At 38.0% G+C, this 123,264-nt stretch overlaps 3 protein-coding genes across 5 annotated transcripts; 2 read left to right on the top strand and 1 right to left on the bottom strand.

The window, feature by feature from the left end:
- Positions 1 to 29,745: 29,745 nt before the first annotated feature.
- gfpt2 (glutamine-fructose-6-phosphate transaminase 2) lies at positions 29,746 to 56,664 on the top strand. The gene is made up of 19 exons (XM_088932127.1): positions 29,746 to 29,863; positions 34,007 to 34,114; positions 35,236 to 35,334; positions 36,084 to 36,209; positions 36,530 to 36,588; positions 37,240 to 37,374; positions 40,864 to 40,925; positions 44,511 to 44,590; positions 48,303 to 48,426; positions 48,729 to 48,892; positions 50,563 to 50,658; positions 51,024 to 51,121; positions 51,663 to 51,783; positions 52,312 to 52,469; positions 52,703 to 52,817; positions 53,289 to 53,416; positions 53,720 to 53,887; positions 54,125 to 54,286; positions 55,138 to 56,664. Exons 1-19 carry the CDS (start codon positions 29,857 to 29,859, stop codon positions 55,180 to 55,182), a joined length of 2,055 nt encoding a protein of 684 aa, XP_088788253.1. The 5' UTR covers positions 29,746 to 29,856; the 3' UTR covers positions 55,183 to 56,664.
- Positions 56,665 to 66,419: 9,755 nt separating this feature from the next.
- On the top strand, positions 66,420 to 110,502 carry mapk9 (mitogen-activated protein kinase 9). 3 transcript variants are annotated; one of them, XM_088932027.1, is made up of 12 exons: positions 66,420 to 66,667; positions 84,601 to 84,757; positions 85,462 to 85,591; positions 86,504 to 86,562; positions 87,206 to 87,344; positions 87,493 to 87,658; positions 89,766 to 89,837; positions 93,721 to 93,903; positions 94,253 to 94,377; positions 102,802 to 102,865; positions 103,035 to 103,106; positions 103,683 to 110,502. In XM_088932027.1, exons 2-12 carry the CDS (start codon positions 84,642 to 84,644, stop codon positions 103,823 to 103,825), a joined length of 1,269 nt encoding a protein of 422 aa, XP_088788153.1. In that variant the 5' UTR covers positions 66,420 to 66,667; positions 84,601 to 84,641; the 3' UTR covers positions 103,826 to 110,502. The 3 variants fall into 3 exon arrangements, with proteins under 3 accessions (XP_088788153.1, XP_088788155.1, XP_088788154.1); XM_088932029.1 differs by lacking the exon at positions 89,766 to 89,837 and adding an exon at positions 87,796 to 87,867 and having other exon boundaries at positions 103,683 to 109,083; XM_088932028.1 differs by having other exon boundaries at positions 102,814 to 102,865; positions 103,683 to 105,943.
- Positions 110,503 to 112,981: 2,479 nt separating this feature from the next.
- Positions 112,982 to 121,111, bottom strand: LOC148820945 (rho GTPase-activating protein 24). Its single transcript, XM_088932026.1, has 7 exons — positions 121,018 to 121,111; positions 119,434 to 119,641; positions 118,627 to 118,759; positions 117,977 to 118,050; positions 117,445 to 117,566; positions 115,964 to 116,996; positions 112,982 to 113,442 (listed from the first exon to the last, which is right to left on the bottom strand). The coding sequence occupies exons 1-7, from the start codon at positions 121,109 to 121,111 to the stop codon at positions 113,205 to 113,207; spliced, it is 1,902 nt and encodes a 633-aa protein (XP_088788152.1). The 3' UTR covers positions 112,982 to 113,204.
- Between the last annotated feature and the right edge of the window lie 2,153 nt (positions 121,112 to 123,264).

Below are 123,264 nucleotides of genomic sequence, written 5' to 3'. Positions count from 1 at the left end.
GTTACGCTCTTAAAATAAGGGTAAATCAAGTAAGGGGAAGAAACATTAAATTTTAACAGGAAAAAATTACCGCCGTGCTCATTTCCTACACAAAAAAACCCGGGTGACATTTTGACACAATGATTTTTTAGGATGTTACAGTGATGAGGGCATCCCCCCTTCTCCGAACAAGAAAAGTTCAAAGAAAGTTTCAGGTCATTTCATATTGAAGACGGCAATTAACAAATTATATAGCATAAATCTATAAAAAATGTTTTTTCCTTTAACTAGTAGATTAAAATGTTCACTGCGATGTACGTCCTTCTTGCCAGCAATATCTGATACTACCTAGTTTTGTTATCGATACATTTTAATTCCTCAGTGACGACGGCACGAGTTGAAAAGCTAAGTATGTTAAAGGACGAATATTGTTTTTCTAGAAAGTATTATGAATTAAACTGGGAGAACACATAAACGACACATCTGTCAAGATATTTCACAGTTCAAGCCTGGAATATATACATTAGTTACATTCTCTTACATTACTCCTACTGACTGGTGGAACTATTCTATTTTGATTAATGATTTGCATTCGTATTTGTATCGTTATGTATTTGTAATTTGTAATGTAATGTTTGTCTACTAATTACCATTCTCTAAGCACAACCTTTTTCTGAATGATGAAATAATTTTTAAGTCTTTTTATTTAAAAGAGATCATCATCTGAAGATACATAGGAATACACCTCTGAAAACCAGGCTGTATTAGGTGCAATAAATTGCTTTCCAAGAAATAGCAGTTTGCTTTTTCCATATCATCATTACAGGATATATACTACATAAAAACATAATACATTTCGAATAATGGGAGGTCATTCAACCTTTCTAACCCATTTGATAGTAGTTAATCCAACTGATGGATTTCATTTAACCATTTTTTAAAGAATCCAGGATATCGACTTCAACAACATGTCTTTGTAGCTTCTTCCAGGCTCCCACAACCCTGTGAGAATGAAAGTTCCTTCTCAGTTTTTAATGTAGTTTTCATTTGTGTATCCTGGCTGGTGTTACAATGTTCACTCTGAAGAAATCCACTGGGTTAACTTTGTCAATGCCCTTGAAGACTTTGAATACTTGTATCAGGCCTCCTTGTAATCTTCTCTATTCAAAACTAAAGAGGAGGGCATTCCCTTAAGCCCCAGAATGTATCTTGTCCTTCACTTCTGGACCAATTTTAAAGCAGCTTTTTTTTTCACATGGCAACCATAATTTTACACAGTATATCAAATGAGGCCTTACTAGTGCATTATAAAATTTGTACATAACATCCCTTTATTTAAATTCAACATGTATAACTAAATATAATAGATAAGTAAATATTAACCGTCTTTTTAATTGCTTCCTCACATTGTCACACAAGATAGAAATGATGTCTCAACATAAAGACCTCAGTCATTTTCATAAGTAGCCTTTTCTAGCTCTGTGTCTCACATTTTAGGTTTCTAGTTACTATTGTTACTACCTGCATACCATACCCTCACTTATCTACATTAAACATCTGTCATCTGTCAGGTGTTTGCCAATTCTTGTATTTTATTTAAATCTATTTAAAATTCCTTTGCTTCTTCTACAGTTTTTGCTAATCCTCCTAATTTGGTATCATCTGCAGACTTGAAAGATGAGAGCAGACTACAAGTTTACTAAGTATACTTGAATCTAGATCATCAATATAAATATGGAAGAGTGAGTTTTGTTTTTAAGCTTTTTGCAATAGTTCTCCTTATCTTGCACACAGAAACTGAATAATAAGGATATGACAAAAGATAATGAATAAGTGTGATGTTTTGTACACCTCACAATTCCAAGTTGACAAGCATTAAAATGTTTGAACATCAATTCAGTTTCTGCTACAGATGAATGATTTAAAAAACTATCTTCTATAAAGCCTTGACCTCCATTTTCTCTATTGAGTGTGGGCTCTTATTTCCCTGTGTTGAATTTAAATCCAGAGTGGCTTCTCCTCCAGTAATATAACAATGTGCACACCGAAGCATACATTGGCTTGAGGGTTATAGTGATTTCAATCTCTGCTTGGTCCCAAGTGGCATAGCTTGCTATAGAGGCATATCATGTGATATGTCAGGTGACCCCAGTGCCTTGTGTATCAATGGTATCAAGTTTCTAATCTTAGCAGCCTATCCGTGAGTTGTGCAACCTTTAGATTTCTATGGTTTAAGGGACGAAAGATTGAATGGGACTTAATAAAACAGAACTCTGGCACTGTGTGCTTAACAACACCATAGCACTACTTGCTTACTTAGTGATGAATACAGAAAACGCTGTTGTTAATTAAATCCTTTGTTGGCCTTAAACAAGAGTCCTGTAAAAGCTTGTATGAGGTCTTGTTTCTTTTCTTTTTATATCAGCTTTCCAGAATGCGGTAGTAAAGTTACCTGGCAATAATAAGTTTGGAAGTGTTTTATTTATGATGGATGATATTGAGACATCTTTCCTCCTTCTGAAGAAGAATACAGCATGATAATGGTAGCTGAAGGGATTGCAAGCTGCCCTTTTTTCCCTTGGCTTTCAAAAATAAAAAACTGTGCTCTCAAAGCAAGCTAACTACTAATGGATGTTCAGCAAACAAAAATGGATTAAAAATTTCAATTTAATGAACTGACATGTTTCCAGAAGACTAAATACTACAACTTATAGTAATAATAATAATAGCAGTAGTACATAACATATTTCTGGTTCAATGGGCAGTACGATGACTGCTACATTGATATTGTGGACCTGGGGTGTTTCTGTGTGGAGTTTGTATTTTTTCCCATGTTCACTCAGGTTTCCTTCCACAGTCCAAAGACATGGTGGTGGGCTATTTGGCTTCTTGGAAAATTGGCCTAAGGGTGTGAGTGTCTGTGTGTCTGCCCGGCAATGGACTGGTTTCATGTCAAGCTTGTATCCTGCCTTGCACAACTCAAGGATAGGCTGCTTGCAGGGGAGAGGTGGTAAGAAAATGGACTTGTGGTCCGGGTTAGTTTTATTGACCAGAAGTATCACAGATCTGAATATTAGTCAGGACATATATTATTATAGTCTTTCTTGATACCTCTAGTTGATAGAAACCCATTATAGTCCTTTTTCATTTTACATTAAAAAGTACAATTGTTCTCCTTATTTTTAGAGGCCCAAAGCATATAAGTTCGTTTGTGCAAAACATGACAGCACTGAAAAGTCTGATTGATCTCACTAGTCTGATTCATGATTTTACTTTATTTATTCATTTATTTTTATACCCATAATCAAGGGCATGGCTACTTAAGTATGCAGGGCACACAGGACTGAAAGAGCTGCATTCCTACTTTAATATTTCCACTAAATGAAAAGGAATAACATTGTTTTCTGCAAGTACACTCAAGATTAAAATTTCAGAAGGCGCGAAGAGTTTGTCCCTCCAGCCCTGTGAATGTGTCTGCCTTACTTTGCCATGCAAAATGGGCTCTGACAACTCACTGTCCCAAAGGCTATTTGAAAACATTTCTTATTGCTTAAGTACTGTATGTCATGCATACCCTCTGTTAAGGCTTAACACATTAAAATTATTTTTATTGCCTTAAAATGACATCAAAAGCCTGCCAAAGAAACCCCAGCCTGGCCTTCTTCACATAAGCAGCATTCTCCTGTCTTTTGTGTGAAAATGAAACACAGAATCAAGTTTAAAATGACATCTGTTGACAAGCAGTTAATGGAACAGGTGGGTTTCTAGCGAATGACAATTTCATCCCTCATTGAAGTCCAAATAAGTTCTCCTGACTTGCCATGGCTTTAACCCAAAAGGAGTTTAGGAGAATGTTTGCATGTTTTGTTTATCTGATTCTAAATGTAGAGTTTAACTCTAAATGTGAAGCATGAATTTTATTTTGAAATGTCTTTGAACAACTGGATCTCCTTAGTAAAAAGGTGTTTATGGATAACTCATTGAGGCTTCAGACATTTCCAATGTGAGCCAATGAAATAAACAAGAACATCAAATTCTAGGACAAAATGCTAGGACAAGAGTGTATTCTTGCAGATTGTGTGTAAATAGGTTCTGCACAGAAGACGTTTATTTGTATAGCATAGTTGGTGTGAGGGATAGATAAATCATGCTGCAGATATTGATTACTGGGATGTTTTACGTGTTTGCGTAGGTTTCCTCCAACAGTTCCAAAACATTGGCAATTTATTTGGCTTCTGGGAAAATGTGAACTATGAGTGTGTAAGTGTGTCTGTGTTTGTACATCTGCCCTGCAATAGACTGGTGTCCCATATAGGTTGTACCCTGCCTTGAACATCCATTGCTTGCTGGGATAGACTGTGGCTCCCGCGTGACCCTGTATTGGTTAGAAAATGGAGGATGAATAGGTGATCTGAAATTCCACTTTTGTTAACAGAAGTCCAGATAAGCATAATAAGGCTGAAAGACCTCCTCTCCTTTGTAAGTGCTCTGCACTAGCCTTTTAATGAAGCAAGGGAAAATATATGCAGTAGTAGAAGCATTAGAGTCAGTCCTGCTGTAAGTGGGTAGACTGAACAGACTGTCTGCAATTCTAAGTAGACTAGAAGAAGAAGGGTTTTAGAAAATATATTGAAATAAACAACTATATTTTTATATAGGAAGTCAAGTGAAACAAGGCACAGAACTATCTCTATATATTAAGTTAAAGTCGTTTCATGTAAATACAGTATATGTATATTTATAGAATTACATTGACTATAAATACTAATAAGTAGTGTTCTTAAACTCTTCTCAGAGCTTTTACGGAATTCTCTCTGAAAACCATTATCAAGCTTAAAATAAAGCCCCTGACTGAGACACTGGTTTCTACTTCATAGATTCCTGAAGCTCTGTGCTTTTTTTCTAGTGGGAAAACAGACTGCCTGTATGTCTCCACAGTACTTAACTAAAACTGTTGTGATGTTGTTTTTTTTGTTTATGAGGTTGTTGTTAGGGGTCTGAACCCCTGACCAAAATGGCAAAGTCTATCTGTGTATATCTGTATGAATTGTAGCTAAAAATAGGTAATGCTCTTTAACTAGCTCTGTGACTACAACTCTTTTCTGATCCACAACATGTCCAGTAGGTGGCACTGAGCTGTAGATAAAATCCTGAGAAGGTATTTTAAGTTGCACTGCCGTGTCTTCTGGCCTCCTTTTAAGACAGTATCTGCAGCAACAGAATGTTATCCACTTCTCCACCGGAACCCCCACAGAATTTAGGTTCTATGTTTTCCAGCCCTTTCAGTGTTTGTTAAACTGTTAAAATTCTTTTTTTTCCCTGAGGCATTGTATATAGTAAACTGGATGTCACCAATTCCTGCTTCCCCTCCCATTGAAACTGACTGAATATTATGTAACATGTCATGATAATGAGTAATAATAACATATTTCTTTTATATAGCACTTTTGAAGGCTGTTATCTCTTAACCAAGACCTTGGGTTATGCTTGTGCAACATATTTTGCATGTTTGCCCCACAATGGACTGGTGTCCTGTTGAAGGTGTAGTTCTGCATTGTGCCCCATGTCCTTAGCAGCAATAAGTGGCTTTATAAGCAGCCATATCACCCTGCAACTCACAACTGGCAACCCACTGAAGCTACGCAGGTGTGAGCCTGGTCAGTACCTGGAGACCTCCTGGGAAAAGCTAAGGTTGCTGCTGGAAGAGGTATCAGAGGGGCCAGCAGGGGGGTGCCCACTCTGTGGTCTATTTGGGTCCTAATGCCCCAGTATAGTGATGGGGACACTATACTGTAAACAGGCGCTGTCCTTCGGATGAGATGTATAACTGAGGTCCTGACTCTCTGTGGTCATTAAAAATCCCAGGGCATTTCTCGAAAAGAGTAGGGGTGTAACCCCGGCGTTCTGGCCAAATATCCCATTGGCCTTTATCAATCCTAATAATCCCCATCTATAAATTGGCTACATCACCCTGTTCTCCTCCCCACTGATAGCTGGTGTGTGGTGAGCATTCTGGCACACTATGGCTGCCGTCACAAGACTGTGTTTGGAGTTTCTGACACTGCTCTCAAATGGTTCAAGTCTTACCTCACTGATCACTGTCACTTTGTCTCTCTTAATGGGTATAGGTCTGAAATTGGTCTTGTTAAGTCTGGTGTTCCTCAGGGCTCAGTACTGGGCCTCTTGCTCTTCAGCATTTACATGTTTCCACTTGGTCAGCTTTTAAGATCACATGGCCTTAGCTCTCATTTCTATGCTGATGATACTCAATATACATCCATACCAAACCTGACACTGATGTGGCTGTCTCTATTCTATCTAATTGTATCTCTGACATAAAAACTTGGTTGACTCAAAATTTCCTTCATCTTAACTGTGAAGTCATGCTTATTGGCACCCCCCATCAACTTCGTAAAGCCAATCCTGTAACCCTATCTGTAGATATTTCTGTACTTGAGTTTTAGTCTAAATTGAAAAACGTTGGGGTGATATTCAATTCTGGCTTAACATTCGACCCACATGTGCAGCATATTGTCAAAACATCTTTTTTTCACCTCAGAAATATCGCTAGACTACGCCCTATGGTATCACTAACTGTGGCTGAAAAGCTGATCAACACATTTGTGTTCTCTCGAATTGACTACTGTAATGCTCTACTTGCTGGGGTATCTAAATCTACTTTGAACAAACTGCAATATGTCCAAAATTCAGCAGCCAGAATCCTGATCAGGTCTAGTGCAAGTGTTCACATTACTCCTATCCTGGAGTCCTTGCACTGGCTTCCTGTCAAATTCCGTGTGGACTTTAAAATCCTCATGCTCACCAATAAGGCTCTCCATGGCTTGGCACCTCAGTACCTGTCTGAACTATTATTGCCCTACTCCCCACCTCGCAACCTTCGCTCTTCTAATTCTGGTCTCCTATCTGTCCCTCATGCTCGTCTATGGGTAACAGCGCCTTCTCCTGTTATGCCCCCAAGCTCTGGAGCTCTCTCCCACAGGATACCAGAGAGTCACCTTCTCTAAGCTCCTTCAAATCCTGACTCAAAACCTTCTTCTTTAGAAGAGCCTTTACTTAACTGATTCCATTCTTCACCCCTCTGCTTTTCCTAGTACCACCATCCACGGTCTCCTCTCTATATTGTAATTGTGTTTTATCGTGTGTATTATTTTTTATTGTTGTTCTCATTCTGTAAAGCGCTTTGAGAAGCCACCTTTAAAGGCGCTATATAAAATAAAGTTTATTATTATTATTATTATTATTATTATTATTATTATTATTATTCAGGTGGATGCTGCACATTGGTGGTGGTGGAGGGGAGTCCCCATTATCTGTAAAGTGCTTTGAGTGGATTGTCCAGAAAAGCACTATATAAGTGTAAGCAATTATTATTATTATTATAATAAAGATAAATGGTTGCTTGAACTTGCAGTTACACATTTACACCAATACTATTTATGACCACTAGAGAACAGTATTGCAATATTAAAGAGCTGGACTGAAGTTTTATCTGATTGAACGACAAGAAATAGTGTTTTGGAAGAATATTCCAAGATTTAGCACCTTACAGAAGGCTAATTGTATTTTTTGATGGTATTCCTGTGTTCATTGCAATCTACAGGGTGATCTATTTTTGATTTACCTGTGGTCTTCTTGATTTAATTGGCTTTAACTACAACTGTCAAGTCATTAATGAATTTGAGTTTGTGGTTCTTTAGGACCCTGACGGAGAATCAGTGGTTTACACCGACTGTTTGGTGTAATTTAAGTATAACCATCTCCCTGAAATACATGTATATAAAAATACATTAAACAAAAGTTTAAGGCATGAGTGTAAAACGCTTATGGAAATTATGAAGCATGCTAGAAGGAGATGTTTCTGAATGTCCTTTTGTAAAAGGAAAAAAATAGTTTTGTGAATATTAATAGTTAGTTTGCCTTCTTATTTGCAACATGAAATTCGAATGACAGTAGCAATTAGTTCAAGTTATCTCAGAACTTAAGTGAACCCCTGTGGATATTAAATATGCAAAGAAACACCAACATGCTTGTCGAACTATCCCTATTCCTGGAAGCTATTCTGGAGTTCATGGAAAGTGCCAGCTTTGAGTGGCACATGTCTTTGGCCGCATGTCTTTGTGAATGTCCCTTTAAAAAGTCTGTGATTAAGAAACATACAGTAATGTATGGAAAACTTTGTGATCCAATAAATGTTTCCTTCACATGACAAACAAATAAGGGTCTCCATTTTCCTTTTGCATTAATACATGTATTTTTCAGCACTGGAGGCAGTGTGGCATAGTGGCTAAATCTACACTAATAACTAGTGAGTTCGAGTAACTGCCGTAGACGATTGTTGAACCTTGAGTGAGGTGCTTTCCTCCAGTTCCTCCAGTCTATTAATGGAAATCAGTTTGCAATCCCTATTATTGAATGGTACCACATCTCAGGGGGGAGTCTTGTGCTCTCTGATCTCTTCACATTTAGAAACCAGGATGAGCTCTGTCCTGGTGAGCCTTTGTGTGACTGAATGGAATTACCTACCTAGTACCTACCGAGTACAGTGAGAGAGATAACAGTCATGGTTGCAAAATAAAAATATTGTTAAATATTTCCCGTTCTCACTAAACAATATGTTGTTAAAAGTTATTTTAATGTACTTATTTCATCAGTGGTTTTGGCAAATCTATTCAATCTACACAAAAGAGTTGTTCAGAACCAAAAACACAGGACACATGATCCATCATAAAGTTTACTATAATTGCTGCTAGCATTATTTGCTCTCCGGCTTGTTATGGGATGTGCTATGTACAAGGTAAATTAGAGCTACAATGGAGGCTGTCTCTTACTTGTGGTTTCTAACAACTGTGGCAGGTTGTAATCCAATATCATGTGATTATCATTATCAGTCTTAGCCTCATAGTAAATGACCAGTATCACAGAGGAGCTTGCAAAAGATCCAGCAGCAGGCAATCCATCTTTGTCAGGCACCGTACTTGTATGATATGGTAAATTCCAGAAGGAAAGAGAAGATCTAATACCAGTTGTGTGCAACTTTAGTCACAGAGGGTTACAATCCAGTAGGTTTTCTATCTTTTTTATATGCCAAAAGCATAAAATCTGGGAAAGGGACTAGTTAATTAGTTTAGCAAACATTGGTTTGTAATACAGGCTTACAATACAGGCTTGTAATACAACAACTGTTTAGACTAAAGTAACCAGACTAATTCCTGGTCTGAAAGGAATATGATATTTAGAATACAGAAGTTTATTATTTTAGCAGAGAAGATTACTTGAAGATGTGATTCAGGTAATCATTCATAATAATTGCATTAATATAGTGTTTTCCTTCCCAGGATCTTATCCCTAAAGCACTACACATATAAAGTAGGAGTGATCCACTTCATCCACCTCTGAAGCAGCAGCCATCTGGTTCCATGTGAAAGCCATTGTGTGCCAGCTGCCCTACAGCAAAGCAGACAGGGCAAAGAAAGGAGAAATTACTTCAGACATCAAATTCAGGGAGAACTTGAGGTATGTTAGACTGTGCAGACCCTCTGTGGTATTAAAAGGTATTAAGTAAATGAAACCAGGAGACAACACTATGTAATATATATACTTCAAAGAATTGCACTGCTTTATGGGATTATAACTTTATAGCATTCGTAGGCAGTCAGAGAATTAAAAACAGTGTGTAAGTGTATTGCACTTATAAAAAAACAATGTTTTTTATGGGATTCTCCTTTAATGATTCAGAATCTCATGTTTCTTAAGTTCCTCTCTTTTTATGCCGGCCAACTGCATTAGTTTGGCTTCGCAGTTGTATTCCTATGTGCCCTTGTATGTGAACCTAGAAAGTGTTGCTTCAGAGCCAGCGTCAAACTGGGGGGAGAGCACAGGGTAGGAGGCTAAAGAGTACCGTATGTTGTAAAATGTTTTTTTTCTGTTTGCGTAAGATTGACCTCTCTGTGATGGGGGGCCCCTTAACTCTGCGTCAAGTCATTCTTTGATCCATCATAAAGCAAAAATAAATTACAGTGAACAATAGAAAGACTCATGGCTGGGCCTGACTAACACTCTTAGCACTGATTAGGTACCGTCTGGAGAATTATAAACTGCGCCCAGCAAGCCAAAAGTCTTTCATAACATAGTTTTGTGTCACTTTTCACTATAAGAAGCATGAATAAGATATAGGAATGTTCTTTCGTTTCATTATTTCGTTTCTCTTATTATAAGTTTGCTGTTACTAGATACAGAAGGCATGACATTTTCTCTAAGTACAAACTCAGACTCTTTTTTGGAGTTAGGAAATGTTTTGACACAAGTTACTTCAGTTTTAGAGGAACACCCTGTTTCTGCTGCTAATCAAGATATTTTATCTTGGTCTCGCCTCTTTTTAGCAGAAATCCTATTTAAAACATTTTTTTAAAAAATTTTAGTCCTGTTTCATAATTAAGTGATTTTGCAAGATGGATATCTGTTCTGGATTAAGAAGCTATTAAGGAATACATTTGTAATCTCCACAGTTTTTTCTTGTTTCAACTTTTACTCATCATTACATGTTCTCTTCTATTTTGTGGATCTCTGTTTTTCCTACCTCGATTCTTATTCACCATTCAAATGAGTCATTCCAGGAACAGAAAGAATAAGATAAAGGCTTCTCAAGGCTTTCTGAAAGAAATAAGATGGGGCATTATGTTTGTGTTAGAATGTTTGTCCACTAATTTGATTTTCCCAAATATTCAGGACAGTATAACACTGAAACTGAAATTAAATTAGCAACAAGAGAATTGAATCTCTCATACAGTATTTAAATACTAATATGCAGTTAAACCCAACAAGGAATATACTGTAGTAAATGACAACAAAATGCATATATTTTAAACTAAAGATTTAGTTACTTATTCATGCTCTTCTTTATATCTCCAAATAAAATAACTTTAGATATCCATTATAAAATTAAAATAATTTTTATTCCTCGGAACAACATTTCTCTTTAAACCTGATAATGTAAATAATTGGTTTGGATGTCTCTGTGGCTGACTACCCAAATGAAACCAGTATAATTTTGCTCTCAAATGCAGAATGAAAACAGTAAATCTTTACAAACCAATAATTAGATTTTGCTGAACTACACTAAGGAACAGTACAAAACACATAAGAAAGCTGAATTTGGTCAGGAGAATGACATCCAATTGCAATGGCACTGTAGAAATTTTCTCATTTTGTGTTTTAAAGGATTCACTGGAACCAAAGTAACCCAATTCATGACACTGAGTTGCCTTTACAATAATTCTTAACATGCAGATAAATAAGCTATTTCCATTGGTACAGTATACAGTATGACAAAATATCTCAGTCTCTGTTGGAAACCAGCCAAGACCCAATTCTGCCCATATATAAACTCTAAAATAATCAAGTTGCTGTTGCTATGATGTCCCCCATATGCCTCTTAGTTCTTTGAAACCTTCTTTTGGTTAATGCCTGTGCTTTCACAGTGAATATAGGGAGTCATTTCCTTCATGCGGCAGTTTAGACTCAGCAGGAGATCTGGTGGTTCAGATGGATCAGTGCCTGCAGAGGCCCACCCTGTAAGGGTTCATCTAGCTCAAAGAGAAAGCTGGAAGTTTGTCACAGTCCTATGAGCTCATCCATCAGCAACTGATGTTTGAGAATTGTGATAAAAAGCAAGTATATTAGATGCAGGACTGGGTGACAGTTTATTCACTTATCACATTAATTGTGGTTGTAATCTGTACAGAAGATGAGGCTGTAAAATAAAAGGAAAATTATTGAAGAAAAAAACTGTTTTGTATGTAATTATTCCTCTCTAACCGCAAAATGTTCAGCACAACCAATATAAACTTCAACAGACCCTGATCTAGGCCACTTCTCATGACATTTATAAAGGTCCTTTTATGAATGTGTGTGGCTCAGAGGGGAATGTGCATTATTAGGATTTATCTGTTACCAGTGTTTGTCAAGAAAATATTTGTGATATTCCAAAGGTTGGCTCATAGTTTTGTACATTTCAGACCTAAAATGTAATCAGATTTTCATAAAAGATGTTGAAAACCATATTAACAATTGAACAAAAAAATACAAGATATATTTGTTTTATTTAGTTAACAAAATGATCCAACAGTAAATATCCGTGTTTAAATGAGTATGTGAACCCTTACATTCAGTAATAGTGGCACCTACAATGACTTCAACTACTGTAGATGCTTCCTGGAGCTGTGAATCAGTCTCTTGCATCAGTTTTTAGGAATTGTGGTCAATCCTTTCTTACAAAACTGCATCAAGTCATTGACATTTGATTTTGTTCCTTGCATGAATAGCTTGCTTTGGGTCCTGCCCGAATATTTATAATAGCTGGGTTTAGTTCCAGAATTTGACTTGGCCAATTCCAAATATGAAATTCTTCTTCTTCAGCCATTCTGTTGTGGATCTGCTTCTATGATTAGGATCATTTTCTTGCTGAATGACCCACTTTCAGCTCAGCTTTAATGAAAGGCTTGACATACTGCTCCAGACTTTGCTGATACAACACAAAATTCACAGTTCCTGTCAATGATGTCAAGCCATCCAAGAAGCAAAGCAGCCTCAAACCATGGTACTCCCACCACCATGCTTGAAAGCTGGGATAAGGCTTTGCTGTTGGAAGGCAGCGTTTGGTTTTCACCACACAAAATATTCTTCAATGTGATGAAACAAATCAACTTTTGACTTACTGTATCTGTCCAGAGAATATTCTTGCTGTAGTCTTATGCGAACTTGAGATGGGCAGCAATGTTTCTTCCTGGCTGTCCTCCAATGATAACTTTTTCCATTCAGTCTTTTCTTCAAGGCTGAGGCATGAACAGTAAGATTAGCCACAGTGAAAATAGCCCATAGATCCTTAGAGTTACTCCAGGGTTCTTTTCTGACTTCCTGGATGATTTTAATTACTTGCTCTTGGGGAGATTTTGGCTGTATGACAAGTCACAGTGGTCTTAAATATTTTTCGTAGACTGTCAGACAGTGGATGGAACCTCCAAATCCTTATAAATAGTTTTTTAACCTTGTCCAGACTGATGAGCTTCAACTGAAATCTCTTGATTTCGTCATGACCTAACCTATATGGTGAAGAGAAAACTCTCAAAGTTACTGGGCATAGGACAGGGCTGCCCAAAACCAATCTTTGTTTACTTGTTACCCACTTATTTAACCACCTGATTATAATTATCACCTTAATTGTGCTAAGTAAACATAAGTAAACACTTATTATTTTGCACACACTGATTACTAATTTTTCATTTTTCAATCTCAAACACCACTGCATCTCAAAAAGTTTGAATTGGTTATTTAAATAAAAGATTGGCTTCAATTAAACAAGGGTATCATGGTTAGAAATTTTAATTCCCATCATTATATTGAGGGTTCTTTTTCTTTTTCTCTGCACTGCAGTTTTGCTGTCCATAGAGAAAGGGCACTTATTGAGCTGGCTCACGCCCCTCTTTTTAGGACAGCGAAGGTAAGGGTTTATAGGGTGTATAACACCCAGGCCTAGGCCATGTTGAAAATTATCTGTTTTATTTTGTAGAGATAATTTTGCTTTACATTTTCACAGCTAGCTGTACCCACACACTTCATAGGCATTGGAACAAAATAAATATATATATATAATGTAATATATATGTATAACAATTTGTGGATGGCAACGATGCACATTGTTTAGGATTGTTGTGTCCCTGGGTTTAATTCCAGACCTGGGGTGTTATCTGTGTGCAGTTTGTATGTTCTATCCATCTTTGTGTGGGTTTCTTCAAGGTGCTCTGGTTTCCTCCCACAGCCTATAGAGATAATATTAGGTTAATTAGCATGTTCCTGGTATGATTGTGTGTGAATGTCTGTGTTTGCTCCCTACAATGGACTGGTGTCCCATCCAGGGTTCATCCTGTCCTGAGCCCATTGCTTGCTGAGATAGGTTCCTGCTCCCCCAAGGCACTGTATTGGATAAAGTGGTGCTCTTGGGCCTCTTCTTCTACCTTTACAGCAGCATAGCACACTTCCACTGTGAACAGTCCCCTCCTGTTCTTCAGAAACGTCTGTCCACATCACTAAAGTGCTGCCGGACCCTCTGTGGGGAGGCTTTGTATCACCACAAGTGGCCTGAGTAATCTAGGCTTATTTAGAGAGAGTGTCATTATGGAGACTCATCTCGCTGAAGTCTGAATTACCAGGTCCTTGGAGGCCTGTTAAGATCACCAGTAATAGCTCCCTGCTGGAGTTTACACCTGGTTTCCAGCTGGAGTGTAGACAAGTATTGAGTTGCTCAGTGCAAGTTGTTTCTTTGGAAGAAAAGCATTTTCTGAGTGTCTCAAAAATCTATGAAACCATGGAGTATGAAAAAGAACTTACACTGTATAATAAACAATGCTCACCAGATTTCTGCACTCAGATTACAGAATAGAGCATTTAAATCTCTCATGGCTGTCTTAAAATTGAATGTATGTATATTCTGAATAAGCAAGAGCTAAAGTATTACATAATATGTCAAATGAAAAAATCCCTCTCTGGATGAGTATGGTATTTTATGATACACTGTGCAATAAACATTTATGTCCTCAGTAAAATTCAAGAGTTCAAAGGTCTTATCTATCTAGTTTTATAAAAAAATAGTCATAAATGAGGCTATCACTCATCTCTTGTCTTGTACTATGTGTATTGTAACATACAGTTTTGAAGCCTAGTTTAATATTTAATGATGTAGTAGTTAGCATTACTGCCTCACAGCGCTGAGGCCCTGAGTTCAATTCCAGACCAGTGGTGCTGTCTGTGTGGAGTTTGTATGTCCTCCCTGTATTCGTGTTTCCTCTGGGAGCTCTGGTTTCTGCCCAGAGTCCAAAGACATTGAATTGGCTGCTGGGAAAATTGGCCCTAATGTAAGTGTGGATGTGTCTGTGTTTGTGTCCAAGTGTGTCCTGAAAGAGACTGGTATACCCCAACCTTTCAGCTGTGGTTTACCAGGATAGACTCCAGTTCCCCAGCGTCCCTGAATTGGACAAAGTAGTGAGAAAATGGATGGATAGATGGATGGATTACTTGCTATCTTCTGGATATTTTTAACATACTAGAAATTACCAAATTAAATACAGGAAATCCACTTTCTAGAACAAGTATACAAATACCTGTAGCCCCATTGTCTTTCTTCTTTGGCAGCATTGTTTCTATTAAAACACCAGCTACCTTGAATGCCCGCACTCTTTCAATGGTATACATATTTTGTGGAAGGACTGCTAGCTGCGGCTCTTGCTGGAATTAGTTTTGCTTATTTCTGAGCATGCTGGTAGTCAGCTTATGACAACATTTTTGGCAGTGGTTTTAGTGAACACCCTTTGTGCATCATGCCCACATGTATAATTCACTGACTAATACAATGATGCCTATTGTCTACACTAATGACTTTGATAAAAATAGAATTGTCCTTGCCACCTTTGGAAAATAATTACCTTAAGAAATGAAGCTGTTAATACTGTAGGTCTAACCAAGAGAGGTAGTTAGGATGATACAATACATTACAACAAATATGATTTTTATAATGTGTCCTTTTGTTATGATGTTTAGTTTACTGTTGATGTTTGTAAGGATTCATAAGTAGATTAACATTGCCAGTTAAGGAAGTGTTAATTTTTGGGACCTGTAGGTTTTTTATTCACTGTAGGGTTCAGAGTTTTTCTATGTCTGTAAAAGGAAGTGGCAAAGAATATTACTTTGGACTTTGATCTGTAATTCAGATTAAGATAGAAAGCCTTCCTAAAAGTGGAATGGATTGCTTTCCAGTATCTTAGAGATAGTGACTCTTCAACTGTCTTGACATTAGGTCAACCACTTGCAATAAGCAGCTTGTTAATTGGCCCTAGAGACAGCTGTGGTAGGAAACTAGTTAGTTTCAGCACCAAATGTTTCCAAAGCAAAGTTTCAGAATGTTTCTAGTTTGTTCATAGAGGAATGTACTGCAAATGCGTAACTCACATTACTTCCACATTACTTTCAAAACATTTTCTGATTGTTTGAAATAATAAAACATACTGTATGTGACAATTGCTTGCAAATATCTACATGCTTTCATTAAGTGTGAAGTGACTCTTAAGGTAGTTCTGCTGCACTAATTATCTTTTGGTGTAGCAAAATAACCAGTAAGCTCAGAGGGTATAGAGAAGAACACAGTATGTGTAGAGTTTAAGTGTTTCAAGTAAGCAAACTTACTTGGGTTTTATGTAAACATTTTGTTGAAAATATCTCTTGCTTGTTTCAGTCACTTAGGCATCAGCAGTGCCACACAGGCCAATGATGAGATTTAACAGGTCAGAGGAGAAAATGATAAGTGGATTAAATCAAAGTACAGCAGGCACCATTTAAACCATGTTCCTTTAAGATACTGTAGCTGAAGCAGTACAGAGATCAGTTTCATCAGGAAAAAGTAAAAGGAACTAATTTCATTGCTCCTTTTAATGCCACATAATGTATGATTCTGTATGCACCTTTCTCATGTAGAGTACGTGGAATTGATAAGGGAATGGCATGCATTCCAGAATGCCCAGTCCTTTCTCTTAAGAAGTCGGGATTAAATGCTCTAAGACACACCTTTAAGGAAATGAAAAAAAGGGAATTATTGTAAAATAATAGAACTATTGGTTCAGGCCTACAATTCTTTATTGACAGAAAAGAAGAACATACCATTAAAAGGCTAGAAATGACATATTCAGCTTGTCTACCTCATTTGGTTACTAGAAGTTAGTTGGTCAGAAGTCCTCTTCTTCTTAAAAAAACAAGGTATCGACTTTTAACAAATTGGCTGGGTAGCTTGTTCCCGACTCTCATTGCCCTCTGTGTAACATAGTATCTCCTCATCTCAGTGCTAAAAGCACTTATTCCTTGAGACCCCTTGTTTTTCTTTGGTTATGTTCTGTACTGATTTGGAAGAAATCGATGAGATTGGCCTATTCAGTGTCCTTTAGGATTCTAAATACCTAAATTATGTTATTTAGTACCATTTTAAATGATAGAAGAACAGGATGTGTCAATCTGCTAAAATATACAGTACCTCTTTGTAGCTTTCATAGGAAATACATGAGATTGTTATCTAAACCCATACTCCTAGTGAGAAAAATGCTCTCTCGATGCCCTGGCATAAGTTATGTCACGTGCCTCTATTACACATACCTGGAATTACACATAAACAAAGTATGAATCCTCCCTGTTTGTCATTTTGATTTCAGTTTTAATTAATTCTCAAGAAAGCGAATCACCTAACCACAGTTTTTGTTCCAGATGCACACCTATTTCTGAGGAATTCTTGAGAACCAAGTTTTTTAGGGTTAGGCTGCATAACGAAAGTTGGCACTAATTGGTGTTTTTATAAGTCAGCATTCAGAAAATTTAAGTGTGGTTTTACAAACACACCCATCGGTGGAAAGGTATGAAGAACCATATTTTGGCTGGAATAAATATTTATTTTATGGGAGAATTATTCCATGAAGATGCACTATACATATAGCACATACATTTCTAAATAAGCATGAGACAATTTCAATGTGAGCATTATGACAGCATTTCCACATTAACGTAACTTAAAATTGCATAAAAGCATGAGCATAAAATTGAAACTTAAAACACTCAAAGTAGCAGCAAAGAATATCTTCCTGGTGCGATAATTCGTTAACCATGCCTGTAATCATTCTGTTGCCATGAGTAAATTAATTTCTTGATGACGGGAAACCCTCTCAAGAAACAACTTCCTTGTGCAGTTCTATGGAGATCTAAGGAGGTTCAAGATCCTCAAAAATATTTACAAAGATGGATTTTTTTTCAGAATTAGCACAATTTTGTTTTTTCCCTTTTATTTTTTATTAATTTTCAACAAAGTTCACGTGCAATCATTAAAGAGCAATAAAAATTAAGAAAACAAAAAACACCATTAAAGAAAATAGTAACTACATAGATTATAACATTGTCTTTTAAACAGCATGAAGGTTGCCACCTCACATTTATGCGTTTAATGCTGCAGTTATCCAGGAACCAAACTTAATTCAACAAAAGCATGAACCAGAGGAATAAAGTGTGTTTAAAAATAGTTGTGGGAGCATGGAACAAGCTACACAGCCATGTTGTTTAATTGGATATCCTGGCTTCTTTCAAGAAAAGATGAGATCCACAGATAAATTGTCAACCAGCAACCAGAGGGGCTAGATGAGTCATCTTCCCCTTCTCATTTGGAACTTTTCTTATGTTCTTAATAATTTTATTCCTATATTTTCACTTGCAAATCTCAAACCATTGCAAATCCCATGAAATCATTATAAATTTGAAAAAAAAATAGGACTCATTTTCATAATTATAAATTATTCTGGATTGAGCTTTGGAAATGCAAACTATCTCACAATTTTCAATTAAGTAATACAGGAAACCACGGCTGAAATAATGAAGTTTACTTATTGAGAGTGAGACCTCATTTACATGAGCCTCCTGAGACTCTTTAAAATAAAAACTAGTCACAAAACCTTTTATTCATATGTCTCGGCATCTTTGGGTGCATTAAATGTGGCCCTCCTCTCAATGAGCAAACGTGAGTGATATAGTTAATAAAATAGAATTAAAAGTAAAATTAATTAAATAAATATAAAATGGTATCTGTGTATCATAACACTTTTGGTCTCCAGAGTCTCAGGGGAGTAATGGCAAAGTTTTTTCTGCATGAAAGTATTTTTTCACACTGATCACTCTCATGATATTTATTACATTAATTGCACTAATGTTGTATTCATTTAATTCATTTTTGAGCCATACTTCTATTCATAGCTATTACCTTTTGTAATCCATTTATGTGGAATGCATTTTATTGACTTATTCTGAGCAATAAATCAAATTACCTAACAGCAGTGTGCTCCACCCACCAGGGATTAAACCCACAACCCTTTGGTTATGAGTCTTTTGGTTATCACTCGACATTGCTCTTCTAGATTTCTTCAGTTTACAGGAAAGCAGTGCACAGGTCAGGTGGTGTCATTAGCTCATCTGTCACTTACTGTACATAGAAACCAAAGTTAAACAACCTACTTGTAAGTAGTGTGCTGTACTCAAGCACTATGTGAGAAAGCAACAAGAGGACTTTCAGGAAGATATTAAGAAGGGATATTAAGACTTTTGTGTCAGCAGAAAAATACACCCATGCAATTAATATGAGCTGTACATGATCTTCTCACTATCCTAATTTCTTTAGTAAGTAAAATAGTTGTCACTATCACACCAACAAATAGATACATGAGCAACACACCCGCTCATAAACAGCCACACAACAAGACCATAAGATAATAGAACGAACATTGTCTTACTAAGGACTACTCATACTGGGAAGAGGCAATAAATATCCCCTGAGTGGAATTGCTGTTCAAACAATCAGACATGACATAATGTTGTTCCTTGGGTGATGTTAACATTCCTGTTTCACAGCTGTATCCACAATAGAAAATCAGCTCCAAACATTATTCAGCTTGTTTCTATGTTGGTGTTTTTTGTTGTTGTTGGTTTGTTCCATTTTCCATGCCGGGTGGGATATAGTCATACATAGCCTTATTATGCCAAGAGGCTGCATCTTGAGCTGCACTTTGTATGTATAAAATGATTTGTGTAAATTAGAACACACAAAAGCCAATTTTTTTTTCTGCTGATGATTAGTTAAAATTTAAATGTAAATCACTAACTTTAACTTAAACCGCTGAAGCAATTTCCGGGAATTAAAAAAGGAGCTAAAAGCTGCTTGACGATTTTGTACAGTACTGGTAACATAAATTTGTACTTTTATGAGTTATACCAGATGACAGCAACATAAACTATAATCTATGCTACAATGTGTGGCAAATAATAAAATCAGTTAGTGAAGGTAGCAAAAATAACAGCTACATGTTAAAGATATTATAATACAGAAGACTGCAGAAGATGTTAAAAAAAGCTTTCCTCTACTGTTCTATATAAGTATTGTAACGCAACGGGGGCTCAGGCGGGCGCCCTTGCCGCATTAGGTCGGCCCCACACCGTCGGGGGCTCGAACCCGGGACTCCCGCGTCACTCAGCAGTGACCCAGCCCGGTGAGCTAAAGAGAGATCTCTCGACAGCCCAGTAGCTGTTGTCCTGCTATCACAGGGAAGGGCGGTGACGTCACCTGCTCTGGTACGCCGGGTCTTACACAGTGCCTGTCGGCCGTAAGCGTTACAGTATGTACAGTATGTCATTGTGCTGATTGTGATAAAGTGCTTCAGAAACAAGTGCTACTGATGGGGCATGATCCAAATGAAAGGCAGGTAGTAAAAATAGCAAATAAATCACTGTAACTTCTGTTACTATGAGGTTGATAAATCGGTAAAACATTTTCAATTCAAATCAGTTCAATTCAATTCAAGCTTTGTTCCACTAGGGGAAATTTGTTTTACGGCACAGTCAAACACAACACAATGTCAAATAAACATCATCAAAAGGGAAGAGAATACAGTAGTGTTACAGGAGAAAAGAAACAAAGAGACAAGGTAGTTAATTTGCATTGTTTAAGAGTGTAATTGCAGTGGGAATGAAAGATTTCCTGAGTCTGCTGGTTTTACACCTACTGTAGGGACACAGAGGTGTTTCCCAGATGGGAGAAGTGTGAATTTGCAATGGAGGGGGTGAGACACACACTCCATGATGCTTTTGGCTTTCTTAGTCACCCTCTGCTTGTAAAGGATGCTTAAATTGATTTGATTATTCCCAATTATTTTGCTGCTTATATTCACTGATTTACCCAGCCTATTACAATTACTGGTACTGGCCAAAGCCAACAAGTGTAGCAGTATGTTAAGACACTTTCAATGAATGATTTGTAGAAAAGTGTAAGAATAGTTTTATCTACCTTAAAGTAGCTAAAGTAGTAGTAAAGTAGAAAGAAGAGTCTCTGTTGGCCTTTTTTTAAAGATAGTGTCACAATATGTTTCCCATTTTAGGTTTTTGTCAATTTTATGGTGTTAATAATCTTGCTGAACAAGATATGCTGTCTTTGCCTGTCAAGAAAATTTGTATTAACAAAGTAATCATTAATATACACAGGGAACAGGAAAAATTATATCCCCAAGATAGAACTTTGCATAAAAAATGAAATATTCTTATGTTTTAAAATAATATAAGATAAGATAAGATAAAACAACAGAGACAGTACCATAGATTCTCATTCATTTCTTTCCACCACTGTAATGGCTCCAATGGACTTAAGCACCATTTGTAAAGATACAATATTTCAAATAAGATATTTCTTTTTAATCCTTTTTCATCACATGTTTTCTAGCTAATACTGAAATTTCACAAAGTGATCACAAAGAAAGGACAGATTCAAATTAAGATATTGATGTGCAATAATGTACCTCAAAACCAAGGTCATAATGGATTGTAAGGTAAAATATAGTGTTTAATTTCTCAGAAGACAAAGCTGAACAGGATTGTGTTGTAGAGTAAAACCAGTATTTCTTCCACTGGATTTCACACGTAGTTCCTTTTTACATCTGTGTTTAATTTACGTGGGCTGGCCTGGAAGTGACCCTCTGTGCCGAATGGAATTGTCAAAGAAGGGAGTGTGCCTTAACAAGAAAGTCTTATGACACTGGAGTGCCTGCTTACTATAGCAGAACATACCAAGACCCCTGTCCCTATCAGATATACTGTAAATATAGTCATTTGGAGGTCTTCATGTTAATGATGTTCTATTCATTTTTACAAGGATCCAGCTGGAACATATTCCCAGAGATCATTCAAGAAGCAACTGGAGAACAAGATCTTTGGATCAATATGTTACTAAGCAACCAAATGAAACTGTGGATGTAAATCTTATATTCTGAGAACAAACATGGGCAAAAGTAGATTGTAATTATTTTTCTTAGAAGATTTCTTTTTTTTCTTTCATCATCTTGACATATTTTGCCTGGGTTAGCTTCATGTATAAAGGTAAACACATAGAAAGGAAACAGCTGCTAACAAATATTTTGAGAAAAAAATGAATGAGACATCCTACAGTAATATGCTCTTTTAAACACCCGATGTGTTTAAATTTTGCATAACTTTTTAAGTGCACTTAATGCAAATGACAATGACATGAATGAGCTAATTGACTAATAAAACTGGCCTCAAAATGAACAGCTCAGTTTTAGCTTGGGTACTAATCTTTTTGTTAGAAACACTTACCTGAAAAACTTTGGTCATTCAAATATGAATCAATGTTTTATTATCAGTTCAGGTCTCAGTTATTACTCTGAATGTTTTCAAGCCCCTAAATAAAGACTCTCAAACAAAAAACAGATGTGGAGACTGATTCATCAGATAAGAGTAAAACTCATTTTTTGGAAAGCCTGTAAAACTCTAAAGAGATGCATGAAACATAAATGTTGGGAGCCTATTCATTCTCATGGGAATATGTTGGACAAGAAAGAATGCTACTTTGATTCTTTTTCCTGGTTAGTGGCTGGCATATTGCTGAACTGTGATGTGTTATACTTATTCTGAGGGTTATTGTTCAACATACGAGAAGACCAGCCAAGAAAAGTAGTTGTTCCAAAAATTAAGTTTTAAGCTTGTACAAAAGAATTGTATATTTTAGATTGTCAATAGAGGCCCTTTATATGCTAAACATGACTTTTCACGTCCACATGAAAATGTGTCTTCTAAGCCTTCAATAATTATGCAATTAATTAACTGATATTCACCCAGTCTGTCTATTTTTGTGTGTCTAAAGGGAAGACTGTCAACAGACAATGTGTCGCAACCCAGAGCAGGCTGGAGGAAACAGTCCCTATAATCAGCACCCTCCCAAACCTTATGATTAATGGACCTCCACCATGTACCCTCCATCAAGTACATTTTCTTGATGGCTACAAGTCAGTTTCTCTAAAGGGACAATCTGTTGTCTCCTTGAAGCTTTGGGAAGGTAGTGTTGGTCACAGCAACAGTTTCCTCCAGGATAGAGATTGCAGATTTTTTGTTGCTCAGTTTCTCCTTTCAATTGGAGATTCTCCATCTGTTTAGCCCCTCCCTCCTTCTGGCTAGTCTTCAGCAGTGGAGAGAATCCTCTCCTGCAACAGTCCCTTCTCAGCGATTGTCTACTGAGCTGGGACTGCAGATTCGTCATGTGCACCCCCTGGTCCTTTACATTCACCAGGTGCTATGGAAGAGTTGCCAACTTGTGCCTGGCCTTTCCCCCCTCTGTCTGGATTCTGCAGACACTGCTCTGAGAATGTTCAGGCTCATTGCCCACCTCTTTGAATTGACTTCGAAGTGCTACGTCTGACTGGACTGCAGCTAACTGATTGACATCTCACGTGTGTGCTTGTGAACCTCTGAGCCTCTGGTCATTTAAACAGCATCTTTTTTCAGCTGGCATTTTGGAACCAGTTCTGAAACTGGTCATAAAGAAAATGATTATGTTAATTTGCATTACAGAGTATTTACAAATACAAGAAACATAAGAGAAAACCACCGATAATATTTTACTGCAGTACATATAATAATTAATAATTGCTTACACTTATATAGCACTTTTCTGGACACTCCCCTCAAAGCGCTTTACAGGTTATGGGGACTCCCCTCCACCACCACCAATGTGCAGCATCCACCTGGATGGTGTGACGGCAGCCATAGTGTGCCATAACACTCACCACACATCAGCTATCAGTGGGGAGGAGAGCAGAGTAATGAATTCAATTCATAGATGGGGATTATTAGGAGGCCATGATTGGTAAGGGCCAATGGGAAATTTGGTCAGGATGCCGGGGTTACACCCCTACTCTTTTCGAGAAACACCCTGGGATTTTTAATGACCACAGAGAGTCAGGACCACGGTTTTACGTCTCGTCCGAAGGACGGCGCCTGTTTACAGTATAGTGTCCTCGTCACTATACTGGTGCATTAAGACTGACATGAACCACAGGGTGAGCGCCCCCCTGCTGGCCCCACTAACACCTCTTCCAGCAGCAACCTTCGTTTTTCCCAGGAGGTCTCCCATCCAGGTACTGACCAGTCTCACACCTGCTTAGCTTCAGTGGGTTGCCAATACTCTGGAATAGTATTTGTGACTCTTTAGGGTTTACAATAAGAATAAATCCACTCACGTTTCTTATAAAAGGGAAAGAATAGTGGCTTTTGCTGCTGTCAAAAATTGTAACAGTGGTTCCACTGAGCTTTGTCAATGACCTTGAGTCAGTTTTTGTTGGAAATTACTCAAACTCTGTCAGGTGTTTTCCTTTAACACATAAATTAGCTGTTGTTAATTTCTTAATTTTGGACTATTAGAGGAAATGCACACAAACACGGAGAGGACATTCATACTCCACGCAGACAGCAACCCAGTTCCAGAAATGAATCCGTGGTCCCAGTGCAGCAGTACTGACTACTGCACCACTGCTCCACCCTTATTTTCCATTTTAATTTGTGTATTTTTTTAATACACCAAATGCAGTTACACCCAGAGTCTTGTCGTCTATATTGCCTAAGTCTAAATTAAAACATGAATTGCCTGAGTGGGTGTACATGTTACCACTCTATCAAATACACCAAAGAAGAGGAGGAAGAGAAATTTATTTTCACCCAAATCCCAGATCCATGAGGGTTCCACACTAAAAACTAAATTATTTTTTTCAGTGCAGCTACTATACAATACTGGAGGGAAAAGAATCTGTATTGCCCACACTGCTGGCAGTCTTCTTATTCCATCTCCAAAAGGCCTGGACCACCTGACAAGGTAGTATTCGGTGGCTTCAGTACAGTAGGTAAATCATTGGAACTATACCAGAGTGCATCAATGAAAACACAGTGCAGAGTTTGTGTAGTTACTCCTTGTCAATCTCCTGTTTGTTGTGTGACCCCAATGCAGGATCATCTACTATCCAATGCTTAGTATGCTCTGACCGGAGAAGAAATCTACTGAAAGTTTTGGCTCATTCCAGTTTTATACACATGTGTATATAGGATTTTCTTTTAATGCACCTTTTAAGCAATGTTGATGTAAAAATTATATGCAGGTGAAGAAATTAAGATCTGGTTAATCCTCTCAGAAAAATGTTACTTTACTTATATTTGACAACGTGAACATACTCAAGTAGCAAGGAGACATTTAGGATTGGATACTAATCATTTATTTATCACATTGACTTTACCAGCATTATTATAAGAATATGTCTTTAGGAAACATTCAAAGCCTGACTCTTCAATAGCAAATTTACATAATATGAAATGGAATTTAATTTTATTGGAATGTGTTTTCTGTACAGTTTTGCTGGTCACTGTTATTTCCTGATTCCTGGTTATTTACTTTTGTAGCATTAAGTATTTGTATTAATATACAATTAAGTATTGATGAGGGAAAACTGGTTAGCTTTTTTTTACAGTACAAATCATGACATTGAAAGCAGCTATATTTGAACTCACATTCACATTTGAAAAAAAGAAAAATGCAGATTAATTCAGACCAGCATTTTTAAACTAATGCCAGGGTGTTTTGTAATATCTATAATATGGCTATATACAGAAGTGATTGTCAGATTCATTTACATCAACAAAGGGATGTCTCTTAAAATCTTGAATGTCTTCTGAATTTCATGAAGGTAGAATAATTTATATTATCAAACAAACTTGCTTCATTATATCTGTAATATAGTAAGGTTTTGCAATGATATTAATTTCTATATAATTATTCAGTATTATTGGCTATGTGTTCCAGAAGTATGGCCCACTGAGCAACAATGCCCTAAACACATGTTTTTTACATACTGTAAAATTGACTGATTTGTTCTTAGCCTAGATTTAGATCCAAGTTAATAAGGGTTTACTATGGCAATTTACCAAGGAACAGCTATGTCAGGGAGTGCTGAATAGTTTCAGTAATATAATATGTTTTTAGGACAATCTATGTGTGTCATTTGTCATGGTCACTACTGGAAGATTATTAAACATTACTGAGCTATTGTTTGAACTTTGGGTAGTGATGGACATTAACGATGCACACTTAAGTGTTTCAAATTAGTTGTATAGTGCATCTGCCAATCACCCAATAAAATGATTTATCTGACTATCTGACATCATAACTCAATGCTGGATTGTGAATTTATACATCTCAGAATGTATGCACCATTTCCAAAAAGGAACATTTCTGAGATTAATGTCTTTTGGTATTGAATATAGTTGTTCATCCTTATACAGGTGAACAACACAGATAGAGCTCAAATGCTATAGTATTGACATATTCACACTTATCTTAACTAACAATGCCATTCTTCCTTGCTCTTTGTTAGGCTTGAGTTGTCCAGAATTTATTTTGGACACAAAAAATCAGTAATGTTTTCTAGTTAAAGATTTCAGCAGAACACACAAATTCTTTGTGACAACAATTTCTGCACTGGCTCTTGAAGAGGTTAGATTTCATTGACTTGATGGGCTGTTGTGTCTGTTACTGAAAGAAGATGGACTTGAGCACTAAAGGAATTTAATGAGAGAAAGGATTAAGTCACTGCCAGCTCCCCACCTGCAATTCAGCATGATTGAAGAAAAACTATTCCCAATTGTATCACGTATTGCTAATGCAAACTTGTGACTTGGCTAGACTTTCACAGGCCATAGAGAATTCACAAGCTCATATGATGATGTGCTTCAATGTGACAAGAGAGCTTTTCAGATTATCTGTTATCCAGAGTTTAGGAATGACTGTGAACCTGTGTTGAAAATGTATCAGAATTTTATGCTGTGTCTGAAACCATATGAGTACAAACTAGCTACTAAATCAGAGTGTCTATAAGGGCATGGATTCAACTTGTGTAGTTCAATCACATGTTCAGACGAGATGCAGAAAATGAAGGAATGTATTATATTAGCTGCACCAGAAAGGGCAGCACGATAACATGGCAGTGAGGGCCTCTGCCTCTCAGCTCTAGGGTACTGGGCTGGCCCTCCTTCTGTATGGAGTTTGTTCTAACCATGTTCGCATGGGATTTCATGCTAAATAAAAAAAGGAACTATAGACTATGAGGCAGTACTATAAAAATAATTATAATTCCTTACTGTTAATCATTATTACTTCCTTAATCATTGGCCTTGCATTGTTTACGCTTGACATTTCTATTTCCTTTTGACAACCTTTTTCTGCATCACTGTATTTCATAGGCATTTGTCATTGAACATGGTATTTATTTCCTTGGATGACATGAAAATACACAAGGTTCATCCTGTTCTTGTTTTGGCATAATGTCTGGCCTTGTGACACCTACTGTTTACTGAGTGAAAATGTTTAACAACACATACACTGTTAGAATAAACATTCCTATTCCAAAATTAATAAATTCTGCTTTAAAATGTAGATGTTACAGTTAAGCACATAAAGAAGTTTTAGGTAGAGTTACATGATTGAATGTTGGTGAATGCTGGACAGGAACTATAGTTTCAAACCTGAGTCTTTGTAACTCCCGGTCTGTCCATATTTGCACTCCCAGTGGACTGGTTTTAAACTGCCCAGATGTTGAAAGACCCTTCATCCCCTCCCCCTTTCCTGGTTATTACCTCAAGGCTGGACTCTTTCAGAATTGTCCAGTTCAGATGCTGTGACTGGTTGTGCTTGTTTTTAGAGGCCCAATGTAAATAGAAGTAAAATTTCAAGCAGCTGAGATGAAGACGCCCAAGTCAGCACATATGCATTTGGAAAGTTCACAGAGGCAAAGCAAAGCTAAAGTCTTAGGAAAATGTGCTACAGAACTACAGAAAAAAAGGCAGTTCAAATTCTGTTTTTATGACAGCTGTCTTGAAAGGCTTTCAGAACAGGTCATTGTTATTAGAATCATAAATGTATTAATCACATGAGTATAATAAAAAAATAAATTATAAATACATACTTTATGTGTGCTTAACCATGAACTAGAAAGGAAAGACTAGCAAGCTACTAAATGGCATTTTTTAGCAGTAGGATTCTGAATACTACTGTAAGTATCACAAGTAATTCTGCATGTGTTTAACGTCGGGGTAAGCATTTACAGCTGACAGTCTGCAGAGTGCGTACAGGAATGGGTAATTATAAATGTAACTCTCTGGAGAGCAAGTCCTTGAGGCAGTAATAATTTCTGTTTTGCATCTCTGATTTTATTTCAGGAATCTTTCCAAAGTTTTCGCTGCAGCAGTTTCATTAAACTTTCTGAAGAAACACTATGCATTTAGTATTAAACAATCACAATTACGTTACGTAAACATAAAACATACTAAATACTTATTTACATATTGTTTGCGCGGCGCAGGTTAAAATCCCTAACGCGCCCTATGGTAATTGTGTAATATCAGGAAACATACCGAAACTACTTTAACATTATAAATATTGATGAATTTGCACAAGGAAGAGAATAAAGTCCTTTTCTTTGAAGGACTAAAGGAATCGTTACTGTAATTCTATTAAAGTAAAACAGTTCAAGTGTTAACAAATTAATGTTTTTCAAAGGTGATCATTTGATTCCTTCTTTGGTTATAGCATTATGTTGTGGACTTATTTTTCCATAAAAATAAGTTTTATTTCACACCTACAGTAACATCACCACTCACACCCTGCGGATCTGCTACGGAATATTCCGTACATACAGTAAAACTGTTCACCTTCAAGTGTACCTGTTCATATGTACATCATTGCATTATTTTCACTAACAATATTTAATATTTAAAGCGATGGACCCTTGTTAAGAGATCCTTATCTTGAAAAATTTCCCCAGGAAAAAAACATTTTTCTATACTGTTACACAAAAACCAAAACACCATTCATATTTCTGTGAAGTACGAGTATCTATCGCCATGGCAGTCGGTTCGTTTTTCTTTAAAATAATATACGATTGAGTCTTGTGACGCAAGAAACCCTGTATGATTCATGTTTAGCTATACTCAGTAGGTATTACTGAAATAACGTTAATACGTTTTTTAACACCCAGCCTTGGGGTAGGCATTGTGTAATTATCACATTGAGAACATTGTGTCGAACAGCCCTGTTTGGATATTAGCATATACATGACAGATACCCGTTGTTGAGGTGGGATAAATATTATTTTTCCATTTTATTAAAGCAATCTTAGAAAACTACCTTGTTCAAGAGAACTAGCTCACATGGGACTTAACCTATAACTACAGTATTAAGTTTTAAAACTAGCGCGATAATTACGTACCCCCCACTGCTAACAAATAAGCCTCCCAGCCAGCAGTTGGTTGAACACCTGGGTGAAAAATCAGGCAACCTGGCGAGTGACAAAAAAACACCTGCGGCAATATCTATGAAATCCCACTCCCTTGATTTTCAGGTTAAGTTACATTTTTTCTTCTCACAGAAACAAATGCTCAAAAACAAATACAAAAATAGGTCTGATATACTGTATATATTTATACTTGAACACGTCCCTAAAATTAAAAAATGTGAAATGTTCACAGTCGACGATTGCCAAATCTACAAAATTATGTAAATGGCATTAAAACAAAAAAGTGTGTTTTTAAAGAAAAAAAAGGAACGCCAAGCGAACGGGACTGCAGATGTTCCCAGCACCGCGAGTGCCAGACGGGGTCAGTCCTGTCCATGGGCTCGCGGTTGCAGTCCTGGCTCGGCCGCGCTGATGATGTGAGGGGGTTGGCCCGGCGGTTACCTTAGAAACACGTGAGGACCCGCCTTCTGGAAGGCGCTTGAAAATAAAAGTCGAGGCAGCGACGACTTTCGTGTCTCTTTCGGATTCGGGCAGTGAGCGGTGACTGGATTGTAGAAGGAAGTCTTTTTTTTTCTTTTCCCAGGACCAGATTAATTTACCTTCCAAGAAGAAAATCGGAACAATGTGCGGTAAGTGGGCCGAAAAGGAGGTTGGCACAGCACTCCTTACAATTCCACGTTTCGGTGACTGACGCTGTTCACTATGTCGTACCTTTCTCTTACCCAGATTATCATTGTTCAGATTTTTAAATTGTCAAAAGATTGGCGGAATCACGACCTTTATGTCACAATGTGATTTGATGTTCTGTTTCTTAAATACTGTTTCTTAGAGGTGAATCAAAGTCGCGTTTCATGTAGGGTACAAGTTATTAAATACATTTGGACTATTCTGATTAATCCAAAAACGTTTAACTGTGGCAGAAACTGCCCTCTTTCTACATTGCAAGTGAAATTGGTAACATACAGTTATAGGACTGAAGAATGGTCATATGTTAAAATATCAATTTTTGAGCTCCGGGAAAGTATTGAAACTCCTCTGTGTCGAAGGTTTCCTTTCGCTATAGCACATACTGATATTGTGGCATGTCCTTTTGATCCCGGTGTAGGTGTAATTAGCTGATACCAGGACTTGTATCTTGTGGCAGTTGTGGCGAATTGAAGGCTAAAGATCTGCGTAGGTTACGTGTGAAAAGTTTTTCAGGCAACTCGAAAGCGACTCGTGTTGACACTACGATTGGTTGGGTATAGAAATAAAAGACGACTTTCACGTCTATTTTTTGTTAAAGATAAAGTGTAAATCTCTAGAACGCACTCGATATTGACGATTGCAGCCGAGGCAATAACTGCGGGCTGAGCTGGACAAGACTTGGTTGTCAATCTGCCAGCAAACTGATAATTTCAATATTCAATGTCCCTGGTTTATGCTGTTAGCATAGTAAATTTACAGTACACTGACAGGAGGGTAATAGGATGTATGTCCGGCTCCACGTCCGCATTTCAATACAGGTCCGCGTTCACGTCTTGTTCGGGTGCGGCGTTTCGTGCTTTTCACCTACATTTTTTGGCATGCAAGTGACATTTTTCAAAACAAGCCGCTGTTGATGTAATTTTTAATGTAGAAAACGACGTTCTCTTCTAACACGTATTTAAAGGGGCGGGCTAGATTCATTTCTCATGCAGCAAGCGAAGTTAATGGGAAATTGACAAAAGTGTTCCTTTTATGTTAAATCATTACTTTTTCTCAGTAGACTCAGACAGTGATAAGCTTGTCGCCCTGATGCTCCGAGTTAAGGTACTTGAAACACTGCTTGGACTATGCCAGCTGTAGCTTTCAACAGTAGCCCAGAGGTACACAGTCCAGCCTGTTTTTTCTCCTGTGCATAACATACACACGGTTGTTCAGCACTTGCCCGGCTACACTAGCTACAGAGTGCATGGGGCTGGCATATAACATTCATAATCTGTGGTCCGGTTTTAAGATCACTACGAGACCTTGGTCGTAATTATGTTCACGGTCCACTCTCAAGTAGTAATGTACATAAAACCAACATTCCGATGTCAATTGTGCATGAAGAGCGACATAAGAGTGGTGACTACAGAGCCTTTTTTGTGGGATAAATTTTGAGATTACGAGGACCGGAAAAAAATACTGTTCATACTTATTTACGATCATTGTCGCGTTTCCCTGTTTTTGCTGTATGTGCATATTAGGTCTTTAAACTTAATTTTGTGGACGATACCACTAAAGTTGTATTAAGAATTATTAAAAATTCAGAAATTACAAAACTACATGCCCAGTAGGTGCATGTCCTGTCTGTGTTGCTAAATCTTTTTTTGCTGGTGTCTTGAATGGTGTTCGGGGACTTGTTGGAACGGAACAGCCTAACGCGAGTAGCACAGTTCTGTAATGTGTACGAGGACCAGGATGGGGCTGGCCTAAGTCACTAGTTGTCAAAGAGAGGGTACAAAATAATGCAGGAGGCTTGCTAACTTTCCATTTTTTGTTTCCTCATCTTTTACAGCGACAGGAAACAAATAGTACAAGAGGAGCCAATATATAAAGCTTTAATGTTAATTATTTGGCCTCACTTTCTCGCAGTTTAAAAGGGCGTGATGGTAAAATCTGCTTTTCCATAAAAGTCAAAATGGTTGAGTATGTATGAATACACCGAGTACTTGAAGATCTATAAAGTTTGAAAATCTAGGACTGGAGTACCCAGAGAGGCCACAAAGCTTTAACTATTCAATGTGCTAGCCACGTGTGGACGACTGGAGCTCTGTAATGGTGTGCATCATTCTCTGCTATGTATACAGTACTATGGAGTGACTATATAAATATGCTGAGGAATTATGTCATGTAATCACTTGGTGATGTAGTAGTACATAAATGATTTGTGCCATTTTCTTGTGCTTATCAGGCCTAATCATCACATCACTAGGAAAAAACATGAAATAGGAAAGTGTTTCATGAAATGGAATAAAATAGCTTTGTTGAGCTCTGGGAAACAAATTATTTTTTTGTTAGTCTGTTCATATAAAAGTTATTGTTTGGCACACTTCTCTAGTGAATCTGTCCTATTGGTCTTAGCTGTGGTTGTAGTATAAGACATTTGTTTATTTAAGGAAGGTTTAAAGTAGGGCTGGGCGATATGGCCAAAAACATTATCAGGATAAAAATTTTCATATCAGTCGATATCGATAATTATCACGATAAATGTCAAATCATTATTTCTTTCAGGTTTAAAGGCAGATTTTTTCTCCTGAGTGAAAGTTGAAGAAACCAGACAGTTAATTGGTAAATTAAACAACTCTTTGAAGAACACAAAAACACTTGCCAAACAGCAGAAACATTAGACAAATCTGAGGTAGAGAGTATTCAAGTCTTTTTTTTATGTCAAAATATGCATAACTAAAATTTACAAAATAAATATCTTAATAGAAAAATTAAATACTGCAGTGTGATAAAACACACATAGAAGATGGCTCAGACAGACTGCAAAGTTTAAAGTGCTCTGTTTTATGTCTGATCGTAAAAAGCCAAAATATCTCCAAATTATCGAAGTTGAATGACCTTTTCTGTCGACGATGTCATCGTCCTTCGAGCTGGTCGTTGGCAGCACTACATTTGCTTCAGTGTCGCTCATTTCTCCACTCTAACTACAGTCCTGTCAGCCACCACCGTGTGGGTAAACAACACCACGTTAGCTGCCCGGTCTGCAACACGCACTCGCACTCGCGCAGTATTTTGTGCGCATGCGCAAAGCATAAACATTTATATCGAACATTTATCGAACTTTTGTTAAAATTATATTGAGGAAAATTATATAGCGATAATTATCGTTATCGAATTATCGCCCAGCACTAGTTTAAAGTGAGATGAGGTCTTTTGATCAATCTAGACCAGTATTAATTTTAGGAATATGCTTTCAACCTTGGATTTTAAATTCCTTAAAAACTAAAAGCTATTTTTGTAGCACTTAACACTTTTTTTGCAGCAAATTGCTATTTTCATCTTTCAGTGCTGAATTTGAAACAGGCCTGGTTAAAGGTCCTTGTTGCGAAATAGAATTCCCTGATGTTTTTTATTCACCAAGGCCAGTTTTGTGTGCTATATCTACAGTACAATCATCTTTGAGATCACAAAATCTCAGAAATATTTTTGAGAAATTGGACAGTAAATCACTTCTGCTGTAATGTAAGTGTAGTGCATGTTTTTGAGGACATACAAAGAGGGCTTCAGTGCAGTTACTGTTTTACAATGTAAATGCAGTGCTTAATGGGATATTATAAAAAAACCATGATGTCAGATCACTTAGTTCCAAGTGCAGCAAGAATTAAAAACATCTGTGTAAATGGAGTGTCAAGGCAGCCTTTTCTTTTGCTGTGCTGCACGAATCGCACATTTTGTAATATTTGAAATTCTTTTTTCTACCAGCTTAGTGCCAGTAGTTTAAAAGAACACCTAGGCTTTAATTAGAGGATTTAACTCCCTTAAATCAATCTTTTCTGCAAATCATTGCTCAATTTTATTTATAAAATGGAAAAAGGGTACAGAACAAAAATTGCGAACATCTACTGTTTCATGTTTTTCAAAATGTGTATTATGAGATTTTGAATGTTGCCAATAAAAAAGAAAACTAAAATATTAAAGAGGATAATTCAGGTGATAAGTGTACTATAAAAAATGTAGGCTGTATAGAAATTCTGATGTTGTTGTTTCTGTGCAATAATGGATATGCAGGAAAAGTGATCTTTCCACAATGTTCTCTGCAGGGATATTTGCCTACCTGAATCATAGGGTGACACGGACAAGGAAGGAGATCTTTGAGACACTAGTGAAAGGATTGCAGAGGCTGGAATACAGGGGGTATGATTCTGCAGGTACAACTCTTCTATGTCCTCTTTCCCTTCCATGACTTTGTTTCAAGTGTTTCATGCTTTGGCATGAAATCCTTGTTTCTGAAGGCTCGTAGATGGGTGTATAAATCCTTTCACCTGAAAAGCATTTACACAGTACCTGTACACAGTGCCAGGGGTGCGGAGACCTGTGATACTAGCTGTAGATTGCTTAGCCTGAGTACTTTCCATCCCCCCAGTGTGAGAAGCTACAATTTTAATTCATCATTCATAACCACTTCATCCAGTTCAGGGTCATGGGGAATCTTGACAAGCAGCAGGTGTAAGGTAAGAAACACCCTGGATGGGATGCCAGCCCATTGCAGGGCAGATACACAGACATGCACTCACTCACAGCAGAGTCACTTTCCTAGAAGCCTGTGGGAGGAAACTGGAGCACTGGAGGAAACCCACTCAAACATGGAAAGAACCCACAAACTCCACACAGACAGCACCCCAGGTCCAGAATTAAACCCAGGGCCCCAACACTGCGAGGCAGCAAAGTTAACCAATGTGCCACCGTGCCTTCCCATAATGTTTTTTATGTTATATATATACACATCTATCCTCCTGTACCATTGTGCGCATGTGTAATTTTTATATGCAAATGTAAGTACAAAATTAGATTATGTGGGTGTTTATAAGATAGGCTCAAGAATAATTTTGGTAAGTTAACTGAATTTTGAACACTAGTTCATTTTCTGTCCGTAATGTGCACACCTGCAGGAACGCCTCACCTGGCCTTTTGACTGCTCTTCAATGTCATCAATCTCTTTAAAACAAACAGGTTTTGTGTGTTTGCCTAGTGTGCACCACTGCAGAAAAATAACACACATAAATACAAGGCTATTGACTTTATGAAATCCCCCAAAAATGTACTGCCCTAAAATAAGCAATAAAATATTTTGATAAAATATACTGCCCTGTCATTTGCAGTTATCTAAATACAGTAGAACAATAAAATGAAGATAATCTCCACTTTAGGAGCTATTCACAGAGAGTAGTCATTTTTACAGTTTATTGATATTAACTTTATGCATTACTAATATGATCCCTACAATATGGCTTCTGACTCACTAAAGACTTGCTATACTTCTGATCGTCAGGGATTGCTGTGGATGGTCCATACAAAGACATAAAGGATGGCCACATCTGTCTCATCAAACAAAGAGGGAAAGTAAAAGCCCTGGATGAAGAACTATACAGTAAGTTTATTTGTGTATTTTTGTATTTTACATACAGTTAAAGCTATTTACCTGTTTATAATTGAAATGATACCCAGTGCAATATTTTATGCGAATGAACAGCTATTGTAGAGCGACTAGCTAAGGAAATTTATATTCACTATCTCACGCTGCCTGACAAAAGCTGCATTATGGGAAAAGTTTAAATGTGGCATGTCTGTATACGGTGGCAGCTTTGAGCCGTTCATACGCATAAATAGGTAATATCTATAAAAACATATTTTTTAAATTTCTAAAATCCTTAATTTTATAGTCAAAACTGCCACTGAAAAATCTATTTTAGATGATATCTGAACATTTTCTTTGCAAACCAGTTTTCAAACACCCTCCTTATCAGTAGGTCATTTTGTTTTTTGGTTGCTTTATTTGTTGATGGGGGAAATACGTGTCTAAATAACCCAGCAAATATTTTTTTATTGTGTAGTGGGGAAAAAAAGAACAGCTCTAACTGTGGAAAGTTTGTCTCTACAAAATAATCCTCTTAGAAAAAAGATTTTGCCTTGAAACACTGAGACAACTTCTGCCTAGCATTTGACATATTCTGCAGCCTGTCATCCTGCAGTTTTATGTTATGAGGCTGTGAAATGAGGAAAGAAAATTTGAAATCTAGTCTACATCAGGCCTTGTTTGAAACAGTTCCATTAACAATTAGAAACAAACCTGGAACTGCATATCCCTATGGAACATGAAATGTGGGTCTTTTTTTCCAGAAAAAGACACTATTGACTTGGAAGCTGAACTGGACATCCATTTTGGCATTGCCCACACCCGCTGGGCTACACACGGCGAACCCAGCGCACTCAACAGCCACCCGCACCGATCGGACAAAAACAACGGTAAGTGGCCTTTTACCCAACGCGCACACCAGTCTGGAGAATCATGTTCCATGCCTGTTTACTGAAAGCACAGTGCATTTGGAAAGAGGTCTTGAAAATGGATTGAAACAGACACTGGCATTATGTGAAGGGGGATCAGGTGCAGTTTAAGAATGAGAATTCCAGCTTGCTCAATAGACAGGGTGGATGCATGATGAGGTTTAGACTGAAATGAAACCTGTGGAACAGGATTACAGTCTGGCTTCAAAACATTGTATGACTTCAGAGAAAAGAAGCTGACATATCACCCCTCCCAATGGTTCATTTTTTTATTCTTCCAGAATTTGTGGTGATTCACAATGGCATTATTACCAACTACAAAGAACTGAAGAAGTACCTGGTAAGATACTGTATGTGTAATATTGTGTAAATGTGTCATACATACAATAAAACGTGGGTCTGTTTGCCAAATAAAATGTTGAATACTGCTAACATTATAAATTAGCTTTAAAAACATAGACCCCCACATCATCAGATCATTCTGTTAAGCTTTCCCTTAGCTGTTTGTACAGAAGTATATTTAAGAGAAACATGTACTGAGATCATGAACATGTCTTCATTAATAGGAGTTGTCATAGTACACTGTTATCCATAAGAAAGAAAAAGTCACTATTTTAAATGCCTACATACAAGATGATAAAAAACAATAGAAAATACGTTGTGCAAAACATGTAAAGGGTCCCTACTGAAAACAAAACAGCTGTAGCATAGCTTGACAGTGTTTTTAATAAGGCATGATAGCCATTCAGACTTTCCTGCATCGAGTTTTGTCACAGCTGCATGATTATGTATATCAGGTTCTGAGCAAGGTGGATCTGTAGTTCCATTGCGTCACTTTCTGTTCTGTTTCATATGTCAGGGGATCAGCCCTGCCTTCTGCTCTTCTTGAGGAGAAGGAGTGGCTTCAGAGCCTGCTTAGGTTTTACAGGAGCATATGATAATGTGGAGGTGGTGTCTTATTGTAATGTGGAGCCAAAATCCTGCTTTTCAGGAGTCAAAGGGATACGAGTTTGAGTCGGAAACGGACACAGAGGTCATTCCCAAGCTCGTCAAGTACTTGTACGACAATCGTGAGAGAGATGACATATCCTTCTCAACACTGGTGGAGAGAGTCATTCAGCAGCTGGTGAGTGGGTGAATTGTTAGAGTCTGGATATTGTGATAGGTGTTGTGACTTTAAATTAGGAAATGGACTAGACAAGATTGTTTTGACGTTTCCATTAGTTATAATGAAAATTACCAATATAGTTTGAGGAAGAACATCATACTACAACACCATTCTTTGAGAGTCCTGTTAAGAAGTCTACAAAAAGTCACCTGTGGTGAAAGTATTCTTGGTCCATATATTTTAGTTTTAATCACCATACCCCATAGACAATTTACAGTGTAGTAATTTTGACCTGATCAGGTCTTATTAAAATCATTTTTGCTTTTTTAACTGTTGTATTCCCTTTTCTGTTCCAAATAAATTAGCAGAAATAAGTCAACGTATTAGACTACCATGTGTATTACCGAACAAATTAAGATTTTGATGAGCTATACAGCAACTATCTTCAAAACTGAACATTCAAGCAGAAAAATTTATTTTTTCTAAAATGAAATAATTCCTGTTTACAACAAAAGAGTCTTTTGTACATACTGTATGAAGCAGCAAAATTGTTTCACCCAGTACAGTATGGTTGCAAACTGTGTGCAATATTGGGTTTACTGAAGGTCTGGTTTAAAACTGGTGTTTTTAGTTTTTCAGATCTCTTGGAGATTTTGTAGTTCTTGACTTTCACCAATAAATTGTGGACAAATCGAATGGTTCTAGGGATTGATAGCTGAGTTTTCTCAGCTCGTTCTGAAGCCACGTGGAAATTTTTTTCATTCATACAGTGTGCAGTACTTTAACCAAGCGCTAGTTTTGTCCTATGAGAGACCCTTCAGTTTTAAATTACACATGTGATCCAAGCGGTGCTTTCTTCATCCAGACAGTGAGATTAAATAACCAGAGCCTTGTAGTGTGAACATTTAAACTAATTATGTGTCTGTGCACTATGGCAGCTGTCATTTCTAGGAAATCATCCTTTTCTCATTTTCCTGATAGCAATGGAGAATTACCATGTCTTTGTCATCTCTGTTGAAGTAAAAGAAAGTATCAACTTGGAAAGGAGTGGAAAATGAAGTGAAGAATCTGGATGATTAGTCTACTGTTTTGAATAAAATATAACCTTTTTTGGTAACCTGGTGATAGCAGGTGTTTCATGTACAGATGTGCACCCTTGAAAACTGTATGAAGAGCTATAGTAATGAGAATACACATCTAATAGTGTTATTCCTTCATTTTTATCTTGTTGTACAGTATTTTTTCCTCAGGACCCCTTATCCTTATAGTTAGTAATAGTTACTAACTTAATAGTTAGTATTATTTGATTCATAAAGAGCTATTCTTACCAAATTAGAATTCACAAGGAATGACAGCAGCTGAAGAAATGGTAGAATGGTTTATTGTATTTAGTGAAAACTTTGGATTAGCCCGCTTATCTGAGGGCCAACCTCCTGGCCATAGGACAGGGAGACTAGGATCCCCAAGCCCAGTGACAAGGTGATCAAGGTGTAGCTGCAAAGATGGAGATGGAGGAGCAGTGAGGAAGGGATGTGAAAACGAGCAAGCAAGAGGAGAGGGAGACGTGGTTAATATGGGAACTGAGGCAGTTGCGTTAGAATTAGTTGCAATTTGTGTTAACTGAGCTTAATTAGTTCAGCTGCTTTCACCCCTCCCGAACTTTCATTAAAACTCCATTAAACAAAATAACTTCCAAACGCCAGCGCATCAAAAAAGCAAACATATGTTATATAATATATTATTATATATTTTTAATTTACTGTATTTTTCTAGATTATTGCCTTGCTAATTCTTGACAGAAACTGTATTTTTTTTTACTTAGGCAAGTTTATTTTCAAAATGGCTTAATAAGTTTATTATACATGTACAAGTAATGGTGCACTTAACTTATCTGAATCTCACTGATTTGAAAGCAATAAATGATTTTTTTTCTGATTGTGGGGCACAACATGGTAAATAATGCCTTAATTCTCAAGGGGGGCTCGCTTTCATTGTAGGCCTTTCGCACACGTGAATATCGGCATGGCAAACAAAACAGGATCAGTTGTAGAACCCAACTCTGCAAGTTGAAGCAGGATGTGGAGACAAAGTGTTCCCCAGACAGCATGAAAATTAACACTAATAGTAACTTTTTTATATGAATGCACTATAGTCTTAATTGGGATATTCAGCACTTTATCATACAACTGCTAAACATTGCCCACCCTGTTTCCTAATTAGTATTAATATTATGTGGCAAGGTTTACTACATTATGTTTTGGAGCTCAGTTTTATAATGATTAAGAACTGTACAATGTTCTAAGTCTAGGAGGGTTGTTTCAAGTGTCCCATGACAGTGTCTGCCTTAGTCTTTGGACACTTTTTAGAAGAATGAAATACTGAATTGCACCTTTTCTCCCACAAAAGTTCTATTTTAATTTCATTAACATTCAAAATTGTTTAATAATCATGGAAGCAGCATCACCTGGAGTGCATATTTTTCATTTTTGTTGGGCCTGCTGAATGTGTGTGGATTTAGTGTTTACAAAATTAATCTAACAAGTGGAAAATTATAGCATATGTTTCCAACATATGATTTTCCAAGTTCACTCCAGCTCACAGTGGTATATGCCTGCTAGCAGTTGTGGCACACAAGTGTCTGTTACTTGTTAATTGTCGTTAAGTTACCCTGGTAACAGAAACAATCAGAAGATTATTGCTGCAGACATAAGTTGTGGGTGCAGAAGACCCTCTATTTACCACAATTAAAAATTCAGTGGGAAAAATCAGAGATGACACAAACATGTAATTTTATTAAAATGCTGTCTTGACCATCTTATACTGTATATTGTCATTAAATTATTTGCTGTGAAACTTCTCAATTGTCATGGGCATTAGTTAAATCACTGTTGCAATTAATAAATAAAAGCCCAGGATAAGACCTTTTTCTCTTCATAATATCGTGAAAAGTTTGCCCTTGAATGTTATTTGCTCCAAGATACTATATCTAATGTGTATTGTTTTATCATAAACTCATTACATTACAGTTTTTTTTCATTTTAAAATAATTCTGAAATTTTCATTATACCTAAATCTCTTTTTCTTAATGTGCAGATTTGTCTAAATCACGTTGTAAGTTCAGAATGGATTAAAGGGTAGATTCTACAGTGTTCATATAGCTAATTAAAGCCAGATAAAGTGGTGGTTAGTTTTTATTTCCCCCTGTTTCTCCAAACTGCTCAGTATATTATCAGAATATGCAGAGAGCTGTGTAGATGCCTTACAATAGGGGGTTTATTTCTTCAACTTTTCAGTCACTGTGCTTCCTTTCACAACTTTACTACCTCCACTGTTACTGAGCTCTCCTTGGCTCTAGTCCCAGAGAAAGTGTTCTGATAGCAGCCCAGAGGGGCCTTGCTCACAGAGGTGGGGGGAGCAGTGCAAGGTTCAGAAAAAGCCCTTTTAATTGTTTTGGATGTTGAGCAACTTTATTTTTTAAATTAAAATGCTGTTCTGTTCCATTTCCAGGAAGGTGCATTTGCGCTGGTGTTCAAGAGCAGTCGCTTCCCAGATGAAGCTGTTGCCACCAGGTTAGTGCAGCATTTTTTCTTCCTTTTTAAGTTTTATACATGTTGGTATTGCACAGGAATCGGACAGACACATTGACACTATTTCCTGGTGCTGTCAGCCTGACCTGTAACTTTGAGATTGTTTTCATATACTTGCAGTCATTCCCTATTTTTTCTGCACCTGTGCACTCTGTTTCTTTCGTATTAAGGAGCAGGAATGCCATTCACAACCATTCCTGTTGGTGCCCTTTTGTCAACTAACACAGTTTTGTTTGTGATTTTATGTACTGTGTTTTACTTTAAAAGATATTCTAGAAACACTTTCAGCTTTAAAGATGAAATTAGACTTTTTCAAAGGACAGTTAACAAGAAAATCTGTTTTGTTTTTTATTACACAAAAACTCTTCCCGAGATTGTCTCAGATGTTATCATTGCAATACTGGAATACTGTTTCAATTTTTTTTAAAGTTTGTTTTTTGTGCTTGACATACAAATTCACAATTATTGTTATACATTCTGCAGCAAGGTTTTATTAGGTACAGAAAATAGCACAAGTTGACAGAAAATAAAAGATTTGTTAGTAAATGTTTGTGGTCTATTCAAGTTATTAAATTTGAATGTGCTTTTGTTTGCATAGTGCATTGCATGTGTCACCATTTTATTACGTTGGCTATGGACAGCCTCAGTCAGTTCTATGATGAAATGTATATACTGTATTTGTATGTTATATGAAATTAATTTTAAATGTTTTGTGTAGAACACTGTAAGAAATTGAAAAAATTCCAAAGAAGTCCCACTAACCTCTTTGAACTTTGTCATTTCCTTATTTTAAATTGATCTTCTAATTTTAGATTTGGAAGATAGTTATTAGCAATAATGTTTTAGGGAAATTGGGTAATTAGGTGATTAAAGCAATGTCGTGTTTTTCCCTTAGAAGATCATGCTGCATCTTGCTGAATTGTGGCATAAAAAATATGTTGGACTTAAAAATAACATTAATCAACCTTAAGTTTGAACGTAAGGTCAAAGGTGACAAGGCATTTGGCCAAAGTATTTTCTACTGGCTTGTGCATTTTTTCATTGATTGCAAATTTTCATACTAGTGACCGGTAAATTAAGTTTGACATCAGCAGCCTATTCTCTAGCTACCATAAGGAGAATTTTCCAAAGGAAGTTTTGTAAACCTTTTTGGTTGAAGGTTTTATTTTTTGTGAATGATATAACATCTGTGAATGAAATCACTTTAGCAGTTTTAGTTTGGTACTGTAAATATCCATCCATCCATTTTCTACTCACTTAAGCCAATCGTAGATAGGGTTGCGGGTGAGTTGGAGCCTATCCCAACAAGCAGTGGGTGCAAAGCAAGATACACCCTGGATGGGTTGCCAGTCCATCACAGGTCCATCAGAGATATGCAGTATGCACAGACTCACACCAGAACCTGTTTTCCCAGAAGCCAAATAACAGTCTACAGTCTTTGGACTGTAGGAGGAAACTGGAGCAACTGGAGGAAAAACACTTGAACATGTGAAGAACATACAAACTCCACACAGCTAGCAGCTCAGGTCTGGAATTGAACCCAGAGCCCCACTGCTGCAAGGCAACAATGCTAATCACTGCACCACCATAGCGCCCTGAATACCCTTAATTCCCAGAAAACAATTGGACAATTATAGAATTATACTATTCCGAATCTTCTTGATTGGTGGTACAATTCTGGATGTCGCACCTTGGAGTTTTAAGACAACAAAGATAATCCCTATCTGTCTTCTAGTAGAGCCAAGTCTGATATAACATCCTCCACTTCCCCTGAGAACTTTTCCTACCTCTGTTGCTCCTTAGAATGATATACTCAGCATACTAGTTTGTATTTGCTATTATTTCCCAGCTAACACAGGATTATCAATATTATTATCATTATTACCAATACTATATTAAAAAAATCAGTTTTATTCTACAGTATTTGTGAAGTTGTGTGTAGGCTGTAATATTGCCTGTTCTTTATAAATTCCCTAAGAAGTCTTAAAGTCTCAAGTTATAAATAAAGTTACTGTATAAATGTAAACAGTGAAGAAAACTTTACTCGAGTTATTCTTTTTAATTTATTTCATTATAATTATTTTTTGCCTGTTTCAATAAAAGTAATCCTTAAACATCTTATTCTTGTGCGAAAATCTCTTCTGAACAAGTTGAGATGTCAGTGCCTGTGCTGGTGAAGATAAAATGCGTGGGCTGGAGTCGTGTCTTTTTGGGACAGAAGTTAATTTCCTCTATTCTGTGCCAGTGCGGAGAGCAGTGAATGGGGTCCATTCATGTGCGCTGGCCAGGATCTTGTACAAACATGAGCTGCTGCGGCTGAGGCTCCAAGTGCGCTTGTCGTAGAACGAGGGAGATAATTGTCGTCTTGTCCAAAGATGTTTAAAATGAGTGGGGATAATCATTGAGTGCACAATACAAATGGGCTGTATAGCACTGAAGAGGCTCATAGTTAACAAAAATCAGTTTCTTCACCTACCAACTGTTTTCATTATCTCCTTCAAGTGGTCCAAACCACAAAAAGACATAAATGAACAATAAAGAAGTGGTTAAGCAGAGAGACCTTTTCATCTGGTGGACACAAATCTATCCTCAACCACATCATGTTTCTTTATAAATCTGAATGTAACCTCTCCCACAGAAGGGCTTAACAGTTTGTTTCAGACACAAACCCCCCTTTCTTTGTGCTTCATGCTAGGCCTAATCCCTATATATTTTTTTTAAATACAGAAATGTCTGTGTTTTCTTAAGAAAGCTGGAAAGGCTTATATCCTTGACCAGTGGCTCATTAGTTGCTGTGTTTTTGCTGGCATTCAGTGATTTTCCTGAGTCATTCTTGATGAGACTGGCCAACAATCGTTTTCCAGCTCTGACTACCTGAATTCTTGCTTTCTACTGTCCATCGCATAGCTTTTCTTTTTCTTCTGTAGATTTATTTGAAATGACAGAAAAGGTCTACTACTGCTCCATTCTTACTCTTAATAACTTTAAAAGCAGTGGGAAAGTAATATATATAGGAACAAGTAATAGGTTTATTCCATGCTGAAAAGAGAAGAAAGAAAACACAACGTTCGGCTTCACACCTGAAGAAGGCTTCACAGACAAAATGTTGTGTTTTCTCTCTTCTCTTTTCAGCATGGAATAAACTTATTACTTGTACCTTTACAGACTACTCAAGCTGACGCAACTACTCACCTGAAGTAATATATATATATATTCATGTCTTGCAGAAGTAAGGTACATAGAGTGTACATTACGTAAAATACAATTTGATCATTTCACAGCAAACTCTTCTACTGTAGTTTAAAATTAAATTCTAGCTGTAATATGTGCTTTTTCTGACTTTTGCTTTTGAAGATGAAAAAACAGACACAAAGACCTCTGTTTTATTTCTTTACTGGAATTTGCAGAGCAAGCATGAATGGCAGTTTCATGAAAGGATGTGGTTTTGTTGGTATCTAAAATGTATGCGGGTGTGTTTTCATGGAGGTTTGGAAGCTGTGCTGTAAATAGTTGCTCTGTTTTGTTTGTATAAATAAAATCGTAACCCTCTTGTCTTCTTTCTTGCAGGAGAGGGAGCCCCCTGTTGATAGGTGTGCGCAGCAAGAATGAGCTGTCCAGTGAACATATCCCCATTCAGTACAATAACAGTACGTTCAGCGATTTCCTACCTGTCCTTTATTTTCCAACTTGCAATGTTCCAGGTTCTGACAAACATCTTTTTGTTTTGAAATATGAAAATGAAAGAAAAAATCACTAATGGCCAAATCAGTTATCACAACATTACAGGAAAAAATGTAAATATTGATTCATAAGCTTTGACAGTAGCTGGCAGAAACCCAACTGAAGGTTTAGCGACATTCAGATCATAAGTCATGTTTCCTGTTGGCTACTAGATGCTGAAGAACATTTTGGAATTTCCCTTATTTGAGAGGCCAGTATTCAACCTGGTGCTATCTGAGAGTTTACTCATAACATAGATTCATCCACTACTTAAAATTACTCTGCATACATTTTTTATATATATACACGTTTATTAGTATTATATATTTATATAATATATATTTAAGATGCAATAGATTACAGAGATTAGGTATAGTGTATTGCTACACAGTATTTTTTCACTCAACTATTAATATTTTTATACTTGAGTTAAAATATGTCATCTTGAGAACCATGATTAAGGAGAAATTGTCACTTTGTGTAGTTATTTTTGATTTTCTGCAGCTAGTGATAGATAGCAAGTTTTCATTAGGCCAAATGCATAAAATGTGTCCAGTAAGTTTTTATAAATTACTAACCCCTGCTTCTATTTTGTTTTCCTGCCTGAACTAGCTACTCTAAACTAATTTCTTCCCTGTAGCTCCCTCAAACTCAGTCCTTAGTGATTGTATTGCAAAAGAACCATTAACATCTGAAAGCCAAGCGGCTGCAATCCCTCTAGGTGTGGAATTTTATTTTTATCCAGGCATTGACCTGCTTTCTGCAGTGATGTGTTTTGGGGGAAAGGGTTGTGCTGCATCACCACATGATCCTAAAAGCGAAGGACTAACCTTTTAACCTCTTTACGACTGTGCTTTTTCTATGCCCCTGAAGTCTCATGGGAGAAGTGGTCATCCTGGCAAATGTACCGACTTCTTTGCCACTGTATATCCTCCTGAGTTCCCTCCTGGGTTCTGTTACATGTTGAAATTAATAACAAAGCATGGCTAAAAACTCAAGACTCCCTCTTAAAGCACTTTCAACCAATATAGTTAGTAAAGTAGTCAAATTCATATAGAATTCTTGAATTCAAATTAATGATATTAAAATAGAATGATACTGTAAGTTAAGGGAATTCAAGAAGATTTATACAAAATTCAAGAGTGGGCAAACACCTGGCATAGGACATTTAAAGACAAAAGTGGATTATATTGTTATAAGACAAAAAAGAAAGTTTTTAGAACCTACCTAGAGCATTTTTAATATTTTATATATCCTTTTGCATCTAGACAATGTGGGAAGACAGTAAACATAAAAAAAACAACTGAATATTAGGATATGCTGTTAAAACTATATAATTTAAATGAAGAGATTTTATGTTAAATTTGTTTGTGCTTTAGTAAGACCTTATTTACATTGTGTTGGAAAACTGTCGGTTTCCATGGTGCAAAAATATATTGCAGCTGTGTAAGCAGCCCAGAGAGTAGTGACCAGACATATCCCTGGGATCAAAGGAAAGAACCACTCTAACTGGCTGAAAGAACTGAGCCTTTTTAGTCCTGAACAAGTAGCTTACGAGGAGACTTGATTTAGATATTCAGAACTCTAAAAGGCATTGACAAAGTCAACCCAATAGGCTTCTTTAGCATGAACATTGAAACATGAGCCAGAGGTCACAAGTGGAAGCTATAGGAAGTACGTTTATAATTGAGAACAGGCGGCACTCATTTACACACATAGTTGGGGGACTCTGGAATGAGCTATCCAGCCAAGTTGTTAAAGAAAGATTTTTTTTAGGAAAAGGATAAATGAGATCTTCAAACAGATTAACTACTAGAAAACTAATAAAGGCCAAATGGCCTCCTTTCATTTGTAACCTTCCTTTATATTTTTAGGAGAGAGAGATAAGATCACTTTATTGGCCATATACAATTTCTTTTGTTAGGAATCTCTTTTTTTCACATACCCCAACTTGATCTCCATGAGACACACAGACAGGAAGAGAAACTTGGGGTCAGAGCACAGGGTCAGCCATTCATGCAGCGCCCCTGGAGCAGTTGGGGTTAAGGGCCTTGCTCAGGGGCCCAACGGAGTAGGATTCCTTCACTGGCCGCAGGATACGAACCGGCAACCTTCCAGCCACAGGCGCAGAGCCATTGCACTGCCCATGTTTTATAACATCTTCTTTAAAGTAGTATACTGTTAATAATATGTATTGCTCGATAATCTGCAAGAGCATTAACCCTGACCATCTGGCTGTAATTAAATATATCTTTAAAAACAAACAAGGGTTCAATTTGAACTTTTTACGTTTGAAATTAATTATGTTCTACCTAGTGGTATGTTTAGTAGATTGTCTAACCTTTTTCCTAGAAATTCTGACGAGACAATTTTCTAAGAGATAAATGAAATACATATTTTTAATTTCATGTAAAATTACATGAGATACTTAATACCTTTTTCCATTTATGTTCTTACTGTATCTTTGACCCTCAAGTCGAAATGGGACCATTTCTTTCACAAGAAAAAATCAACATTCAGAAGAAAGCTGATAACAGCAAATGTAAAGCAAGATTCATTTCTTCATTCAGTTCCTCAAGAGGTTATTTGGTTATTTTTCATTTTAGTAGATCTCTTAAAATCGTTTAAATTTGACTGTTTGAAAAATAACGTTTTATTTTGTAGTGGATCTTGGCAAATGCTCTTACTGCTTATATAAAACAATTCATAAAAGTTTGATCTACTTTTCATCTAAAAAAGTGTAACAATTGCTTAAATTAAAATGGCTGAAATCTAAAATAGGACAACTCTCTCTTTAAACTTCTGTGTATCAGTGTTTTTTCTTCCGAGCCTTGAAGAGATATTTTATCAGGCTACAGTATATGAAAGATGTATTTGAAAATGTGGGAATAACAGCTCAGATTAAGTGCACAAAAATGGAATATAAAATAACTCTAAAGTCATATAGGCTGTAAAGAATTATTACAGTCTTTTATGTCTGCCAAGGGACTTAAAAGCCTGGGCATTATTTTTTATCGCTAGCAGTTGTGGGTCAAATGAGTCATGGATAAACTTAGGTGGGTTTATACACACCTGAAGAAGGCTCCATGGCCGAAACGTTGTGTTTTCTTTCTTCTTTTTTTCAGCATGGAATAAACCTATTACTTGTTCCATATATACACTTATTTTAATCCTTCAACATTAAGGAACTTGAAAGCATGAAAACCTAATTTAGTTGGTTTTGAATGTTGTGAATAAAAATGTCACACAATCATTAATTAATTATAGCTGAGAAGCAAACTTGCCTGATGTCCTTAAGAAAAAGGCCTTTGAACTATTTATTTAAGCTTCACAGTATGAATATTCTCCACCAGGGTGCTAAGGTGCTTATGCAGTAATTTGGTTGAATCTACAGTATACGAAAAGCTGTGAATTTCTAGCATACAAGAAGTGTAAGCCTCATTATAAAATAAACATTCTAGCCACAAGCTGATTTGACATGAGAAGGAATTTTAATAATACTGTGCTTTGACCAGAGTAACTGATTTTACTTTTCAGTTTCACTTCTTTTTCTGAACACCAAAGACTAGAATCCCTCCCTCGGTCAACAGGTAGCCTGTAGGTACAGATTGTCACTGATATCTGTTTCATTTCTTTCAGGTCATCTCAAAGAGGACTTAAATGAGAAGAACTACAAGAATAGTGGGCAAGCAGACGACTCCACCTGTCTGCAATCCACAGGGCACGTGGAACCTGTGGAATACTATTTTGCTTCAGATGCCAGGTGAGTTCAACATAGGCTCCGAAATGTTTGGGACTACAACATTGAGTCAGAGCTGATTTGCCTGAGTTTAAAAGAGGAAGAATCATTTGCAGTTTCTAAATTTATTTTAAATTAAAAAAAAAATGAAAAGACAATATACAGTACAACCCAGTAGTTTCCGAAAATCTGTTGAATCAGTGCATGCAAAACAGCATTACGACTAATGCTGGTGGAATCTGGTCTACTTTATGTCCACCATGAAACCTGATCTAAAGAACTTTGCTGATGTTTGCCTGTAACTGATTTTTCTCCCTCTTTTACAGCGCTATCATTGAACACACCAACAAGGTTCTTTATCTGGAGGATGATGACATTGCAGCTGTGGTTGAGGGGAAGCTGTCTATCCACCGCATGAAGCGCTCAGCTGGGGAGGATCCAGTCAGGGTCATCCAGACACTGCAGATGGAGCTTCAGCAGATCATGAAAGGTCAGCAGGTCATTCCTATGGTTCCCACTTTTGTAGAAGAGTGAAGGCTTCTGGTTTACTGGGCTTAACTGATTTCTTCCAGTGGTGTGGTGAAAACTTCCCTTCTTAACTGTGGTAAGGGTTTTTGGTCAGCACTTCACAATGCCCTCTGTGAATGGATTGATCTTAAAGCGCCATTTAACTATATACTGAATTGCACAGTAATTAAAATATTTTTGTAAAATTCTCAAACCATATATACTATGATAGAAAAATTCTTGCTTTAATATAATTGAATGGGAAATGGACTTGTACAATAACCAAAGCATTAGCTTGTTTTTTAACGATTTGTAATGGGTTAGTTTTAAAAATCTAAATAATGAGCTTAGTAGGGCAGTATGGTGTTGCAGTGGTTAGCATTGCTGCCTTGCAACACTAGGGCACTGGGTTCAATTCCTGATCAAGGGTACTGTCTGTGTTGTGTTTGTATGTTCCCTTGTGATGCATGGGATTCCTGCGGGTGCTCTAGTTCCCTCCAGCAGTCCAAAGACATACTAGACGGTTCATTTGAAAACTGTCCGTGGTGTGAGTATGTTTGTGTCTGTACTGTATGTGTCCTGTGATGGGCTGGTGTACCATACGTGGTGTATCTTGCCTTGCTCACATTGCTTGACCCCGGACTGTGAAGTGTGTAAAAATGGATGGGTGAATAATGGGCTTAGTTGCCTGTGTAATTTTGACTTAATACAGACAACAGTTGTGTGTTTTTCCCTTGTTTAATTGCATTTTGTTCATCTGTTGCCAGTGTCTTATTATATTGGATATATTGCATTTGACCCTAAATGTTCAAGAGTATGAAGTCGAAATTTAAAAACAGCAGGCTGGGTACAATGGGGTCATGAAAAGTGAAGTTGCACATATTTGCCTACATTATAGGTTTACTAAGGCCATTTCATTCTGCCATTCTAAGGCAGCCAGCAGCCATATCACTCTGCAACTCAAAACTGGCAACCCACTGAAGCTAAGCAGGTGTGAGCCTGGTCAGTACATGGATGGGAGACCTCCTGGGAAAAATTCAGGTTGCTGCTGGAAGAGGTATTAGAGCGGCTAGTAGGGGGCGCTCACCCTGCAGTCTGTGTGGGTCCTAATGCCCCAGTATAGTGATGGGGAAACTATACTGTAAACAGGTGCCGTCCTTCGGATGAGACGTAAAACCGAGGTCCTGACTCTCTGTGGTCATTAAAATCCCAGGGCGTTTCTTGAAAAGAGTAGGGGTGTAACAAATTTCCCATTGGCCCTTACCAATCATGGCCTCCTAATAATCCACATTTATGAATAGGCTTCATTACTCTGCTCTCCTACCCACTGATAGCTGATGTGTGGTGAGTGTTCTGGTGCCGTCGCATCAACTGCACATTGGTGGTGGTGGAGGGGAGTCCCCATTACCTGTAAAGCGCTTTGAGTGGAGTGTCCAGAAAAGTGCTATATAAGTGTAAGAAATTATTATTATTATTCCATAAGCTGCTTTCCTGCTATAACCTGCACAGCTGCACAAGCCATTTCCACAGGCTAGGGTTTGCCATCTAAGCCACTTATACTAAAACAAAACCTTTCTACCTTTTAAGTCTGCAACTTACCATTTTATGTGATATGAAAAGGCTGATCATGTTACATTCCTTCCCCTGATCTAGGTAATTTCAAAGCCTTCATGCAAAAAGAAATCTTTGAACAACCCGAGTCAGTTGTCAACACCATGAGAGGGAGAATCTGCTTTGAAACGAACACAGGTAAAAATAGTTTTCTTTCCTGTTCCGTTTCTTCATACAACGTGTAAATGGATTTAATTTTTTAAATCAAATGTTATTGGTAGAGCAAATCTTAAAAATCGGTAAATAGGAATGACTGAAAAAATGTTCTTAAAGTCCTTCCCTCAACACTGTACACGACTAAAGTATGAGGGACTGTTTTGTCAGACAAATGAATAGTCTTAAATAGCCATTGATAAGTGTGGTTTTTGTATTCCCTGTATTGTGAGGGGGGTTGTCTCCAGTGACTTATTTTTTGTACAACACGGAAATATAATTTCATAATCATTTTATAAATGTTGGAGGAGGAGCCCTGTCTGCACTGTTCACTGTCTGTTTCTCCTTAGTTGTTCTGGGAGGCTTGAAGGATCACCTGAAGGAAATCAAAAGGTGTCGACGTCTCATCTTGATTGGCTGTGGCACCAGCTTCCATGCTGCAGTGGCAGTAAGTGAAATTATGGGCAAAGTGTGTAAAGTACTTGGAATCTTGATGTGATTGTTAGAGGGATTAAAATTCTGCCCATAAGATTATTGATGCTCTCGGCTTGTCATAATGATATTGCTGAAGTTAGCACATTTGATCTGAAACTCCTTCTCAAAGCTACTTCGGTTTCATGCGTTCCATACTCAGAGTAGTTCGAGTAGGTTGAACATGAATTTCTGAATCGGGGCTCTGTAGCATTCAAAGAGAAACTTGGGCAGACAAGTAACACATACTATGTTTTCATAAGCCTGTATTTCAGGTGCTACTGGAAAGAGTTGTTTTGGTTTGTACCTTGGGTAGATATCATTAAACAGTGCAGCCATCAATAGATATCAGTAACAGACCATCTTCATATAATTTCAGGGGATGTTTTTTTACTGTCAAAATAAGATTTGTATTTGTTACTACTATTTATGTGGACATTTTCCTAAGAATTCATTTAAGGCTCATTTTATTAACAACCAAGTTCTACCGTGAACCTGCACTCTTCTCCTTGACACAGACTCGACAGATCCTGGAGGAGCTGACTGAGCTGCCGGTCATGGTGGAGCTGGCCAGTGACTTCCTGGACAGGAACACTCCGGTCTTCAGAGACGATGTCTGCTTCTTCATCAGCCAGTCAGGTACCTTGCATTTCTCACAGAGATGCCTACCTCCACACCAGGACACCATTGCCTATTAGCAGAAATCAATCAATAGCTGTGTTTCAGCTATATTTATTCTTCTCTTCCCAAATTAGTAGAATTTGGAACAAGTCAACAATCATTACACCGGGAATATCTTCTGTTTAGTTTTTCAAATAGTATAAATGTGGTTGAAAAGAAAATTTTAGAGTTGACAGATAAGAAAATGCAAAGCATGTGGCAAGCAAAATATAACAAAATATAGAAGTTGATTTGTAAAAAACTGGCAAAACCACAACAAAAATAATTACAAATGTAAAATAAGATGTACTTTTTAATGATTCACCCTTGTTTAGCTTCAATGCTTACTTCAAGTTTCCGAGGTGAGCTTAGACTAGAAGGGGTCAAGGCTTCTATCAACAAATCCATCAATAATCCAGTAATCAATTCACTAAATATTTGTTAGGAGTTTTCAAAGTTTTATATTCTTTTTTTTGTCCATGACCATATAATACATCGCCTTCGCAGGAGAGACTGCAGATACCCTGATGGCTCTGAGGTACTGTAAGGAGCGGGGAGCACTCACAGTTGGGGTCACCAACACTGTTGGCAGCTCCATCTCTCGGGACACTGACTGCGGGGTTCACATCAATGCAGGGCCAGAGATTGGCGTAGCCAGCACAAAGGTATTTCATACTATGCCATATACTGTTTTTTTATAACTCACCTGTATATACTCTTACATTATATTGTCTACCCCACTTATTAAAAATATTGTAACTTTAAGCCTTTTCATAGGTTTAAGATTATTTCATATAAAAATGCAGGACCACTTAAAACAACACCTTACATGTAAGAGTTCACTGTACTTTTGACTTGGATGGACAGTCCTGATGGTTTTGTGGGGGTGTTTTTACAGGCATACACTAGTCAGTTTGTGGCACTCATCATGTTCGGGCTGATGATGTGTGAGGACAGGATCTCCTTGCAGACAAGAAGAAGGGAGATTATCAAAGGACTGAAGGTCCTGCCGGGTGAGTTTTCTTGCTTGGGATTGAGTGTTGGGACACTGCCCTCCTACGATATTCAGTTCAAAATAGGAGATTGATAAAAGAGACTTTATGCTGTATATAATATGCTTGAGCATTATTCTATAGCTGTAATGATATAATGAAGTGTGCCACAGTACTTGAGTACACAGTCGCTATATAAATCTAAGGCATTATTATGATTAATTCAGAGAGCTGCATAAGCAAAAAAAGTACACATTTAATTCTCAGTTTGATTTATTTGAGTGTTTAGAAGCTGGATAAAAAGTAAGTTGATTTAAAAGTCATAGTTATTAGCAATCATGATTGATTTATTTGGAAAAGTTTTTACTTAAAATTCAATAAAGTATTTTCAGATCTTTGATAATATAGAACTATCACACTTAAGAAAGTGTGGGAGAAGTTATTTTTTTATTATTGTGATTATCAAGATCCGAGTCTTCTTTTTACTTGCAGAGCACATCAAGGAGGTCCTCAGCCTGGATCAGAAGATCAGGGACATTGCTGACGAGCTCTATCAGCAGAAATCACTTCTGGTCATGGGCCGTGGCTTCAACTATGCTACCTGTTTGGAAGGAGCCTTGGCAAGTTATTCATTCTTGTTTTTTAACTTTCTGTCTGTCTGTTTTCTGTCCATGTTTGCCAAATTTCCACAATCAGATTTCTTCTAAACACAGATGTGATATTGCATTCAGAAAGCAGCACTTTCATAATTGCAAAGCAGCATAATGTATACATAGGCTAAATGTTTTACTTAAATCTAAAATAAGCAAAAGTTCTATTTTCAGATATTTTTTATAAATTTCAATGTTTCCATTTCTATTTATGCTTTTTGGAGTAATGTTTGTGCAGTTGTAAAGAATTGCATGTGTGCTTTGTTTTTGCAGAAAATCAAAGAGATTACCTACATGCACTCAGAAGGTATCCTGGCAGGGGAGCTGAAGCACGGGCCCCTGGCTCTCATTGACAAGCACATGCCTGTCATCATGGTTGTCATGAGGGACGCCTGCTACACCAAGTGCCAGAATGCCCTGCAGCAAGTGACTGCCCGGCAGGTACAGCAAAATAACATGCCTTCAATGCTGTGCAGCTCTGAATTTTGGTCTCAAAATCTAAAGGAAATTAATTGTACTACACATTGAGTTTTATGTACTGAATAAAGATTAAACAGTCTGTGTTAACTATTTAATTAGTTTGATTTCAGTAAAACCACTGTCTTTACATCAGCATGTTGGTGTAATGCCCTGAACTATATATGTGTCAAAACAGAATTTTATTTTCTGTTCAAACAGGGACGCCCCATCATTCTCTGCTGTCAGGATGACCTGGAGAGCATGAAGAATGCCTACAAGACCATTGAGCTGCCACATACCGAGGATTGTCTTCAGGCCATTTTGAGTGTGATCCCGCTGCAGCTTCTGTCATTCCACCTGGCTGTGCTGCGGGGATATGATGTATGCTCATTCTGCTTTTTATTCCTCCTCTTTTAAACAAAATACAACTGTAAGACTGTTCTTAACCAACAAGTTTAGCTCTTTGTTCCTAACACTCATGTGTACCCATGTGTAAGCCAGTTTGTTGGAGTGCTGAAAATGTGTGTAACAAGCTACCCCTGTTGCCTTAGCTGCAACAACAAGAAATCATTGTTAAAGTCTTCCTTTGAAGGTCTGGACACACACATTGATTTAGTCCAGAAAATGTATTGAAATTCATGCTTTAAACTGATGCTGTGTGAATTGCATAGTGCCTTGTCATGTTGTGGCTCACATTCTTGTAAGCGGAGCCAGAACTACATCTCTAGGAATTAAATCTTACAACCAGGGGTCCAGTTCTGGTCCTGAAAGGCCAGGGTGTCAACAGGTTTTCATTCCTACATTCTTAAAGACTTCAAACTTGGTGACTTTATTACACTATCAGCAAGGTCTTTGGGTGGTTTGAAGAGACCTAGCAAACCTGCAGACACACCAGCCCTCCTGGCTCAGGACTGGAGACCGCAGCCGTATGGAATTTACTCTTGTGACCAGTTAATTATTGAATCCTTACTTTATGCTTCTATTGAATAAGGGTTTATACCAGTTCATATTGGGTATTAAGCATTTTATCACATAAATCTAAGAAGCCTGTGCTAAACTAATAAACTCTAGTGCAGAATAAAATTGTCTGCTAGCCACTAATGCACCCATTTACCTTATATCTACTTGCTGTAATGTACACATCATAAACTGTAAACAAAACTATATTTTAAACTAATTTTTTCAAATGTTATTGAAACTATGTTGTAACATTATTTCTCTTTAAATTTTAGGTTGACTGTCCACGGAATCTTGCCAAATCAGTCACAGTGGAGTAATATTCTTCAACAAACTGGAAATTATTGAAGGGAAGATAATGAAGAAGAACTTTTGCGGTCTTGGGTGTTTATATGTATGTTCATATGTTTATAGATATTTACATATCACACAACAGTCTGTCATTGAAGTTTTCTAGGATCGGGCTTTTTCTCTATCTTCCAGCACTACAATTGACACAGAACTTACAAGGTTTGATCCAGCCAATGCAATAACTAGTACATTGAAACTTCAATGTAGCAATGCTATGCAGTTTTTAATTTACTTCTTGTGCCTTAACCTTATGTACTTCTGTTCCCATAGGAGTGATAAGGAAAAGAAAATGTGATGTTTACTTGTAGTTCGTAGATTGACATTTTATTAATACTGTGCAATATTTAATGTAAGAGGGCCAAATGTTTCTGGTTTTATGCAGATGATTTACATTGTAGGGGAATGGATTTGGGGAATGATTTAATGTATTTAAGAATAGAAATTACTCTCTAAATTGAAAGCAAAGCTATCTCATAACATACAGTATAACGTCTATATCCTCTGCTCTCAGTGGCATAAACTTTCACATGTTCCAATCAATATGTAGCCGTACATCAGTCTGCTTTTTGGTACAGTAATGGGAGCAAGTGTGGGCATGTTTTCTTGAGGATTTAAAAATCAAAAGCAGTGGCCCACTCTTAAGCACATGGTGCTCTATAAAGCGGAGCTTCTCTACACTAGAGCCATGCTGTGAACAGTGACTCCCAAGGCTGTAACATTTTTTAACACTCTCCTCCACTACAACTAAAAGAGTCAGGTTGAACACCCCCAGCCTTAATTTCAAACCACTGTAGCAAGAGAAGGCCTGACTTGGTCTAGAATGAAAGTAAGTGCTTACTGTTTTCAGTCGATACAGAGAGAGATGTGTATCGTCAGAAGATTCATATATGCAATAATTATACCAAATGAAGTGAAGAAACATCAGATTGCATGATCTATTGATCCTTTTCTGTATGTATTTTTAATGTAGCTTTATTTATATCCAGAATACGTGTTTGTGCAGCAGAGACCGTGGTGAGGAGTTATGAAACATGTCTTCTCATTTGACAGCTGCCTTTGCTATAGTTTATTTGGCACAGGCAGTATTGTCACTGCAAAACACAAGTCTGCATTGAGCCCCAGATATGTATTCCAGTCTGCTAAATCTTTTAACATGGATGTCTTGGTATCATGTGTTTTAGATTATTTATGAATTTATAAAAAGGTAAATTATTTTTCCAGCCTTGCTAAAATCAGAGTGGTTTGTTATTGTTTACCAAAAGTACTTGACATGTATATTACTGTTATGGTGTCTGTCATGCTACGTAAAACTGTGAGTGATGCTTTTGGGTATTTTTTTAAAGATGCAGATCAATGGCCTTTTAAAAGATATATTTTATATGTTTTTATTATGGAGGACTTTCAAAATCTATGAATGTTTAGAAAAGGGCAAAATAAAATGTATGTATAAATGACCTGCTTTGATATCTTTATGCTTGTCATAGAATTGGTTTAATTTCTTGAACTTCCTTAAACAGACTGAGATTATTAACTAAAGTGGTATAGTTACATTTGCCAGCACCAGCTACATGTTTTGGTCTTTTATCATTCACTGTTTTGATGAGCTCCTTGTGAAATATATATTTCCCTTAGAACAAGTAGAGGTATAAAGATGCAGCTCCTCACTCGACCATATTTACTTGTAATTAGTAACTGTAATTGGATCAGAATTAATCCCTATTAATTTAAGTCTTGTATTAATTATCAAAAGCCAAAAATACCTAATAGAGTGGGGAATCTTAAAATGAGATTTCAGAACCTCAGAAAGGTACAGGGTCCCCTAAAGAAACCAAACTCTGATTATGCAGATAAATCAGATGTGTTGGTTTTGAGCTGGAGTGTTGATCTTGTGCAACTGAGACCTAGTTTCCCGTTTCCTGCTAATGGGTCTGCTGATAGTTGAAGCAGAACATCCCATTTTCTAAGCAGGTTGGCCCTTAACCATGGAGAGATCAACCCACAATCTTCATCACTTGGACAGGGCATGCTTGTATCTGTTTTTGCTCTTTCCTTAATTTACAATTCTATTTTTTGAATGCATATGTATCTGGGTTCTTAACCAACCCATTCTGGCAATTATGAATAATTCAACTAAAATGCCAAACACTGAGCAGCTGGTATTTATAAAATCAAATTGACCTGAACTTTTCTCAAGGGGTAATATGAGTGAGCCAACAAATCAATCCTCTCACTGTTTCAAATGAAAGTGACATAATGTATAGTATGTTCCTAATGAGCTATTGACGTAAGGTGCAGACTATTGTTTTTTTGTTGTCCATGGGTATATACACAGTATGGGTGCACACTTGAACTTAACACATTTATCACAATGTACATATTTAAGGCACCTGTAGTGTTTCATAGCCGTTCAGGGACGCCAAATATGTAATCATAGTGGCTCTCTGAAGGCACCAGTTCTGTAGGGTTTGGGCATTTACTGAGACAATTTTCAATTGTAGCAGTAAATCACAAAGTTGATTCTTTTGATGGCTTTAGAATCCAACCATGCGATATAACTCAAACAACGCACACACACAGGTACTAATACACGAGGATACATTTATTAATACATAGAATATGCATGTAAACCTAACAGATCTTATCGAGAGGGTTATCAGAATACAAAAGGTATATATTCAATCAGTTACGAAGTGTTACACATCAAGAGGACATACGTTCAGTATATCATTCATTAAGACCGTTTCGTAAATGAACTTGGTTATAACTTCTACATTAGATACTCAAAACAAGTACATAACTCTTAGGAATTAAATTGATATCAACTGGTTGGGATAACAATTGAATTCTCGAGCTGTAATGCATTGAAGTTGAATACTCATCCAATTTCTGGGGATTCAGATCTCCTGCAGGCACAAACAATCAGCTGCAGGCTTGTTGCTGTCCAATCCGCGCTCTCTGGCTCCGTGCCAGGCTGTGCTGTGCGGCTTGCGACGGTGCGCTGCTGATGCTCACTGACCGGCTAGTTAGTGTTGGCTTTAACTAGCAAAGTTTGTGCACAGGAGAAAAGATGACTGTGGATCCCAGCAAGTCAGGAAGAGGACCGGTTCGTTCCTGATGAAGAGCTAGTTCTGAATAGTGATTCAGCTGTCCACAGTTCTGACCTGTCCACGAGGCCTGCTGCTGGTTACTCTCTGGCAACCTCCACTCTAGACTCTTAGAACAAAGGAAAGTTCTGGCACTCGGACACACTGGCCGTTCCGTGGTTGTCCGGGCTGAGTCTCAGGATGGTCAGGAGGCGCGCTGCGAGAATGTCCTGCCCTTGGGAGCCTTCTGCTCCTGGGCCGTCCTGCCCTGGAATTCTCCTTTGAATTCCCTTTAGAACAGTCCACAGAATCCTCTCCAGAATCTTACTGAATCTCCCGAATCTTAATCTTGTTGAATCTGAATCTCCAGGCCTGTGTTGCCTGTTTTTACCTGGAGGAACTTCAGCTTGTTGATTGGCTGAAAGTTCCATGGGCATCAGAGTCCCACGTGGGTTACTCGGCCCTACCAGTCCCTGATTGGTTGATCAAGGTGAGATATGAGTCACTTACTCCTGACACTTAGGAATGCAGTCCAGATGTCCAACTGGCACTCCCTAGACAGATAGGCGCCAATGGATGACCATTGATCATGATAGCCAGGCTTAGCTAAGTGCACCCCCCTTTGGGAGCTGTCCTAGGAAACCTTAAATCACCCTAATGGTCTCTCTGTGGCTGCACCACAGAGATGAACAGAGAAATGGGGCCTCATTTGGGAAGCTCAGAAACACTTAATTCTGCCTTATTAATAAGCCTCGCTGCTACATATCCCCCCTTTTTGAAGGTCACGAGGTCCTGAGGCGTTGTTGCCTTCAAAACAAAACAGAGTTAAGTGATGTCCCTTGCCATTAGAACATTAATCTTAAATGTCTACATTACTCCTCGAGAATTCATACCGGAACCAGCATTGGATACAAACAGGATGAATAACATCTGGAGTATGTATAAACACGGTAGGAGACATTATCTAAGGAATTACACATCAGGAAGTTCACTGTCAATATCTGATACCTCTGTGGTAGATATTTGGGGAGAAGTCACTTCCTTTCTTTTGACATGCTACCTTTGACTCATTCGTGCTACCCAGAGTACATCTTGATGTGAGAGTACAGCATTCAGAGTACATCCAGTCATGATCCAGCTACCCGGCGGTAGTGTTACAATAACAACAGTTCCTGTTCCCAGCCCCCCGATAAACCACAACACCTGTGTTGGGTATCTGCTAGGGTGGTTTGGAGGTTTGTTCCATTAAAGCAAACTAACTACCTGTACCTCTTCAGGGCTTACTGTTTCTTGGATTTCTATCCAATTCAATAGTGTGGCACCTGAAGGCATCCATGACCTCAAGTTTGGTCTTATGTTGTCTGGTTCCAGACCGTACAGTGTTAAGTTACCATGCTGTACTATGGCCTCCTCAGGAACTTAAAGGAACTGTTTTATTAGGTAGCTGCATCATGCCTGTCACAAGTCACAGTGTCAGTTAAACGTGGTGTGCCGACCAGCCATTTACTTCCCACCTGCTCTTCATGGGGTTCATTAACCTCCCTCTGCTCGTTAGTAGCTTTACACCCTTCATTGGTGAATCATTTAGACACAGCCAATGGATAGCTTTGGTAGCCATACCCATCTCAAGATTTGGAACCGAATTCAATCTTGGATTGCCTTCTGGGTGAGCTATGAGCGATGGGGTTAATGTCACATACTCCTCTACTGAGAAGAGTGGGATCAAGTGGGTTGGGATTTGTGCCATGGCTAGACTGGCTACAGTGGCACTAAACTCCCTTAACAGGTCTTGTGTCAACATTCTGGCCTGTTGCACACAAGCATAAACCCACTGTATAACACCAACAATCATGTCCACTGGTTGGGGAATAAGGTTTAACCCTGTTGCATAGGAAATTGCCTGTAGGGTTTTCCCTAAGCTTTCCAACTTTTGATGCTGTCGATACAGTCTGTCACTACCCTCTGGTATCTCTGACACCTGCCTTCTTGGGGCAGTCAGGGTGAGAGTGCCAGTAGCACACAAACCTACCAGAAAAAGCCAACGTGCAACAGTGGCGGCAGCAATCAGTCCTCCCAAAAGTCTTTTCGGGTGGCTGATCCCAGTCATCTCCTTCTGAGTGACTGTCGCCTTTCTAAGCTGGCGCAGCGTGTACATGGTGTCTTTCTCAGTATGCCATGTGGCATCTTGGGCACCAACATCCTGGAAATCTGGGGAGATCTGACGCAGCTGCTGATGCTGCTCCTCCTTTTCCAGGGCATCTACTTTTTCGATTTGTTCATGCCTGTGCTCTAGGAAACCTGCAGGGGGCGGTGCAGCGGTGGAGCATGCCTGACCCTCGGCTGAGTGGTCATCTGGAGCACCTGAGTGATCTGGGATTGTTATCCCATTCTCACTGTTCAGGTCCACCCTGCACACTTCCTGATTGAGGAATCCCTCTATCGGCATGTTTACAATCGTTCGCTGGGCGTGGGTGTAGGACACCTGCTCGCTCCCCCCTTCCCTCGCTAGGGGTTCAGGGAGCTGCCCCAGCACTGGGATAGCTAGTTCACTGTCTTCGAACTCGCTATCACCCACCAGGCCCATGTCAGTGCAGGCGGGGATTCTGACACCCCTCTTTGCGATGTTCTGCACTGGCAGGCGGGTGACTTGACCATCCAGCTCCAGTCTGGCTGAACCACTGTTGGTCAGACTCAGACTGACAGACTGAGCTGGTGGCTGTAAGAAAACCGGCTCGGCTTTCATTCCCTGTCCCTTCTGGGGGACTGGGTGTGTTGGCAACCCTGCCGTTGAGGTAGGAACAATCAGGTCAGTCTCACTCACTACCTGGTAGTTGTGAGAAATAATGTTACCTGACTGCAGGTTCCCTGGGTCACAGCAGAGGGAATCGGCATCTGGGATCAGGTGTGTCCACAGCGCAGTAGTCTCAGCGTCCAGCTGGACCTCCTGTCTAACCTGTGAATGTTGCACCAGGGGCACCTGGCGGTGGCCCTGTGACAGCTGCTCAAGCAGATCCTCACTAATAGAGGACCTCTCAGGGCTAAGGGCGAGGGCTACATCACCAACCTGCTCTCCTGCCATCTGGATCCCTTCCACCACTGCAGGGTGGTGGTCCTGACCCCTCTTGGGTGCCAGGGTGCACAGGGAAAGCTCCTTTTCATCGCCAGGTGGGGAGATCTGCTCCTCTTTAGGGATGTAAAAGGTGTGTGCTTTACCTGGTGGATCAGGCGGCTGCTCGGAGCACCGCTCCTGTGGCATGGAGGCTGTTGGGACCTTGGCCAGGGCACGACTTCCCTGTATATCCGGGGAACAAGAAAATATTTTTATTTCTTGTCCAGAGGGAACAGAAGGAATCTCCGCATAGGCTTCTGTGTTCGGTGGGCACTGTGTGAGCACAGTCTGCCTCTTGGCCCCCCTTTCCTTCTGTACAGAAGGCTTAGGAGCCTTGACCTGTTTCCACACTTTGCCTTTCTGGTGATCCACCAAAGGTTCCACTCTGAGTCGCATACCCTTTTCTTTTTCTACCCGTTTGAGCTTGCCGTGTGACATCAAACACCTTTCAACCTCAGTGTCAATCAGTGTCTCACTGGGTAAGACATCTCCCATGGCAGCCTTGAGGTAAAAGCTTCGTGCTTTTCCTCTGTGTTTTACTGCCTGCTCTGTGACTTCAGGGGTGGAGTCAGCACTCGCTTGGGAGTGGCTGACCTCATCCAGGCAGGAACCCTTCCGCTCAATCAGATAGACTGAGGGAGGGAGAGGGGGCGGGTCTCCGCCTCCTCCAGTGGAGAGTATCAGCTCATTCACGCTTCCGGCAGCCTTGGGGAGCGGTTGTTCCTGTCCTAATAAAGCTTGTTCAAGCCTGGCCAGGCGGGTGGCTACTGAATCCTTTTGTTCAGCCTTTTCTAGCCCTTTCCCTCCCCCGGTGTTCTCATGGCACTTAGGACGCTGGGTGCGGTCCTGTGTGAGTGCTTTGGAACGGGGCTTAGCCAGCTCAGGAGCCTGTGCTCCTTCGAGCAGGGGGGAATTAACCCTGCTGGCTCTGACGGCGAACACAGTCGCTTTAGCAGCTTTTTGCTCAGAGCGACTTTGGACATCATACTCCCAGGCTTTCTGCGCGAATCTCTTAATATCAGTCATTTTCATGGTCTGTGCATCTGTATGCATTAAGATCATCTTTCTGACTGACGGGTGGAGATTCGCAATGAATAAACCCTTGAAATGTGTGTTCTCTTCGCAACCCTCATAATTTCGCCCTGCAAAATAAGTTCGTCTAAGTCTCTCGTAATATTCGCGAGGGGACTCTGCTCTCTCGTGCTTAATGTTAAGGGCGGCGGCTATCGCGGCAGTCGGGTCAATAAACGCACTGTATTCTTCGATAAGTGCTTGACATAGCTGCTCAAAGTCATTACAGACTTCTTTCATCTGCCTAGCCATCCACTCATGTACAGCTCTGCTGGTAGTTTTCCTGACCAGAAACACTTTCTCCTGTTCTGTGGCGTTTGGCAGGTACTGCAGGTTATACCTGAGGTCTTGAATATAACTCTCGATATTATTCTCTGACACTGCGGGGTCAAATCTCTCTATGTCCTTCGCTAGCTCTCTCAGAGAATGGAGACTTATTCTTCTAGCTTCTCCGCTGACGGAGATATGGAAGAGATCGTGGTCAGACTTGTCGCTGCTAGAGAGAGTGCTTAATAGCGACTCGAATTCAGACCTTTTAGCAACCATCGTTAAACTTAAAGAGTATTACTTTTAAGCACGAAATCACAGTTTTACCACAGAAAACCACAAGATCAAGTATGCAATCAACCCGGTAGATTGCAAAAGATCACAAAACAATCAAGCACTGCTTAAAGAGCAAGGGGAACTTTTTTCCTTTCGGCTTTCAGCACACTGTATTGTCGTGTATGAAACCCGCGGCGTTTTATATGAATTATTCCGCTTGGTTGATTCATTTCAGTCTTGCCACGCCCACCCAGGGACGCCATAAATGTAGTGTTTCATAGCCGTTCAGGGACGCCAAATATGTAATCATAGTGGCTCTCTGAAGGCACCAGTTCTGTAGGGTTTGGGCATTTACTGAGACAATTTTCAATTGTAGCAGTAAATCACAAAGTTGATTCTTTTGATGGCTTTAGAATCCAACCATGCGATATAACTCAAACAACGCACACACACAGGTACTAATACACGAGGATACATTTATTAATACATAGAATATGCATGTAAACCTAACAGATCTTATCGAGAGGGTTATCAGAATACAAAAGGTATATATTCAATCAGTTACGAAGTGTTACACATCAAGAGGACATACGTTCAGTATATCATTCATTAAGACCGTTTCGTAAATGAACTTGGTTATAACTTCTACATTAGATACTCAAAACAAGTACATAACTCTTAGGAATTAAATTGATATCAACTGGTTGGGATAACAATTGAATTCTCGAGCTGTAATGCATTGAAGTTGAATACTCATCCAATTTCTGGGGATTCAGATCTCCTGCAGGCACAAACAATCAGCTGCAGGCTTGTTGCTGTCCAATCCGCGCTCTCTGGCTCCGTGCCAGGCTGTGCTGTGCGGCTTGCGACGGTGCGCTGCTGATGCTCACTGACCGGCTAGTTAGTGTTGGCTTTAACTAGCAAAGTTTGTGCACAGGAGAAAAGATGACTGTGGATCCCAGCAAGTCAGGAAGAGGACCGGTTCGTTCCTGATGAAGAGCTAGTTCTGAATAGTGATTCAGCTGTCCACAGTTCTGACCTGTCCACGAGGCCTGCTGCTGGTTACTCTCTGGCAACCTCCACTCTAGACTCTTAGAACAAAGGAAAGTTCTGGCACTCGGACACACTGGCCGTTCCGTGGTTGTCCGGGCTGAGTCTCAGGATGGTCAGGAGGCGCGCTGCGAGAATGTCCTGCCCTTGGGAGCCTTCTGCTCCTGGGCCGTCCTGCCCTGGAATTCTCCTTTGAATTCCCTTTAGAACAGTCCACAGAATCCTCTCCAGAATCTTACTGAATCTCCCGAATCTTAATCTTGTTGAATCTGAATCTCCAGGCCTGTGTTGCCTGTTTTTACCTGGAGGAACTTCAGCTTGTTGATTGGCTGAAAGTTCCATGGGCATCAGAGTCCCACGTGGGTTACTCGGCCCTACCAGTCCCTGATTGGTTGATCAAGGTGAGATATGAGTCACTTACTCCTGACACTTAGGAATGCAGTCCAGATGTCCAACTGGCACTCCCTAGACAGATAGGCGCCAATGGATGACCATTGATCATGATAGCCAGGCTTAGCTAAGTGCACCCCCCTTTGGGAGCTGTCCTAGGAAACCTTAAATCACCCTAATGGTCTCTCTGTGGCTGCACCACAGAGATGAACAGAGAAATGGGGCCTCATTTGGGAAGCTCAGAAACACTTAATTCTGCCTTATTAATAAGCCTCGCTGCTACACACCTATATAATGACATTCTGTGTGTTCCCTATCATGGACTGGTGTCTGTCTGCACTATGTTAGACTGGCTTCCCTTCCACGGTATATCCATGTACCCGTTTCTTGCTAGGATAAGATACAGCTCCCCCATGACCCTGGATTTGAAGAAGTTGTTAGAAGATGAATGGATAGATTTATTGACACATAGAATCCAGATAATTATTTTTTCATCTAAATTCATCAAAACGGACATGGTACCAATTATAGCTATTTATCCAAATTACTGTTATATGCCCATTTATTTTAACTCTAGTATCATGTGTAACATAAGGTTGGGAGGTATACTACTTAAAACTTTGCATAAATAAACAATGCCTGCGTTCTGCCATGGGACTATTGTCATGATATCCAAACACTTTCTAACTGCTTCTTCAAATTCAGGTTTGCAGGGGTGTCGGTAACAACTCAAAATCTTGGAAAGCAACGACACAAGGCAGGATTCACCCTAGACAGGACGCCAGTCCATTGCAGGGCATGCGTCATCGGTTTTTGTACTTAAGTACAGTGTTCCCAATTTAACAATTTAACCTTTTCAGTTGCATAACAAAGCAGTAGAAAGACCAATTTCTCCAACCAGCCAGACCAATTAGAAACCACTTATGTGGGAAGCCTACCAATTTGATACATAAACATTTAAATAAATCTAGTAGGTAATTCATACAAATGTGCCTTATACTGGATCAATTTTACAATAACTTCACCCCACATTAATTCAAATTGTGTATGTGTGGCTTTATACTGAACACTTTCTACAGTAAACACAAAATCACAAAGCATAAAACAAACATGTTGAATCATGTTCAGTAATTGTAAACAGTTTTCATTTACACAGATATTTATGCAGTGCAGTGGTTAGCATTGCTGCCTCACAGGACTGGGGCCCTAGGTTCAGGTCTGGACCTAGGGTACTATCTGTGTGGAGTTTGTATGCCCCCTCCCTGTGTTTGCGTGGGTTTCTTCCAGATGCTCCTGTTCCTCCCTCAGTCCAAAGACATACTGGTAGGCTAACTGGCTTTGGGATATAATTGAGCCCAGGTTTTTGTAAGTGTATGTTTTTGTCAGCTCTGGGATGCACAGGTATCCTTGTCCAGGGCATAAACTACCTTGCATCCCTTGCTCACTAGTTTAGACTTCGGCTCCTCTGTGACCCTGAATTGGAAGAGTTAGAAAATGGACGGGTGGACGATGTACTTATAATATTATTATTATTATAGCAGTAGGAAAAATGCTGCCTGAATACTTTTTGGAATTGTACAACTCACTGAATTCAAACTTGATGGAGATACTCTATTCATATTAATAATGATGTATCGCTTATATTTCAAGATTTCGCGTGATTTTCCATTTCCAGTGATGAGTGTATACAGCATATTACATTTCCAGCAGCATTTTATAGAAACAGTGTATTCGTTTTCAATTCAGAAAGCCACCGTCTACAGAGGTAGTACACTGTGGATCCCTAGGATTCGAAAGATTTTTTTATTCTTAAAACTTTAAAAGTTGTACTTTAGGAAGAAGGGTAATCAGGTCGCATTGCAACAAACCCCCAGCAGGCAGCCGCCAGACACGATTAAACGATCGCAGCTCCCACTGGCTTTGCTGACGCGCCACACTCTAGCTCGGGCGTGATGACGTCACGCACATTTCCTGCCCGCAGTCGGGTTGTTGTGCCGACAAGTCCCCGCCCCAGTCATGCCATTGACAGGACCTAGAAATCCGGCATCTAGGAAGAAAGACCGTGTATTTTCGCGGCTGACAGCTGAGTTCTCCATTTGACGCATCCGCCTTGGATACCTTGGATTTTCGTGAATGTTGAGCCGCGGAGCCCCTCTTCTTGGATTTGTCGTGCATGGGAGTGCTGTGGGGAGAAAGCGAAGTGAGAAGGTAGGTGTAATTAAATTTAGCTCGCCTGCTTGCATGCGCTGCTCTTGCTGCAGTTCTCACCAGAAGTGAAAGGGGAGGCGGGTGCAGACCGGGCCCTTGAGTCAGACCGGGGGCTTGTAAGTTGCAGAATTGGCCGAATATTAACCGAGAAGCGAAATTGACACGACAGGTCCTCCCTGCTGTAGGATATTTCGCATATCTGGCCTAGGCTGTAGTTTGTGGTCTTACTCTAAAACACAGGCTGTTGGAGGGAGTATGCATTGATGCGATGAAACTACTCCAGAATGACTCATATTGGCTGCCAGCTGCAAGAAGAGAGCCTGAAAACTGTCGGTATTTGATTAAATGATGGAGTACGGAAACTCTATTTGCCTTCTAGGGCGGAACTGACACATTCATCGTTCGTAGGAGGCTTTAAAATAAAAAAAATACAGAGACGGATGATTTTTGTTTAAAGCCGATGGTGTTGCGTGGTTGCTGGAAGCTGCAATATTTGTAGTTAGTACCTGATGAAAAGGCTACGGGGAAGCTTTCTCTGTGCTATGTGTTGCCAAATACTGGAGGCGCTTTCTTTATTTAAAGACCATAGCAAATTACTTAGACATTAGACATCCATTGCTTTTGAAGCTGCGGGCAGTTAACACCCCAGGTTATTCGCCCACATACAGAACAAGAATACCTGGCTATCTTAGGGGCACGCCCATTTGTTTAAGACTGTTTCAAAGACTCTATTATTCTCCATTTATCCTGTTTCAAGTGCTGCTTAATTGGCAATGTCCATCTATCCACTTCCTCCTCGGATATACGGGTAATACTCGGTGTGGAACCTTACAATAGTCTGGAAACCGGCTTATCGTGGCCAGGCCTGCATTCTTGTTGCCATTTTTCATGATTTTACACTGCTTTTTTTTAGCTTCCTTCTCTTATTACTGTTCTGTCACGTAAGTGCGCTGTTCTTCTTTTTACTGGTTGGGATGTTTATAAGTATCATCATGATATTTTTAACGTAAAGACTTGTTTTCAGAAATCTTGACTTCAGCTGATGCTTTGAGGTGATGCGACGCTTGGTCCTTGAATTTGTGTAACTATGAATTATCCATTACTTTCCATCACTTCAGACCGGTTTAACCAAATGTGTCGCTACTAAACCCTCCTCTTCTATAAAATTCTGAATTCCTGCTCTCCTCGGGTAGTTAAGAAGCTTTGCTAGCTGTGACCGGGGAAGGTGGCTGTTTTTTTTTTGGTGTAGGAACAAACGTTATCATTTTTTGTATAGAAGCAGCGGTTGAAACCACAGTTTGTGAGCATTATGTAAAGTACAATATATTATTAGGATGACGTTGCAACATTTTGTTTCATGCTGACTTTTGCTGTCTGCATTTCATTTTATAGGGTCCATACCAAAGAGTTAAGATAAACATTATTACAGTATATTGGTACTTTTGGGTTTTATAGGATGAGACATACCTGAAGTGGTGTTTTACATGTAAGCATACAATACAGTATACCAATGTACCATTAAGATTGCTTTACAATCTTGTCAGTTTCATGTGCAGTTTCAAAATCAGCTGAACATTTCATGAAAGATCTCTTGGCATGAAACTGTAATAGTGAATCAGAGGAGTTTCACATGTAGGATAACACCATGGCGCAGTGGTGAACATTGCTGCATCGCAGGGCTGGGGCCAAGGATTCCTTTCCAGATCTGAGGTGCTATTGTGTGGATTTTATAATGTTCTCCCCATGTTTGCGTGGGTTTCTTCCTACTCTAACAACGTTAATTGGCTTCTGGGAATATATATTTCTGTCTGTGTATCTGCCCTGTGATGTACTGGCATCCTGTCCAGTGTATACACAGTGTGCCTGCTGCTTGCCAGGATTGTCTCAGGGTTCCCAGTGACCCTGAATTGGAAGAAGTGGTTAGAAAATGTACCTGTTTTACCTGTATTTGCTTAACTTTCATAAATGTGTTCTACAGTACCACATAGTACTATTAAATAAAGTTTCATGCTCTATCCTCCCCAAGTTTTTTATAATCTATCTAGAGTTCTTTCCACAAGTGTCCTTTTTTCCTGTCATATCGAAACACTCCTGCTCAGCAAGAGCCTATGTCTGTTATGCTGCTGTCTCATTGCTTTGTATTTCACTTATTAAAAGCTTCATCATAACAACTTTGCAATACTTCAGCTTGAGATAATGCATTTTCCATTTTAATAAAAAGGAAGAAGGATGTGTTTGATTTTTACTGGATTGGTAAACTACACTGCAAATTACATGGGACCCATTCAAGACTAGATTAATTGCTACATTATATGATACAGTGCAAATAAAATTCACAGTTCTGAAACATTTATTCTCATTCTGGAATGATGTCTTGGCCACAAGTTTGTGAAGCACTTGAATGGATATTTGATGTCTGTATGGTTAACAGAATAGCTGTTTGAACTGTTTTCTCTCATGTAGGTTTATTAGGCATCTTATAAGAGACTATGAGAACAATTTTTAAAGTGGAACAATCAATTACACCATTCAAATAGTCCTGCACTCAAGTGTATGTTGTGGTTTTTAAAAGAATGACAGATGAGTTTTGCCAGTCATTTGGTTTGGAAAGTTGAAGGGCTTATCTGCTCTATTAAAGCTGTTTAATGTTTCCTAATTTGAAATGGAGATTAAATAATTTCTTGCCCAAGTATAGCATTTCTCTCTGGAAGAGCTGTCAGTGGGGCCAACACAGGGCACTCACCCTGTGGCTTATGTGGGTCTTAATGCCCCAGTATAGTGACAGGGACACTATTCTGAAAGAAGGCACTGTCCTTTGGATGAGACGTAAAACCGAGGTCCTGACTCTCTGTGGTCATTAAAAATCCCAGGGCGTTTATAGAAAAGAGTAGGGGTGTAACCCCAGCGTCCTGGCCAAATTTCCAATTGGCCCTTGCCAATCATGGCCTCCTAATAATCCCCATCTATGAATTGGCTTCATTACTCTGCTCTCCTCCCCACTAATAGCTGATGTGTGGTGAGCTTTCTGGTGCACTATAGCTGCCGTTGCATCATCCAGGTGGTGCTGTACATTGGTGTTGGTGGAGGGGATCCCCATTACCTGTAAAGTGCTTTGAGTGGAGTGTTCAGAAAAGCGCTGTATAAGTGTGTAAGCAATTATTATTTTCATACCTTAGGTAAAGTGCTTTAGAATCCTATCATAGGTGATGCACTTTGTTCACTAGTTAGAAAAAACTTTTATGGGTTTTTTTAAAGGGCCCTTATATTGTGTAATATTGACTGCCTGTAATTTACAATTACCAGTCATAAAGCCTATACTCAGGCAGATTCAATGAAAGTCTGATAAACAAAGGTTTTGGTGCCAAGTCTTGTTCAGTCCTCTGTGGACACTGTCTTTCAGCAGTGAAATTTGTTTCGTTTCAGCAGAGTCTTGCAGCTGTCAGAGCTTGTTTTACATCTACTTTTGGCCATTAAAATTATAACCATCAAAAATGACAGCAACATATCCAGTGAACATTGATTAGAAAGCATTTTAGGGTTAATGTATCATACTGTCTTACAGTTGCTAATTTGTAAAAGTAGGAGGCTGGGGTGAAATGTGGAATATATGTATATTTAAAGTCAGGAAAGATCAATTCTTAGAAAAAGGCATTTATAATTGTGTAAGGCCTGCATGTCTGAAACTGTCTGTTTACATTTTCTATAAATGTGACTTTATTTTCCAGCTGTTAGCATAAGCATATGCTCCTGGCAGATTAAAATCATTTAGATCTTTTAGAGCAGAATATAAAGTAACTTGTTGTATTGGTATTTATGTTATGTATGAGTTTTAAGCATGAAAGATGGTAACCAGGCAAATTTAATTTTTGTCTGGTGCAGTCTTGCTTTGCAATGTTAAGTTTAGGGTTGTCCTACTGTCACTTGCTTGGATGCAGGCTACTGCTGAAAAAGTGGTCATTTTCATCAAGAAGCTCACAGCAAAACTAAGTTCTCTGGACCCTCAGCCTTGGCTTCTTAACATATACTGTGCATTAATCACCTGGATGTATGCAAATTTATAACAGGTTCATTAATAATACATAATAAACTAATTATAGTCCAATCATTTGCGATTAGTCTGCGCTCATTCAAAAAATCACTGTATAGTCCATAGAAAAGTAAAGCCAACACCAGTCCAGCTCTATCAAATCTAGTTCTTTTTCAGCCCAACTTCTAATGCTTGTTTCCTGCTACATTTGCATCTGCTAGTTTTTTTTTTAAGATTTAATGTTTTAGTGTTGATATTGTCATAAACAGAATATTGAGATCAGGCTGCATTTGGAACACGCATATTCCTGTTTGTGGAAAACAGCATCTGTCATAGTTTGACACCTGGGCCTCCTCCTTCTCAGCTGATTGTATTTTAGTTTATAAATTAAATAGTTGTAATTTACACGGGCATTTAAATAAGAAAGTAATAGGACTTCCCTCCTTGATTGTTAGCTTTAAAATATGTAGTTGAAAAAATAGATTTCTCTTCTTCGTTTTAAAAGTTAATTTTTCTTACTTGGATTTTTATGTTTCATTGAATGCCTCATGGATATCATTCTAACAGGTTTAAAATTGGGAGAAATATTATCATAGCCCAAAGCTGAATTGTTTGAATTTATCAACTATCTGTTTTTGTCAAAAAAGTGTCAGGCCATTGTAATGTGCACTACTTGTACTGTATCTCTTGCTATATCCTTTGATCTCTGTTGAAATTCTGCAGCAGGTAAAAAAAAAAATCTTCAAGAGCAAAAAGACCAAGGGTTGGACCATTTCATGGCCAGAAATGCTAAACATAAGATGGTTATTTGCCCTGAATCAAGATGTTTTACATTTGTTCAAATGTTCCTTAAAGTATTAGCAGGTATCTCAAATATCTGATTTGCTTAGGGGATCTATACATATTTTTTAAATTTGTGCAAGATTATCACTTTGTACTTAAATGTTTGTTTTAGGCATTTCAACAACGTTAGTATGAAGAAATCCTAATGCATATATTGGTATACTTTGACCTGCTAAAAACTTACTGTAATCTGTTTGTGTCTCCCTTAAGTATGTTTTTCAAGCAGAATAGTGTATTGTACAGTGTATTAAAAAGTGTATTTATGCTATGCTACAAAATTTCCATAGAAAGTTTAGTTTTGCTGCTAGACATTTATGTCTCATCCTCTTTGCCTGGTCTGGTATTTTCTTTTTATTCTCAGCTGTTGTTCATTATAATGCAGAAGATCTTTGCCTCTTAATGCTCAGAAAAAAATGTCTGTGTTGCTCTCCCAAGTGATTCAACTAAGAAAAGACTACCTTTTCTTACCTAGACAAGTAAGCAAATGTCCATTGGTTTAAAAGATTGTGCAGAGGTAAACAGAATTTGATAGCATTAAATGTTTTTTCTAAATAAAGATTGACTGCTTACCTGTGAAAGTTTGGGATTTTCTTTTTGGGAAGTCTTAATAAAGGTTCTTAATGAAATCTAGTGATAAGGAATTATAATTAATAGGAATCAGGTCTGTGGTAATCCAGCAGAAATATGAGCTGGCTTGGAACTGCTGAGTGATGTTTCTTATAGAATAAATCAACCTTATATAATTTAGCAGGTTTTGTTCTCTGTACAGTATATATTTGCATTTTGATGGAATATTCAGTTGTGAACTTCAGGTTGCTATAGCGTTAAGCCTTACAAACTTTAACTGTATCGACATTGTGGCATAACGTGTTGTTGCTGTAAGCAGAAGACCAGGATTGCGAGAGGCCCGGTGCTGTGCTGGAATCGGAAACTGCATTGTACTGAATGTTGTCATTTATTTATTTTTTTGTCTCCAGTAATACATATAACATAACAATGCAAAACATTTAGTTTCACACCTTTTAATGCAAAGGAAAGAGTACATAAGCTAAAAAGTAGCTGTAACATCGATGCTGAAAAGCAGAAAGAAGAAAAAAAGAATGTTTTAGTTTCTTCAGGTGTGTGGTGGAATAAGGGAAAAAGTGGGCTGGGGAACAAAAGAAAGGTGTTCAACCCGAGTAAGTTTAGAGACAAAAAATACCAGATACCAAAGATGTGAAACAGAGGAAATGGATCCTCTGATTTCACATGTGCAAAAGAGCCTCTGGTACATACTGGGTAAATTTTAATTAGGTACCGATTTAGAACTATTAGAAAGGCAGAAATTGGTTTTGATGTGGATGTTGTGGTTGATCTTGATTTTTCACTTTATGCCCAGTAAAAAGAAAGAAAATGTGAAATGTGACTTACCACTGGAGAAAAAAAATATCCAGGGCCAGAAGGATGACTTGAATTAATGATTTTACATGGATCTTGATCTCAGCCTCTGAACCCCTGTAGGACTGCATGGAAGATGTGTGCCATGCATGCAAGACCTCCTGGAATCATTGCACATGTGGTCTGTGCCATTTGTGAATGGAATTCTGCTGAAATTTCCTCTCAATCCCTTGATCAGAAATGGATCAGGTCACTCTGTGTCTACTATTACAGTGCCTATAGAAAGTCTTCACCCTTCTTGGACTTTTTCACATTTTGTGTTACAGCATGGAGCCATGATGTATTTAACTGAGAATTTTTGCCACTCATCAACACAAAGTAAAACAAATCCAGACATTTTACTAAATTCATTAAAAATAAAGAACAGAAAATTGAATGCATAAGTATTTACCCCCCAAGAGTTAGTGGTAAGACCACATTTGGCAGCAATTACAGCTAAGAGTGTCTTTGGGTAAGTCTCGATCAGCGTTGCACTTCTTGACAATGGAATTTTTGCCTATTCTTCTTTCTGGCGAAATTGCTCAAGCTCCATCGTGTTGGATGAGGACTGTTTGTGAACAGCAATTTTTAAGTCATTCCACAGTTGCTCCATTGGATTGAGGTCTGGGCTTTGACTGGGCCACTCCAGTGTGGCTTTGGCTGCATGTTACGGGTCATTGTCCATCTTCCAAGTCCCCGTGCTCTTGCAGATTGCAGCATGTTCTCCTCCAGGATTTTTCTGCACTTAGCTCCATTTTTCCTTCTATCTTTATGAGTTTTCCCTGCCGCAGAGATGCAACCCCAAGGCATGATGCTGCCACCACCATGCTTCACTGTAGAGATGGTGTTCTCAGTGTGATTTGCTGTGTTAGGTTTGCGCCAAACAAAGTTAAGGTTTGGTCTCATCAGACCATAGAATCTTCCTCCAAATTGTTGAGTCTCTCACATGCCTTTGGGCAAACTCCAGCCGAGATGTGATAAGAGTTTTTTTCCCCCCCAACAAAGACTTTCTTCTTGCCACCCTTCCATGCAAGCCAGATTTATGAAGTGTGCATGCCATCATTGTCTCATGCACAGTTTCTCCTATCTCTGTCATGGAGGACTGTAACTCCTTTAGAGTTGCTATAGGCCTCTTGGTGGCCTCCCTTATTATCCACTCAGTTTCGGAGGACGGACAGCTCTGGGCAGATTCACAGTTGTTCCATATTTTCTCATCTTTTTAATGATGGACTTCGAGGTATATTCAATGCCTTGGAAATTTTCTTAAATCCTTTCCCATACTGGTATTTTTCAAGAACCTTGTCTTGGATCTGCTTGGAATGTTCCTTGGTCTTCATGGTGTAGTGTTTCCTTAGAAATGCACTAACTAAGTGGGGAATCTCCCAGACACAGGTGTATTTATTCTGAAATCATGTAAAACACCTCAACTGCTCACAGGTGCATTATAGAGTACTTTGATGTTGATGAGTGGCAAATAGTTTTAGTTAAATGCATCATGGTTCCATGCTGTAACACAATAAAATGTGGAAAAAGTCCAAGGGGGGTGTAGACATTCTATAGGCACTGTATGGCTTGTGAACAAGCATCTATAGAACTGAGGAAAACATACCGCTGAGTGTGCTCCTATGTAGCCTGTATAACACCTTCCTAAATGCTACATACAGCATTATAACAACACTCAATATCCTTTCTAATCATTCTTCCACAAGACATAACAAGTACACTATTTAATGTTAATCAACATCATATATTTAAATTAGAAATGCTTAACATGTACAACCAAGTCACCATAATCTTGAAGGTTTTATTATCAAAGGTTGTGAGCTACACAATTGGCTTTTTGCCCACCCACAGTAAAACTAGTTGTGTAGGATTTAATTTACTTTGGCTATTTTGGTGAGAATGGTATCAGGATAACACAAAATAAGAAGTTATAATGAAGAGTTTTTTTTTCACTTGTGTAATGGAGTTCTTCCCATGTTCTGTGACCTATAAAGAAGCCTAGTCAAATCTGGTTTGATTTTAAAAACTTTTTTTTATTATTAATCTGCCAGATGCGTGAAGAGATCTTAATACCTACAGTACATAAGTATGACCTAGAGTGAGTGACTGATGGTGATATTAGGTAGAAAAGAAGGAAAAGATGTGCGAGATTTATGAGAATTAAAGGCACATATAATCGCCTGCACCTCTTATGAGAGCTCAAACAACAGAGGCAGCCGTGGAAATGCCTGTCTAGTTTACGTTACGTGTAAGTGTAAACAATATTTTCTGATCTATGCACACTGTGTGAGTATTGTATAGTGGATATGAATAAATGAATAGACTGAAACAAAAATCTTCATGAACAGTCCAAAGGAAGGAAAATTATATTTTGTCAAATGCCTTTTCTTCATTTAAAGAAAGTTCTGCCCTGCTTGTTGTGTGGCTTGGTCTGTAATTTGGGAAAGACACTTTGTTATCGGAAGCAAACGGACCTTTCAGAAAGCCAGTCTAACAGTAATGTAGTAGGTGGCGTATGTTTCTATTCTCTTATTAAAAAAAAATCTTTCCAAAACTGTTTGTCACCTTTATTTAAGACAAAGGGAAATTGATGGCAACTTAATCTTTATGAAAAGAGACAGTTTTCAGTGGGGAATGTATGGAGTTTAACATTAAAGAGCCAGCCTGACCACACCCTGTTAGCAGTAGCTCATCAAGGCCAGGAGATAGAGCAACCGCCTTCAACATCTGCTGAGTTAGAAGAGCATCTAAAGGCCTCACCTGTTCAGCAGTCAAGTGGGGGGTAATTGTAGGGTTTTCAGGAATTCTTTGATCATATTTTAGCACATCTTATTTGAAGTCAGTGCAAGCTTCAGATTTATAGAAATGTGAAAGGCTGTTTTTAAAGATTTTGTTGGCATTGCAGAATGGGAGAGTCTGAGATTATTGTTGTCTGTAGTTTCCTCAGTAGAATATAGACTCTTAATCACGGAGTTCTAGGACATTCAGTATGCTGATGCGAAAGCTGCCTTGACTTGTATATTAAAATATCATTTCTAATACTGTCAAGGTCTTTAAATTAATTTTATTTTCAAAAAGCTTTTGGAGGGAAGAGCAAGTGTCAAGCACTAAATTAAAAGTGTGATTAAAGTCATCGACTAATATGTTAGGGACATTCAAAAAGTTTAAGCACTACTTAGGCTACACAGTGCAAATAAAAAAATAGATCATTAATGACAAGCAGAACTTTATACTGGTGTTATTATCACTATATAATTGTCTTACAATGTAAAAATTCTTAACTTTTGGCTCTTTTAATCAAGTAAATTATGCCACTTACAGCTAAGTTGTAAAGACTGTAAACTGTCACAGAACAGATATACAGTAAACAGCAATGAAAGGCAATTCCCACTTTGGATCTGGGCATACATAACATTACACAGATCAGCCATTGGTTAAAAGACATAAGCAGCTAAGTACAGTGCCTTCAGAAAGTATTCACCCTGTTGAATATTTTTGCATTTTGTTCCTGTTACACCTCCAAATTTTAACACATTGAAACAGTTTTTTCTCCCTTGAATAACACAATAAATTCAACACATTTATGAATCAAAAATATTTTTTTATTCAAAAACATTCATTTCTCCAGAATGAAATACTTACATTTCTCATTTACAAAAGTATCAATACTTTGCACATAGTCCTTTATCATCAATTATAGCCGTGAGTCTTCTTGGGTATGTCTATATGAGCTTTGCACATTTAGATTGTGGAATTTTTGCCCATTCTTCAATGCAGATTTGCTCCAACTCTGCCAAATTAGATGGAGAGCATCAGTGGACAGCAATTTTCAGGTCATACCGCAGATTTTCAATTGGATTCAAGTCTGGGCTCTGGCTGGGCCATTCCAGAATACTAACCTTATTTTTTTCAAGCCATTCCTTGATAGTTTTTGCTGTGTGCTTTGGGTCATTGTCCTGCTGGAAAATGAATCTTCACCCTAAACGCAGATCTCTGGCTGACTGAAACAGCTTCTCCTCAAGAATTTGCCTATATTTGGCTCCATCTATGTTGCCCTTGATGGCAACAAGCTTTCCAGTTCCTCCTGCTAAAAAGCAACCCCAGAGCATGATGCTGCTACCACCATGCTTGACGGTAGGGATGGTGTTACCTGGGTGTTGGGCTGTATTTAGTTTGTGCCAAACATAGCACTTTGCTTTCAGGCCAAAGAGCTCAACTTTAGTCTCATCAGACCACAAAATGTTCTTCCAAAAGGTTTCAGGTTTTGTCACATGACTTCTAGCAAACTCCAGGCACGAGTTAGTGTTGGCCTTTCTCAGAAGTGGCTTCCTTCTAGCCACTCTCCCAAAGAGGCCGAATCTGTGAAGTGCTGAAGAGATTGATGATGTCTGGACAGTTTCTCCCATTTCAGCCAAAGAGCTCTGCAACTGTGCCAGTGTTGTAGTTGGCCTCTTGGTCTCTTCTCTGACAATTGCCTTTCTTGTCCGGTTGCTCAATTTGGTAGGATGGCCTGATTTTAGTAGTGTCTGGGTTGTGCCATGTTTTTTCCATTTTGTTACAGTGGACTTCACGGTGCTCCTACAAATGTTCAAAGCTTTGCCAATCTTTTTATAACTTTCTCCAGCCTTTTTCCTTCGAACAACTTCATCTCAAAGTTCCATGGGCAGCTCCTTGGTCTTCATGACAGCAGGATTGATCTGATCTGCTGTTTTAGTTGTGAGGCCTCAAAAAGTCATTGATATTTATTGTGCAATCAAGCAGTTGAACACAGGTGTACCTTGTTAATGTATTTAGTGTGATCTCTAAAGGTAATTGAATACCTCACCCAATTTAGGTTGTTAAAACAAAGGGGGTGAATACTTATCAATTAAGTCATTTTCATTTTTATTTGTATTTTTAATATAATTCTGGAGAGATCTAAATACTTTATTTCATTTTAACATTATAAAGAATTACTTCTACAGGAGGGGAAAAAATCCAATTTAAACATGCTTTAATTTGACTTTGCAACACGCAGAATGAGAAATAATCATTGGGGGGTGAATACTTTCTGAAGGCACTGTACATGTTACAACCTGCCTTAAACAGATGAAGAAAAATGAATGTATTTGAGTGCTGTACAAGAAGGCTGCACTGACCTCCAGTATAGTCAAACAGAAAAAAACTAGTTTGGCATCAGAAACAAAAGTGCTAAATGTGCATTATTGTGGACATGAAAAATAGAATAAACCTCCACAAACAATACTAATTTGGTGTCCTACATATGATTCCCTGTAGAAATTACTAGTGAACAAATTGAAAAGAAAAATTGGCTGGAGGATGTAAATTGGAAGAGACCATAAGTACAAGAATAGCTTTTGAGTCAGATTCTCAGAGCCAGGTTTCATTGCATTTCTGGCACAAACCTTGGAGAATCAAAAAGATGAGATTGTCTTTTGCGCATGGTTTGCAGCATAGCAGGGTAAAACAGAACACTGCACTGTCAGATTTGATCTAAATGTTTCTGTGCAGAAGCCAAAGAATCTCAGTTTTCTGCTATGAATGCAGAATAATCACGAATAAAAGACAAAGGCATCTGTCACGTCTAGATGGAGATTCCAGTTTATGGTATGCTTTCAGAGTTTATTTTTCACGTTTTTTTTGCATTGAAGGAGCTTAAAAATTAAATTTGTTGTTCTGCAAATTGGAAACATCATAAATCCTATTGGCTTTTTGATTTTATGTGGAGTAGAGCCATTTTGGCAGAGATTTTGGAGATAATGTTGCTGGCATATTTTTTTCAACCCCTTTGTGCTGTTTGATGACCCCAGATTGGATCTCTGAGTTTGTGCCATGTGGATTTTGAGCCTCTTTATTTATATTCCTATCTCTTCCATGGGATCCCGAATAGGCCTTCATACAGTTTGAAAGTCACAAATCCTTCTTCTGTCAGTTGTTACTGAACACATAACAAACACAGTCATATCCTTCATCTATGGAAGATGAGTTATATGTCTATTAAGGAAGTACAAATGCTTTAACCTCAACTTGTGGGGTCTACTCTTAAAGATTGTCTCTATGGTGCACCATAAAATCTTTCTGTGAGTAGAGTTGTGCATTTAAAAGGCCAAAGCAGGTCACTCAGTATTTTGTTTGCAGAACAATACAGTAGTATTGAGGATATCTGGTTTTCAGAGTATTCAGAGGCGTATTTTGTGGGGTCAGAAGCTCTTGTTTAGCTTTCTGAGCTTGTTTTTTTTGTTGCTTGTTTTACCACTGGGTTTGGGAGAATGAGAGGTGATTTACAGTTCATTGGCTGTAGCATCATATTTCATCCTAGGGAGTGACGTACTAGAACTGGAACTCAGATGGAAGTGGTTACTCTGATTGTAAGAAACATAAGGCACACATTTCCTCTTTTCTCTTTCACTTTTTTTTGTTTTAAATTATTCTTCTGGATGGTCTTTCAATGAAAGGGTATAAAACTACACCACCATTTAGGTCACAAGTTCTCAGAACTTACCATAACTCTGGGTCATTACTGGAATTTAAAAAGGTTTTATTCAATAGTTCACTTGTTTCCATGAAGATTTTTTACCCCATGTGCTTCTTGTAAGTTTTATTGCAAAGTAATTTGAAAGTTGGATTTGAAAATATTTCAGGTGGGTAGCTACGTCAGCATGCGTAGGATGCAAAGGAACAAGTAATAGGTTTATTCCATGCTGAAAAGAGAAGAAAGAAAACGCAACGTTTCGGCCGTGGAGCCTTCTTCAGATTTGCCTAGCCGAAACGTTGTTTTCTTTCTTCTCAATTTTGCCATGAAACAAACCTATTAATTGTTCCTTTGAAAATATTTGATCAGTATTCAGTTGCCATATTTTTCGTTTTTTTAGTGTTCGCACCTCTATCCTTTCACTGTTTGGGTTGTGAAAATCAAATCGTCAAAACTTTTTTAAAGGTCTTAGCAAAATAAGATCAATCAGTGATCATAAAGTTAACTTCATCTTTATTTTTCGCTTTTATGATATCCTGTGGTCTGGTGGTTTTCTCCTTCGGATCATTATATTTTTTTATTCAATATCTGTTCCAGAAAAAACCTTCAAACTTGAATACGGTCAGTGAATTTACATGGGTTATAATCCTGTGTAGCACAGTTCTCTGAAAGTGATTAGTTAGATCATATGCTGTATACTGTGCCTTAAACTACATAACGCTAATTATAGCTAATCCCAACAGTGGGTATAGAAAGTCGACACCCCGTTTCAAAATGTTCACCTTTTGTTGCCCTAAAGCCCAAAAAGAAGACAAATAAAATTAAACTTTTTCCAGCTATGTTTACAAATTGTACCTTGCAACATCCAAGTGAAAAAAGAAAGATACATTTCTGGAAAAAAAAGTAGAATAACGGTTGGATAAGAGAACACCCCCCTGAGTTAATACTTGGTGGAAGTTTTTTGCTTGAATTACAGCCTTGACTCTGTTTGGATACATCTCTACCAACTTTGCACACCTAGAGGGAGGAGTATTTGCCCATTCCTCCTTACAGAATTGTTTGAGCTTGGTCAAACTGTGTGCTGACCATTGATGAACTGCCTTCTTCAAGTCATTCTAAAGATTTTCGATGGGATTTAGGTCGGTGCTCTGACTAGGCCATTCAAGGACATTCACCTTCCTGTCCTTCACCCACTGTACGGTTGCTTTGGCAGTGTGCTTTGGCTCATTGTCATGTTGAAAGGTGAACCATCTTCCCATTTTCAATTTCCTGATAGAATTTGCCTTCTATCCTGACAAGTGCCCCAGTCCCAGCTGAAGAGAAACACCCCAACAACAAGATGCTGCCATCACCGTGCTTTACTCTAGGAATGGTGTTCTTTTGATGGTAAGATGTATTGGGTTTTCGCCAGACATACCGTTTGGCATTCCGGTCAAAATGTTTGATTTTCACCACAGCACCTTTTGCCACGTGGTCACAGAATCTTTAAGGTGCTTTAAAGCAAAACATAAACGAGACTTGATGTGGCTTTTTTTAAGGAATGGCTGTTTTCTTTCCACCCTCCCGTACAGGCCAGATTTGTGGAGCGCTTGTGATGATGTTGTCACATGCACACGATGACCAGTCTTTGCCATAAAGACCTGTAGCTCGTTTAAAGTTGCCATCGGCCTCTTGGTAGCCTCTCTGATCAGTCTCGTTCTTGCTTGGTCATCCAGTTTGGAGGGACAGCCTGATCTAGGCAAGGTCTGGGTGGTGCCATACGCCTTCCACTTCTTAATAATGGTCTTGACTGTATTCCATGGAATACTTAAAGCCTTTGAAATCTTTTTATACCCATCTCCTGACTTGTGCCTTTCCACAACTTTGTCTTGAAGTACTTTTGAAAGCAAGTTTCTGCCCATAGTGGATTCTTTGCTTTGAAATGCACTTCCAAGCAGTGGAATTAGTTTGTTGTGTGATCTATAAGGTGATTGGTTATACCTAAGCAAGTTTACAAATGCAATTGTAAGGGGGGTGTTCACTTATCCAAATAAGGTATTTTACTGCTGTAATATTAATTAATTTTCATAATGTTTTAGAGTTTTATTTTCACTTGGCTAATGTGAGTTACTGTGTGTAAATAAAAATGGAACAAGCCTAATTTAATTTGTTTTTATTTTCTGTGTCATACAACAAAGGGTACACATTTTGAAAGGGGGTGGTGACTTTCTATACCCACTGTTTTTGTACATAATTTGTACATTAATTTCCCTGAACCGCTCACATATATTTCTTCAATCAAGTTATATGATATAAAGTGCAAACAAAATATCTTTTAGTATCTTCAGTCATGAAATTGTACATACATCTTGTTTTTTTTTTCCAACAAAAGTAGTACTTCTATATGTAGTGTGGCAAATATTTTTATTCCTTGAATATTTGTGAACATAACTGTCCATCATGTAGGTCGGCTGTAGAATGATGTGCACAGATATGATTTCATTAGAGGGGAAAGGATTATATTAATGACACCTAAATTGTACTCATTGTGTTTATGCTGATGAGAAAATGCACCTGGTAGCAATGCTTTCTAAACAAAAACAGAAGAAAAGTGTGATTGGACAGCACATCACATGAAGGCATTATTGTACTGTGGGTGAATTCTTTACCACTAGTCACTGGGAATTGATGATGCTTGACATTAGCAACATTTGAGATCAGTAAGCAAGAGACCAGACAGAGAAGGCTACAGCTCACACCAGCCCATCAGAGAGAAATTAGTCTTATGGGTGGAGAAACAAGAACTTCCTGTATGTATAAGATGACTCCCAACAGTTCTGCCCTGTTTTATTGCCTAGTGGACTCTGGGATGTCTAAATGTTTCTAGCAAACAACATACAGATGTTTTGACTTTAGTACTAGACCTATATTAAAGAGTAATATACTTTTTACACTAAAATAGTTAATTACTGTGACTCTTTGCATTTTTAGTCTCTTATTTAATGATCTTGTTGAGCTTTTCATCAAAAAGTGGTACTGCTGGACATAGTGTGGCAGATATTTTTACTATATACTTTCAATAATTATAATTTATAAACCTTCAAGTACTGCATGTAAGAAATACAACACAAAAGCAAAATGTTGCATGAGATTAATTCAAAAACAGGTTTGTTGTTGGATGCAGAATATGGGCCTGGTACATTGTACATTCGGAAGAAAGCTTTTAGGTGTTGCTAACGTGGCTTTTGGAGAAGCTTGCTTGTTTTATAAACAGCAGGACTGATTTTAGATTTTGACTCCAGATTGTTCTTTATAAAGCTCTGTTCACACCTTTGAAGTACTCATTGATTTGATCTCACTTTACACACAATTCACAGATTGTTTTCATTGATGTGGGCTTTGCTTTTCGGAATGAATGTGCAACCTTTTGATTGAACTGTTTCATTTGCACATTTTGTCTAAGGAACTGAAACTCATAAAAGCAAAAGACATGCCTGGATATTTCAATTGTAGCTGAAACTGTAGTGGTAATATATATCTTTTTCTGCTGCTAGAAAAGCAGAATCCTAATAGAGGGACTATCAGGAAAACCTGTCAAATTTGTAATTGTCAATCTCTTACACTAGAACTAATTTATATTAACATTTGCATTTTCAAAAATGTGCATTTTCAATGAATATGTAAATGGCTATATAAATTATACAGTATAGAAAGGTTAAAATATGTTATGTGCAAGAAAACGTAGAATAAAATTAGCTATACTCTTCAAATAGAAACATAACTTAAGACTTGTGAGGTTTCTGGCTGCAGACACAGTGCCATCTGGTGACTTCAATGAAGAGCTGTTTAAAAAACTGTAGTTGTTACTTGTATTTCAAAATTCACAGATCTCTTTGTATCATTTGACTATTTAGGCTAACACAAGTCACTGATTTGTGCAGATGAGAAAGCTAATCTCTGACTGTTATGCTACAAATTTATGAAATAATGAATTCACTTTCTTTATTTTAAACATTTCTTTTTTTTTGTTCTGGAAAATTATGTACATGTGGAATATTTGACATTGAGATTCCCCCTTCTCTTTAATAGATAGTGGGACTTACTGCAAAGACTATTATTTTCTAAAACTATGATGGTATCTACACCACCCACTTTATAAGGAAGCACATAGGATTGCTAATAATAATTGTACACCAGAAAGAGTCTGGTAGTTTTGAGAAATCACGAAAGTGAGAATGGGAAATGGTTGGGAAATCTTAACACTTGTAATCAGAAAAAGCTTGACAGCTGAAAATTGTTTGTTTGAAAGAGTATTGTACATTTTATTATACATTTTTATTCTACTGTTTGACAACTTTCAGTCAAACAGTAATGCAGTAGAGAGTAGACTTGGCATAAAATATACACTTTTGTGATGTGTAGTGCACTGTATGATTTCTAAGAATATTAGAAAGGTTACAAATGACAGGCGGTCATTTGGCCCATCTAGCCCTTTTGGTAGTAGCTAATTGATCCAATTTAATTTAAGAATTTTGGGTTTCACATTCCATAGTCCACTCCATAGTGCCACAATCCTGTGTGTAAAGATGTGTCTCCTGATTTCAGTTTACTTCCACATTAGTTCAAGTTGTGAATATGAATAATTTTTCCATGCAACCAGTTATTAATTTAAAAGGAATGTCAAATTATTCTCCTCACAGCGTGACGTGTAAAGTAAAGAAGTAGTATGTAAATGTCAAATAATTCTAAAAATAAGATTAATTGCACTCCAGCCTGCTTATCCTCTGCATGACCTCTGTTGGTATCTTTTTAGAAGAGGTGGTGTTTTACTGAGACATTGATTTAGCTTAAGAAATATTTGTGAAATATCATAATTCTGTATTTACTGATTATTATAATATTGAGGCAGGGAATTACGCAGAAACAGTGACTGCAGTTTGTACTGCAAATAAAAAATGAATGAACAGACCCATGCTAATGTAGGAAATGTTCCAAGCAGTGTTTCAGAATTCCTCGTCATGACACCCTAAAATGTTTTTTTTCTAAAGGAAACCCAGGCTTCATGATGAAATGGAACACTGCTGTGAAATATTATCCTAGTTTATAAATCCAGTTCGGAGTCCTTTTAGTCAAAGAGGCATGTCTGCTGAAACGTGCTGTGATTTACATTTACTTTTGCTTTTTTAAATACAGGTTTTATTGAAGCTGAGGGCCTTCAGATCAAACACTACATCATGAGTGACGGGGACAGTCAGTTCTACAGTGTGCAGGTTGGAGATTCGACGTTCACAGTGCTGAAGCGCTATCAACAGTTGAGGGCGATTGGCTCCGGGGCTCAGGGCATAGTCTGGTAAGTGCTTCTGTGAATCATGTAGCCAAAAAGTGAATGAATTTTCAAAGGGAAAGAAAACTGTGGAACACAGGGGCCATGGGTTCAATTCCAGACCTGGGGTGCCATCTGCGTCGAGTTCGTATGTTTTCCCTGTGTTTGCGTGGGTTTCCTCCAGGTGGTCTGGTTTCCTCCCACAGTCCAAAGACATAATAGTAGTTTACATGGCTTTTGTCAAATTTGGCCCTGGTGTGAGTGTGAGAGTGTCAGTCTGCCCCGCGATTGACTGACGTCCAGTCCAGGGTGTACCCTGCCTTGTGCCCATTGCATGCTGGGAAAGGCTTTGGCTCCCACACGACCTTGAATTGGAAGAACCGGTTAGAAAATAGATGGATGATTGGTTGTCAAGTATCCCAACATGTTTTTTGCTCCACTCTGATTCAACCATGTACACAAGACTTTTTGAGAGCATTTCTCTTTTTCACTGTTATGAAAGAACATGGTCTCATAGAACACATCAAGGTTAAACTAGGACGGAGTTAATCTGGGAATCCCTTTGCACAATTCAAACATAAAAGGGGCCACAAATTCCTTTGTCGGGGGGGTCGGGGGAATTAAACTTTTCAGAAGATGCTGGCGGTAGGTGTGGCCCTGCCTTTTTGCCCCTGTGCATTTTCCATGAATTGTGATTTGAAACTGCCATTTTACTCACTTACCTCATGCAGTTCTGCGCATGACACGGTGCTGGGTATACATGTTGCTGTGAAGAAGCTGAGCCGCCCTTTTCAGAACCAGACACATGCCAAGAGGGCCTACAGAGAGCTAGTCTTATTGAAATGTGTCAATCACAAAAATGTAAGTACTGTAAATTGCACGGTTCTCTTGGCTTTCTTCAAATCAGTATGCTTCTATTCTTGTCCTGTTTTTAGAACTGATTTCATTGCATTCCTTATTGAAGTCTGCTTGAAGTGCAGCTATCTGTAAACTAAATCTCTGCTTAAGCGTAAGGAGGGGTGGAGAATGATTCATTCTTTAGGGCTTAATAAAAAAAAAAAGAGTAATGAATTTATCCTCAAACAAAAGGAACTGTCCTGTTTGCAAAAGTTATTCTTTTAGAATTTTATGCTGCAAGAATTGCAGCCAGCAGCTATTTCACCCTGCAACTCACCACTGGCAGCCCACTGAAGCTAAGGAGGTGTGAGTCTGGTCACTGGATGGAAGACCTCCTGGGAAAAACTAAGGTTGCTGCTGGAAGAGGTGTTAGTGAGTCCTAATGCCCCAGTATAGTTACGGGGACACTATACTGTAAAACGTGCCGTCCTTCGGATGAGACGTAAAACCGAGGTCCTGACTCTCTGTGGTCATTAAAAAATCCCAGGGCGCGTCTCGAAAAGAGTAGGGGTATAACCCTGGTGTCCTGGCAAAATTTTCCATTGGCCCTTACCAATCATGGCTTCCTAATAATCCCCATCTATGAATTGGCTTCATTACTCTGTTCTCCTCCCCACTGATAGCTGATGTGTGGTGAGTGTTCTGGCGCACTTTGGCTGCCGTCGCATCATCCAGGTGGTGCTATACATTGGTGGAAGGGAGTCCCTATTACCTGTAAAATGCTTTGAGTGGAGTGTCCAGAAAAGTGCTATATAAGTGTAAGCAATTATTAATTCAGAATGTGCTATTGCACTGAATTTTGAAATATTTTTCTAGGGAATTTGTCTTATTAATTTTCTGTAGTTTGTTTAATTCTGTTTTTTTTTTCTCTCCCAGATTATTAGTTTGCTAAATGTTTTCACACCCCAGAAGTCACTTGAAGAATTTCAGGATTTGTGAGTATGCTCTTGATTTATAGCCATCGCTTTTGTTTTGAACTCATTGTGATCCTTTGCTTTGGAAGTCTTTGATGTTGAAACTGATGCATAGCCGAAACCAGGATGCTAATTGCCAAAAAGATTCCGTAGAGAAGAGCTCAGTGAATTGAAACAGCTTTTTTAGACCCTAAAGTCCTGCTTTGTTGGTGCCACAGATTAATTCAATTAGAGTTACTATAAAGAGCCCTGCCCTGAATTTTAGGTTAATTTTTATGACTGACAGTATTATTTAAGACAAAGTTGCATCTTATCTAATTTTTATTGTGTTACATGAATTAAGTAATACATTGGCTGTTGAATTTCTCATCCTTTAATATGTAGTAACAGATTTAATGCTGAGCCTCTTATCCTATTAGTTTTATTGTCTCACATTTTGCTACGAAGTAACATGTATAGATTAACCTTTGAATAATTGTAATATTGTAAGTTGAACTGTGATGTCTTAACTAATGAAAGCTTCTGAAGTACATGCATTTTAATATTGTAGCACAAGAGAATTTCCATTTATTTTCTCATGTTGTTCTGTTCAGAAGGTGTTTTTTTAACAAAGGTTACCAGCTCTGAAGACAGACAGGAAGAAATATGTTCTTTCTTTCTCCAGGTACTTAGTAATGGAACTGATGGATGCCAGTTTGTGCCAGGTTATTCATATGGATTTGGACCACGAGAGGATGTCCTATCTTCTTTATCAGATCCTGTGTGGCATCCGACACCTTCATTCTGCTGGTATCATACATAGAGTAGGTCATAGTACCTTTTTAAATTTAATTTAATTCTTTAAACATGTTTTTCATCCTCCCCACAAAAACACAAAATGGTTAAAAAGTCTTAAGACATAGACTTTAACATAGCGTGCTTACATAAATCCTGCTACTGTTTCATTTCTAGGACCTGAAGCCTAGTAACATAGTAGTGAAGTCGGACTGCACTTTGAAAATTCTTGACTTTGGTCTTGCCAGAACAGCCTGCACTAACTTTATGATGACTCCATATGTAGTTACTAGATACTACCGAGCTCCAGAGGTCATCCTTGGAATGAAATACAAGGAAAACGGTAAGAGGTCATTTAGCTACAGTATATACTTAATTAATAGTTTTCTTATTATTATTATTCTTATTATTATTGCTTTGGCCTGCAGTTTGATAAGTAGATTTTTTTTCTTGCCAAAATGCTAACATTACATCCGGTAGTGGATTTGTGGTCTGTGGGGTGCATAATGGCTGAAATGATTCTCCACAAAATCCTGTTTCCAGGAAGGGACTGTATCCTTGCAATTACAGGGTTACTCTAAAGAAATTGTTCAGAATTGTGGGCAGAGATATCTTTGTGTGCTGACATTAGACACTGTCTTCATCAAAGATGGTAGAGGGATGCCATGATACATCCAGGTTTCATTAATTTGGTGAAGTTGTACATTTTTGTATTTTTGCATTGTATTGCATTGTATTCTTGGTTGTCCCATATTGCTGCATTGAGTCTAATACTGTGTTATTTGTGTTAAAATTATTTCTTCTTTATTTTTATATTAGCTTACTTTATATTATCCCATTATAACTAATGGTAGTCAGTCTTTGGATTCCTAATTGAAAGATTTTAGTTACAAATCCTGGGTAGGTCAGTGCAATTATACCCTCATAAAGTACCTTGCTTTAATAAGATCACTTTAGGAAAAAAGCCCAGCTGTGTAATTGGTACAAATGTAAGTCACTTTGTATATACCATCAACCAAATACATTAAATAAATGAAAGTGCTCTTCCTCCTTGTGGATTTGCTCAGCCCCTGGTTAACCAAAGCAGGGCATGATTTTAATCAATACTATGCTAATTTGCACTTCCTGTCAGTCATCTTTGAGAAATCTTGAGAAAGATTGCAAAAACTAGACCAGGAAAAATAGAAAATACACCCACAGGATATAAACAGTAATGCAACTAGTACAGGAAGTTAAAAAAATGTCAGATAATAATTATTGAAAAGTTTCTCAGTACATGATAAAGGATATATTTAGTTAAGGATAAATATTCTTGATAATGTTGAGCAGTCTGTTGGAGGTAGATAATGACTGAATATCAGGCCAGGAAACACCCTCCTAGTTCAATGGATAAACTTTTATTTGTAATGTTTTTTTAAGTAGTTCCTCAGGCCTGTTAAAAGATGGCACATTCATATTCTGCATTTGGAATGCACTGTAAGGATTCTAGAGCAATTATTTATGTAAGCCGCTTCTGTTTTTTTAGCTTTAATTTTTAAGTTTCTTTTTTACACTTCTGTAAAATAAATTCCTTTGCGTTTCTTAACCATGATTAATTAAGTGCTATGGAGTTAAAATATTATGTTATGTATGTTTGAAAAGTGTTCTTGGTCTGTCTGGCAGAATTTCCTTTAGAGTAACCCTTGATTTTCACACATTGTGTCCTTTCTGGACACTAGCATTTTCATACTTCTAGAATCGAAACAGCTGGAACTGGGCATTTTCTATCTGGGCAAGAGAAGTGAATGTGCACATTTTTAAAGAAGAGTGTGATGTTCTTGTAGAGTTGCACATTGGGAGCTCATAGAAACATCTGCAGAAAAAGAAATGCAGAATTTAATAAAATAAGTTTGGTGTCCATGATGAACACAAAAAAAAGAAAAAAGATTTGATCTTTTCCTTACTCATTTTAATTAATATGCTTTTTACACTTACAGTTCTTGACATTAATTAATGTCACAGAGCTGTAGTGCTCGTATGTCGGTGGGAACATTTATATATATTTTTTTAGAATAAATTAATACTACACTGTTGAGCAAACGTGTTCAACTCTTAGACACAATTAGAAATGCTGAGAGGCATGAAAAATGCATCAAATACAATTGGCTCCAGCACTCCTTCGTTGTGTTCTTAATGCCTCTTAGTTTATGTAATGAGCAATGACAATTTACTTAAAGCAATTTAGTTCTCTATCATAACATGTAAGGAATAAGTACAGTAATTTATAAAATGTTAATAGAATGAGATAGTGAATTTCTATAATAAGCTTGTACAAGTGGTACTTTATTAGCATATTCAGCTGTTCTAGAACCACTGAGCATTTTTTTGTTTTGGTGTACTGTATAACTGTATCTGTTTGCTTTGCATTTTTAAAATGCATGTTTGTTTCAAACATTTTACTTTGTTTTCAGTTGACATCTGGTCAGTGGGTTGCATCATGGGCGAAATGGTTAAGGGCAGTGTGATATTTCAAGGCACTGATCGTATCCTTCCCCAGTCATTCTTCAGCCCATCTCGGCCATGCTCTCTCCATGTTCACCCTGAAGCACGATAAGTCTGTCCCGTTTGTCTTAAATGTGATACACTTGGAGTCTCATCCATCTGCAATGTGAATATTACCTAAGCTGTTAAATAAGCCCATCTTGATATGACTTAAACAAGTTCCCACTCCAGTTTAATTAAGTGATTGGCATACTGAATTTGTAGTTGCTTAATTTAGCATTCTGTAAAACCAGCTCTGTTGGACTACCATTTATTCTGAACAGATCTGATGCCTGAAGGATAATGGTAAAGGACCACTAAATGGGTAGAAAAAGTGCACTTTGTAACAAAGTCCCTGAGGTTTCAGGAAATTGTTTCTTTATGCATGCAGTTAATTTTAGGTTTCATTGACTTGGATTGAAAGTTAAAGGTATATGCTTTAACCATTTCCATTTTTTAATTATGTAGGCTTGGTCAGGGTTTTTTTTTTTTACATTAATATAAAACTGCAGCAGCAAAGGCTTTCTTTTTAGAAGCTTAGCAGATTTTGCTGGGAAAATGCTTCAAGAGCATTGCTAATCAAAATGTGAAGAATCAGATCAGTAATGAAAACACAAAAGAAGCACATGCAGTGAACACTGAAATTCGCTCTTAATTTGTTTTTGTTCTCAGATCAATTGTGAAGTTTTAGAGTAGCAGATCTTCTCAATCTTTTTAATATGTTTAATAAATCTATTATAATGTGGTGGACTAACTGGTTAGGGGTTTCAGACCAGCTCTGCAGTAAAAATGAATTTTGGCATCCTCGGTTATGCAGAACTTTCCACAGCTATACTGTGAGAGATTCAGCAATCTGTCAAAAGTCTTAAAATTGACAGAACTCTCATAGGTACTGGATATACAGTGCCTTGCGAAAGTATTCGGCCCCCTTGAACTTTTCAACCTTTTGCCACATTTCAGGCTTCAAACATAAAGATATAAATTTTTTATTTTATGTGAAGAATCACCAACAAGTGGGACACAATTGTGAAGTGGAACGAAATCTATTGGATTTTTGAAACTTTTTTAACTAATAAAAAAATGAAAAGTGGGGCGTGCAAAATTATTCGGCCCCCTTGCGTTAATACTTTGTAGAGCCACCTTTTGCTGCGATTACAGCTGCAAGTCGCTTGGGGTATGTCTCTATCAGTTTTGCACATCGAGAGACTGAAATTCTTGCCCATTCTTCCTTGCAAAACAGCTCGAGCTCAGTGAGGTTGGATGGAGAGCGTTTGTGAACAGCAGTTTTCAGCTCTTTCCACAGATTCTCGATTGGATTCAGGTCTGGACTTTGACTTGGCCATTCAAACACCTGGATACGTTTATTTGTGAACCATTCCTTTGTAGATTTTGCTGTATGTTTGGGATCATTGTCTTGTTGGAAGATAAATCTCCGTCCCAGTTTCAGGTCTTTTGCAGACTCCAACAGGTTTTCATCCAGAATGGTCCTGTATTTGGCTGCATCCATCTTCCCCTCAATTTTAACCATCTTCCCTGTCCCTGCTGAAGAAAAGCAGGCCCAAACCATGATGCTGCCACCACCATGTTTGACAGTGGGGATGGTGTGTTGAGGGTGATGAGCTGTGTTGCTTTTACGCCAAACATATCGTTTTGCATTGTGGCCAAAAAGTTCGATTTTGGTTTCATCTGACCAGAGCACCTTCTTCCACATGTTTGGGGTGTCTCCCAGGTGGCTTGTGGCAAACTTTAGACGAGACTTTTTATGGATATCTTTGAGAAATGGCTTTCTTCTTGCCACTCTTCCATAAAGGCCAGATTTGTGCAGTGTAAGACTGATTGTTGTCCTATGGACAGACTCTCCCACCTCAGCTGTAGTTCTCTGCAGTTCATCCAGAGTGATCATGGGCCTCTTGGCTGCATCTCTGATCAGTCTTCTCCTTGTCTGAGCTGAAAGTTTAGAGGGACGGCCAGGTCTTGGTAGATTTGCAGTGGTCTGATACTCCTTCCATTTCAAGATGATCGCTTGCACAGTGCTCCTTGGGATGTTTGAAGCTTGGGAAATCTTTTTGTAACCAAAATCTAGCTTTAAACTTCTCCACAACAGTATTACGGACCTGCCTGGTGTGTTCCTTGGTCTTCATGATGCTCTCTGCGCTTTCAACAGAACCTTGAGACTATCACAGAGCAGGTGCATTTATACAGAGACTTGATTACACACAGGTGGATTCTATTTATCACCATCAGTCATTTAGGACAACATTGGATCATTCAGAGATCCTCGCTGAACTTCTGGAGTGAGTTTGCTGCACTGAAAGTAAAGGGGCCGAATAATTTTGCACGCCCCACTTTTCATTTTTTTATTAGTTAAAAAAGTTTCAAAAATCCAATAGATTTCGTTCCACTTCACAATTGTGTCCCACTTGTTGGTGATTCTTCACATAAAATAAAAAATTTATATCTTTATGTTTGAAGCCTGAAATGTGGCAAAAGGTTGAAAAGTTCAAGGGGGCCGAATACTTTCGCAAGGCACTGTATACTGAGCATCATAAGAAAATATCACTGTATTCCTGCATGTCTTTCAAAAGTTAAAGTATATCGATTTTTGTTATTGATGAAATACTGAGGCAGAATTTTGATTCTTTGACTTGAGCAACTTGCACTGTCTGAATGAATGACTCACCTCATTAGTGTTCATTAATGGGTGATGGGGTGATGTAGCCTGGTGAAAAGAAAGAAAGGAAAATTCAGAATAGAAGCAATATTCTAGCAATAATAGAAGCATTTCAAGAGAACAGCACCTTCCTTCATGCCCTTAGTATGTTGGACACTGCTGACTAAGTCAGCTGACTATCATCTGGGGTGTTCACTGCCTGCAGTTTCTGTCTTGTCATAAAAACAGTCAAACTCACTCTCAAAGACAGGCCATGATCAGGGAGATTGTGGATCATAGCACTTTATCGTGCTCCAGTTAGGGGTGCATTTTACACTGGCAGGTCCACTACTTTAGAACTGCCAGGTTGGAACAACCCACACATGCAACAGTCTGCAATTTCCCTCACGGGATCAATAAAGTATCAGTCTACATCAGCGGTTCAACTCTGAAGAAGCAACTAAGCAGTCATTTCTAGATCAGATGACCAAATGGACCCAGTGCTCACCAGTGTTCATTGACACAACAGATCAAGGTGGTATGAGTCAGCTCACTCACCAGCAGTGGACCCAAGTCCTCTTTAGTGATGAACCGATGAAGTAAGGTGTAGACCACAGTGATGGACATCAGGAGCAGTGGTGCAGATGTGCAAAGTGATATGGTAATAAGAGCAATCTTTTCGCCCTTAAACTCCCTTTGTGATTGCTGTCAACTGTCTTGCGCAGCGCTGCATTGGTCAGGTTCCCGGGACCTCCCTTGCTGCCCTTCATTCAGGCTCATCCTGCCACAAGAACATTTGGGTAGAACTACTTGTGTGCTCATGCTACATGTGTAACAACAGCTTGCTTTTAACATGGGAATGTTACTCATGTTTTGGATCCACTACTTTTACTTATGAGTCTGCTGATCATTTGTAGGTTGAGCATGGAGTGTAGGATATAAGGCTCACAGACTAATGAACAAGTACATGTTTGTTTATGGTCTGTGACAGAAGTGGTATCCCAGTGGTACTTCCAGTGGTGGCCACACATGCTATGGTCTGTTCAATAAAATGTCAGTGCAACCGTTGCAGTCATTAGAGTCATTTTCCTCATAACACTGTGTAATTGTTGCAGTTATAAGTGCTAAGTTTCTTTTGAAGCTCAGTATATTTTAAACGTGAACAGGTACATATGCTGTTGTGACTGTATGTTTGTGTTTGCAAGTGGTGATTTTCCTGACCTAGATCCTGTCAGATATTGATCAATGGAATAAAGTTATTGAGGTACTTGGCACACCTTCCTTGGAGTTCATGAATAGACTTATGGAGACAGTCCGCAACTATGTGATGAACAAACCTCAATACCCTGGTGTAAGCTTCCAGGAACTCTTTCCAGATTGGGCCTTCCCTTCTGACTCTGAACATGACAAGCTGAAAAGTAAGCTTCTTTGTTTCCAATTTACTGTGTATGGACATTCTTTAAAGATTAAATGCAATATTTTTAGGAGAAATTTTAAGTGAATAGTTTAGAAAAACAGGCATATGGTTATAATAATATGTAGTTTTAAAGATACTCGTTCTTAAACATTTTTGTTAATCAAGATAGCTTTTATGTAAATTGAGATTGAGATTTGTGGGTGTTGGTACAAAAGCTATATTCCTTTCTCAGTAGATAATATTCTGTTAATAGATTAAGTGTTGAAAAGGGGGTTTAATAACTTTGAAAAGTTCTTAAAAGTATAACAGCACTGTCTTTTAATAATTATATCTTTTGCTGATTATTTTAGCAAGCCAGGCCAGGGATCTGTTATCCAAAATGCTGGTAATAGACCCAGAAAGGAGGATCTCTGTACAGGAAGCTTTAAATCACCCATACATCCACGTCTGGTATGACCCTGCAGAAGCTGATGCTGTAAGTAGACTTTTCTCTTGGCACACAAGGCATTGCCAAAAACAGGTTCCTGAGGAATGTTTCTCAAGGTAAGTCTGGACAGAGCTCAGACGGTGAACAGTTTTCTGATATTTTGTGGAATGCCAGTTAAATTATTTTCTGTTGTGCCATTTTAACAGTGTTGTTATCCAGACCTTTTAACTACAGTATTAAAGCAACATTATGGGTTCATCGCAGGAACAGAACTCCTGATATGCTGCAGCTCATGTAATTCTTTGGGATAATGCAGTTCTTTAGAATTTAATTATGAGGAATAAGAGATGAAGAGTTTGGTTGTCTTGATTCAGAAAGGGAGATGTGAGCGTCACAGATGCTGTGAGACTTCTAAAAATATGCTAATCCAGTGTCCTGGTATCTGTGCATATATCTATTACCTGTTTAGGTATCCCTGGTGTAATTATGTTTCAACAAATCTCTTAAGTGAACAGAAGGTGATGCAACCTCTACATTTTTCTGCAGATTATAGTGCAAAATTACAATTCATTTGCTGATGTTAACAGAATGTGACACAGTGACAGTGAATGTGGCATTTGAAAAGGTTTGGGCACCCTTCCAGATGATTTATTACTACTTTTTTAACTTGTGTTTTTCAAAGGCCCCAAAACTTTGACTCGCTATACCTTAAATTAAGTCAACCCTTAACCAGTTACAGGGTTGAACAAATACTCTTCTCACCTTTCAGGTTCTGATTGTTGTCTGTACCAACTGCCTACTTAACACCTTTAAGAAATGACAGTTAAAGGGAACGGTTGAAGTCAAGGCAAGATCTGGAAGACCCAGAAAAATCTCTTGATAGAACTGCTCGCAAACTGGTTAGATCTGCAAAGGACCTGCAGAAATGTTTAGCTGTCACTGGAGCAGATGTTCACAGGTCCACAGTACAGCATTGCTTACACAAAAATGATCTCCATGGGAGAGTATCAGAAGGAAACCTTTCCTACAACTTCATCACAAAAGTCAGCGTTTAAAGTAGTCTGCATTTACAGTAGTTTAAAGTAAGCAAAATAAAACCTCGATAAACTGGAAACTTTTTGGAACTGATGAAATGAAAATTGAACTTTTTGGCCACAACCACAGAAGATGCATTTGGAGAGAAATGGGTCATACATTTGATGAAATTAACACCTTACTAACCATTAACCCTAGGGGTGGATCTATTATACTTAGGGTTGTGAGGGGTGAAGGAAGAATTGATTCAACTAAATATCAAGAAATCCTAAAAGCTAATGTCTCAGAGTCATTGAAGAAATAAAGCTGAAAAGAGGTTGGATAATTCAGCAAGACAAAGATCCAGAACATACCTCAACATCAATGATGAAGTACTTGCAGGAATGAAAGTCTTGGAATGGCCTTCACAGTCCCCAGACTTCAATATTATTGAAAATCTCTGGGGAGAGTATATAGTATATAGAGTATATATAGAGAGAGTATATAGAGTATATATCTGAGCTAGAAGAGTGGGGGAAAAATGCCAAAATCAAGCACAGAAAGACTCTGCTGAAAGAGAAGAAAGGAAACACAACGTATTGGCTGTAAGTTTGTACCAAATTTAAGTTTGTACAATGCAGAGGTTTTGTTAACTTCTTTTCACTTCGAGATTCTCTGAAACATTTGATCAAGGGTGCCTTAAATTTCTCACCCAAATTTGCACTGTACATTGCCACACTCTGTGTTGGCTCTAGAAATTATGGGATTTAATATCCTTTTGTGGTCTGGAGCACAGCCTAGTGCAACGGCTGCAACATGACATTGCTATAGTTACAGGCATTCTGATCATGTCTGGCAATCTGCATCAGTTGATTGAATTTATTCCAACCTAACTTTGAGGGTTCAAGAATATTCTTATTAAGAATGTACAGTCAGCATATGCGTGCAGCCACAACTGGATAAGTGCTAAATCAGACAAATTGTAAATGTGCTATGCTTACTGTCTGTGACTCAGTGACTGTGTAGAATGAAGAAAATGTTTAGCATGCATTGATGAGTTTTATGCTTTGCTGTATGTTAAGGAGTAACCTTAACATAAAGGAGGAACAGTATTGATCTCAACAATGGGATGTATGCTTGAGAGTGGATATCAAAAGTCTACACACCCTTATTGTAATTTCAGCTTTTGTTGATGTAAAGGCTGAAATCAAGACAAATTGTGTCAGACCTTTTTTCACCTTGAACATCCTTTAACTAATACTTTGTGGAAGCACCTCTTGCTTTGATTACAGCAGTAAGTCTAAGTTTGGATAGGTCTCTTTCAACTTAGCACACCTGGATTTTGCAATTTTATCCTGCTCTTCTTTGCAGAAGAGTTCAAGCTCAGTCAGATTGCGAGGGGATCTCCCGTGCACAGCCCTCTTTATGTCAGTCCACAGATATAGGATAGAACTCTGACTTGGCTGTTCCAGGACATTGATCTTCCTTTTTTTAAGCCATTCCTTGGTTGAGTTGGCTGTGTGCTTCAAATGGTTCTCATGTTGAAAGGTGGAATTCTTCTTTAACTTCAGCTTTCTGGCAGAAGGCAGCAGGTGTTGTGCCAAAATATCTTGATATTTGGAGCTATTCATTTTCCCCTCTATCCTACCTTGGAATTAAGGCCAAAAAGTTCTGCCTTCGCCTCATCAGACCATAAGATATTTTCCCACATGGTTTTGTTTTGAATATTTCTTCCACTTCTTAATGATGGTCTTCATGGTGTTCCATGATATATGTAATGCCTTCAGATTTCTTTTATATCCCATTCATGGTCTGTACCTTTCAACAATAAGATCCCATAGATCTTCTGTTAGCTCCTTGTGGACCATGGTTATCTCTGCACTATGCAATCAGGAAACCTTCAGGGAAATCCTACAGGAACAGCTAATTGTATTTAGGGCTAAACAGATTTACTTCAGTTGTCAGGTGAAGGCAAATTACCTTTGTACAGATCCAGATCCAGCCATTCAAAAGGCTCGTACGCTGCGTCAAAACTTGGTAGGTGTGGCGCATCATACCGCATTATAACGCATCATACCGCATGTTATGATAATAGTATCCGGAAACCGCTTGTAAAACTGCATTACAGCATGTTAATCATTAAAATGTTGGTTTATTTTATAAAAGCAAGATTGCTCAGTTGGACAAAAGTACACACCTTCTACCTTCATCATAAATATTTTATGCATCAAAGTCTTTAACTTGGTAAATTACATGGGTTCTGGTTTTAACGTGCTTGTTCTAACATTATTAAATGTATATTCTGTACTTCATAAAAAGTTAGAACTTTTTATCCTTTTCTAAGAATACGTAGTAAGAATACCACTTGCTGTTGTTGTAAAAAGATAAATGTTGCAGTGATTAAATATCACTTGATAGTTATATGAATATGGAATCATGTAACTAAGCAGCTAAAATATCACAGGTGGACATTTTGGAAACATTTTGACATCCGTTTCTTTTTTAAAAAGTTGTATGGTCCTTGTAGTGGTAGCACAATGCACTGTACCCAATGGTTCAAAGCGCGATCAGAGTATTACTTTCGGTTTGTTTCTTATATAGTGAATACATAAAAATAGACAACAATTATAGCTTGTTGTTGGCTCTGGCGTACATTTATGTTTCTGGATAAATTAAGTGATGGTATTGTGATTAAGGATTTCTTTGTGAAATTCTTTATGTTAAACAAAGGAAGGAAGAAGGGTTAGTTTTACAATTGGCACTCCGAGATTTTGACTGATTTAGCTGAAATGGATAACGAAATCATGCAGTAGTTATATGTATTGGAAGGTGCTCTATTTTATTAACAGACACTCTGACTCAAACCTGTGTTGTACAGTGATACAGACATGGTTAATGTCATCCCCATTAAACAATGTGCTTATTGTGAAAATCCTGCTAAACTAGAAATTAGACACAAGAAGAGTATTATTGGACAATGTTGTGTGGCTCTGGCGGAATTTCTCTATAAACTGAAGAGTTATAGAGGAGACACGTTATGTATCGCCTCTTTTTACACTTGTTAGAACATTCCAATGTTAATGCGAAATGGAAGATATTATTAATACCTTTTAAATCTGAAGCTGTTAACTCTACCTCTGCATGTCAAGATCACGGTTTCAAAATAAAAAAACATCAAACCTTTGATTGGATTAGAACGTCATGATTGTTTTGCAAGGATGTAATTTGTTACAGTTACCAACAGGAGAAAAAAAGTCTACTTTTTATTTGTGACTGCTGCAGTGGCTTGCAATGGCTGGATAGTTAACACTTCAAAATTGTTTTATCAGTCTGTCCGTGGGGGGAAGGGGGGAGCTCTCCTTGACAGCTGACACTCCTCCATACGCTTAAGTGAAAAATTTATAAAAACGCCAATGTAAACGTCATATTTACAATTTGTTGAAAATAAAAATGTAAAGTTCTCTAAAGCTTTCTCAGTCAAGAACGAGAATTCACGTAGGAAGCTGTGTAAGCATCCGTAAGCATCGAAAGATCAGCTAAAAAGGGAAGAAAACAGTGTTTCAGGTGTGAAAAATACAAAGCCCCAATTGAATTGCAGCCTAAACCTTTCCCCACACACCCTGCCCCCGTTGCGACTGGAATATACATCAAAAAGCACTGAAACCTTTACAGTAGATGATCAGGTGTTTTGCAGATGTAGGAATAGTACGTAATTCTGTCTTTATATTAAAGTTATGTCACTGGGCAGTGGTGTATGGTTAGATGACGGTGCACTACTTTGTCACCAACCTGCTAATCTGCTTAACACCTGTAGAAACCATGATTTTATTTCTGTACAGAATGCGTGTTGCGTTTACAAAATTAAAGTGTTTCAAATGTTTAATTAAGAAGTAAAAAGAACTTACAGCTTGCACAAAGACTCTAAGACTCTACGTGCATAAAAAGTGTTTTTAAGTGATTTCTATACAGTCTTTTCATGTTGATTGAAGTGTTCTTCTTGAAGTTGGATTGCATAATTATTGTTAGGATTTCTCTATTACTGTCAAATCCATCCACTCGTTCACTTGTGATTATTTTGGAAATATTTTGACATGTTCCTTTTAACTTGGAGTTTGTAATGTCAGGTGCTCTGAACGAGTTAAGCTGTGATGCAGTACAAATAAATGTATTTCCCACAAGCTGTACTGTAGTGGCTTTAAAACTATACAACATAGCACTGTTTGCATGCGAAAAAACAGGACATTTGATTGCTGGTTGCCTTATATTTATTTTTAAAAATGAAATAAAAAATAAGATTCAATGATGTGTTCCTGCCTAACTCAGACATTGCATGACTTTAAAAACTGGACAAAATGGTTTAGATAGGAGAAAGTCACCTTGCTCTTTCAAGCAGCTTTGTTTAGCAGAGTTTGTGTTAACACAAGACCCCCTTTAAATGAGTTTTAATTGACTTTGTCTGTCATTGAATAAAATGACCGTGGGCACTTTTCCTTCCCCCTGGTGCGAGGTGACAATGCAGGAAACAGGTTTTTTATTTTACTGGGAGTGTGAACATTGAGTGAGCACTGGGGTGTACAGTGAGATTACCGCGATGGAAAGTTTTAGTAAATATGTTGACAAATATCTGAATTTTTGCAAGATAAAATTGTATCCAGCTGTGAATCAGCTATGTGACCTTGCCCCCGTGAAATTGTGGGAAAGACGTTTAGTGGGCAGTGTAGTGACCACAGAGTGTTTTAATACACTGTACAGTATAACGGTATGAAGCAAGTATGTTTTTTTTTAATGTTTGTAATCGCTTTTCTTGCAAGTACATTTGTTTGCTTCTGTGTGTTAGTTAGTGGGCAAACGTTCGAGGTGAAAATTCATCCACAAGGAGTGTACCTTTAAAGCAGAGAAGACCGAACCAACCTTTTTCAGCTCTGTATGTCACTCAAGCCATTTCTCTTTGACACTTTCTTTAGTCATAGATGTGGGAAGACGCCTCCCCCCCCCTTTCCCTCTGCCTGCCTCACCTGTTCCCATTTTTAACCATTCTTTGTCTGAATCGCAGCGGGTTGCAGGCTCTGTTTCATTTTTTCACAAAGTTATTGACATCTGAAACATCGTGTCTCATAAATATTAGCGAAGCTTTATGAAAACTGAAGAAAAAAATGACTCTGAAAAAGATATAAGAAGCTTGAAATTCATGTTTTTTTATTTCATTATTAATATAACTTAACATGGAATATGTTATAATATATATAAAAAACATGTTGATATAGTGTACATAATACTTCATCATGCATGAATGAGTTAAATTAAAAATAAAATGTGTTTACAAAGAAAGTGGATTACAGTAATACTACCAGCTATATACATACATATATTTAGATCCTTAAATTAATATTCATTTCTTTAGAAACGCGATTCCATTTTATATTCCCTATTAATCAAATTCTAAAAAGCATGTGTTTCTTTTACTGCAATAACGAAAGCAAGTATTTATAGGAAAGGTTGATCACTTAACTCATTTAACTTTGAACATGTTGTGATATTTAGAAATAACAACAAATTCAATATAGTGTTGATAATATTTACTATTTTAGTTTTTCAAAGAAATGTTTATTTGTTAAAAGAAAACTCATGGTGACAGCTGGGTTCAAACCCCTGACCTCCAGCATGCAAGGCACACGCCTAAGCCATTACACCAACCCGCCACTTGACAACTTAAGATGTAGCTGAAAAGGGCAGGCAAAATGTCTTGACGTAATCACAGGTGAATAAGTTAAACTGATGCAGAAGTTTACAAAGAAAGAGTACTACTGTGATAATTTGAGCTATATGAATATAATTATATCGTTATTAATTTCTTTAGATATGCGAATCCATGTTATATTCCATATTAATCAAATTCTAAAACAGGTGGGTAGCTGCGTCAGCATGCGTAGGCTGCAAAGGAACAAGTAATAGGTTTATTCCATGCTGAAAAAAAGAAGAAAGAGGACACAACGTTTTGGCCATGGAGCCTTCTTCAGGTGTGAGAGAGACAGGGCAGTAGGCAAAGGTAAAGTAGCGGGAGAACAAAGGTTGGGAGGGAGAAGGAGTGAGAGGCGGGACAGAAAGAGAGGCCAATCAAGAGGTGTGAAGTCAGAATGGGTGCAGAGAGGTGTGAAATGAAACTTCCAATGAATGGAGAAAATTTAAAAGAACAGTAGTCTGTCGTCAAGAGAAGGGAGAATGTGTGAACCTAGCTGCAGAATAATTTTGGTTTCGGTGGTCTTTCTGATGTATGAGTTCGGAAAACCGTCTTTGAGAACACAGACTGAGAGATTAGAGTGGTCGTGGCCGTCAGAGGTGAAATGAGAAACAATTCTAAAACATGTCAGTTTTTTTACTGTGATAACAAGTGCAAATATTTATAGAAAAGGTTAAAACATTATAACTTTTTATGAAGTATATAAACTTAATATAGTCAGAAGGAGCACTTAAAAACGTTTCCAAAATAACCACAGTATGTAACCGAATAAAAGACTTTGATGCTTAAAATATTTAGGAAGAAAGTGGAATACTGGTGTGTTTTATTTAAACTGCCAATACCAGCCATATACAGTTTACATAATATGTTTATGTTCCTAAATTAATATTATTTATGACCTTCAGACTCGTTATGCTCCTCTTCTTTTTATGCTCAGCTACTAAAATGTCCCTATGCACAGTAAAGAGATAAAATGATTAAATCCTTTCACTAACAACTAACAACCAATGCACCACGAGTGCCCCTGTCGGTCATTTTGGTCAGCCAATCACATACTGCGATATAACGCTGTGAACTGTAGATAATTTTGCGTGGTAAGGGGTTGTACTGTGCATTTTGAATGGCTGCATCTGTAAGCTCTGATCTTAGTTAAATCTGAACACAGTTACAACCCCCTTTATAAAGGGTGTGCACACTTATGCAACCAAGGCAGTTTTTTTAGTTTTAATTATTTGTCCTAAAAATGATCCATTTATTTTTTTCTTCAATATTGTTGGTTTTACAAGAAGTATGAAAGGTTAAAAAAGGTCTGACATGATTTGCCTTCGTTTCAGCCTTTACATCAACAAAAGCTGAAATTTCAATAAGGGTGTATAGACTTTTGATATCCCACATATGTTCCTTTTATTTAAAGAGAAGCCATTTTGAACATAATCTCTTTACAGTGAGAGACGATTGTCTTTGACAGTTAATTGATACATTAGAAGCTACAGTACAACAGTGGTGGCAAGAGTAATGTCACAATTGACAATTAAATAAAGTTTCAGAAATAAATGAGTTGTTGCAAGATCTTCTGCTTACTGTATCACTAATAGAAGTTTCTTATAAGAAAGTCCCTTATAACGCTCATAAAAATGTGTAGCCTTGCTACAGAAACAGCTTAAACAAAGTAGTTTGAGAAATTAAAAAGGATGGTAATGGCAGATGTTTGATATTTTAAGCCTCCCCCACAGATTTCTGACAAGCAGTTGGAAGAGAGAGAGCACAGCATAGAACAATGGAAAGGTAAGATCATAACAAATTAAAGGATTCTTGAATTATGCTTAAAAGGGAACAGGTCTTAAATTAATATAGAATTCACTGGCTGTTGACAAATGTCTTGTTCATAAAATGTATACTTGTTTATTTATTGATTAGTCAACTCATTTTAAAGACTTAACTTTCTGTATTTCAGAACTAATCTACAAAGAAGTGATGGACTGGGAAGAGAGGAATAAGAATGGTGTGATGAAAGAGGAAACGTCAGGTAAGATTTGACGTTGGCTAGGTTATGACCAGCAGGCAGAATGCTCTTCAAATCTGGGCAACATTTGAAACCCAAACATGTGGGGGAAAAAGGATCTTAGCCACAAAACTGCTCTGACCTTTAAAGTTTTTATGTAGAGATAAATGTAAAGCACAATTTATGTTTTTGCCAGCACCTAGCTGTTAGTGATGAGCCCTTGGTGGTGTTGAGAGAGTTAGGAACATTAGAAAGGTTACAAAAGAGTGGAGGTTTGCAGCCTTTCTAGCTTTTTTGATTGCATGTTGGAAACATAAGTATCTTATCCAGCCATAGGCTTCCTTTTCCAGCCAGGATATCCACAACAGTGTGGCTAAGTAGTTTGTTCCAGTCTCCCACAACCCTATAAAGAAATTACTGTTCTTACTCAGCACTCAGTACCCAATGTATTTGCTCTTAATTTCCCATCCTCTGGTTTGTTTCACTGCTGATCCTGAAGAAGTCCTGGCAGGTTCTGGTTGAATTAGGGAATGTTTGTGAGTACAGCCCTGTTTTCCTGCACTTGTGCTGATCCCCTAGTTCTCCCCTGTGTGTCCACAGATGCAGCAGTGAACAGCAGCACCACTGCCTCGCAGTCCTCCTCCATCAATGACATCTCTTCGATGTCTACAGAGCAGACCCTGGCTTCAGACACGGACAGCAGCATCGACGCCCTGACCAGTAACCTGGAAGAGTGCCATTGAGCGCTCCCTCCCTCACGGACTAAACCGTCTCTCCGGATCCACCGCAAGCAGCTTGTGCTACTCGGGCCGCGATTTCTTGCTCGCTTTGTGGAAAAGTGAGCTGAACCATATTGTGTACGTATCTTTTTTCAGCTTGTATGAGAAGTCGTGTGATAGAACAGCCGTGTCGATCAGTTGGGGGACTCAGTGAAGTACTGTATGCCCGCATAGTGCAAAAAAAGCTCTTTTATTTTCTGACTTCTTTTTAACTTTTAAGTTTGTTCATGCCTTGGTGTCTTATCTGCCTTTGAGGGATGAAAGATGTTCATATTTTGGAACTTTTTTTAAAGCAAAATAATGGATTTTAATCATGGCACATACAGTATGAGCAAAAACAGCATTCATATCTTTACCATCATAAATTGTCTTATTTGTTGGAAGTCAACAAACCTTTCTGCCAAAAACACTATGAATTCATTTTTAATTGTATTAGAATTGGAAGACTTTCCATACTAAATCTGTAAACGTGTTTAGGCCTTTTAAAGAATGTCTGCTAAAGTGTAATCTATGGGGAAGCATCACTTTTTTGCACTTTTTACTTTTTAAAGGTCATCTTTTTAAATGTAAAAGAATATATTCTTTCCATCATCATGGAGCTTTCCTACATTGTTGCTCATTTGCTTTCAGACAGGTGTTCCTGACTTTGGAACATAAAATTCAAGATAGACAGGCACAGTTCAGTTTTATTTAAAATATCTACAAAAAATCTGGGCATGTGAAAGAAGGGAGATAAATTTATTTAGATTTTGCAACTCGGGCCTTAACGAGAAGTATTTTGCCTAGCCTCCAATTGAGCAATATCTGCTGTTCTAGACCTTTATTAAAATGTCTCTGCATGTTGTAAAAAAATATGCCTGTGCTTTACTTAATTGTATTGAAAATGCCTGCCTTTTCTATTAAATAGCATCAATATTACAGTGGATTAGAGTCCGAAAGGCAACGCATCCTCCTAACCAACACAGAAATACAGTGAAGCTGGGTTGTTGTTTTTTTGCATATATCTTGTGGGGAAAAAAGTGTTTTAGCTGCTCCAAGAGTGTAAAGAGGCATATACTGTACACAAAGGAAAACATATCCATTTATTTGCACCTATTTGTGTAACAAACCAGATCACCATGATGTTTTGGTTATTGGCATAAAAAAAGGCTGACAGGTGAAATCAATTTGCACAATCGTGCAGTTTGAACTGAAAGTTTTAGTTTGTTATTGTCAGATGACTAGCACCTTTGCACATAATCTTGTGTCTTCACAAGGTTGATCATTCCATGGTTAATTATTGTGTGGGAAATGTAAGGAAATTACAGTGAATTGTGTAATATTTCTGCACTTTAAGCTGCAAAACAAACTCCAGATGTATTTAAATCCCTAACTCCAAAATTCCAATCTCAAAACAAACCTAGTTTATTCATTTGAAAAGATGAATTTAATCATGATGCACTCATTAGCGAAATGTGATAAATTGGGGGAGTTTTTCAATTTATACTCATTTCTAAATTCTCCAAAACTATAAGTAATCTAGTTCACTGATCATCTTTTTTGAATTACTGAGGAAAGCTTTAATAAGATCAAATGTTCTGTATACTTCTGCATTGTTAAAGATACCTTAAATGGTATGCATTAGAGCAGAGGTCTCAAATTCAGTTCCTTGAGGACCTGACTTTTCTTCCACCTGAGCTCTCTGTTACATACTGTAGTTGGTCTATTTATTTAATGACCATAATACTTCTAATCAGGCTGTTAGTGTTTTGGGCAAGTGTAACTTTATTGAAGTGCATGACTTGAGTAATCAACTGCAAAAGAAAAAGAAGAATTATATGTTTTAGACCTCTGCCCCAGTGCTTTTTGATTGTGGCCGCATAATTTTTTTGTTTGTCCTTTTTGTAGTATTTTACATCATACAAAAGGCATATGTGTGAGTCATTCACTTTAATTTTAATAGAATGACATCGCACTCAGTATTTTAGACTGGATCTCTGTCTCTAATCATAAAGATTATTGTGTGTTTTAAGGGCCTCTTCATTGCTCCTTATGTGCCATCTGTTGTATCTTACAATCCAGTAAAGTTGTCCTGTTATCCAGTACTTAAAGGATATAGATTGTTTTGACAGGAGCAGACATTTCCTTGAGATATTCACCCAGCTATATATATTTTCTTAACTCATGAGAAAAAAAAAACTAAATTCTTTGAGAACAAATCTTTACTAATGACAGTTAAACAATGGTCTGTTTAACTGATAGCAGCATTTTTTGGACGGACTGCATTTTCACTTCTGCTGTCTTGAAAAGGTTTCTGAAACTCCAACCCACACTCCTGTAAATACAGGTAGGTGAATTTACTCATCAGCCACAGCAGTTTGAGTTTGTTACCTTAGGTAAGGTACTATCATTGTTCAGTCACTTCAGAAACAATCTTACCTAAATTGCATTGTTATGAAATTAAAATATGATTCCTGAATAGACTTGTCTGAAAGTCTTTCTGTCTTCATATAATGTATTGTTTATGTATTCATAAAGGAAGAGAAGGTTTGTACATTAATGGAGAGGCAAGATACACAGTAATATCAGTTGATCTGAAATAGATTGTTTTAGTTCGGGGTTTCTTCCCAACTGTAAAGATTAAATTTATCTGCCTTCTACAGTGAGGTCAACAGAGCTACATGCTTGGGTGAGACTGAAAAGCAGCTGCAGTTTGAAACTGACCATTGCAGGCCTTACAGATGAATTGTTCACACAGTCTCTTATACTAAGAATTACATTTTTCATGTGGGGATGTTTGGGAAAAAATGGTAAGTGACTAAACTTCATCAACAATACCAAAGTATTTATTTGGGCTACAGAATTGTTTGCTGTAACCTGGCAGATTGCAGTAAAACTAATGTACTAACCATTCTTGATTGGAAATGGATATTGATTCAAAAACAATTTTGGGAAAACTTATTGACCTTTGTAGGGAGCTAACATTATTGCAGCCAGATTACAATCTTTAAGGTGCAAAAAGGTGGCATTTATCTATTTCAAAGCGTTGTGATTTTTTTTGCTGAAACCTATCAAACTGTGGCTGCCAAGAGGATGAAATATATTGAGAACACACTCCTGTGATTAAAAGAGCCCCTGCCTGGCTTTCAGAATAAATGTAAATGTGCTTACAAAAGACTCCTTTAAGCATACCACTGTAATACTTTTTTGCTATTCTGTTTTCATTGTAGCTGTTATCGAGTATTAGTACTCTCACTCTTCGACCCTGAAATTGTGAAATGCAGTGTGTGATCTGGTTGATCAAATACTTTCTCACTTCTTAGAGACTCACAGAGTGTAACTATTTGTATAATGCCTCTAAAGTCTGCTCACTGTAGCTTGTTATATATCAGAAATAAACTGAATTCAGTTGTGGGACATGGGTAACTGTGTAACCACTAGGCTATTGCCATAGCTTAGGGGTCTTGAATTTTCACTACAGTCATGGTTTCCCTGCCACGTTCTATGAATGTTGACTTCAGCGACTACTTATGGGCTCAAATAATCTGTAATTCTTATGAGATTCATTTGCAGAATGGTTTTAATCTCAGAGTGTACAAGGATAATCATCATAAGACATTAAGAGTTGAATCATTTCAAAATGAAATTCTTTATATAAAATAACATTTGCTTTTTTTAGTTGCATTAACAATTTACATCATTTTCTTTTTGATTGGTTTACAGATGTGTTTTCATTTGCATGACACAAAAATTTTGTGTCATAAAATCAAGTTACGGATGTAGTGGTATCATGCTTTGATTTGACTTAGGTACTTTGTCCTGGATTTTCTTGAGTGTGGTTTGGGAAATCTTGTCTGTATGTTATCTGTGAAGCCTTTGCCTAGCTGTCAGATGAAGACTGATGAAGCTCCATGCCTTTCTACTTTTATAGCCTTTTAATTTTTCTGCCTTATCTTTAAATGTAATATTTGTCCTTATCTGTATTGTCTGCAGAGGTAAAGGACTAATGTGCAATCTTCTTCTCATTGTCTTTTCCTCTTCTCAATATGGTCTTTCAGAATTGATAGGGGAGCTAATATTTTATTGCTGTCACCAAGAAAACATTTGCTACTGAATTGTTTACAGTGAAATAAAACCAAAACATTTACCTTCAGCTGTAAAAAAGAAATGTGTAAGTTAAATGTGTGAACTAAAAAATGTGTTAATCTTTCTCAAATACTCACAACTGGTTTAGAACATTACCTTGTACCATTGAATGTATATACTGTACTGTTTACAGGGGACAGTTTAAATTGATGTTTTTAAACATTTCATTAGAATGCCATTTTACCTTACTTTATCAGTCTTGCCTTAATTTGCTGTACAAGATCTCTATGTGCAACACATACTTCTTTCCTTCTGAAATGGAGATAAAGTGGAGATAAAGTCATGTACAATTAGCCAAATGTTTGCCATGCATAATATATTTTGATCTTTTTGACATTTCTCTGGTTACATCTTAAATGTTTTCTCAAAACAAAATTATCATGAAAATTTTCTTTGGTTTTATTTTTAGTCTTGATATGATTTTGATTTTACTCACAAAAACATAGGTGTTTTACATTTCTCCTATTTGGTCTTTAAACACTATTAAGAAAGTAATCAAATCTACTGCTAAATCTTAATTTATACTGCAATCACTCAAGACTTTTAAGGAACTTATTTGATGCTTCACCATGGGCTGTAATGCTGCAGAATGTGCAATCTGAGCAAATGATCATGGTGGCGCAAAGATCCTGTGCTACACCATTTTGATAGTGGGAATTTAGATGAACAATAATCCTGGAAGTAGTTGTCAGGCCTTATTTTACTTGATCACACTACAGTGGCTCTGCTAGCCCACTGATGTCACATGAAGGTGTGCTGAGGCTCACAAAGCCACCACCATCCACAGATGAAATGGAGAAGATGTAGTACAGAATGTGTCAAGTAACTGCAAGAACCTGCACCATTCTGGAACCGAATCATCACATCTTATACTGCCTGGCCATTCACTTAAAAGTGATGTTCATATACTGTATATCGAGCCTTCCTGAAATAACACGGGAGAAAAAGACAAATCTAATTTGAGAATTGGGAAATCATACTTTCATTTTTCTAGAAAAATGTTTAGGATTTTTTTCAATCAAGATTTAATTTTATATTCAGAAAAACATGAATAAATGAGCACACACACCTGATTAACATGCACACGAGAAAATAGCACTTGGAAAAAAATAGCATATACTTTTTGTATCCTATTAATTTTGGTCTATTCAGATTAATTTCCAAACACACAATTTCTTTTTTTGTTTGTACTACATATCCTTGTTTTAGGAGAAGGCAAAAACAATTCCTACCATGTATACCTCATAGGAATTCCAATCATTGCTCAATTAGTTTTTGACCTTTTTTTCCTACCAGCATTTAACTGGTGTATATTGTACATGCCATGTGTAATTTAAACAACCAGCAGTTTTCCAAAGGAAATGAACCACATCTTATCACTGATAAGCACTGAAGACATCTGTTTTAAAATCTCTCAGGAGAGTTTTGCTTTAGTTATGGTTGACACATGATAAGGATACAGAATTCTGCAAAACCTTGCAAAATTCTCTTCCTCCTGTCTCTTAATTGGCTATATAAGTTTAAATTTTCATTTTGTTTGCACATAAACTCAAAATTAATAAAAAGTGGAGCTTAAAACAAACGTATAAGCACATTTTCAAAGTAAAGAAATACCGTACAACATGTCAAGTCATATAGGCACCTGGTTTTGTCACATTTTGGAATGTTTGATTCTAAAGATTCACTGAAAATATTAACATAACCATGGCCATCATGGAATGGTTTAAAAGTTACAACCTTTACCAATATACCAAAGTTATAAATCAAAACAAATGGAATAGACTTGCAGACATTTTAAAGAGATCTGAATCAGCTGGAGTATCCCATAACATCAGCTAGTTTGCATGATCGGGACAAAGCTTCACTGCTGAAAGTATTTTTGCTCCATGGTTGGAGTACAGATGAATTGTAAACCACTTAGCCTTTAATCTCAGTGAGAAAGCAACTCTGCATGTTTCCTGATTGGTTTCGCTCCATTGAAAACATCAAATAACATTTATTGATACGAGAATTAAGCAAGGCTTTCACCTTGTTTCATTCGATGATTGTTTTTTTGTTTCTCAAGAGCTATGATTTTATAGTGAGGCTTTTGCACATGTGTGTTTTGTATTGTTTCCATCAAACATTCATTATACCAACAGATCATTTTCTCTGACCTATGTAAGGTTTTGAATTAGTCACCTGATGTTACAGTGTTTACTCTCTGCCATTTGTAAATTCAATAAAGGCAGTTCTCTGTAAGGTGACAATTACCTGAAAACTGCTACAAACTATATAATTGAAGTCTTGTGCCATTCGTGCTTGGAAACTGTACTTTGCAATTGTTTGTCTCAATGCTCCCCCTGGTGGAAGCTCAGGGATTTTATGGTCTGGTGTGTTTCTCTTTCTGTAATGTTGCTTCCAGTAGGCCGGCTTTCCCAGACTGATTATGCAATTCCCTTCAACAAGATTGCATTTTACATCAAAATGTTATAAGAAAAAAAAAAATAATAAAGAGTGACATAGTAAGGAATGTATTCAGATGTTATCCTGGTTATTTTATTTGAAATATTCAGTACATACTGTTGCAAAAAAATATACACAAAAATATGCTTTAGATGACTAACAGATTTCTAAAGTAGTGTTCCTATTTTCAGGTTTTTATAGATAATTCAGAATTGCCTATTGAAATCTTTAGGCTATTTGGTAAGGGTTATTAGCTCTTTAATTTCAAAGTGCTTATTTGCATCTTGAGTGAATAGCATTTCTCTTTCCAGCCAAAACACAATGCATTTAAAGTGTGCCACTTGAGGTAGGCACAGGGCTGAAGCACTTAGATCCTGGGTTCAGGTGTGCTTGCAGTGCTTTTGGATAACATTCTTAGCACAGCTTCTGGAATTGCTGTAAGCTGCATTGTCCCTTGCATTCACTTGTAACTGGAAAAAAAAAAACAAAAGTGGTAAGTGTATGATGGAAATGAAATCCAGTAAGGGTCAATAGATCAGATAAAAGTTTATTCTGCTGATTCTCATGTCAGTTGGCTGGTTCCAAGTTAAGCAGACTAGTGGCGCAGAAACTCAGCTTCCCTTTCAAGAGATTGTCCCAGCATTTCAAAGCAAGTGTAGTTCACCAGTTCTCAGAGTAAGGGAGCCGTGGGTGCAGATCTCTTCAAAGCCTCTCAAGAATTCATGGGGGAGCAGTGCCATTCTTCACACAACAACCTTACTCTTTTACTGTATTGTTTCTGGCTTCATCAGGCGTGTTATGCAGTGAAAGATAGATTTGTAACAAACAAATCACTTTGCCTCATTAATATTACACCTTTCAAGCTTTCAGTTTTCTGGTGACACAAAAACCTAAATTGTTTTCTGTGCTGAAGTTAAGTATTGAACACGTAAAATAGACGTTATTGGATAATTCCTTTGGATATCTGGTAGGTATGTAATATTTGTACTTTATGTTCTTTCATATTGTATCTGTCAACTGTTAGGGTCCACACTAAGGGTGGCTGCATGAACAGAGCTCAAATTTGATGTTACTGAGCTGCTGTAGGGGCAGTGAACACCTAGCTTTGCATGAAAACAAGATTCTTGGCAGGTCTTAGTAGGCTATGCTTGCAATGTGTAAAAGCATAAATAAAGAGTGAACTTACAATAGCAGAAGGTTTTGAAACTTCTGGAGTTAAGTTCACTTACAAGGACATTCCAGTTTTTGTTACTCATGTTTTATTAAATATACCTTTATATTAATGAGATATGCCACACCCAGGTTTATTCCAAGAAGTGTCACCTTAAAAAAACTCTTAAAAGTGAATTAGAACTGAATAGGGTATGAGGAGTTCAGTGCCTTACACCTGTAATAGAGGATGGTTGAGTGGTTAGCAGTCCTCTTTTCACAGCTCTTGAGTCCTAGGTTCTGTTCTGTGTTGGGGTCACCCTCTCTGTGAAATCTGATGTTTCCACTAAACCCATGTAGGTATTCTCGTTGTGTCCCCCCAGCGTTTAGTCCCTGGTGCCCAGTTAGCCGACCATAACCCCATCATGCATGGTACATTTTCCTGATTGTCTCTCAGTTAATATGGGGCAGTAATTTGCTGCTCCTGTACACTTCTTAACTTTGAGAAGTCTACTCCTGGGTGTTTATTTTCTGTATCAATTAATTAGCAGAACAAGTAACAGAATCCCTCAGCACATTTATAGGAGGATAGGTAATATGACACAAACCGACAGAATAACATTCAGTAGGATCTATTACAGTAATAAAATGGACAGTGCTGAGAGAGATTCTGTTCTTTCATAAAAACTTGTGAGTTTCAAATTTCCTGGATTTACCTATTTAATTTATGAATGTAAGAGTGGTTGTAGTCTGCACTAATAAAGATTCCTACAATTAACAGCCAATTTCACAATTACTAAACAACCTGTTTCTTACTAAATCAGAAGAGCATAAAAACAATAAATGCACTCAAAAATGTCTGCTATTGTCAGTATATATGTTAACACATTTGTGTGGTGAAAATTTATAAAGGATGTTTTTTATGGTTGTTTGTGATTAGAGGCTGTTACAAGAATTTAGCTGGGAAGGCCAGACCTTGTTAGGTCCTCCAGACATTTAGATGCTCCATTATTGTCAACACTATTTTGCCTATCAGTTTATATTTCTAGGCTTATGCTATTGCATTAAAAGAAGAAGGTATTGTCCGTGCACTGTAGATTATTGCAAAAAATGTCCAGATTTGACATTAAAACGAAAATGCTTAACAGCTCTCATGTACCAAATTTGAAAAAAATAAATAAGAAAATCTGCAATGGGTTTCCTTGTACATTACAGTGGAAAAAGAGTATTTCCAACATTCTGGAGATTGAAAAGTTACATTATTCATTTAAAAATGGTTGGTACCTTGTTGACCATTAAAGTCATTTGAAATTCATGTGGGAAGAAAGCTGAAGGCTTTGAAAGACAAGAAGGCTGGAAATAAAAGTGCCTAATTTGAGGTAATATTCTAAAGACCTGCAAACCCCACCTTGGACAACCAAATAAAGAAAGCTGAAAAAAAGAAAAACTTTCCCACAGTAGGTTGTAAGGTACAAATGTTCTTTGTGATCGTTAAGGTGCTCTAACACAATACCCTCTTGTCTCTTGTTAAGATGCAATTGCCTTTCACGTCAAAGGATACCAGTAGGTTGTATCTTGGAGAGGGGCTGGGTGTTTTTTCTCTTTCCAACCTGCTTGCACTGCATCAAAAGCTCTGCACGATCCTCTCTGTTTTCTTGGCCTCCTTGGTGAGCTCTCCGAAGGTGTCGAAAAACACCTCCATCTCGCGCTGCAGCATGCTGTTGCGCCGCTCGGCGTCGGCTCTGGCGCGCTCCGCGTTCCTCATCTTGATCTCCGCTACGCTGTACCACCTCCTTTGCTGCTCCAGGTTGCTATGCAGGTCCCTCACCTCCTTCTCCAGCTCTTCATTCCGCTGCTCCAGACTGGCCAAATCAAGGGCAAGAAAAGAGGTGTGTCTGCTGCCAAGACTTGGAAGCCACCTCAATATGGCATGGATGTTTCTTTTTCACGTGCTGTTGTAAACATATTTGATGTATGAAAGGAATCCTTTGAAGATCTGTCAAATCTGCTGATTCTAGATCACTATGGATGCTAAAACTGTAATGCAATTCTTTCTGGATAAGAGTGTGATGTCACAAACATTTATTACAAATCCCTGGCCTGTTTTTAGAGCATTTTATAAGTGTCTATTTTCTGAAGATATTTCTTATTTTCATGTTTCACAGAGATTTGGTAATTTATTTTTCTATTTTACCTTGGTCTGACAACATGTCACGCTGGTAGAATGGTTTCCAGAATGTCCCCTGAAAGTGCTAAATCAGCATAGAGCAAAGAAGACACTTACACATCAATGTTTATGTTAGCCATTGTCGATGAGGTAAAGGTTTACTGTTTTTACTGTTTCTCCCACTTAACATTTGCAGAGTAATGTTTCTCTCTGCTGATTTAAATGACAATATTTCACCAGTTTTAAACATGGCAACAATAAAACAGGTTATAGAACACTTTGTTGTTGTTTATCCTGATTACTTTCAAGAAATGGTTAGGCAAGATCCTGCTATGATAGGTTAACTACTAGAAAAATAACATCTTGAGCAATATTGGACAGATTACCTCCTTTTGTGGTTAGTAAGCTTTCTTATCTGTAATAGTAATCCAAAATGAAAACCCACAAAATATTTGTAGATGTATTTAAACAATTCTGATTATTGTTTAATATAGTTATATAGTATAAATATATCCTGCATTAATTAATTTCCAAAGGACACAGCTCTGACTCCAAAGAATTTCACGAATGTGAAATGAATTTGTGAATTGAGAAATTATCTGTAATTAGATTATGAAATGATAACATGACATGATCCGACCAATTTACAAACTAATTTAAAAATTAATTTATGAACTATTTCTGAAGATTTCATTGCTCCATATGATTTTTGACTGTATGTTTAAACATAAAAATATCTTGATAATGAAAAGTTAACGCACTTTTAACATCTAGTGGGCAGCATTTTTTCCTCATGAAATCCATATCAGTTTTGCTATCAAAAAAGACAGATTCACTCCAGAGAAAAGCACATGTAATCAGAGCTCCATGACATAATTGCCATTAAAGCAAAAATGGGGTCAAAGTTGTTTCTTTGCAGACCAGGATCATGAAGAGGGGAGTATCTCTATCCCAGGGGTTCTCTTTCCTCACCTCATTTACCTCATCCCTGGACATGAAGCTTTTTGCAACCTAAGTACTTCCCTCTCCAGACTGAATACCTTACAGGGGCGCTATGGTTTTATGATTCACAATACAATCAATCAATGTGCTAGTTAACACCAGTGAAATTCCTCAACCCAACCCTAACGTAACCTTAGACCTGGTCTCAGGTATGAGCAATGTAACACCCTAAAAGACTGGTGCTCAAATTCTCTGTAGTCAACATAACTGGTTATCTTCCTTGCTTTGGGTTTATTGACACCATGCCTAAAATCCGTATGTTAGATTCAGAACACTGAGTCTGTGGAAGCAGAGATGTGCATGGTAAATAAGGTGTTTGCCTCCGTGCTGCGGAGACTTCTTGTTGGGGTCTTAATCAACCCATATGGTTCCGCTTGCCATTATTCTTACTGCAATATGTCATATAAACTTGGATTTCATGGATACTTGGGACATAAACATTGATATATCAAAACATGCAGGACAGTACCTCTGCTGACTTGCAGACCATCTTCCTACAGGTCTAATGCTAGCAAGTAAAGATGAATAAATTAGCTAGTAAAAACTGTGCTATATTTGAGTTCTATGTTAATTACTATTATCATTATGGAAATCGTCCTCCTTGTGTCACACTCTCTGCAGCCAGAGGGCGCTCCTTCTCTGTCCTGTCTCTTGATTCTGGTGCTTTGCTGTCCTTCCGGTGTTTCTCTCTCTCTGGGGCTATATATTTCTGGGTCTTTCATTTGCCTTGGCTCAGCATTGACATTCGGATGTCCTGAGACCCACCTAGCACCAGGTCGCCCCACGTCCGCTACCTGAGGGCATAGGTTTCTATACGGCATTTCATGAAGAGCAGAGCCCAGGCTAACCCCCGTCTCGCCGTCAAAATTAAAATTAAAAATAAATAACATTGACAGGTTATTTATTCAGATTTATTTGACTGCATCATATGAATCTTTTACTTCCTTTCCATTGCATAACTCCATATTAATAGCTGAGCAGCTCTGTCTTAGGATCTGTAAAACACAGCTATAATACATGATCGTGTTCACACTCAGGAGGGAAGGAGCTGCAAATGGGTTTACAGGAGCTTTAGAAAACTAGTTTCCCCTACCTATCACCCCAAAAGAAGAAACTCAGAAAATTAAAGTGGTAGACATGGTCATGTCAGATGGGAATGACACAGAAAGCTGGCTAAGCATCTGGAATGGTGGTGTGGGATAGAATCTGCTTACCTTCTGATCTGGGCTTCGTATTCCTCCTTCTGCCTGGCCATTTGCTGCTTTAGTCCTGAGAGGAGGTTGTGCATGGTCGTTGGGCTGGATGGACTGCAGGCTTCCTGAGGTGCCAAGAACACCTCACTGCTGCTATTGCTCCTAGGGTTCCCACTTAGAGCAGAGCTAGGCCTGAAGGAGGAGGATGCTGGGAGCTCTTCTGGATCAGTCCTGTAGTAAGACACCCTGTCCCTTTCTGGTGTGTGCACCAGTACAACCTCACAGGAGGACCAAGAAGTGCTGTCTATGCTAGTCATGTCCTGTGGTTTGGGCGGCAGGGCTCCGCTCTCTATATTGTCGTACACAGAAAGCATGCTCTCGTAGGTTTTACTCTGCTCTCCCTCCACCAGGCTGCTTCTGTGTTTCTCCCCCGCACAGCTCTGTGTTTTGCGGCTGTCCTCTTCCCAGCTGTTGTGTGGGTTCACAGGGGTTGAAAAAGAGCCACCCTGAGTGGTTCTTGTACAATGACAAGGAGATGGAGAGGAAGTAGCTTGTGTTTCATTTGTTGTTTCTTCTTCCCTGGAGTGGCACTCAAAGCTCACCTGGCAGGCCAGCCCTGAGCAGTAATTGTCATAAAGAGGGTCACTGGAACTGCCAGGGGAAGATTCCTCAGAGGCCTGATTTTCCATCTCCGACTGACATCTGGGCCTCCTTGAAATTATGTGGGATTGGGAGCTGGCTGAACGATCCGCCTGTGTTGGATTCTTTGATAATCCTCTCCTGGCAGCAATGAGAGGTAAGGAGAGCTGACGGACACAAGCTCTGGGAACAAGCTGTGTTTCTCCAGGTAGATTGTCTGACTCACTGGCAGGGCTCAGGCCGTAGGAGTGAAGTCCTGTGTTTTCCACCTCTCTAGGCTTCTCTCCACAGTCTCCACAGTCTCCACAGTGAGCCTCTAGAAGACAATCTTTTCCATCGGCCTCTGCTTCACTGAGGAACAGTTTGCTGTGGTCGCTGATCAGCACTGACATCAACTGCTGCACTAGAGCTGTTCCTGTGGGAAGCATACAGACAGGGCACTTAGAAAAGAAATGTGCAAGCTCAGTGGTTCATCTGAGTCGGTTCTTGACAGGACACAGCTGTGGTTAGCCTAAGACCTGCCTCCTTACTGTGTGGAGTGTGTAGGAGATGAAATTACAGCAGAGCTCTGCTACCCCCCCCCCCGCAAGACTCCATGTGGATCAGGGCAAGTCACTTGGGACACTGGTCCTGGACTTGACTTACATTTTATATAACAGTGTCACACAACACTCTTTGAGGTGTACCAATACTAAAGAAAGAATTGAATTGCATTACTGGTACTACTACTTTTAGTTAAATCTGAAGTATTTGGACTATATGAGGTAAACATCAGGTAAAATATGTATAAAACAAAACAGCTTCCTCAACTGATCTATCCAGAGAAAATGGAGATTTAGTGTACAGTACAGGTTCCCACTTACCTCCAATGATGGTCTCAGGATCTTCAGCCTTTGGGCGCAAGAGATTTGGGCCAAACACTGTTGCCAGATTTTGGGTGCTCATTTTGTTTATGTGACAATAGGACTGAACTTCATTTAAAAACCTAAAATATGAAGAAAATCCATGATCTGTCTCAGTATAATTAAAGAAAAAGCATCTCACCACAGTGTTTAACACATTCAACACGGAGCAAATTAAAACATCAATCACCCGTTTCTCATGCATCTAGCTGTAGAAAAGGAAAAGATATATACTGTATATACATGATTTTTAGGAAGCTTGTAGAGATTTAACCCCAGTTTAAAAAACATCCATGTGGCCACCCTTTGGAAGACAAAACCTCTGAGGGGGACAATGCACCCCCTGGGAGCAGTCCTATATTTCCTTCAAACCCACCCCTGCTTCCACACTGGCAGGAGACTGGCATCACCTGTGCTATTTTTCACCAGAAAAAATACAATCAGAATGTTAGATGTAATCAAATTACCCTTGAAAAAATGAGTTTGTACTCACCCGCATATGTAATGCAGAAGATTGAAGTTTGCATTGGGGAGCTCCTGTAAGAGCTTCTTTAGTTGTACCAAACCCTACAGCAATATAGTAATAACGCCAGATTTAATTTTCTTGCTTACAATCCTCTCTTGTGATCTAACTTAAGAAACAAGTGTTTGAAGTAAGAGATAGGAGAGGAAACATTTAAAATTAAGTGTTTGTATGATACCAGGAAAGTGAAAACAGTGATCTTAAGATGTGGATAATTCTGAATGATGTATGTCAATGCAACCACTCTTTTACTGCTTTTGATTTCTTCATATTTAGATTATAAAGTGTATTGTTACAACAAAAAATATAAAATGTATTCTTACATTTTACAAGACAATAGTGCCACCTAGTGATTACAAGAGAATGATTCTTAATGGTTTACGGATTATTTATGGTATGCGGTTGTACACGTAGTCGTGTATGCTGTACTATGACTGTACTCCACTGGTATAATTAAAAGGCTTTTAACTTTACCTCAAAATGGTTGTTTGGTTATGATGTGTCTCAACACTGAGTGTCATTTCACATGAAAAAAGAAATCTAACAAATTGGAAACAGATCAGAATGTGTCTTCCATGAACACACAGTATGCCCTTTCATGATCACAGAAGACGCTGTACCTGTTGTCTGTCTCCAGACAGAAGTTTGGCACATAGGAGGAAATCATCGTACTTGGAGAATGGCACAACAGGCTCTGGCAACTCCCGCAGATACAGCTTGAGGAGAGAGGCCACTGTATGTACATCTGTACTGCTGGAATGTGTTAAACACCATGATTAACACAAGTGCAACAATTTGTTTCTTATTCTTTCCACATGAGGAATTCTTTAACTGAAAGAATTAGAAACCATGAAGACATTTGTGTATTACTCCAGCAGCTCCTCAAACTAGGCATCCTACTTGCTGTGACATGTATTTTGTATCTATTCTAGCTGTCTTTCCAAAGGTACCTAGTTATGTGTGACCATGTGTAGATTATTTTGTGTTTGTGTTGTACTGGAGCATGCTGGTAGCTTAACTGAGAGTCTTTAACGTTTTTTAACTAAAGTGGGCCTCCAGTGGTAAATGAAAACTGAATTTACTCAGCATCTTGGCTAACCCACATCAATGCTACTGAGATGTACTCCTTCTTTTTTTTAATGTCATTAAAGGGTTTGGTATTCATTCACGTCTTCCAGAGGTAATTGAATTCCTTGCCCTGTTAAGAAGCTTTTTCCACTCACAACATAGTGAATCTTTCAAGCATCTTAAACATTGGATCAGACAGTTTTGTTTAGACTTTAGTATTGTGTGTAGGTTATTTTTAGACACTCATTTTTAATATTGGCTGTCATATTGGCGTTCTCAGTTAAAAAGTAACTGTGGCTTCTTTTAGAGTGGGTCTCTTGATTATGGTACCTTGATTAATCTCTCTCAGATTACGGTACCTGTCAAAAGAGGGCTTCTCTCCAGCATCAAAGGCATCCTGTAGCTCTTTGACAAGAGTGGCCTGACCTGGCTGACGGAATAGCCCCACCTCTAGCAGCCCACGGCTCTGAATAAAGTTGACACACTGTTCCACTATGAGAGGGGCTGTCCTGTCTCCATAGCGGCGTTCATACTGCACAGTGTCCTCCAGCCGCTGCCCAAACACACCTGCCCAATAAACAGAGAGGCACTCAATTCAATTCAAGGTGCTTTATTAGCATGACCGATGGGTACAATCAGTGTTGCCAAAGCAAATAAAAATAATAAAATTAACATGGAACAAAACAAAAAATAGAAGTAAAATAAAATCTACAGACATGTTACAGACATTTACAACAAAGCCATATTATAAAATATTGACATATAATGTAGGCGGCTGGAGCATTATTGGGAGACAGACTCACTGTTCCTCAGGCTGTGACAGGAGATCACATACTGGGCTGCCAGATCAACTGAGTTCCCTCCTCCCTCTCCCAGTAGGATTGGGACCTGTTGTGACTCTGGCAGGTGTGGGAACTCTGGGATTAGATTTCTGAATTTCGGGAAGAATGTTTCTCTAATCTCAGAGTATCTGTCACAGTGCAGTAGGAAGTGCACCTCTGTCTCTATTTCTCCCCGCTGGCAGTGGGAGCACAGCCTGTCCTCTCTGGGCAGCCAGGTCTGCCTGTGTCGCCCAGTTTCTATGGCCAGGCTGTGGTCACTCTCTGACTGTCTTATGTTTTGGCTCTGTGAATATGCGCTTCTTTGCTTTTCAGGTCATATAATCATGCAACCAAGAAATTAATGTTTTAATCAATACAAGCTAAACCAAGCCATTATTTGTGTTGATCTGCTTTATTAAAACATTGGGATACGAGCTAATACTCTCAGATATAAGAAATGCCCACAATTTTAGTCTTTCTTCCTGGACTCTTTTAAATAGAAAACCATCTTAGTTTCTCCATTTTACCTAACAACTAAATATTTGCATTACTTTTTAGAGTGTTTTATAATGCAAAGGGCTATTTTAGCAAACATTATATAGCAAGCTTTAGCATGACCTTATGAATGTGGCACACCTACTGTATACATGAGCCACACTTAACTTTGATACCTCCATGTATTTTGTGCATTTCAAAGAGATAACAACCCTTCTTCCACAGGATGTAAAAGTATTTTAAAAAAATCTGAGTTCTGCAAAGTAAGAATAGTTTTATTTCCATAAAATTTTAAAAGTGGACAGAATCAGCTTCGTACAGATTTAAGTAGGAATGAATCAATGTCACAGCTGATTTGACTTCTGGAAGTAAAGATTGGAAAAAAACACAATTTGCCAATATTACAAGCATTCTTGACAGATGGTATTATTATTATTCTTTATTTAATCTAAAGACACTTTTATAATGTTGGGAATTAAAATTAAGAAGGGAAAGGTAGAGGAATGTGACAAGTTAAATACAGAAAGCATTTGCATAACAGTCAAGGCACTGGACTCAAGGAGTATTAACAAATATGAATTCTTGTGTTAGCATTGATGTACATATTGTGTAACAGATTGTACTTACGTTTTTTAAAGCTCAGACACCTCTTAATCTTCCTGTAGGTAGAATGGGAAAGAGAACTGCTGGTTCTGGTAAGAATCTGTTTATTTTCAGGCATTTCTGTGACTTCTCAAAGGAGCTGGGTCCATCCAGTGTGTTAGGTTTCCATTTCAGTTCCAGAAAGTTAAGTGGTTTGTTAATGTTTTGCCAAATATCATAAAGTGAGTGTGGTCTATTCTTCTCTCACATGCAGAAGTGATGACATTTTGTTGTTGCCTCTCTTTTTTACTGATAATGGAAGTATTTTTGTGGATTCAGTTCATTCATTATTTGCCATTGAGAAATAAATATAAAGAATGTATGGACAGAAAGTGAAGAAAATGATAAACTATTTTTGAAATCTGAATTCTGACAGCTTTCTCTGCCAGAATGAAATTAGGCAACTTCACTAAGTAAAAACCAGCACCTGTATCTAAGTTTGCAAATAAAAAGGACTACTGCTATCATTGCAATTATACATAAGAAGATTTTACTTTTATTTGTTTCCTAATAAAGGCTGTCATCTTGCTACTTGATTGCCTTTTTTCCTTGAACTTTTAAAACCTACCCTGTTAGACTGCAGCAAACTAGTCAAAAGGACTATCCCTGATGAGAAGCAGAAAGTAGTCAATTTTCAGTAAATTAGGATGATGCTTCCTGTGTGAGGTTGCCAAAGATATCAGGCAAATTTAATCTGAATTTGGCTATTGAGTTTGCATGGTCTCATGTGCCCTTTGCGAGTGAAAACAAGACCTCTCTCTGGTCATAACACACATAACACAAGACTTAAAAACTAGCAGCTGCCAAAGCTAACAAAAAAGAGAGGATGTCTGCACGCAGAGTGAAACTCTCACAAAGAAAGTTAATGAAGACAGGAGCAAGGTCAGATAAGACAGTGTTATGGGTGTGCACTCAAGCAGGACATAGGGTTGAATCAGAATACTTTAAAATGAACTTTCAATCTGATTTCCTTCTTTGTGCTTTCTTCTAATTTAATGTTAAACCATCCAACATCCCTGAACCAGGGTGTAACAACAATGCTGAATAAAATTTAATAAGCAACACTTTTCAAATTCCGATCACTTATTTAGGTCTGAGAAAGAGACTGTAATAATAGTTTCAATCCACATTCTGTGATATGTAATAAATACAGTTTAAAAATGAAGACTTCACGCTTCTGCTGTTTTAATCCACATCTGCTGTAATGCCTCATCTAGTATCTATACTGGTCAGTTCTCTGGTGAAGGTAATCAGATATATGTCCGGGACTGTCCTCTTTCATGCCAGCTTCCTTCCATTTCTGAGAAGCATTCCCAGTGACCTTGATGCATCCTTTGGAGTCATACTTGGGACATCTGGGGTAGATGGTTTTAGGTTGTCAGTTGGGGAAATATACACTGGAAACTTTTCACTGGAGTAAAAGATTAAGTTTGCTTTCATCTGATCATCACAGCTTGTTAACTTGTTAGTTTTCAGCGCACACACACAAAATCCTTGTAGCAATTACTGAAAATCCAAATCCTTGTTGCCCTTTCGCTTTCAACAAACTCGCGTCTCTCCGATTGTCTCTTACTTCACAAATGCACTTCGTGTTGCTCTGTGTTCACTTTGGTTGGACCCTGCATATTTTTTTCTCATCTACAACTAAGCAGCACAAGCAGTCACATTGAAAGTATGCTGTGAGATTCCTGAAGACTTTCCTCTTATCTGCTTTTCACTGCTCCTCCCCCCAAACCCCACCCACCCTCTCAAACCCTTCAAAACAACTGGTGGACTATGGCCAAGTTGGAACCAGTTCAGTCTGTTAGCAGCATGCTCTCTCTTTGACTAATCATTAATTAGAAGGCACAGTGTTACTGTTTTATGAAACCTTTAACTTTCCAAGAACCAGCATTAATGTGCCACGCTCCTTTGCTTTCTTGTCCTGCAGGGTTATTCCAGTGGATGAGATAAGGCTTGCAGCAATATGTGACCACCTGAATATTAATGTGGTCAGTTTAAAATTCCTAATTTTGTGTTATCTCTCCGGTTTTGTGTTTTCATTGAAAGTGTTTTTTTTTGTTGTTTTTTTAGTTAAAAGTTAGAAAAATTCTTGGAAAAAACACGAAACAGAAAAAAATGGTTTTAGGATAATGTCAGACTTCATTCTAAACCATATTAAAGGAAAATAACTGACACATTCTGACACTAGCCTTTTTGTGATTTCTACAGATGTGATCTGGGTAGATTTTA

This window comes from Atractosteus spatula, chromosome 14 (genome assembly GCF_055471065.1).
Source record: "Atractosteus spatula isolate fAtrSpa1 chromosome 14, fAtrSpa1.hap1, whole genome shotgun sequence".
NCBI classification, from domain to species: Eukaryota; Metazoa; Chordata; class Actinopteri; order Semionotiformes; family Lepisosteidae; genus Atractosteus; species Atractosteus spatula.
Note: the sequence above shows the minus strand (reverse complement) of the source record. Positions and strands in the feature narration are given on the sequence as shown.

Excerpts from the sequence above, each read along its gene's own strand:
- gfpt2 (XM_088932127.1), top strand. Across the intron at positions 35,335-36,083 it reads CCTGGATGAAGAACTATACA|AAAAAGACACTATTGACTTG; the intron begins GTAAGTTTATTT and ends CTTTTTTTCCAG. Across the intron at positions 44,591-48,302 it reads CCCCATTCAGTACAATAACA|GTCATCTCAAAGAGGACTTA; the intron begins GTACGTTCAGCG and ends CATTTCTTTCAG.
- mapk9 (XM_088932027.1), top strand. The coding sequence starts at position 84,642 with ATGAGTGACGGGGACAGTCAGTTCTACAGTGTGCAGGTTGGAGATTCG. Across the intron at positions 84,758-85,461 it reads GGGGCTCAGGGCATAGTCTG|TTCTGCGCATGACACGGTGC; the intron begins GTAAGTGCTTCT and ends TACCTCATGCAG. Across the intron at positions 103,107-103,682 it reads GATGAAAGAGGAAACGTCAG|ATGCAGCAGTGAACAGCAGC; the intron begins GTAAGATTTGAC and ends GTGTGTCCACAG.
- LOC148820945 (XM_088932026.1), bottom strand. The coding sequence starts at position 121,111 with ATGCCTGAAAATAAACAGATTCTTACCAGAACCAGCAGTTCTCTTTCC. Across the intron at positions 117,567-117,976 it reads CTTCTGCATTACATATGCGG|GTTTTTAAATGAAGTTCAGT; the intron begins GTGAGTACAAAC and ends TTCATATTTTAG. Across the intron at positions 116,997-117,444 it reads TCCTGAGACCATCATTGGAG|GAACAGCTCTAGTGCAGCAG; the intron begins GTAAGTGGGAAC and ends TGCTTCCCACAG.